Source organism: Bos mutus, chromosome 26 (assembly GCF_027580195.1).
Source record: "Bos mutus isolate GX-2022 chromosome 26, NWIPB_WYAK_1.1, whole genome shotgun sequence".
NCBI lineage: Eukaryota > Metazoa > Chordata > Mammalia > Artiodactyla > Bovidae > Bos > Bos mutus.
In genome coordinates, this window is record NC_091642.1 from 1 (window position 1) to 107,591 (window position 107,591).

A 107,591-nucleotide genomic window follows, 5' to 3' on the forward strand; every position below is an offset into this window, starting at 1 on the left:
ACTGGGGGAGGATGAACTCCTGTTGCTTTAAATCACCCAACAGGTGGTTGTTAGAGAAGCCACAGAGAACTCACACAGGCCCTGCTCTGTAGGATCCTAGAAGTGTGGGTGTCATTAAAGAAGGATGGAGGCTGGATTACAGAACCCTTAGAGTCAGAACTGGGCCCTCAGAAATGCTAAAGCAGCGGCTGGACCCCAAACTGTTGAGGGGTCAACTCTGAACCCTGTCCTAGGGGACTGGCTGCGCATGCCTCCCCAGGTTCTTACACCTGTATGTGGCGTAGTAAGTGTCTAGTCCTGACTGAGACATTTAATGTCACTGTTCACATTGCTCATTAAGAACCCACCAGTTATGCAGGTGAAAAGCCAACTAGGATGCTTGCTACACGAACGAGCAATTCCGAAGATGGCCGGGGTGGGGACTAATGTGCAGACAGCAGCCCTTCCCTCCTCCCACCCCTCCTCCACACCCCTGACCCCTCCTCTACCCTCCCAACCCCCCTAACCCTAACCCCTCATCCCTAACCCAACCCCCAACCCCTCATCCCTAATCCCTAACCCCTAATCCCTCCCCAATGAACTACATTTTCTGTTGTTTTTTAGATGCATAAAAACGCAATTGACTGTTTTCCAATAATGATATCTTGTCTACTATAACAGATACTGTTTAAAGTACAGTGAAAGTCCTAATCACTCAGTTTTGTCCGATTCTTTGCAATCCCATTGACTGTAGCCCACCAGGCTCCTCTGTCCTTGGAATTATCCAGGCAACAGTACTGGAGTGAGTTGCCATTCCCTTTTCCAGGGACTCCTCCCCACCCAAGGATTAAACCCAGGTCCCCTGCATTTCTGGTGGATTCTTTACCACCTAAGCCACCAGGCAAGCCTCCAAGCTTTTTATCAACCAATTAAATCCTCTTAAAAACTCGATGAGGGGGACCTGTCACCATAATCACACTTTACTTGGTATTCAAGCCACTGGGTCCATTTGGCCCCAGAATCTGAAGTAAGCCAGGGTGGGTGAGAGTGAAGAGAGGGAAGTAAATCAATCGCACCTCTTATGGAGAACAGAACCTGCCGCAGAACAAAATGATGTTGGCTTCCTGGTGCCTGGCGAAGAGGAGGAAAGGGCAGTCTGCACAAAATTTTGGCTTCATTCTGCAGCACCAAGAGTTCATGACCATGGCCGTGGCCCCAGCTGCCTCCGTGCTCTCCTCATTGACCTCTACGAAGCACTTGTGTGCAACCTTGGACACGGGCAGGTTCTTCTTAGCTGACATTCTGGTAAAGTCTGCCTTGGCTTCCTAGATAGCATCAGTCATTTGTAAACTTCGAAAAGTCTCCAAGTCATAATGCCTCCAGCTTTAATCTGGGAAGAAAAACTTGAACTTTGTCCCCAGTCAACTTTTCTGGACTGGTCCAGGCTCTGAACTTCTCATAAGTAAGTGCTTTTCCACCTGAAATAATTAGTTAAGTCTTAAAAGCTACATGACAATAGCCTGGTACCCACCCACCTACTGGCTCATTAACTCCTCCCCCTCATGACTTGTGACTAGATGCTGAGTTCTGTTCCAAGATAATCTACAGGGTATTTCCTCTAATAAACACACCAAGATTTTCCCTCTATTTCTCGCATTTTCCCTGTTTTATGGATTCAAAAGAACAATAGCTAGGAAATACCTGAGACAAGAGTAGGGTTTTATTTTTAACTATCTGTACCAAATTCATCTCAAGTTGGTTTTTTAGTTTAGGAAATTCCCACAACAAATTTATTGTATTTATGCAGATGATACCACTTTGATGGCAGAAAGTGAAGAGGAACTAAAGAGCCTATTGATGAAGGTGAAAGAGGAGAGTGAAAAAGCTGGCTTAAAACTCAACATTCAAAAACTAAGATCATGGTATCCAGTCTGATCACTTCATAGCAAATAGATGAGGAAAATGTGGAAACAGTATCAGATTTCATTTTCTTGGTATCCAAAATCAATGCAGATGGTGAGTGCAATCACAAAATTAGAAGTTTGATCCTTGGAAGAATAGCTATGCCAAACCTAGACAGTGTTTTAAAAAGCACAGACATCACTTTGCCAACAAAGGTCCATATAGTCAAAGCTATGGTTTTTCCAGTAGTCATGTATGGATGTGAGTTGCACCATAACACAGGCTGAGCACCAAAGAATTAATGCTTTCAAACTGTGGTGCTGGAGAAGACTCTTGAGAGTCTCTTGAACAGCAAGATCAAACCAGTCCATTCTAAAGGAAATCAGTCCTGGGTGTTCTTTGGAAAGAATGATGCTGAAGCTGAACCTCCAATACTTTGGCCACCTGAAGGGAAGAACTGACTTATTGGAAAAGACCCTGATGATGGAAAAAATTGAGGGCAAGAGGAGAAGGGGGTGACAGAGGATAAGATGGCTGGATGGCATCACCGATTCAAAGAACGTGAGTTTGAGCAATCTCAAAGAGATAGTGAAGGACAAGGAATCCTGGCATGCTGCAGTTCTTGGTGTTGCAAGAGTCATACATGACTTAGCGACTGAGCAACAACAGCAAATGCAATACCCAGTACCATGAGTTTGAGAACCTGTTCAACAAAAGAGCGAAAATCACAGTTCAGAACTCTGCTGGATGAAAGAGGGAGAACTCAGGGATTCTGGGGAAGGGAGGGCAGGAATGTGAAATTCCACAGGACTGCTGCTTCTGGCATCCTTGTTTGTCCTCTGCCTGTTCTGGGGGGAGCTTCAAACTCTTCCAGACCAAGCACCCATTCTGCTTATCCACAAGGAAAAAAATATAGGAGGAGCATCTTCCTTCTACCAGCAGAAGTCCAGGTGAGAGCTCCTCTCCAGTGACAGATGTTTGGATGTCAGTTCTGTTCCTAGACTCTCCTAATTTTCTTTTTCAGGAGGTGGGTGAGGGGCTTTTTTAAAAACTGAAATATATGTGATATAAAACATTGCATAAATTTGACATATGATATTTGCCATTATAGCAAAATTAATACCTCTATTATATAACTATCATTCATTTTTTATTAATTTGTTTATTTTTAAATGGAGAATAATCACCTTACAATGTAGTGCTGACTTCTGCCATTCATCAACATGAATCAGCCATAGGTGTATGTGTGTGTGTATATATATCTCCCCTCCCTACTGAACCTCCCTCCTGCCTCCAACCCTGCCCCAATCCTGTAGGTTATCGCAGAGCCAGGCTTGAGCTCCCTGCAGTGTAGAGCACGTTCCCGGTGGCCCCTACTCTACCTGTGTTCATTCTAGGCTCCTCTCTCGGTTCATCCCACCCTCTCCCAACCTCGCCGTGTCCACAGGTCTGTTCCCTATATCTGCACCTAATTTTCTTAAAGTTGCCATGACAGATCTCTTCCTTGACTTATGCCAGGAGCTTCCTGATTGCATAGAGAAGCCAGGGAAATCAGGCAGGCCTCCCCTCACAGAGGCGAGCCGGCATGTGCGGGTGTGCTGGGGCTTGCTTGTGTCTTCTGCAAAAGTCAATCGTTAAACCCTTAGGAGCCTAAAGTCACCCATGGCGCAGGTACTTACACCACAGGAATCAGCAAGTGTTAATATGAGGGCTTCCCCCACACCCCAGGTGCCAGCACACTGTCGCTCCTGCACCTCCCACCCTATAAATTTACTTTCCCCAAACCTGAACCCTCTTTTCCTGTCATGGGAAAATGTCCTTTTCTGCCTAGGAGAAATTCTTCACCTGTACCTCAGACTCTTGCTCCTCAAGACTGGTCAATGACCAAGAGCATCTGCATCACTTGGAATCTTGTCAGAAATGCAGAATCTCAGGCCATCATCCCCCTGAACCAGAAGCTGCATTTTAACAAGATCCCATTAGATTAACACACACATTAATGTTTGAGGAACACTGCTCAGGGCCATCGTTATCTTTTTCCTGTTCTTTTCTTCAATAATTACTGGGCTCTCAAGTAGCCTCGGAGAAGGCAATGGCAACCCACTCCAGTACTCTTGCCTGGAAAATCCCATGGACGGAGGAGCCTGGTGGGCTGCAGTCCATGGTGTCGTGAAGAGTCGGACACGACTAAGTGACTTCACTTTCACTTTTCAATTTCATGCATTGGAGAAGGAAATGGCAACCCACTCCAGTGTTCTTGCCTGGAGAATCCCAGGGACGGGGGAACCTGGTGGGCTGCGGTCTATGGGGTTGCACAGAGTCAGACACGACTGAAGCAATTTAGCAGCAGCAGCAACTAGCCTCTCTCTTTAGAATAAATAATAACGTTCTTATTTTTGGAACTCTCTTCTAGGCTCTATCAGAATTTGTTTATACCAGCAATTCTACTCCTAGATGTACACTCAGTGGAAATGCATACACATGTTCACCAAAGCCATGCAGTGGTGTTTATTTAGCACCCATCAGAACAACCCTCTGGAGAAAGAAAGGGCAACCCACTCCAGAATTCCATGGACCGAAAAGCTGGGCAGGTTACAGTCCATGGGGTCACAAAGAGTTGGACATGACTGAGCAACTCTCACTCACTCAGCACAACCCTAAATTGGAAATGCCTCAAATGCAATCCAATGGCTGGACTTTTAAAAATTAGCTCAGGCTACTTAGGGTTGCCAGGGGGAAGGACTGGGGGAAGGGATAGTTAGGGAGACCGGGATGGACATACACACAGTGCTATATTTAACATGGATAGCCAGCAAGGGCCTGTTGTGGAGCACAGGGAACTCTCACAATGGTATATGGCAGCCGGATGGAGGGGAGTCTGGGGAGGATGGATGCATGTGTGTGAGTGTACATAGCTGAGTCCCTTCACTGTTCACCTAAAATTACCACAGCATTGTTACCCAGCTACATCCCAATACAGAACAAAAAGTTTAAAAAGAACATGCTCAGGCTGGATCCATAGACGCTGACTCAACGTCGAGGCTCACCGCAGCAAGACCTGTGTCCTCATCAGGCAGAAGGATGCGCGTGCTCAGCTCGGCCCCGCGCAGGGCAGCTCCAGGACCTGGGCGCACACCTCCTCCACGTGTCCCATTCTAAATGTGGCTTGACCATCATCTGTGCTGTCTTCTTCTCCTGGTAAAAGCATGAAATTAAAATCAAATCACATGTCTAATTCACAGAACCCTTGTTGTTGCTGTTCAGTCCTAAGTTGTGTCCAACTCTTTGCAACCCCATGGACTGTAGCCTGCCAGGCTCCTCTGTCCATGGGATTCTCCTGGCAAGAATACTGGAGAGGGTTGCCATTTCCTTCTCCAAGAGATATTCCTGACCCAGAGGTCAACCCCCTATCTCCTGCATTGCAGGCAGATTTTTCTACCACTGAGCTACCAGGGAAGCCCACGGAACATAACATATAGGCACAAATAATTATTATTTCTGTGCACTTATGCTGATTGATGTTAAATTTTCACTAGTATATACTAGTGTTGAGTAATAATATTCCATTGTCCCAGCAGATCAAGTACTACCACGTGGGAGAGAAAAATTGATAAACAGAGACACAAAGCTCTCTATATCACTCTCAGAAGAAATTGTGTTTTTTTTAAAGATAAACAGAGAAGCACTCAAAGGGACCTTTCAATTAAAAAAACTGTTTCTCAAAGTTAAGAGGAAAAGTAGCTAATATTCAAGCCTGCACTGGAAGATCTGCTTAGAAAAGGCATATAGGCCAGAGGGAGCTACACTTTCACTCTGAGTGTTGCTCAATGATATAATCAGCTTCATGGCCTTGCTTTTCTTGGAGGGAAAACCTTGATGAGACATCCAGAGTCCACCAGTTTTAAAGACCGCATCAACTATATTCTGGGCATGTACATTTTTGTGTAATATGCTATTGTCAAGTGGACAGAGGTCAAATTCCAAACTGAGAGTTATTGACCCCAGCCATTATCATATTCAAATCGCAGCACTGTTTATAATAGCCAGGACATGGAAGCAACCTAGATGTCCATCAGCAGATGAATGGATAAGAAAGCTATGGTACATATACACAATGGAGTATTACTCAGCCATTAAAAAGAATTCATTTGAATCAGTTCTAATGAGATGGATGAAACTGGAGCCTACTATACAGAGTGAAGTAAGCCAGAAAGAAAAACACCAATACAGTATACTAACACATATATATGGAATTTAGAAAGATGGTAACAATAACCCTGTATACGAGACAGCAAAAGAGACACTGATGTATGGAACAGTCTTATGGACTCTGTGGGAGAGGGAGAGGGTGGGAAGATTTGGGAGAATGGCATTGAAACATGTATAATATCATGTATGAAACGAGTCGCCAGTCCAGGTTTGATGCACGATACTGGATGCTTGGGGCTGGTGCACTGGGATGACCCAGAGGGATGGTATGGGGAGGGAGGAGGGAGGAGGGTTCAGGATGGGGAACACATGTATACCTGTGGCGGATTCATTTTGATATTTGGCAAAACTAATACAATTATGTAAAGTTTAAAAATAAAATAAAATGTAAAAAAAAAAGATTAAAATAGAACAAATTTGGACAATACAAATATATATATATAATGTTAGATTACCAATGCCCCACTGTTTTTGTAAGTTCAGACATTTGGTCTTAATTTTCTGTGAATAAAAGTGTTTAGTTAAAAAAATAAAAAAATTTAAAAAATAAAGGTAGGCATAGAAGTCTAAAAATCAAACACATAGAATAATGACTATAGTTAATAATACTGTGGATTAATAATATAATAATATGAAATGCTGGATATTTGCTAAGAGGGGAGATTTCAGGTGCTGTCATCAAGAAAATATATGGTAACTATGTGAGAGGAAGATATTTTAATTAGCTTCACTGCAGTAATCATTTCACTATATATCTCAAATCCTCACCTTAAATATGTACAATTTTTATTTTTTTAAATATCCAAAAATAAATAAAAACAAAGCTGTCCTGAACATTTGCTAACACTTTTTTTCTTATATTTCGAATTGTACAGCCATGAATTCTAAAGCAATAAATAGTCATAGTTGTCATTGACAATTGCAAGGAAAAGTCTAAATATAGTCAGTGATAGAATAATACAAACACAACTCCAAGGCTTAGAAGAAATTTTGTTTCAATCCAAATAACATGACGGGAGACAGAAGACTGATTTGACCAAAGACAAAAAGATCAATGTAACAATTGTTTTGGTATTTCTCTTCCCATTCCAATAAGAGATATACAGGGGATATGAAATTCATTCAGAAACGAATTAAGAATCGAGACAGTGTGAGATAAATTACTTTTTCCATCCTTCACAGTCTTTCCCAGCGTCTTTCCCAGAGTGTTACTTTAGGAAGTAACAATGTCTGCAAAATGTGTTCCTGCCTGGTTAGTCTTAAAGGGCATTCCCCTCCTGTGCTTTCTGTCAAATTGCTCATGCCGCTTGCCTTTGAAATAGATGGCATTCACCAGGATGAGCTTAATCAGAGGACAGACTGTCTCAGCCCCAGTATCTCTGATACCTTACCTGTAAAGAGTATGAGAGAAAGTTACTGCTATTGGGGGAGAACAAACTTTTCCTTCACAAAACTTCTCTCAATATCAAGCAAAGGCTGGAATCCTGCCTTTCTGGCCACCTGAGCACTCAGGGGGATGATGTTTCACGCTAGGCACACACGCAGTGTGGTGCTTGTCCTCAAACAACAATCTTGAAGCAGAGACCAACACTGGGTTTAAGCATTTTTCAGAAATCACCATTTCATAAGTCCAAAAAAAATATCAGATTGGCACTGGGCTTCCCTGATGGCTCAGACAGTAAAGAGTCTGCCTGCAATGCAGGAGATCCAGGTTCGATCCCTGGGTTGGGAAGATGCCCTGGAGAAGGAAATGGCAACCCACCCCAGTGTTCTTGCCTAGAGAATCCCATGGACAGAGAACTGGCCTGAAAACCCAGCAAGCACATCCACACAGGCCACTGGAAGCGCCGTGGGATCACATGCGGGCAGTCTCGGCTGTCTCCCTCACAATGACACCGCCCCCGAAAAGACAAGCTCTCACCTTCCATCTTCTCCATCATCCAGTCGTCTACGTGTTTCCTGCATTCTTCGGTGTCTTCAGCAAAGGACCTCCAGGTCAGCCTAATGGAACCTCTGGCGGGATTCCTTAAAAGCAAACAAACGAATTCCAAGCGTAGCCATGTTCTACTTGGCATGGTTTCCTCAAAGTGTGAAAACATTCTTTTCTTAACATGTTTCTGGCATAAATGCTTGCACAGGGCAATCTATACTTTAAGACTCATTTGTGCAATTCATAAAAATGTGTAGACCACTGGCACTGTGCCACATGTGGACACCAGGGTGAAGATACGACATTGGACCTGAGGTGGCTCCCAGTCTGCTGAGAAACACACACACAGGGAGAAGCTGCAGGCTGTTCTGAGAACATGGGCAGCAGCAGCTATGCATAAGACAGCCCATAAACGTTCCTGTTAAACATGGAACTCCATGTTGACCTTCTGTTTGATTTTACCTCCTCCACTAGGTGGCCAAATCATGTTTTACTCATTTCTGTACCACCAACACCGACCAGAGGGTCTGAAACATCCTCATGGAATGACTGGGAGACTTGAACTAGGCTATCAAAGTCTTGTAGGTCTTCCAGGAGTAGAATCTGTGTGTGTGTGTGTGTGTGTGTGTGTCTGTGTGTGAGCGCGTGTACGTGCGTCCATGTGTGCGTGTGTGCATGCGTGCACACGCGCGGGGCGTGTGGGAGGCGTGTGTGCATGTCTGTGTCTGTGTGCATGTGTGTGTGTGTAGGGAATTAGGGGGAAAAGTAACAAGGGATGAGTCATGAAATGTAAGTTGGAGTCAAATCAGGAAGGGCATTATATGTAACACATTAAAATTCACACATAACTCACCTCATGAAAACTTGTTTTCTGATATCATGTGCCTGGCAATTGGCTCCCATCCTTTGCCCATCTCCTGTCCTCAAACATTTTAGCTTCTACAGAGGAAAGAAGATGTAGAGAGAAGAACCCAAGCGACCGTGAAAAGTGGAGAATGATCCCCTGTGTCCTCAATATTCCCCAATTACAATATTCAAAGATATGGCTCATATTGAAAAATGAGCATCCATTAACCAGAAGATTCCTGGAATCACAAGTGCTTATCCTAGAAAACCTAAGTAGCTGAAGGACTCAGAATCATCTCCAAGGACACTGAAGCCCAGAGCAGGCAATCTGCAGTGGGCAGCACCCAACAGCAGCCAGGACAAGGTTATAGTTGCATCTTACAGAATAATCCTTGGAGCTGCCAACTGGTAAGATGGCCAGACTTAGCCTGATCATTTCATTCATCTTAAAACAGCATCCCGCTGCTTATCGTTTGGCACAGTTGTTTGATTCTCACTTATTGAATAATGGCAGGCTTCTACTGGACTAGGGAACTTCGGAATCACACGCTGCAGTAAATAGGAAATACTCAGATACAAAATCTTACCTTTTAGGGACAGATTTTAGTTTTAGAAGGACTATCCTATCAGTAGTATAGAAGGACCAGGTTGGACTTGGAGAGATCAGTTAGAAAACAATTACGATAACAGTGCAGAAGGTGTGAGAACCCAGACACCAGCAATGACAATGGTGATTCAGAAGAGGGGACAAATTTAAGAGATCTCGAAAAGTCAGCTCCACAGAAAGTGCCCGGCAGAGATGAGACAGGGGTTAGGGGTTGTGGTCACTGAGATGGGGATGGGGGAAGGCAGATGTGGGTGTAGGAGGATGGAGAAGTTGAAACTGACATCTGGGAGCATGAGATATCAGAAACAATCATTTTTAAAGGACACAATTCAGAGGCAATCACAAAATTCTCAATTTACAGAAGTATAATTCTAAGCACATTTTTAAGGCAGTACAGCTATTCTTTATTTCTGCTCTTCCATAATTTCTGTTTTATTTTCAGTTTCTTTTTCATCAATGTGGGAGCACTACTTACTGGCAGGAAATCACACGTCTTTTCCCAAACAGTCTGTTGGCAGTTGTGAGCAGGCTTTGTGGGCCGGGCGTGCTCACTTCCCTGAGGAGTGACTGCAAACCTCGGTGGACATCTCCACCTTCATTCAGACTAAGTGCCTGGTGATAGAAGACAAGAACACCGACTTATAACACGCCATCTTCTCCCTCAAAGAGCTCTTCCCAAACAAATGTCTGTGCTGAAAATCACAAAGGATCCTATTTTAAAAGAAGTTTGGTTTGACCATCTAGCACAGTTACTCAACCTGGAAATACAGACGTTTGGGGCCACAAAGCTGGTGTTTCAGCGGAAAAGAATCCGCCTGCCAATGCAGGAGACATAGGAGACGCAGGTTTGATCCCCAGGTCAGGAAGATCGCCTGGAGGAGGAAATGGCAACCCACTCCTGTATTCTTGCCTGGGAAATCCCATGGACAGAAATCCCAAGGTAGGGTACAGTCCATGGGATCTCAAGAGTTGGACACGACTCAGGGACTGTGCTCTGAGGCGGTCCTGCACGCAACAGAATATTAAGCTGCATTTCTGGCCTCTGTCCACTAGATGTCAGCAGCACCTCTCGGGTATGACAACCAACTGTCCGGAGCTTGTCAACTGTCCAAGGGGGTGCAAAATTGCCCCCAGGTGGACCGACATCCCTGTTCCAGCAGTTGTATCTATTCCAGGAAGGCAGCACGCAATCACTCAGGAGGGAGACTAAACAGAACAAACAGATATATGGAATAACCTCTACATACAGGAATGAGCAGAAATAGACATGGAAATGTTTCATTTCTGACTCATTAGAAAAGACCCCAATGCTGGGAAAGATTGAAGGCGGAAGGAGAAGGGGACGACAGAGGATGAGATGGCTGGATGGCATCACCAACGCGATGGACATGAGTTTGAGTAGGCTCCAGGAGTTGGTGATGGACAGGGAAGCCTGGTGTGCTGTAGTCCACGGGGTCGCAAAGAGTTGGACACGACTGAGCAACTGAATTGAACTGATATATGTGGCTGACCTATAGTGTGTATATATATCTATATAGAGAGATGTAGAGATTATATCTAAAAAATTCCAAAAGGCATACGTCCCCATTTGTGTTGCACTTTTCCCACTTACGCATAACCTTATACTAGAAAGAACACATTAAACAAAAAGTTCATTTACATGGCTGCATTTTCATTTGAAATATAACATTAGCAAAAGTTTAAAATAGAACAAAATTGAAATATCAAGAACCTCAGATATGCAGATGACACCACCCTCATGGCAGAAATCGAAGAGGAACTAAACAGCCTCTTGATAAAAGTGAAAGACGAGAGTGAAAAAGTTGGCTTAAAGCTCAACATCCAGAAAACTAAGATCATGGCATCTGGTCCCATCACTTCACAGCAAATAGATGGGGAGACAGTGGAAATAGTGACAGACTTCATTTTGGGGGGCTCCAAAATCACTGCAGATGGTGACTGCAGCCATGAAATTGAAAGATGCTTACTCCTTGGAAGAAAAGTTATGACCAACCTAGACAGCATATTAAAAAGCAGAGACATTACTTTGCCAACAAAGGTCCATCTAGTCAAAGCTATGGTTTTTCCAGTAGTCACACGTGGATGTGAGAGTTGGACTATAAAGAAAGCTGAGTGCTGAAGAACTGATGCTTTTGAACTGTGGTGTTGGAGAAGACTCTTGAGAGTTCCTCGAACTGCAAGGAGATCCAATCAGTCCATCCTAAAGGAAATCAGTCCTGAATATTCATTGGAAGGACTGATGCTAAAGCTGAAACTCCAATCCTTTGGCCACCTGATGTGAAGAACTGCCTCATTTGAAAAGACCCTGATGCTGGGAAAGGTTGAGGGCAGGAGGAGAAGGGAATGACAGAGGATGAGATGGTTGGATGGCATCACCAATTCAATGGACATGAGTTTGAGTAAACTCCAACATTTGGTGATGGACAGGGAGGCCTGGAGTGCTGCAGTCCATGGGGTCACAAAGAGTCGGACGTGACTGAGTGACTGAACTGAACTGGCCAAGAAAATAAACATTTTGTCCAGGCCTGTTTGCCAGGTTCTTTTATGAATCAGAGATGGTGAGAAGGTGAGGAAACAAAGTAAAAAGACTATCCAATCCTTGCGAATGTCCCCTAGACGGGCAAGCCTCAGGCAGGGGAATGTGTTGGTTTCACTTCCTTATAGTCCTTTATGAGTGGGCAGCTCACGTTATCTCCCTGAAGTAGGCCATTTTGTATGTTCATTATAACAAAAAAAGGTTAAAGTCACAGAAGCAGATCCAGTGTAAGTTTAAAATTAACCCTTCCTGGTTACAATTCCCCCCTCTCAATGTCCATCCCATAATCTTGTGGGAGAAGAGGAGACGTTTTTCTTGTCAGACGGATCTTCCTGGGAGCGCCTGCCATCAGTGCCACTATTTTTAAATGCTGAGACTTGTCTTCCCTTATTCCCTTTGGAAAAGTACCTACTTCACACCTGAAGACTTAGAAATTCTTCAAATGTAAGAGGCAGCACCTCAATTTAAGAAATTTAGTGCTTTTCTATGCATGGGAAGATGCCAGAGTCAGGGTTCATTGAATCTATTTTATGTATCTTAGCTATCGGGGGCCTGTAATCCTGCATTCTCAGAGTTCCCTCAAGTTTCACCACAGGGAGTGGCTGGAGTGGCTGCAGTCTAACGACTGCCAGGTGGCAGGCATTCCCCTTTCTCAGGGCACACTGGCTCACACTGAGGAGCTGCAATTGCTGATTCCATTTCTCAGGTCTTCCCCTCTCGGTCATGAATGACATTGTTGGGAAACATTTCAAGATCAATGTTTGTCCCATGCCAATGGGAGGTTCATCCCAGTTCAGTCAAAAAATTCTTGATATATCACTCCAGGTGTTAAGTTTTGGACCAGGCCCCATCAATAATTAAAATTCTCTGGATTCTAACTGTAATCCAGGAGACATTTTCCCTTGTTGTTTCTTCTCATATCTAGAATCACATTATTACAATTATTTCTTCAAATATTTTTAGTCATATTAACTTTGTGGGAGCTCTGATTAACACACTGGTTACTCTAAGAGACAACAATCTAACAAATTAGACAGGATATAAGTACTGCAGCATGAAGTGGCTGACATAATGCATCACAGAGGCACAAAGCACACTCTGAAAACAAAGAACAAATTTAACCAATGATTAGTATAACTAGTTATAGTCCAGTATAATAATACAGTGACCAAAGGAGCCATAACTGATTTGATGAGCGACCTGCGGTTTCATGGTACTGGCCGTGCACACTTATGCATGGATTAATCTTTGAGAGAAGCACATGTTACTAGTAGAGACCAGGTAGAGAAAAAAAGATAAATGTTCCAAAAAGCATAGTCTACCAAACTATTTAATGCAAGTCATAATTAATTGAAGGCAAAGTTTTTTTCTTACACATAGAAAACACAGATTTAAACCAGTAATCCTTTGAGATAGAGACCATAAAAATTACAACCATATTTACCAGTTTAATCAGTTCTCTGTAACTAATCCCTTTTGTTAGCAGCTTTATGAAGACATCAGGTTTCTCACTAGAATCCTTCAATTTTTTTTTACTCAATTCAGTATTATTTTCTGAAAATCAGAAACTTGTATTTATCTGAAAATCCTGTAATAAATTTTCTTAAAGAGGATTCATTATTCCATGTTTTTAAGGCTGAGTAGGCCTCCAGTGTAGAGGTGTACGATTCTATCTTTATTTTTCTGCTGCTGCAGGTTTTGGTCAATCCAGTGTCTTGGCTGTTATACACTGTGCTGCCCTGCAAGCCGGGGTGCCTGTCGTCGGGCCCACAAGGGCCTCACAGCGGACAGTGTAAAGCGCCCACTGTGGTGACCTGACAAACAGGGCATGAGGTCACAGTGGCCACATCGCCCTGGTGAGCATCCTGTTCTTTCTTTAAGGCTGATATCCTGTTTTTCCCTGCTGGTACCACACATGACCACCCGCCCGTGAGACCCATGATCACAAGACCCCAGCTGAAGATAAACTAAGCAGGGCTGGCTGTAAAGGCTGAGCACTGGTTTCTCTCTAAAGCCAGTCACTTTCTTTCTTCCTATAATAAATCTTTCTCGGCCTGACTGCCTGGCTCGCTCTCTTCTTCTCCACGCTCACCTTACACACGTGTCATTTTGAATTCTGACATTCTCTGGATCTAAACCCAGCAGTGGGATTGCCAGATAATATGGTACCTCAGTTTTTAGTTTTTTAAGAAAACTCCATGCTATTTTCCAGAGTTCCTGCACCCATTCATACGCCTACCCAGAGAAAAGGAGGATTCCTCTTATCCTATGCCCTCTGTGAAGGAGTCTTTGGGCCTAAAAAAGAAAACAACAGTCTCAAAGGCCCTTGCTGAATCATCTAACTTCGGAGAAAACAAAACAGAACTTTAGGTCCCTCCCTGGTGCTCCAGGCCAGTTGTATCTATCTGGGACTTATCACTCCCTGTCCAGAAACCTTCCACCCCCTACACCTGCTCAGAAGACTTATCATCCCCTGCCCAACTACAAATGCCATCTCAACTAAAGAATACCCAAAACATGCTGCTTGATTAACATTTCCCTTACCGCTTCCACAAACCTCCCTATAAATATGAAGCCTCCCTGATCCCTCTCGGCACTCAGCCTGGTCATTAGGCCGACTGTCGCCCCTCCTTGCCTGAATAAAGGTAACCTACTTCCGTTGAGGCCGTCTGTCCTTGTCTGCCTTGGCCCGAACTATACCTTACACTCTGCAGGATTTATTCTTTGTAGATCTTTTTGGTGCTGGCCAATGTGACCAGTGTGAGCTGATTCTTCATGATGGTTTTGGTTTGCATTGATTTAATAGTGAATGAGGTAGAGTATTTTTCCAGATACTTTCGAAAATTACCCATCATGAATACTATTTACCTGTTGAAACTGGCCTCCTGGAAGTTGCCCTGTTTTGAATTATTTTCCAATGCTTTACCCTGGGACATTACTTGAGAGCAAGTGTCACTGACAGTCCTGGAGGGCTTCAGAGTAATAAGAGCCCATCGGCACTGATGTTTAAGTTTTTGTTATACGAAGTGGCCACAGGGCAGCAGCATTTCTTCACGCCCAATTCTGTTTCCTTGGGCAAGTAGAATTTAGGGAAAATCCTGTTCCTAGATTGCCAATTAGAGAGGAATAGTCCAGAAGAAACACTCAAGGCTTGTGTCACATTACTTCACCCCCCCTTACCTTGATCCCTGAGACACATCCCAATTCCTGCAACACTATCCTATGGAGGATGCTAGCATCTGTAGGTTCGGTTAAGTTCAGTCACTCAGTTGTGGAGGACAATGTGACCCCATGGACTGCAGCATGCCAGGCTTCCCCATCCATCACCAACTCCCAGAGCTTGCTCAAACTCATGTCCATCAAGTCAGAGATACCATCCAATCATCTCATCCTCTGCCATCCCCTTCTCCTCCTGCCTTCAATCTTCCCCAGCATCAGAGTCTTTTCCAATAAGTCAGTTCTTCACATCAGGTGGCCAAAGGATTGGAACTTCAGCTTCAGCATCAGTCCTTCCAATGAATATTCAGGTCTGATTTCCTTTAGGATGGACTGGTTGGATCTCCTTGCAATCCAAAGTATTCTCAAGAGTCTTCTCCAACACCACAGTTCAAAAGCATCAGTTCTTCAGTGCTTTGCTTTCTTTATGGTCCAACTCTCACATCCATACATGACTACTGTAAAAACCATAGCTTTAACTAGACAGACTTTTGTCACCAAAGTAATGTCTCTGCTTTTTAATATGCAGCCTAGGTTGGTCACAGCTTTTCTTCCAAGGAAGGAAGTCACCATCTGCATTGATTTTGGAGCCCAAGAGAATAAAGTATGTCACTGTTTGCATTGTGTCCCCATTTATTTGCCATGAAGTGATGGGACTAGATGCCATGATTTTACTCTTCTGAATGTTGAGTTTTAAGCTAGCTTTTCACTCTCCTCTTTCACTTTCATCAAGAGGCTCCTCAGTTCTTCGCTTTCTGCCATAAGGGTGGTGTCATCTGCATATCTGAGGTTATTGATATTTCTCCCAGAAATCTTGATTCCAGCTTGTGCTTCATCCAGCCCAGCATTTCCCATGATGTACTCTGCATATAAGTTAAATAAGCAGGGTGACAATATACAGCCTTCATGTACTCCTTTTCCTCTTCGGAACCAGTCTGTTGTTCCATGTCCAGTTCTAACTGTTGCTTCCTGACCTGCATACAGATTTCTCAGGAGGCAGATCAGGTGGTCTGGTATTTCCATCTCTGAAGAATTTTTCAGTTTGTTGTGTTCCACACAGTCAAAGGCTTTGGCATAATCAATAAAGCAGAAGTCGATGTTTTTCTGGAACTCTCTTGCTTTTGCTAAGATCCAGCAGATGTTGACAATTTGATCTCTGGTTTCTCTGCCTTTTCTAAATCCAGCTTGAACATTTGGAAGTTCTCAGTTCACATACTGTTGAAGCCTCACTTGGAGAATTTTGAGCATTACTTTGCTAGCATGTGAGATGAGTGCAATTGTGTGATCGTTTGAACATTCTTTGGCATTGTCTTTCTTTTGGATTGGAATGAAAACTGACCTTTTCCAGTCCTGTGGCCACCGTTGAGTTTTCCAAATTTGCTGGCATATTGAACGCAGCACTTTAACAGCATCATCTTTTAGGATTAGAAATAGCTGAGCTGGAATTCCATCTCTTCCACTCACTGTGTTCCTAGCGATGCTTCCTAAGGCCCACTTGACTTCAGACTCCAGGATTTCTGGCTCTAGGTGAGTGACCACACCATCATGATTATCTAGGTCATGAAAATCTTTTTTGTATAGTTCTTCTGTGTATTCTTGTCACCTTCTTAATATCTTCTGCTTCTGTTAGGTCCCTACCATTTCCGTCCTTTATTGAGCCCATCTTTGCATGAAATGTCAGATGGCTGGATGGCATCACTGACTTGATGGATGTGAGTCTCAGTGAACTCCGGGAGTTGGTGATGGACAGGGAGGCCTGGCATGCTGCGATTCATGGGGTCACAAAGAGTCGGACATGACTGAGCGACTGATCTGATCTGATCTGATCCCCTTGGTATATCTAATTTTCTTAAAGAGATCTCTAGTCTTTCCCATTCTATTGTTTTCCTCTATTTCTTTGCATTGATCCCTGAGGAAGGCTTTCTTATCTCTCCTTGCTATTCTTTGGAACTCTGCATTCAGATGGGTATATCTTCTCTATTCTTTGCCTTTTGCTTCTCTTCTCAGCTATTTGTAAAGCCTCTCAGATGACCACTTTTTCCTTTTGCATTTCTTTTTCTTGGAGATGGTCTTGATCACTGCCTCCTGTACAATGTCAGGAACCTCTGTCCACAGTTATTCCGGCACTCTATCAGATCTAATCCTTTGAATCTATTTGTCACTTCCACTGTATAATCCTAAGGGATCTGATTGAGCTGATAACTGAATGGTCTAGTGGTTTTCCCTACTTTCTTCAATTTAAGTCTGAATTTTGCAATAAGGAGGGGGTGAGTTTTAGAAAAGGCAGAGGAACCAGAGATCAAATTGCCAACATCCGCTGGATCATGGAAAAAGCTAGAGATCCAGAAAAACATCTATTTCTGCTTTATTGACTATGCCAAAGCCTTTGACTGTGTGGATCACAATAAACTGTGAAAAATTCTTCAAGAGATGGGAATACCAGACCACCTGACCTGCCTCTTGAGAAATCTGGATGCAGGTCAGGAAGCAACAATTAGAACTGGACATGGAACAACAGACTGGTTCCAAATAGGAAGAGGAGTACGTCAATCCTGTATATTGTCACCCTGCTTATTTAACTTCTATGCAGAGTACATCATGAGAAACGCTGGACTGGAAGAAACACAAGCTGGAATCAAGATTGCCGGGAGAAAATCAATAACCTCAAATATGCAGATGACACCACTCTTATGGCAGAAAATGAAGAGGAACTAAAAAGCCTCTTGATGAAAGTCAAAGTGGAGAGTGAAAAAGTTGGCTTAAAGCTCAACATTCAGAAAACGAAGATCATGGCATCCGGTCCCATCACTTTATGGGAAATAGATGGGGAAACAGTGGAAACAGTGTCAGACTTTATTTTTTGGGCTCCAAAATCACTGTAGATGGTGACTGCAGCCATGAAATTAAAAGACGCTTACTCCTTGGAAGGGAAGTTATGACCAACCTAGATAGCATATTCAAAAGCAGAGACATTACTTTGCCAACAAAGGTCCGTCTAGTCAAGGCTATGGTTTTTCCTGTGGTCATGTATGGATGTGAGAGTTGGACTGTGAAGAAGGCTGAGTGCCGAATAATTGATGCTTTTGAACTGTGGTGTTGGAGAAGACTCTTGAGAGTCCCTTGGACTGCAAGGAGATCCAACCAGTCCATTCTGAAGGAGATGAGCCCTGGGATCTTTTTGAAGGAATGATGCTAAAGCTCAAACTCCAGTACTTTGGCCACCTCATGCAAAGAGTTGACTCATTGGAAAAGACTCTGATGCTGGGAGGGATTGGGGGCAGGAGGAGAAGGGGATGACAGAAAATGAGATGGCTGGATGGCATCACTGACTCGATGGACGTGAGTCTGAGTGAACTCCGGGAGTTGGTGATGGACAGGGAGGCCTGGCGTGCTGCGATTCATGGGGTGGCAAAGAGTCGGACACGACTGAGAGACTGAACTGAACTGAACTGGGGGACAATTTACGGCCTCCCTCCAGAAAACCACGCAGAGTCCTTGGGTAAACCGCCAACCTCTCAACATGTGCAGAGACTCTGCTCCCCACCACCAGGTTCAGGTGCCCTCCTCGCAAGGTGGGTGACGCCACTTGGGACAGTCCCTCGTGAGACCTCTGTCATTAGCAGGTCGCCGGCTCCTCAACTAGCCAATCGCCAGCCTGGAAGACCCGTGCGCGCCCCACACCTGCTCTGCACGGAATCTGTTCCGGGTGGACTCAAGCGTGCGCACCGGAGCTTGCCCAACCGCCACCCTAGCTGCCGCCTGGAAGAAGGGTACGGCGCAGAGGTGCACTGCGCAGGCGTGCTGAGGACGCCCGCCCTGGCGCGGGTTCCGTCAATCCCAGAGGAGGCGCTCAGCCGGTGAACTGAGAGGACATGGCTGGGCGGCCGGGATCGTCGAATGCTGAAGCGGCGGGAGCCGTGGGCCCGACTGACGAGGCCAGAGGTAGAGCTGGGCCTGGCGGCGGCCCCCAACCGCGGCTGTTGAAGGCTGGGCGGGCAGGGAGCGCACGCAGACGCCGCTTCCTCAGAGTCGGGGCGGGCGTGAGGAAAAAATGACCTTCAGCCCCATGGGAAGGATCTTGGCGGCTCTGCCTGGTGCCGCGAGGAATCACCCACAGGCCCGTGTCCCACGTTCACTCACTTCCTTTGGCCTCGTTTGGCGCCATCTGCTTTGCTTAAGTACGTTAAAGTAGGCAGAGGGCATCCTTTCAGTCTGATCCTGAGCGTCTCCACGGGCATCTCCTGCGACAGAAAGGGACTTGTTCTCGGGGCTGTGTCACCTGAGGGAAGGAGCCCGTCCCATATCTCATCTCAGCACCGAACACCTGAATTTCCCTGTTGTTCCGTAATGGTCCTCAACGATAGGTTCCCCCTCCCCAAACCATGATCCGGACTGCCCCACACAGCATTACGTTTTTTTTCTTCCTGACACTGACCTATTGAGCAATGGCTCCCACCTCACCAGGAAAGGAGAGGCATGGCCGCTCATTACAGTTATAAAGTTTTCTGAAATTACAGCCTAGCATAGAAGAGAAAGATAAAAAATGTTCCCAGGCTTGTCCGCCCCTCGAAGGATATGCTCCTAGGTGTTAACACAAAAGGGGAGAGAATTGTACAAGGAACACGCATCCCTCAGCTTGTTGACGCTGCTCTTCTTGGCCTGCCTGTCTCCCCTTGTTAAGATTCTCTCATGAACCCGCCTTGGTCATATCCGTCACACCTGCAGGCAGTAGTTTTGTACGTGACAGGTGCTTTGTGGCCTTTTTTTTTTTTTTTAATAAATGAAGGTTTACATAATGAAATAAACTTAGCACAGAAAGCTTGCTTGGAGCAGGGAGTGGCATTCAGTAACAATCCTCAGCTAAGAACAAAAGGAAAAACAGAACAGATACATATAGATCTCGTTTCTTAAGCACCTACTGTGTTCACCACTGTGCTAAAGAAACCTCTTAGTATCTTTGTTTCAGGTTCATTAAGCTAGCTTATTTAGATGCAGTTGACTTCACTAGTGTCTTACAACTGGTGAAATACCATTTCTTGCGTGTGGTGAGGACCAATATCTTGAATCTTAGATGTCCATCTGTGTCTTCATAGCAGAATGGGCAAGGGAGCTCTCTGGGGTCTCTTATAAGGTGCTAATCTCATTCATGAAGGCTGCAGCCTCATGACCTAATCACCTCCCATAGGCCCCACCCTCTAATACCATCTCATCAGACTTTAGGATGTCAACAAATGAAATATGGAGGGACACAAACATTCATTCTATAGCAGTGAAAGAAAATAAGACATCAAGATTCCATTTTCAGTCTATTAGGTTGTTTAAAAAAGGGGGCAGTGGTATCTAGCGTTAACAATAGTGTAAACATACAGACCATATCATACTCTGATGAGAGGAAGAAAGGGTAAAGGCTTTGCAGTAGTCCTTCTGGCACAAATTTTAACATTTAAATTATCTTCTCCCCTTTTTGGTCACATTCCTAGAGAATCACACAAGACATATATAGATGCATGGATCGGATAGTTACTGGAGCCTAGATGGTGGTAGGAAAACTTGGGAAGGGAATAGCTAAATCCCATGCACACTGGGATATACCTGTGCAGTGGATTTCTAAAATGAAGAGGAAGTGGAATTAAAATCCACTTAACCAAGTCAACTTGTAAATTATTAGACATACAGATACAATATGATCTTCAAAACAGATATTTTTATGAGAGTAAAGCAAGATGGAAAATTGCAATACTGTAGGTTGTTACAGAAAGATGTCTGGAGGCTGCTTTCCTAATTGATGACTCTGATGGAGGGATCTAGTTTCTGCTGCTGCTAAGTCGCTTCAGTCATGTCCAGTTCTGTGTGACCCCATAGACGGCAGCCCACCAGGCTCCCCCGTCCCTGGAATTCTCCAGGCAAGAACACTGGAGTGGGTTGCCATTTCCTTCTCCAATGCATGAAAGTGAAAAGGGAAAGTGAAGTCGCTCAGTCATGTCCGACTCTTAGCGACCCCATGGACTGCAGCCCACCAGGCTCCTCCGTCCATGGGATTCTCCAGTACTGGAAGTCCTGGAGTGGGTGCCATTGCCTTCTCCAATCTAGTTTCTAAGGGCAATGCAAAGGTGAAGGAACGTTTTTAATCTTAATATTTGTTTTTTTCTACCAGGACTATGTAACTGATACTTGTGGAACTTTTAATTTATAAAAGTGAAAGTAGGAGACATTTTTTAAAGTACCACTTGATGATCACATGTTAATATCTCTCACTGCTGTTCTCTGTTTTAATTGTTGTACTGTTGTTACTACACAGGAGCATGTCCTTGTACTTCAGAACTTCACACTAGGATATTTGGGGGTAATGAAGAATTGTATCTGCAACTTATTCTCAAAGTTCATGATTATTAGCAAATGTAAAATTGGGGTGAACGGGCATATACAGCTATGTGTTCTACTTCTGCAACTTTTAAGTAAATTTGAAATTTTTAAAATAAGAAGTAAAAAGTAGGGGCTCATATAATAACATAGGCAGTTGTACCCCTTGAATTTTTTTTTATTAACAATATATTAGTTGACTTGTTCAACAGATATATTCTGCTTTCCCACTCTGTGCCTTACCTTATAATATGCGATAAAGAAAAAAAATAAAGGTGCAGCTCACTGCCTAGTCTATTAATAATACCTGGACAAATGGTTGCTCAAGAAAACTATAAATTCATTTTTGGGTCACCTAGGAAGTCTATTAACATTTAAAAGTAAAAGTAAAACCATATGCAGAAGTATACAGTGAAAAGTAAACATTCTCTTACCTATCCTTCCACTTCTACTTTCCAAAAGAACTACTGTTGAAAATATTTTTGTGTGATTTGAGCCAGAAATTTTCTAGAAATAAGACACATATATTTTTAGACTGACAAAATATTTTTTTCACCTCTTTTTTTGTAGCCAGATGGGATTCTATATTATACTGTTTTGTACTTTCTTTCCTTTCAGTCTATCTTGAATCTCTTTCATTGTTAATACATATAACTCTGCCTCCTTTTCAATGGCTGCACAGTATTCTCTTGTGGGCATGAATCATAAGTTCTCTACTGATGGGCATTCAAGTTTCCCATTTTTGACACAGATATGTAACCAAGCATATCTGATGGATAAATTCATAGAAGTGAAATTTTGTCTTGAAAATGTTGATGCAGCCAACCTGTCCTCCAAAAGTTTGCATCGGTTTTCACAGTCTTTCAGTGTGCATTAGTGCCTGTTTCTCTACATTGTAATCAACACAAGGCATTATCAGACTTACTAATCTTTACCAAGCTGCTAGATACAACATGTCATTTTCATCTTTTTAATTATGACTAAGGTTATACATCTTTTCAGATATAATTAACGTTTAGTGTAGTTTTTGCTTACTTGTTTTCTCTATTTTTCCATTCTTCTGTATAAATGATTACTTACCTTCTCTATTTTGATTGGATGTTTGGGTGATTTTTTAAAACCTTTTTATTATGGAAAAGTTTAAGCATATACAAAAGAATATAGGCACATGAAGAGATACTCAACATTGCTAATTATTACAGAAATGCAGATCAAAACTACACTAAGGTATCACCTCACACTGATCAGAATGACAATCATGAAAAAAAATCTACAAATAATAAGTGCTGAGAAGGTGTGGATACAAGAGAATCCTCTATACAATGTTAATCAACCCTGAATACTCACTGGAAAGTCTGATGCTAAAGCTGAGGCTCTAGTACTTTTGGCCACCTGATGCAAAGAACTGACTCATTGAAAAGACCTTGATCCTGGGAAAGATAGAAGGCAAAAGGAAAAGGGGGCAGCAGAGGATGAGATGGTTGGATGGCATCACTGACTCAATGGACAAGAGTTTGAGCAAACTCCGGGTCATAGTGGAGGACAGGAGCCTGGTGTGCTGCAGTCTAAGAGGTCATAAAGAGTCAGATATGATTTAGTGAGTGGACAACAAACAAGATAAAAGAATGAAATAATGCCATTTGCAGCAACATGGGTGAACCTAGAGGTTATCATACTAAATGAAGTAAATCAGAAAAAGACAAATATCACATGATATCATTTATGTGTGGAATCGAAATGCAAATATAGTCAACAGGACCCTACTTATAGTACAGGAACTATGTTCAATATATTCAGTATTTTATAATCTATAATAGGAAAGAATCTGAAAATGTTTATATATAGATTTATAACCAAATCTTGCTGTGCAAGGAGAAACTTACACAACATTGTAAACCAGCTGTAACTCAGTTAAAAAAAATTAAGAACTAAGGATAATTACCCTGTGAACTCATCTTTCAGTTTTGGCAGTTATCAGCTCTTGACCAATCCTGTTTCTTCATTATCCTCAGCTCCTCCCTACCACCTACTCCACTGTTTTATTTTGAAGTACCCCAGGCATCATAACATATCCATAAATATTTGCATGTATATCTCTAAAAACTAAGTACTATTTTCAGAAAAGTAACCACTGTGGCATTACCACTTTTGAGAAATCTGGATGCAGGTCAGAAGCAACAATTAGAACTGGACATGGAACAACAGACTGGTTCCAAATAGGAAGAGGAGTACGTCAATCCTGTATATTGTCACCCTGCTTATTTAACTTCTATGCAGAGTACATCATGAGAAACGCTGGACTGGAAGAAACACAAGCTGGAATCAAGATTGCCGGGAGAAAATCAATAACCTCAAATATGCAGATGACACCACTCTTATGGCAGAAAATGAAGAGGAACTAAAAAGCCTCTTGATGAAAGTCAAAGTGGAGAGTGAAAAGTTGGCTTAAAGCTCAACATTCAGAAAACGAAGATCATGGCATCCGGTCCCATCACTTTATGGGAAATAGATGGGGAAACAGTGGAAACAGTGTCAGACTTTATTTTTTTGGGCTCCAAAATCACTGTAGATGGTGACTGCAGCCATGAAATTAAAAGACGCTTACTCCTTGGAAGGGAAGTTATGACCAACCTAGATAGCATATTCAAAAGCAGAGACATTACTTTGCCAACAAAGGTCCGTCTAGTCAAGGCTATGGTTTTTCCTGTGGTCATGTATGGATGTGAGAGTTGGACTGTGAAGAAGGCTGAGTGCCGAATAATTGATGCTTTTGAACTGTGGTGTTGGAGAAGACTCTTGAGAGTCCCTTGGACTGCAAGGAGATCCAACCAGTCCATTCTGAAGGAGATGAGCCCTGGGATCTTTTTGAAGGAATGATGCTAAAGCTCAAACTCCAGTACTTTGGCCACCTCATGCAAAGAGTTGACTCATTGGAAAAGACTCTGATGCTGGGAGGGGATTGGGGGCAGGAGGAGAAGGGGATGACAGAAAATGAGATGGCTGGATGGCATCACTGACTCGATGGACGTGAGTCTGAGTGAACTCCGGGAGTTGGTGATGGACAGGGAGGCCTGGCGTGCTGCGATTCATGGGGTGGCAAAGAGTCGGACACGACTGAGAGACTGAACTGAACTGAACTGGGGGACAATTTACGGCCTCCCTCCAGAAAACCACGCAGAGTCCTTGGGTAAACCGCCAACCTCTCAACATGTGCAGAGACTCTGCTCCCCACCACCAGGTTCAGGTGCCCTCCTCGCAAGGTGGGTGACGCCACTTGGGACAGTCCCTCGTGAGACCTCTGTCATTAGCAGGTCGCCGGCTCCTCAACTAGCCAATCGCCAGCCTGGAAGACCCGTGCGCGCCCCACACCTGCTCTGCACGGAATCTGTTCCGGGTGGACTCAAGCGTGCGCACCGGAGCTTGCCCAACCGCCACCCTAGCTGCCGCCTGGAAGAAGGGTACGGCGCAGAGGTGCACTGCGCAGGCGTGCTGAGGACGCCCCGCCCCTGGCGCGGGTTCCGTCCAATCCCAGAGGAGGCGCTCAGCCGGTGAACTGAGAGGACATGGCTGGGCGGCCGGGATCGTCGAATGCTGAAGCGGCGGGAGCCGTGGGCCCGACTGACGAGGCCAGAGGTAGAGCTGGGCCTGGCGGCGGCCCCCAACCGCGGCTGTTGAAGGCTGGGCGGGCAGGGAGCGCACGCAGACGCCGCTTCCTCAGAGTCGGGGCGGGCGTGAGGAAAAAATGACCTTCAGCCCCATGGGAAGGATCTTGGCGGCTCTGCCTGGTGCCGCGAGGAATCACCCACAGGCCCGTGTCCCACGTTCACTCACTTCCTTTGGCCTCGTTTGGCGCCATCTGCTTTGCTTAAGTACGTTAAAGTAGGCAGAGGGCATCCTTTCAGTCTGATCCTGAGCGTCTCCACGGGCATCTCCTGCGACAGAAAGGGACTTGTTCTCGGGGCTGTGTCACCTGAGGGAAGGAGCCCGTCCCATATCTCATCTCAGCACCGAACACCTGAATTTCCCTGTTGTTCCGTAATGGTCCTCAACGATAGGTTCCCCCTCCCCAAACCATGATCCGGACTGCCCCACACAGCATTACGTTTTTTTTCTTCCTGACACTGACCTATTGAGCAATGGCTCCCACCTCACCAGGAAAGGAGAGGCATGGCCGCTCATTACAGTTATAAAGTTTTCTGAAATTACAGCCTAGCATAGAAGAGAAAGATAAAAATGTTCCCAGGCTTGTCCGCCTCAAGGATATGCTCCTAGGTGTTAACACAAAGGGGAGAGAATTGTACAAGGAACACGCATCCTCAGCTTGTTGACGCTGCTCTTCTTGGCCTGCCTGTCTCCCCTTGTTAAGATTCTCTCATGAACCCGCCTTTGGTCATATCCGTCACACCTGCAGGCAGTAGTTTTGTACGTGACAGGTGCTTTGTGGCCTTTTTTTTTTTTTTTTTTTTAATAAATGAAGGTTTACATAATGAAATAAACTTAGCACAGAAAGCTTGCTTGGAGCAGGAGTGGCATTCAGTAACAATCCTCAGCTAAGAACAAAAGGAAAAAAGAGAACAGATACATATAGATCTCGTTTCTTAAGCACCTACTGTGTTCACCACTGTGCTAAAAGAAACCTCTTAGTATCTTTGTTTCAGGTTCATTAAGCTAGCTTATTTAGATGCAGTTGACTTCACTAGTGTCTTACAACTGGTGAAATACCATTTCTTGCGTGTGGTGAGGACCAATATCTTGAATCTTAGATGTCCATCTGTGTCTTCATAGCAGAATGGGCAAGGGAGCTCTCTGGGGTCTCTTATAAGGTGCTAATCTCATTCATGAAGGCTGCAGCCTCATGACCTAATCACCTCCCATAGGCCCCACCCTCTAATACCATCTCATCAGACTTTAGGATGTCAACAAATGAAATATGGAGGGACACAAACATTCATTCTATAGCAGTGAAAGAAAATAAGACATCAAGATTCCATTTTCAGTCTATTAGGTTGTTTAAAAGGGGGCAGTGGTATCTAGCGTTAACAATAGTGTAAACATACAGACCATATCATACTCTGATGAGAGGAAGAAAGGGTAAAGGCTTTGCAGTAGTCCTTCTGGCACAAATTTTAACATTTAAATTATCTTCTCCCCTTTTTGGTCACATTCCTAGAGAATCACACAAGACATATATAGATGCATGGATCGGATAGTTACTGGAGCCTAGATGGTGGTAGGAAAACTTGGGAAGGGAATAGCTAAATCCCATGCACACTGGGATATACCTGTGCAGTGGATTTCTAAAATGAAGAGGAAGTGGAATTAAAATCCACTTAACCAAGTCAACTTGTAAATTATTAGACATACAGATACAATATGATCTTCAAAACAGATATTTTTATGAGAGTAAAGCAAGATGGAAAAATTGCAATACTGTGTAGGTTGCACAGAAAGATGTCTGGAGGCTGCTTTCCTAATTGATGACTCTGATGGAGGGATCTAGTTTCTGCTGCTGCTAAGTCGCTTCAGTCATGTCCAGTTCTGTGTGACCCCATAGACGGCAGCCCACCAGGCTCCCCCGTCCCTGGAATTCTCCAGGCAAGAACACTGGAGTGGGTTGCCATTTCCTTCTCCAATGCATGAAAGTGAAAAGGGAAAGTGAAGTCGCTCAGTCATGTCCGACTCTTAGCGACCCCATGGACTGCAGCCCACCAGGCTCCTCCGTCCATGGGATTCTCCAGTACTGGAAGTCCTGGAGTGGGTGCCATTGCCTTCTCCAATCTAGTTTCTAAGGGCAATGCAAAGGTGAAGGAACGTTTTTAATCTTAATATTTGTTTTTTTCTACCAGGACTATGTAACTGATACTTGTGGAACTTTTAATTTATAAAAGTGAAAGTAGGAGACATTTTTAAAGTACCACTTGATGATCACATGTTAATATCTCTCACTGCTGTTCTCTGTTTTAATTGTTGTACTGTTGTTACTACACAGGAGCATGTCCTTGTACTTCAGAACTTCACACTAGGATATTTGGGGGTAATGAAGAATTGTATCTGCAACTTATTCTCAAAGTTCATGATTATTAGCAAATGTAAAATTGGGGTGAACGGCATATACAGCTATGTGTTCTACTTCTGCAACTTTTAAGTAAATTTGAAATTTTTTAAAATAAGAAGTAAAAAGTAGGGGCTCATATAATAACATAGGCAGTTGTACCCTTGAATTTTTTTTATTAACAATATATTAGTTGACTTGTTCAACAGATATATTCTGCTTTCCCACTCTGTGCCTTACCTTATAATATGCGATAAAGAAAAAAAAATAAAGGTGCAGCTCACTGCCTAGTCTATTAATAATACCTGGACAAATGGTTGCTCAAGAAAACTATAAATTCATTTTTGGGTCACCTAGGGAAGTCTATTAACATTTAAAAGTAAAAGTAAAACCATATGCAGAAGTATACAGTGAAAAGTAAACATTCTCTTACCTATCCTTCCACTTCTACTTTCCAAAAGAACTACTGTTGAAAATATTTTTGTGTGATTTGAGCCAGAAATTTTCTAGAAATAAGACACATATATTTTTAGACTGACAAAATATTTTTTTCACCTCTTTTTGTAGCCAGATGGGATTCTATATTATACTGTTTTGTACTTTCTTTCCTTTCAGTCTATCTTGAATCTCTTTCATTGTTAATACATATAACTCTGCCTCCTTTTCAATGGCTGCACAGTATTCTCTTGTGGGCATGAATCATAAGTTCTCTACTGATGGGCATTCAAGTTTCCCATTTTTGACACAGATATGTAACCAAGCATATCTGATGGATAAATTCATAGAAGTGAAATTTTGTCTTGAAAATGTTGATGCAGCCAACCTGTCCTCCAAAAGTTTGCATCGGTTTTCACAGTCTTTCAGTGTGCATTAGTGCCTGTTTCTCTACATTGTAATCAACACAAGGCATTATCAGACTTACTAATCTTTACCAAGCTGCTAGATACAACATGTCATTTTCATCTTTTTAATTATGACTAAGGTTATACATCTTTTCAGATATAATTAACGTTTAGTGTAGTTTTTGCTTACTTGTTTTCTCTATTTTTCCATTCTTCTGTATAAATGATTACTTACCTTCTCTATTTTGATTGGATGTTTGGGTGATTTTTTAAAACCTTTTTATTATGGAAAAGTTTAAGCATATACAAAAGAATATAGGCACATGAAGAGATACTCAACATTGCTAATTATTACAGAAATGCAGATCAAAACTACACTAAGGTATCACCTCACACTGATCAGAATGACAATCATGAAAAAAAATCTACAAATAATAAGTGCTGGAGAAGGTGTGGATACAAGAGAATCCTCCTATACAATGTTAATCAACCCTGAATACTCACTGGAAAGTCTGATGCTAAAGCTGAGGCTCTAGTACTTTGGCCACCTGATGCAAAGAACTGACTCATTGAAAAAGACCTTGATCCTGGGAAAGATAGAAGGCAAAAGGAAAAGGGGGCAGCAGAGGATGAGATGGTTGGATGGCATCACTGACTCAATGGACAAGAGTTTGAGCAAACTCCGGGTCATAGTGGAGGACAGGAGCCTGGTGTGCTGCAGTCTAAGAGGTCATAAAGAGTCAGATATGATTTAGTGAGTGGACAACAAACAAGATAAAAAGAATGAAATAATGCCATTTGCAGCAACATGGGTGAACCTAGAGGTTATCATACTAAATGAAGTAAATCAGAAAAAGACAAATATCACATGATATCATTTATGTGTGGAATCGAAATGCAAATATAGTCAACAGGACCCTACTTATAGTACAGGAACTATGTTCAATATATTCAGTATTTTATAATCTATAATAGGAAAGAATCTGAAAATGTTTATATATAGATTTATAACCAAATCTTGCTGTGCAAGGAGAAACTTACACAACATTGTAAACCAGCTGTAACTCAGTTAAAAAAAAATTAAGAACTAAGGATAATTACCCTGTGAACTCATCTTTCAGTTTTGGCAGTTATCAGCTCTTGACCAATCCTGTTTCTTCATTATCCTCAGCTCCTCCCTACCACCTACTCCACTGTTTTATTTTGAAGTACCCCAGGCATCATAACATATCCATAAATATTTGCATGTATATCTCTAAAAACTAAGTACTATTTTCAGAAAAGTAACCACTGTGGCATTACCACTTCTGAATGTGTGTGTTAGTCGCTTAGTTGTGTCCAACTCCTTGTGACCCCATGAACTGTAGCCCACCGGGCTCCTCTGTCCGTCAAATTCTCCAAGCAAGAATACTGAAATGGGTAGCCATTCCCTTCTCCAGGGAGTCTTCCTGACCCAGGGATTGAACCTGGGTCTCCTGCATTGCAGGCATATTCTTTACCATCAGAGCCACCAGGGAAGCCCCACATCTGAAGAACAGCTACAATAATTCCTTTGTTTCAAGTATCTGTAATCAGTTTTCAAATTTCCCTGATTGTGTCATCAATATTTTAAAAAGTGTATTGGATTGAATCAAAATCCAAACATTGTCCATTTATTGAGATTGGTTGATACATTTCTTTAATCTCTTTTTGTCTGTAAGGGTCTTCCTGTCTCCTTTTTCCCCTAAAATCTTTTTAAATTAAAGAAACTGAGTTCTTTTTCCTGTGAAGTTTCCCAGTGTGGATGTTGCTAATTGCATGCACATATGCCGCTTAAATGGTCCTCTGTCCCTGTATATCCTCTAAATTGGTTATTTAGATTGATAGGCGTAACAAGTGTTAGCATTATTTTCTGACAAGAATCCTCCATTGTATTTTTACATCGAATAGCTCATGATGTCCAGTTATTTTTATTGTCATGTTAATAGCACTAATAATAATTGTCTGGATCTACTAATTTATTAAGGATTAAAACTAAATGCCTGTATTGATTATAAGCAAGTTAATATGAAACACATCTATTTCTGCTTTATTGACTATGCCAAAGCCTTTGACTGTGTGGATTGCCAAAAACTGTGGAAAATTCTGAAATATCAGACCATCTGACCTGCCTCTTGAGAAACCTATATGCAGGTCAGGAAGCAACAGTTAGAACTGGACATGGAACAACAGACTGGTTCCAAATAGGAAAAGGAGTACATCAAGGATGTATATTGTCACCCTGCTTATTTAACTTATATGCAGAGTACATCATGAGAAATGCTGGGCTGGAGGAAGCACAAGCTGGAATCAAGATTCCAGGAGAAATATCAAGAACCTCAGATATGCAGATGACACCACCCTTAAGGCAGAAAGTGAAGAAGAACTAAAGAGCCTCTTGATGAAAGTGAAAGAGGAGAGTGAAAAAGTTGGCTTAAAGCTCAACATTCTGAAAACTAAGATCATAGCATCCAGTCCTGTCACTTCATGACAAATAGATGGGGAAACGGTGGAAATAGTGGCTGACTATTTTTCTGGGCTCCAAAATCACTGCAGATGGTGATTGCAGCCATGAAATTAAAAGATGCTTACTCATTGGAAGGAAAGTTATGGCCAACCTAGACAGCCTATTAAAAAGCAGAGACATTACTTTGTCAACAAAGCTCCGTCTAGTCAAGGCTATGGTTTTTCCAGTAGTCATGTATGAGTGTGAGAGTTGGACTATAAAGAAAGCTGAGTGCCAAAGAATTGATGCTTTTGAACTATGGTGTTGGAAAAGAGTCTTCAGAGTCCCTTGCAATGCAAGGAGATCCGACCAGTCCATCCTAAAGGAGATGAGTCCTGGGTGTTCATTGGAAGGACTGATGTTGAAGCTGAAACTCCAATACTTTGGCCACCTGATGCAAAGAGCTGACGCATTTGAAAAGATCCTGATGCTGGGAAAGATTGAGGGCAGGAGGAGAAGGGGATGACAGAGGATGAGATGGTTGGATGGCATCACCGACTCAACAGACATGGGTTTGGGTGGACTCCAGGAGTTGGTGATGGACAGGGAGGCCTGGTGTGCTGTGGTTCATGGGGTCACAAAGAGTCAGACACGACTGAGTGACTGAACTGAACTGAATATGAAACATATATATAGGAAAGCTATTTGTGTTTATATGTTTAAAGATACATCATTAAAATTTCTCACTATTCCTTCTGAGATTTCTTTGGGTAATATTCTCTATAAATCTATAGTTTATTATGTCACCTACCAGTTACAGTGACTTCTAACTCCTTGTTTCCAATTTTTAATACTACTTCTTCTTTTCTGTTTTTACATCCTGAGCTTTGACCAAGCCTTGAACAGTATCAACAGTAAGAGTGTACCCTTTCTCTTGCTCTGAGTCTTATGAAGGGGAAATCTATGGTGTCAATCACCCTTTAGGAAAAGATGACTATGAAGGAGTCTCTCTGATTCATCTCTTTTGCAGTGTCTCCCTCAGGTCAAGGAGCAGAGGCACCACTCTGGCTGGAGACCTGCCCTCAGCCCACCTCAGTCCCAGCCCAATTTATCAGGCCCTTCCTTAGGCTTCTCATTATTACATACTAAAATGTTTGGTTTTGTCTCCACAGGGCAGGCCAAGTCTTCACAGAAAATTGAAGACTTGATGGAAATGGTGAAGAAGTTGCAGAAAGGTCACGTGTCTCCTCTATAACTGAGGCTCAGCCCGAGGTTTGGAGTCAGGCAGAAGTGGAATCAATTCTAAGCCACCTGATTCACCACCTTGGGAAATTAACTCATTTGTTCTCTTAGTTTCAAAAGTTAATTTTTTGAAGTAAAAATATGACTCCATGATTCAAAATTTAAGTATTAGGGGATAAAATGCAAAACATTTTCCCACAACACAGTTTCAATCCCCTTACTGGCCATCCATTTGGCTCCCCCTATACTCTACTGAATTTCCAGGATTTTGTCTTTACCTTCCTTCCATCCACCTCAACTCTGCTCTCTTCTTGCTACCAGGCACCGTCCGCCCATGTTCCTATCTCGAGTAGGCCTTTGCACTGACTGTCTCCCACCCCCACCCAGGGAACTGCAAGGCTTGCCCTCCTCACTTGATTTGGGGCCCTCAAGAGGTCTTGCCATATCTGAAGGAGCACTTCCCACTCCTTCACTTTTTAATCTGTGGTTCCTCTATTTCTCTTGAAGTTACCACAACCTGACTCGGTATCTCTATGTGCTGCTGCCTCCCCTCCCCAGAATGTGAGCCTTGGAGGGCATCCACCTTCCTCTGCCTGCCCTGTCATTTTCACTCAACCTCCTTTTCTCCCTGCAGTGGGAAGCCTAGAGCCCAGGGTTGAGGTCCTGATTAACCGGATTAATGAGGTTCAGCAAGGTGAGCTCAGGACCTTGGCTTGTCTGCCAGGAGTGGTTACATGATTTGCAGAGCCCCTTATTCAGAATTACTTAGTGTTTTGAAACAAGGGAGCATTAAACCAAACATGGATTGGTCCATCCAAAGACAGGAGCTGCAGTCACATGTTTAGTAACCTGGCCCTGCTGTCAGCTGAGCCCAAGAAGGGCTTTGGCTCCGGGAGACTTGTTTCCTGCTCTGTAAAATCCTCTAGGGGCCCCTCTAGGTTTACTTGAAGACAAGTGTGAAATGTTTGCAAGGACAGACACTTACATGATGTCCTATGGTTTGGCACAGCAAAAAAGAAAGCTAGTGAGGAGCTGGGAGACGCCCGGACTGTCTGGGAGACCCTGCAGAAAGAACTGGACTCATGTAAGCCTGGGGGGGATCACCCAGAGGTCCCCAAAATGTCACACATCCTTGAACCCAATATTACAGACAGTCAGCATCATTTCTGTGGCCAAGCACTCCTGCACCCTCCCCAACTTCAGGGCCTACCAATCTCCCCCATCCCACTCTATTTTGGGGAGCGTTCCTGAAACACCGCCAAGCATACTCCCACATCAGGACCTTTGCTAGGCAGATCCCCCATATAATACAGATTCCTATTGCCTGAAGACATCATTCAGCTCTCAGCTCAAATGCCCCTTTCTCAGAGAGGCTTTCCCCAATCTCCCCACTCAGAGTCAGCACACGGCCCCCACCTAGTCACATGCCCCTTACTGCTTGATGTGTTTCTTCACAGCCTTTACCCAACTTGTTGTGAAGTGTTTTTCTCTTCCCTCCATGTAGCTGCACTGGCATTCCACAGGGTCCTCTTAGCCACCCTTTATCAAGCACCCTTTGGTGCCCACAGGGAGCATGCACACAGGAGGGGAAGGGGACTTACCTCGAAGGGGGTCTACATTTGGGGTTGGGGCAGGGCTTGCCAAGCCCAGCCTCTCGGGTACAGTGGGTGGTTGGTGATGCCCAAACATGTTCCTCTGTTTTCCAGTGAGTGGAGAGAAAGTACGCCTGAAAGAGATCTTGAGCAAAAAACAAGGTAATTGCACCTACTTTATCTCCAGGTGTTTGCCTTTTCCACCCTTCAGAAACCCACTCTATAGCAGTGAAAGCCTTCTGAAGCCTGAATCACCTTGCCTCCCTCCTGTGGCTTCCAACAGAGTCCCATCAGCTCTTCAGGAGACCTCACATAATCTGGTGTTTTTACCCATGCCCAAACCTCAGCCATGATGGGCTCTCACAGGGTCCTAACTTCCTCTCCCTGCAGAGACCCTGAGGCTCCTCCGGCTCCACTGCCAGGATAAGGAGAATGAGGCACAGAGGTAAGAGCTTCCACCTAGCCCCTGTTGAGCGCTACCCCTTCATTCTGGGAAAAACAAACAAACAAAAAAAACTAAGGGAAATTGGCCTTAGACCCACAGCTCTCATCTTCTTCCTCTATAAAATAGGGAGACCGTGACTCCCAACAGTAGGTCGTAGTATTGATTACCATCTTATTCACTGAGATAATCATTCATTTGCTAGAATGTCAATTACATTCCTTCAGCTGGTTTTTATTCTGTGCTTTTTATAGTTTCATCTGTCCCTTCATTTAGGTATCATGCCAACCATCTGTCCACCAGCCTCTCTCCATTCACCCATTATCCTTCTATTCACCCATCTGTCTAGCTCCTGAATGCTTATATTGCTCATTTCATGACCAGAGACCTCCAAGCCCCTAGCATACCAACACTGAATATGTTTGAGGAATTCACATGAGATCAATATGTGTGTGCTTGTGTGTGTGACCACACCCACATTGATCTCCCTAATCTTCACAATGACATTCCAGAGGACATGTGTTCATACCACCCCAAAAGTTACAGAAAGAAACTCAATCTGGAAGGCTACAACAGATGTCAAGAGAAGGAAATGGGAGCTCCACCCCAGGCCCCTCCTAGGGAGAGATTATTCAGAAAGCATGGTGACTGCCTTGCTTCTTGCCAGGAAGCAAACCATGCTGCAGGAGTGCAAAGAGCGGATTTCTGCCCTGAACTCCCAGATTGAGCAAGAAAAGAACAAACAGAGGCAGCTGAGGTAAGGTCCGCCTCCCAAGGCACGGGGGGCTGGGTGGGTTGTAAGCGGGGAGGGGGTAATACTAGGAATGGGAATTAGAAGACCTGGCTGAGCTGAAGCTTGGAGGGTCAAGGAGGCAAAGGCGCTTGCAGCAGAGTGAAGAGCACAAGCAAGCTCCCTCACGTCTGTGCATAAAGACACCGGGGTGAACCAGGTTGGGACGGGTGTCCCAGGCCACAGCCCCTCATCCTGTGTGTTTGATTCCCAGGTTGGATTTCGAGGAGCAACTGGAGGACCTGATGGGCCAGTATAAGGACCTGTGGGAATTCCACGTGAGTCACTCAGAGCTACTCTCTCCACCCTGCACAGCTTCCCTGGCAGCACTAGGCCCAGAGCTGTGTCACCCCCAGGCCTCCCTCCTGTCGATGGCCACACCCAGCTCCTGAGCAAGCCCAGCAGCCATGTGTCAGAGCCGCACTGAGCCTAGCCCCTCAGCACCCTCACTGCCCCCAGGTGTTGCCGTCTGCACCGGCCCTGCCCACCCGCCTCTGGTGCCTCCCAGGGGCCTTAAGAGCTCAAGAGGAGCTCTGAAGAACTGAGGAGGGGCTATCCATTAAGGAGATTCATGGGTGTCTCTGGGGCCATCACAGTCACAGGGAAGACAGTGGGGAAATTAGCAGGCCACTATTTGCCACCTAGGGATCCCAAACAAGAAAATAGGCAGAGAGAGTGCAAGTCAGGATGGACAGACTCAGTGAGGTCACTGGAGGGAAGAGTAGGAGCTGCAGTGCTGAACTGATAACTGAGTCTCCAGAGAACAGGCTTGAGTTTTGGTGTTTGCAGGATGCCCTTGCAGAATTCCTGAACACTAGCTACTTTATGAGCTTCTCCTGCATAGCACCACAGGTATCTGGGGTAGAACAATTCCAGACAGAGGGAATGGCCAATGCAGAGGCCCTGAAGCTGAACTGTGCCTGGCATGCAGGAAGTGAGGCATATGAGTAAAGACCAGATCCAGATTGGCTTCTCTGAGGCACGTGGGAGAAAGCCAGGAGTTGCGGACAGGTCTCCTTTATTATCCATCAGAAACCAGAGCGGCTGGCCCTGGAGATCAGCACCCTGGACAGCGGCAAGGAGCAGTTGCTTAAGGAAGGTGAGGCCTGGAAGATGGGAATGCCCTGATCTGCCCTGCCCTGCCCTGCCCTGCCCTGCCCATCCGTTCCTTTCTGCTGCAGAGAAGCTGGTGGAGGCAAAGCTGGAGGATGTGAAGCATCGTCTGTGCTCGCAGTTTGGAGCCAAGGGCCACACAATCAATGAAGGGCTCTTCCTCCGCAGCCCGGAGGCAGCAGCTGTGGTGTAAGACATGGATCGGGAGGGGGGAGTGAGTGGAGGGGAAGAGCTGCCAGCACCCATGGCCCCACCCTCAGTCATCTGTTTGAGGAGGAGAACAGGAAAGCCCAGGAGCTGCTGGAGGCTGCTGCCCAGCGCCAGGAGCAGCTGCAACAGAAGTGTCAGCAGCTGCAGCAGAAGAGGCAGAGGTGGGCATGGAGCCCTTCCCCCGAGTCCCAAAGGAGAAGGTGGCTGAGGGAGTGTCTGCTCCCTTCTAGACTCTGTCTCTTGGTCCCTTTACAGTCCTACCCTTCTCCCTCCACATCCTCCTGCCCCACTCCCGACCTCTTTCTATCCAGGCTGAAGGAGGAGCTGGAAAAACTTGGGGTACAGGTCCTTGCCCAAGCCCAGAGCAAGCAAGAGGAGGAGGCTGGCCTAGGAGAAGCTGTGAGTCCTGGAATCCAGTGCAGGGAGCAGAGAGCTTGTGAGAGGAGCTGTGGGTGGGAATGGTCCTCAGGGAAGGGCATTTCCAATGGGACACATCCCAGGCAAAAGTGCAGAGGCTGGCAGTGGTAGGGTGAGGAGGGGTAGGACCCATGGAGGGTGTGGGCACAGGGATCTGATGAGACTCCTGCCTCAAACCCTGACCTCTCACAGGCCAATCCCAAGCCCCTTGGAGTCAGTGAGGAGAAAGACCAAGGGCCATCCACCAAGTAGCACATGATGCCCCGAGGCAAGGAGAACCCACCCTGCACTGGAGCTTATGACTTGGACTTCAGTAAATAAAGGCACTACTTCAATACAACTGCCTCATCTGACTCTGTGCTAGGCTCGGGGAGGAGGGGTATCCATCCCGGGACACCTGGCACCTGAGTCTGAATGAAAGCCTGGCCACACTCTGCTTCTTGTCTTCAGCCAGAAACCCACAGCAGACACTCAGTAAATGTTTCCCTAACCTCACAGTCCCCTGACTGCTCATCTCTAGCACTTGACATGTTGTTCTGGGTCCCCACGCAGAGGGATACAAGACTGAGACCATCTTACAATAGGCCCACAGGTTCTGCACACCCACCCTGTGATTGTCTTCCATTCCTTATTCAGGCCTGGACCACACAGAATCCCAGAAATATCAACAATGAGGGCCAAAGTGCTGGGGTCCTCAGCCAGTCAGTTCTGTGCCCACAGTACCCACTGATTAGCTGAGAAAACGAATTGTAATTGGACCTAAATGTAATTTGAGACATTACTTTGTCAACAAAGGTCCATCTAGTCAAGGCTATGGTTTTTCCAGTGGTCATGTATGGATGTGAGAGTTGGACTATAAAGAAAGCTGAGTGCCAAGGAATTGATGCTTTTGAACTGTGGTGTTGGAGAAAACTCTTCAGAGTCCCTTGGAATGCAAGGAGATCAAAGCAGTCCAGCCTAAAGGAGATGAGTCCTGGGTGTTCATTGGAAGGACTGATGCTGAAGCTGAAACTCCAGTACTTTGGCCACCTGATGCAAAGAGCTGACTCGTTTGAGAAGACCCTGATGCTGGGAAAGATTGAGGGAAGGAGGAGAAGGGGACAACAGAGGATGAGATGGTTGGATGGCCTCACCGACTCAACAGACATGGGTTTGGGTAGACTCCGGGAGTTGGTGATGGACAGGGAGGCCTGGCATGCTGCAGTTCATGGGGTCGCAAAGAGTCGGACACGAGTGAGCAACTGAACTGAACTGGGAACAAAATCTATACCTGAGACACTTGTTACAAGAACATAGTATGTTATCCTCAGTGTTCTTGGACTCAATCATTCTAGGAGTGTTGTGTGCTTATGGCATGTTTCAAATCCACAGGAATGCATCAACTCAAGGGCAATGATGGGAGTCAAAGTCTGTGCTCTTGAGTCAAAAGACAGTGAATTCATAGGTACAAGGAGATTCCATCTCTTGAAAGGCTTCCCCATCCAGGTAGGACATAAGGAGGTAGATAACCTCAACAATTCTCATTTCTGTATACATGACCAGTTACAGAAATGGATTTATATCTGTCTCTGTAACTTTCTACTGGAAGAAAGTGAAGAACTAAAGAGCCTCTTGATGAGAGTGAAAGAGGAGAGTGAAAAAGTTGGCTTAAAACATTAAAAAAAAAAAAAACACTAAGATCATGGTATTTGGTCCCATAACTTCGTGGCAAATAGAAGGGGGCAAAGTCAAAGCAGTGAGAGGTTTTATTTTCCAAGGCTCCAAAATCACTTCGGATGGTAACTGCAGCCATGATATTAAAAGATGTTTGCTCCTTGGAAGGAAGTTATGACAAACCTATACAGAGAATTAAAAAGCAGACATCACTGCTGACACAGGTCCGTATGGTCAAAGCTATGTTTTTCCTGTAGTTATGTATGGATGTGAGAGTTGGACCTAAAGAAGGCTGTTGTTCATTCACTTCCTATTCTGCGACACGATGGACTGCAGCACCACAGGCTTCTCTGTCCTTCACTATCTCCCACAGTTTGCTCAAACTCATGTCCACTGAGTTCATGATGACACCCAACTGTCTCGTCCTCTGTCACCCCCTTCTCCTCCTCCTTCTTCCAGCACCAGGTGGCCAAAGTATTGGAGCTTCAGGTTCAGCATCAGTCCTTCCAATGAATATTCAGGGTTGATTTCCTTTCAGATTGACTGGTTTGATCTCCTTTGCTGTCCAGGGGACTCTCAAGAGTCTTCTCCAGCACCACAATTTGAAAGCATCAATTCTTTGCAACTCAAAGGTCCATATAGTCAAAGCTATGGTTTTTCCAGTAGTCACATATGGATGTGAGGGTTGGACCATAAAGAAGGCTGAGTGCCAAAAACTTGATGCTCCTGATGCAAAGAGCTGACTCATTGGAAAAGACTCTGATGCTGGGCAGTGAAAGTGAAAGTCAGTCAGTCATGTCTCTCTGTGACCCCATGGACTATACAGTCTATGGAATTCTCTAGGTCAGAATACTAGAGTGGATAGCCTTTCCCTTCTCCAGGAGATCTTCCCAACACAGGGATCGAACCCAGGTCTCCCACACTGCAAGTGGATTCTTTACCAGCTGAGCCACAAAGGAAGCCCAAGAATACTGGAGTGGGTAGTGTATCCCTTCTCCAGTGGATCTTCCTGGCCCAGGAATTGAACCAGAGTCTCCTGCATTGGAGGCGGCTTTGTTACCAACTGAACTCTCAGGGAAAGATTAAGGCAAAAGGAGAAGGGGGCTACAGAGGATGACATGTTTAGATAGCATCACTGACTCAAGGGACATGAATTTGAGCAAACTCCAGAAGATAATGAAGGACAAGGGAGCCTGGCATGCTGCAGTTCATGGGGTCACAAAGAGTTGAATACAACATAGTGACTGAACAACAAAAACAAACTGGTCATGGAATCATAGCTGGTATTTATAACTTCCCTCACCTTCCACCACACATTCTGTATCCCTTTGCCTTCATTAAGCAACTCAGTTGTTTGTGCACTTTTACCTGGTGGAGTGACCCAAACCTTTATTCCTGAAAGATGTGGGGTGTTAGTACTCTTGCTGGGTTGAGTTGTTATAGTTTTTCACTGGCATTAATCACAGGACATGGTAGTACTGAAAGAAGCTCTAAGGTGTATCCTGCATGATAGCCTTGCTTTCTTTACTTCCAGTGTAGGGAAGTAGTCCAGTTTCCTCAAAGTAGTCAGGATCGATCACACCAGCCAGCACAGTAACTTCCTCCTTTGCCTGTTGATTCACAGGCATAAGAAGCCCAAAGTGGCTGAGCAGCAGTCTTTAACTTCCAGTTCAATGGAATCATCATTATATCTTCCAATAGAAGCATTCCTCCCTCTGGCACTAAGACCTCCGGGCCAGTGGAATATTTGGTTGTGGGAACAGGAAGCACAAGTCTCCAGCAGATCACTAGGGATAACAGTGAGTGTTACCGCTCCCATTTCACCCTGTGAGTTTTGGACCTTTGAATGCTGGCCACAGGAGACAACACCATAAATTAGACACTCATTCAGAACATACACAACCTTCTGGAGAACCCTGTCCCTGCCCTGCAGATCAGATCAGATCAGATCAGTCGCTCAGTCGTGTCCAACTCTTTGAGACCCCATGAATCGCAGCACGCCAGGCCTCCCTGTCCAACACCAACTCCCGGAGTTCACTCAGACTCATGTCCATTGAGTCAGTGATGCCATCCAGCCATCTCCGCCTCTGTCGCCCCCTTCTCCTCCTGCCCCCAATCCCTCCCAGCATCAGAGTCTTTTCCAATGAGTCAACTCTTCGCATGAGGTGGCCAAAGTACTGGAGTTTCAGCTTTAGCATCATTCCTTCCAAAAAAATCCCAGGGCTGATCTCCTTTAGAATGGACTGGTTGGATCTCCTTGCAGTCCAAGGGACTCTCAAGAGTCTTCTCCAACACCACAGTTCAAAAGCATCAATTCTTCACAGTCTAACTCTCACATCCATACATGACCACAGGAAAAACCATAGCCTTGACTAGATGAACCTTTGTTGGCAAAGTAATGTCTCTGCTTTTGAATATGCTATCTAGGTTGGTCATAACTTTCCTTCCAAGGAGTAAGCATCTTTTAATTTCATGGCTGCAGACACCATCTGCAGTGATTTTGGAGCCCAGAAAAATAAAGTCTGACACTGTTTCCACTGTTTCCCCATCTATTTCCCATAAAGTGATGGGACCGGATGCCATGATCTTCGTTTTCTGAATGTTGAGCTTTAAGCCAACTTTTTCACTCTCCACTTTGACTTTCATCAAGAGACTTTTTAGTTCCTCTTCACTTTCTGCCATAAGGGTGGTGTCATCTGCATATCTGAGGTTACTGATATTTCTCCCGGCAATCTTGATTCCAGCTTGTGTTTCTTCCAGTCCAATGTTTCTCATGATGTACTCTACATATCAGTTAAATAAACAGGGAGACAATATACAGCCTTGACGTACTCCTTTTCCTATTTGGGACCAGTCTGTGGTTCCATGTCCAGTTCTAACTGTTGCTTCCTGACCTGCATACACATTTCTCAAGAGGCAGGTCAGGTGGTCTAGTAGTCCCATCTCTTTCAGAATTTCCCACAGTTTATTGTGATCCACACAGTCAAAGGCTTTGGCATAGTCAATAAAGCAGAAATAGATGTTTTTCTGGAACTCTCTTGCTTTTTCCATGATCCAGTGGATGTTGGCAATTTGATCTCTGGTTCCTCTGCCTTTTCTAAAACCAGCTTGAACATTAGGAAGTTCACGGTTCACATATTGCTGAAGCCTGGCTTGGAGAATTTTGAGCATTACTTTACTAGCGTGTGAGATGACTGCAATTGTGCGGTCGTTTGAGCATTCTTTGGCATTGCCTTTCTTTGGGATTGGAATGAAAAGTGACCTTTTCCAGTCCTGTGGCCACTGCTGAGTTTTCCAAATTTGCTGGCATATTGAGTGCAGCACTTTCACAGCATCATCTTTCAGGATTTGGAATAGCTCAACTGGAATTCTATCACCTCCACTAGCTTTGCAAGGTACTACCAACTATCTGGCATTGTAACTGAGTCTCCAAAAGACCATTCCACCATTCGGTCAAGCCAGCTGCTTTGGGATGTTGGGGGCATGGTAAGACCAGTGAATTCCATCAGAGCTTGGCCTGCTGCAGAACTTTTTTGTTAAGGGAGCTTTTTGATCAGAATTAATGCTATGTGAAAGACCATGGTGCTGGATAGGAATTCTTAAGTTTGCAGAAGGCAGTTCTGGCCAAAGCACTGTGTGCAGGGAAGGTGAATCCATATCCAGATTTATCACTACTCTCATCCCATCTGGAGTTGCAGTCATTACTGACATTAACCAAGTCACGAAGTTCACTTCTCAGAATACACTGTGCTGGACTTTTTTAAAAGGCCTTCAATGGCACTTTTAGCTTCCTAATAGGTTTTTGATTGCTAGTTTAACTGAGAGACATAATGGCCTCCTCAGACAATTTTTCAAATTCCACTCCAGCAAATGGACCCCCTGTATGGGTCTCTATCTTGTCCCAGGTCTTAATCTCTTCATTTAAGTCCCCTTGTGAAACTGTACCCGTAACTTACAAGGTCCATATAGGAGAAACAAACTGACACACTCAGAACACCAGAGAGGGGCTTCCCTGGTGGTCCAGTGGCTAAAACTCCACATTCCCGAGGCAAGGGGCCAGCTTTGATCCCTGGTCGGGTAACTAGATGCCACGTACCACAACTAAGAGCACACATTCCACAACTAAAGAATCTACATGCTACAATGAAGACCCAGTGCAGCTAAATAAATATTGAGGGAAAAAAAAAAAAAAAACCCAGGGAAACTGCAGATAGGAAACAACTCGCTGAGGCACAGACGCATCGAGGGACTAGGGTGCATGACAGTGAACGTTAGATTGCACAGGCCAAAACCCCTCCAGTTATATACAAAATACAACAGATCTGTACATATGACACATGAAGAGGCAGAAGAGCAGGACAGCAGAGAACTCAATACGTCCACTGAAAGTTAAACTTACTTTCCACCAATCATTTCTGAGCTCCCTGCCCCTCTTTCTCCCTCCTTCCAAGATAAAAACACCAGTTTGCCTCCTATCTCCTTACTTGGGCACCCTATAATAAAGCTTTTTTCTTTCTGCAAAAGAATGTTGTCTCAGTATTTGGTCTTTTCTATTGTGTAGCAGGAAATGAGCCCACACGCTCAACTAAAAATTGACTCACATCTCCACGTACTCCAGGACCATTCTCATAGGCAGTGTGGACTACTAAATAGATAAATAGAAAACTCCACTTAGTAAGTGAAATTCACATTTGGAGATAATAAAATCAAAGCCATATCACATAAGGATAAAACCAGAAAACTTCTACTTGTTAGTGATACATGCTTAAGGATAATCAACGTCAAATAACAGAAGTCAGTCAAGTGAGTTGTACACCACTCTGTTGAATGTTGGTCTCCTTAATATTAGTCTGGGTTTTTTTTTTACTGGTTTGCAAACCAGAGTCCCAAACCTTCCAAGGAAGCCACTATTTAAACCAACATGGTGAATGCAGGCCCACCTTTTAAAAATAATTGCATTTATCTGGCTGCGCTGGGTCTTCATTGCTGCATGATTTTTTCTCTAGTAGCAGTGAGTGGGAACTACTTCCTGCTGTGCTGCATGAGCTTCTCATCGCAGTGGCGTCTCTTGCTGTGGAGCACGGGCTCTAGGGCACAAGGGCTTCAGCAGCTGCAGCTCCGAGGCTCCAGAGCACAGGCTCAGTACTTGTGGTGCACAGGCTTAGTTGCTCCATGACACGTGGGATCTTCCTGAATGACGGATCAAACCCGTGTTCCCTGCACTGGGGGGCAGATTCTTTACCTCTGAGCAACCAGAGAATTCACTACTGTCTGTACCATTCTAGGAATTAATGGAGACTATTGCCTTTCCCAGGAGACAACTGCCATCTGTCAGTCAGTCCCTCAACCTGCTGTGGAAAGGACAGCACACTCCTCAGTGCCTCTCCTACTCCCTGCTCCAGCTTTCCACCACAAACTCCCACCTGGAGTCTCCTACCATAAGCACCATGACCACCGCTTTCAACTAGTTACACACAAATATGACAAGTCTTTACACTGACTTCACTATCAATCTATACTGTCCAGCAACATAGTGGCCAGACCTGCCACACTGAACCAAGAAATTGAGCCTTTTGCTGTTTAGTGCAATGTATGTTCTATACTCCAAAAGGCTCATCATTTATTTAGGCCCCTCAAATACCCCAAATAATTGAGCTCAGTCTTGACTCAATTTTGTGGCCCTAGCTAGATGTTACTCTCTGAAAACAGTCAGTTAAGGCCATACTCCCAGGCACCTTCTGAGTTGTACCCTCACACTTCACTACCATACACCTGCCCTAATCATCCCAGGGCCAGGTAACAGAACAGTCAGGGACAGCCTCAGTGCCTCAAAGTGTACTGAAAATATTCACATTAGCCAATCCCAAGCCTGTTTGCCACGCCTGTCCCTTCCCTTCTTGTTGAATCCATAGCAGAGGCACTGGTACACGCTTCAGTCTCTGCTCTGTCTATCTCTGAGTGACCCTGCATGGTGTGCCATTTCTTCCCAGGAAATTGTAACTAAACTGTAAAACTCTTTCTGGATCTCTCTCTTGATCTATGTCCGGTGTCAACAACCTCATGCAAAATAACAGAATCAAAGCAGGGTCAGAGAGGTGATGGCCAGTTGTTAAGTCACAATGAGGTGTCAGCTTCCATGCCTGGAGAGTCCGTTGAGATGCACATGCCCAGTGTACCCAACAGGGTGGATCTCAGCTTGTTCACAGTGGTCAGCAGCTCAGTAGCTCACACTTTACGGGCTTTTCACCCGCTCCTGTGTCATCTTCCCCACTCCCTCATCCTTGCTTTTGTAATCACTTCCCAAATAAACTCTTTACACAGCTTGTGTCTCACCTGTGTTTCAGAATGCAAGATGAAAGACAACAGGAAAACCAAGCAAGACAACACAGCTCCTACTCAGATCTAGTCAAAGGTAAATAAAGGGACCACAGCCAGAAATAAATTGATACCTACTTAACCCCCACCCAAAATTAAGGAGTGGACAGCTCCCAAAGCTAGCAATCCCAACACAATCACCAGCAGAATCAATATCAGCACCAGGAGAGTCAGAAGTACTCCTGTCCTGTTTTTCAGAAGAGCTGTAACTTAATGTTGGATACATCTGCTTGAAGGAACCTGAATCAGATATAGGATTTTAACTGCAAGGGATTTTGGTCTCCTATTGCTGTTGTAAGAAATTACTGCAAACATAAGAGTTTTAGCAAAAGAAATGTATTCCCTTACATCTGGAAGACAAAAGTTTAAGATCAGTGTCACAGGGCTGAAACCAAAGTGCCAGCGGGGCCCATCTCAGAGACTTCAGGGGAGAATGTGCATCTTCCAGCCTCTGCTGGCTGCTGGCATTCTTGTGCCACATCAGTCTATAATCCACCCCTTGGTGGTCTAGGAATCTCTTCTCTAAGTGTCAAATCTTCCTCTCTTTTACAAGAACACTTGTGATTGCATTTAAAGCTCCTCCTGGACCATCCAAGATAATTTCATTGAAAAATCCTTAATTTAATCTGGGTAACTCTTTCCATATAAGGTAACATACACAGGTACCAGGAATTGAGATCTGATATCTCGGTGGTGCTGAATTCTCTCAGCTTTTGCTTGTCTGTAAAGCTTTTGATTTCTCCTCCATATTTGAATGAGATCCTTGCTGGGTACAGTAATCTGGGCTGTAGGTTATTTTCTTTCATCACTTTAAATATGTCCTGCCATTCCCTCCTGGCCTGAAGAGTTCCTATTGAAAGATCAGCTGTTATCCTTATGGGAATCCCCTTGTGTGTTATTTGTTGTTTTTCCCTTGCTGCTTTTAATATTTGTTCTTTGTGTTTGATCTTTGTTAATTTGATTAATATGTGTCTTGGGGTGTTTCACCTTGGGTTTATCCTGTTTGGGACTCTCTGTGTTTCTTGGACTTGGGTGACTATTTCCTTCCCCATTTTAGGGAAGTTTTCAACTATTATCTCCTCAAGTATTTTCTCATGGTCTTTCTTTTTGTCTTCTTCTTCAGGGACTCCTATGATTCGAATGTTGGGGTGTTTAACATGGTCCTGGAGGTCTCTGAGATTGTCCTCATTTCTTTTAATTCGTTTTTCTTTTTTCCTCTCTGATTCATTTATTTCTACCATTCTATCTTCTACTTCACTAATCCTATCTTCTGCTTCTGTTATTCTACTATTTGTTGCCTCCAGAGTGTTTTTTATCTCATTTATTGCATTATTCATTATATATTGACTCTCTTTTATTTCTTCTAGGTCCTTGTTAAACCTTTTTTGCATCTTCTCAGTCCTTGTCTCCAAGCTGTTTATCTGTGATTCCATTTTTATTTCAAGATTTTGGATCATTTTCACTATCATTATTTGGAATTTTTTATCAGGTAGATTCCCTATCTCTTCCTCTTTTGTTTGGCTTGGTGGGCATTTATCCTGTTCCTTTACCTGCTGGGTATTCCTTTGTCTCTTCATCTTGTTTATATTGCTGTGTTTGGGGTGGCCTTTCTGTATTCTGGAAGTTTGTGGAGTTCTCTTTATTGTGGAGTTTCCTCACTGTGGGTGGGGTTGTACGGGTGGCTTGTCAAGGTTTCCTGGTTAGGGAAGCTTGTGTCGGTGTTCTGGTGGGTGGAGCTGGATTTCTTCTCTCTGGAGTGCAATGAAGTGTCCAGTAATGAGGTATGAGATGTCTATGGTTTTGGGGTGACTTTGGGCAGCCTGTATATTGAAGCTCAGGGCTGTGTTCCTGTGTTGCTGGAGAATTTGCATGGTATATTTGCTCTGGAACTTGTTGGCCCTTGGGTGGTGCTTGGTTTCAGTGTAGGTATGGAGGCGTTTGATGAGCCCCTGTCAATTAATGTTCCCTGGAGTTAGGAGTTCTCTGTTGTTCTCATGATTTGGAATTAAGCCTCCTGCTTCTGGTTTTCAGTCTTATTTTTACAGTAGTCTCAAGACTTCTCCATCTATACAGTACCGTTGATAAAACATCTAGGTTAAAAATGAAAAGTTTCTCCACAGCAAGGGACACCCAGAGAGGTTCACAGAGTTATATGGAGAAGAGAAGAGGGAGGAGGGAGTTAGAGGTGACTTGAATGAGATGAGGTGGAATCAAAAGATGAGAGAGCAAGCTAGCCAGTAATCACTTCCTTATGTGCACTCCACAGTCTGGACCACTCAGAGATGTTCATGGAGTTATACAGAAAAGAGAAGAGGGAGGAAGGAGACAGAGGTGGCCAGGAGGGTAAAGGAGGGAATCAAAAGGAGTGAGACAGATCCAGCCAGTAATCAGTTCCCTAAGTGTTCTCCACCGTCTGGAACACACAAAGAGATTTGCAGAGTTGGGTAGAGAAGAGCAGGGAGAGGGGGGAGATAGAGGCGACCTGGTGGAGAAAAAAGGAGAGTCCAAAGGGGGAGAGAGCAGTCAAGCCAGTAATCTCACTCCCAATTAAAAATGGATACTGAAGATGGGGTTCTTAAAGGTACAAAATTGATAACAAATACCAAAAAGCAAAGATTAAAAATCTAGAGTAGAGGTTGGATTTTCAAAAATACAATATTAAAGAAAAGAAAAAAAGAGTCACAAAAATTATGTGTGTGTATATATATACATGACATTTGCTTTTAAAAATAGGGTCTCTCTTTTTCTTTTCTTTTCTTTTTTTTTTTTTTTTTTGCAAAGTAATAGTAGGTTATAAAAATGGAAATTAAAGGAGTAATAGAGGACTTAAAATTTCAAAAAAAAAAAAAAAAAAAAAGAGTGATCGTAAAAATAGTAAAAATATATCTAGGACTTTGTCTGGTGTTGTTGTGGGCAGTGTGGGGTCAGTTCATTTTCGGATAGTTCCTTGGTCCAGCTTATATTTCTCAAGATCTATAGGCCCCTTCCTATGTAGTGGATACTAACTACAGGGTTTTAATCTATTGCACCTGTCACTTCCAAGGCAGTTCCCTCTGTTTAAGCTTCTTCCGTTTGCTGGTCTCTTCAGTGTCTGATTTCCGCCCTGACACAAGGGGGTGGTGGTGGACACTTTTTTAGGCTCACTTGTTCAGTCGCGCTGTAGGGAGGGAGGAACACTGCAAAGAAATAATACTGGCGTGCGCTCCTAGTGTACCAGCCACACTGGGCCTGCCCCTGCTCACGGTGCGTGTGCCCTCCCTGCCCACACTGCTCAGGCTCTAGGTTGCTCCGCCGGGAACCGTCCAAGGCCGGCCCTGGGCTGCATGCACCTCCCAGGTCTAGGCTGCTCAGGTTCAGGCACTCAGGTAGTCCTCAGAGGTGCAGACTCCATCGGGCCTGCGTTTGTGCCCTTCCCAGGTCCGAGCAGCTCGGGTGATGAGGTGTTTGGCGAGTGCAGTCGCTGTGACTCTTCACGTCCCCCATCTCTGCTGCTCGGTTTTCTGGGTGTACAACCAGCACACCTTCTCAGGTGGATGTTGACCGTCCAGAACCCCAAGAAGTCTTAGTTAGCAAAGAAGCCTGCTTGCAGTTTGATAGATAATGCCTCTCTGGGGCCGCGATTGCCCCCTTCTGGCTCTGGCCGCCTGTCACGGGAGGGGGATGGTCTGCAGCCAACTAGCTCTGTTCAGTCCTTTGTTCTGTGAGCGGGCCTGACGGTGTCTTAGGTTAGGACTTTTTGCGTGGTAGCTATCCCACAGTCTGGTTTGCTAGCCCAAGTTAGTTCCCTCAGATTGCCCTCAGGGCATTCATGCCCGGTCCTTACTCTAAGCAATGCAGCCCGTGCCTCACTGCCCAGCCCCCGCTTGCTAGTGGCGTGTGCAGGCGTATGCGCTGCTTCTCCACTGGGGGAGTTACCATTGGGCACGTAATCTGTGGGGTTTAATTATTTATTTATTTTTCCTCCCAGTTATGTTGCCCTCTGTGGTTCCAAGGCTCGCCACAGACTCAGCAGTGAGAGTGTTTCCTGGTGTTTGGAAACCTCTCTCTTTTTAAGACTCCCATCCCAGGCGGAGCTCCATCCCTATCTCTTTTGTCTCTCTCTCTTTTTTTTTCTTTTATATTTTTTCCTACCTCCTTTTGAATACAATGGGCTGCTTTTCTGGGTGCCTGATGTCCTCTGCTGGCATTCAGAAGTTGTTTTGTGGAATTTACTCAGCGTTTAAATGTTCTTTGGATGAATTTGTGGGGGAGAAAGGGGTCTCCCCGTCCTATTCCTCTGCCATCTTAGGACCACCTCCTATTTCTTGCATTCTTGTCTCTTCATATGATTTGGTTTTCCATCAATTAACTGGGGATGAAAGATGACAACACAGGTTCTATCCTGTGTGAATCAGCTCCGCAAAGACTGGTAACTTCTCACAGAAGTCTGTCTCTAATTCATAAAATGAACTGGCTACAGTGACTGGTAGTGTTGTAAATAGATTACACGTGGGATATTTATAACAGTGGGTATTCCTCACTCAGGTAAAGTACAGATGAACTTTGCATGTGTGTGTGTGGAGTTAGGAAAATCTCTGCTCTCCACAATTAATCCTTCCTGTCTTAAGCCATTGTTGCCATCTCCACCCAATGGCCACCAAGGCAAACTGGGGGTAAGGGAAAGGGTAGGGGTGGAATCTGTACTTCAGAACTACAGGGCATAAAAAGTTAACAGGAATGCATGAAATCTGGGTGGCGGCACAGGGGAGCTGGCCTGGAATTACAGTTTATCATTTGTGTTCAAATTCTCCTTGCCAGAGTTAAGTTATATGGTCCTACTCACAGAAAAGGAAGGCAGGGAAATGCAGGTTAACTGTGCTCTCAAAAGAAAACAAAAGTGAGTTTTTGTGTACACACAGCCAGTCTCTGATATACACGATTTCTCCCCTGTGTGAGTTATCTGATGTTTGCTGAGGTCTGATTTCTGGCAAAAGGTTTTTCCACATTCATTACATTCATAGGGCTTCTCTCCTGTGTGAGTTCTCTGATACGCAGTAATGGCTAACTTCTAGAAGAAAGTTTTCCAACATTCTTTATATCCATAGGGCTTCATTCCTGTGTGTGTTCTCTGATGTCTACTGAGGGTTGACTTTCCACAAAAGGTTTTCTGACATTCATTACATTTATAAGGTTTCTCACCTGTGTGAGCTCTCTGGTATACAATGAGTTTTGACTTCTGGTAGAAAGCTTTACCACATTCTTTACATTCACATGGTTCCTCACTTGTGGGAAGTCTCAGAGGTACAGTGAGTTTTGGCTTCACATAGAAGGATTTCCCACATTTATTACATTTATAAGATCTGTCTCTTGTTTGGGTTTTCTGATGTACTGGGAGGGCAGGCCAGAGACCAAAGCATTTCCCATATTCTTTGCAGGCATAAGGTCTCTCTCCTGTGTGAGTTCTCTGATGTGCAGTGAATACTGATTTCTTATGCAAGGTTACCACAATCATTGCACTCATGAGGTGTCTCCCTATTGTGAATCCTTTGATGAACAGTGAAGGTTGACTTCTGGCAGAAGGATTCCTCACATTCACTACATTCGTAGGGCTTTTCCCCCGTATGGATTCTCTGATGAATAGTAAGGGCTGATTTATGGCAGAAGAACTGCCCACATAGATCACATGCATATGGTTTCTCTCCTGTATGAGTTCTCTGATGTTTAGAGAGATTAAACTTTTTATAGAAAGTTTTACCACATACATCACATTCAAAAGTTCTGTCTACTAGCTGAACTCTCTGAAGCTCAGTGAAATGTAATTTCTTTCAGAAATTATTCCCACTTCGATTACATTCATGCTGCTGCTCCTGGAAGTCAGTTCTGTGAAGATTCAACGGTGTTGGTTTCTCACAAAAGGAGGCATCACTTTGCTGACAAAGGTCCGTCCAGTCAAAGCTATGGTTTATCCAGCAGTCATGTATGGATGTGAGAGTTGGACCATTAAAAAGCTGAGTGTCAAAATATTGCTGCTTTTGAACTGTGGTGTTGGAGAAGACTCTTGAGAATATGGGAATACAGAGAAGAAATCAAGAGAAGAAATCATCAGAGAGGCTGTGACAGAAGCTAATGGGCAAGAATTTCCAGGAGATCAGGGACAGTAACTTCAGGATGGCCAAAGGTTCAAGTAAGGGAAAGATTATAGCATAGTCATCAAAACTTACTATAATTTAGGATATTGGTGACCTTGAGAAGAAATTAATTAAGAACCATTCAGAGTAGGTTAAGGTGCAAAAGAGCAGTGGGAACATTTGCCAGAAAATACAACGTTGAACAGTATGCTATACAACCTTCATATATCAACTAGCTGAGAGAAATGTATGGAGAATTAGTCAAAGAACCTGAGTCAGCTCAATCCTCCAGACATTCAACAGTTTGTCTGTGTACCAAGTAGGGCCTTCCAAAAGCTGTCTGGGGCCACACTATTTTAGCAAGTCCAGAAAAATCTTTTCAGCAAGTTCTCCTTCAACACTAGGTAACTAACTGTCACCACTGCAGAATGCATGCTAAGTGTTTATTTCCAGACTGACTGACAGTGAGACACTGTCCACTCCACTTCAGATTTCTGTGCCTGCAATTATCATGTCTCAGGAGAATGCAGCACTCTCTCTCCTAAGGGTCCCTTCTGACCAGGCAACAGCCGTATCTGTGCTTTTGCCATCGCACTCATCTTGGATGACTCGAAGCTCATATTACCTGCCTATATTCACAAGCCACCTCTATCTTATTTATGTATATTGCCCTGAAGCTAAATTTTACTTATCTTCACTTCCCTATTTCATTTAAGGACCGTCAAAAAGCTCATGTAGCAAAATATAAAACAAGTTAAGGAAAAAACCAACTCACCAGAGGTGTATTCATTTTCTGCTGTTCTTAAAAACACATAGAGAACTCTGGAAATAGAGTTGACAGAGAAGGTTAATGGAGGCATGTCAACTGAAATTTTAAAAGATGCTTATTTAAATAGTGGTTGTTGTTTTATTTAAACAATGGCTGCCTCTCTGTATTGATTTCCCTGTGAAGTTCCCTACAAATGACATGGGCTTTGCCATCTGACTTATGTTGGCTATAAGAACATATGATGCAAACACAGATGAAAAACACTTTTTCACTAGAGCCTGCTTTCTGTGAACACTGTCATCGCATGAAGAAACCTGGGGCTAGACTGCTAGGGACATGTGGTTTAGCCAACAGCCAGCACAAACTACCAAAGTAAATGAAGTCATTTTGAACCAAACAGCTTCCTCAGTCAGGGAACCAGATGACTACAGCTTCACTTGTGAACCAGACATAGCAACTGACCAGACTAGCATAGGAACTGACCAATTAATTGAGCCCAAGATGCTAAACCACACACCTAGGATTGTATATGGAATCAGAAAAAAAAAAAAATGGTACAAATGAAACTATTTATAAAACAGAACTAGAGTCACAGATGTAGAAAACAAACTTAAGTTACCAAGGGGAAAGAAGCAGAGGAGGGATAAATAGGGAGATTGGAGCAGACATTGCCTTTCTTTGGTATTGGAATGAAAACTGACCTTTTCCAGTCCTGTGGCCACTGCTGAGTTTTCCAAATTTGCTGGCATATTGAGTACAGCACTTTCACAGCATCATCTTTCAGGAATTGAAATAGCTCAACTGGGAATTCCATCACCTCCACTAGCTTTGTTCGTAGTGATGCTTCCTAAGGCCCACTTGACTTCACATTCCAGGATGTCTGGCTCTAGGTGAGTGATCACACCATCATGATTATCTTGGTCGTGAAGATTTTTTTTGTACAGTTCCTCTATGTGTTCTTGCCACCTCTTCTTAATATCTTCTGCTTCTGTTAGGTCCATACCATTTCTGTCCTTTATCGAGCCCATCTTTGCATGAAATGTTCCCTTGGTATCTCTAATTTTCTTGAAGAGATCTTTAGTCGTTCCCATTCTGTTGTTTTCCTCTCTTTCTTTGCATTGATCGCTGAGGAACGTTTTCTTATCTCTCCTTGCTATTCTTTGGAACTCTGCATTCAGATGCTTATATCTTTCCTTTTCTCCTTTGCTTTTCGCTTCTCTTCTGTTCACAGCTATTTGTAAGGCCTCCCCAGACAGCCATTTTGCTTTTTTGCATTTCTTTTCCATGGGGATGGTCTTGATCCCTGCCTCCTTATTTAACTTATATGCAGAGTACATCATGAGAAACGCTGGGCTGGAAGAAGCACAAGCTGGAATCAAGACTGCCGGGGGAAATATCAAGAACCTCAGATATGCAGATGACACCATCCTTATAGCAGAAAGTGAAGAGGAACTAAAAAGCCTCTTGATGAAAGTGAAAGAGGAGAGTGAAAAAGTTGGCTTAAAGCTCAACATTCAGAAAACTAAGATCATGGCATCTGGTCCCATCACTTCATGGAAAATAGATGGGGAAACAGTGGAAATAGTGGCAGACCCCATTTTTTGGGCTCCTAAATGATTGAAGCCATGAAATTAAAAGATGCTTACTCCTTGGAAGGAAAGCTATGACCAACCTAAATAGCATGTTAAAAAGCAGAGACATTACTTTGCCAACAAAGGTCCATCTAGTCAAGGCTATGTTTTTTCCAGTGGTCGTGTATGGTTATGAAAGTTGGACTGTGAAGAAAGCTGAGTGCAAAAGAATTGATGCTTTTGAACTGTGGTGTTGGAGAAGACTCTTGAGAGTCCCTTGGACTGCAAGGAGATCCAACCAGTCCATTCTAAAGGAGATCAGTCCTGGGTGTCCTTTGGAAGGACTGATGCTAAAGCTGAAACTCCAGTACTTTGTCCACCTCATGCGAAGAGTTGACTCATTGGAAAAGACTCTGATGCTGGGAGGGATTGGGGGTAGGAGGAGAAGGGGACGACAGAGGATGGGGTGGCTGGATGGCATCACCAACTCGATGGACATGAGTTTGAGTGAACTCCGGGAGTTGGTGTTGGACAGGGAGGCCTGGCGTGCTGCAATTCGTGGGGTCTCAAAGAGTAGGACATGACTGAGCGACTGAACTGAACTGAACCCCTACCCCTAACCCCATCCACTCCCCAATCTTTTTTATAAGGCATAAATACCCTGACAAACCATTCCTGAACAGAAAGAACTACCAGGAAGAGAGGGCATCATCGTATCCCTGGATATCAAATTTGAGGGTAAAACAGGTGTGAGAGTGTTCAGATCACAGAAATGATGAGTACAGAATGATGGAATGGGAATATTTAGGGAGCACTGTAGACAGATTCTTTCAGCTGTGACAGGTTATCCCTCCATTCCAGACCACACTCTAAAGATCTCTCCAATAAGTAACATTTCCGTAGCCTTTGCCAAGCCCAGTGGTAAAGAATCTGCTGCCAATGCAGGAGACACAAAAGATGCAGGTTTGTTCCCTGGGTTGGGAAGAGCCCTTGGAGAAAGAAATGGCAGTCACTTCAGTATTCTGGCCTGGAAATTCCATGGACAGAGGAGGCTGGTGGGTTACAGTCCATGGGGTCTCAAAGAGTTGGACACGACTTAGCAACTGAACAACAACAACCCCTCTCAGCCCAGTTCAGGCCTTCTGTGCTCAGCAGGCTACACAGCGCATTAGGGGACCTGACACTTCACCTGCTGAAAAGCCCCCACAAACAGCTGCCACATAGGAGGATTCTGCCTGCACTTCACCTTGACTTCTCTGGGAAGCCGGTGCAGCTCACTAGTCCTTAAAGGTGTTCCCACTACAGATGAGCAAACCGAATGTTACAGAATGTGAAGTGAAGTGTTAGTCACTCAGTTGTGTCTGACTCTGTGACCCTACGGACTGGGGCTTGCCAGGCTCTTCTGTTCATGACATTCTCCAGGCGAGAATACTAGAGTGGGTAGCCATTTCCTTCTCCAGGGGATCTTCCTGACCCAGGGATCGAACCCTGGCCTCCTGCATTGCAGGCAGACTCTTTACCATCTGAGTCACCAGAGAAGCTCTTTCAATGTCATAGAGGTTCACGACATTGCCAGGCTGAGTTGGACAGTGAACGTGGCCTGCAGGCTTCCCATGCTCGCTCGCTCGGTCCTCAGGCCAGCCCCAGCCTAGTCAACACCTTGAACTCCACTCCCAGGTCACAAAGCCTCCAGATGCGGGCACCCGGCAGTGCACAGCAAACCTTTTTCTGACCCTGCAACACTCCAAGCGAAGTGCAAGCTGGCCCTTCCCAGGTTGGGAACATCAACAATAGACACCTGTTTCTCACAGTTCTGGAGCTTGCGTAGTCCAAGAGTGAGATGCCAGCAGGTTCAGTGTCTGGAGAGAGCCTGCTTCCTCATTGAAGGCAGCTTCAGTGTGACCTCCCATGGCAGGGGAAAGGCAGCTATGTGGGGTCTCTTACATAAGGGCACTAATCCCAGTCAGGAGAACTCTGACCTAATCGGCTCCCAAAGGTCGAAGCTCCTGATACTGTCACACTGGGGGCTAGGGCTTCCACATATGAATTTGGGGGAGGTACACATGGTCCGTCTATATAGAACTTGTGATGGGGCTTTTAAAAGTAATTCTGATAACAGCTTAGAATGGAGGGGAGAGTTGTAGAGAAAACTTTCACTTCTTAGAGCATTTTTCACATTCATGTACAAAATATTGCCAGATGTATGGGTGATAAAGACCATATTGAAAAGGTCTTGGAAGGAAATAAGGAAAAGTTTATTGGACAATGGAGAAAAGGTGATACTTGTAATAAAGTGGTAAAGAACTTGGCCTAACTGTGTTCAAGGCACAGTGTTTTGTGGAAGGCAGAACTGTTTAAATGGTTTAAAAATGAAATTGGATATATAGCATAGAGTGAACAAGACCTGGTGACTGAAAAACAACCACATATTTGTTGATCACATTTTCATAGTGCCAGTGGAGCAAACCGGTTCCTTCTAATTGCTTATAACAAAGCGCAAGGAGAGAGGAGTGACTCAGAGATGGCATTACCGAACAAGAAGGAGCAAGAACTTAAATGTTTGGGAGGCTCTTAGCCTAGAGGGCAGAGAGAATGAAAACCACAGTCACAGAAAACTAACCAAATTGACCAAATGGACCACAGTCTTGTCTAACTCAATGAACTATGAGCCATGCCATGTAGGGCCACCCAAGACAGACGGGTCATGGTAGAGAGTTCTGACAAAACGTGACCCACCGGAAAAGGGAATGGCAAATCACTTCAGTATTCTTGCCTTGAGAACCCCATGAACAGTACGAAAAGGCAAAAAGATATGACACTGAACGATAAACTCCCAAGTCAGTAGTATGCTACTGGAGAAGAATAGAGAAATAACTTCAGAAAGAACAAAGCCACAGTGAAAACAATGCCCAGTTGTGGATGTGACTGGTGATGGAATTAAAGTCCAATGCTGTAAAGAACAATATTGCATAGGAACCTGGAATGTTAGGCCCACGAATCAAGGTAAGTTGGGAATGGTCAAACAGGAAATGGCAAGAGTGAACATCAACATTTTAGGAATCAGTGAACTAAAATGGACTGAAATGGGTGACTTTAACTCAGATGACCATTATATCTACTACTGTGGGCGAGAATCCCTTACAAGAAATGGAGTAGGCCTCAGAGTCAACAAAAGAGTTGGAAATGCAGCTCTTGGGTGCAATGTCAAAAATGATAGAATGATCTCTGTTCATTTCCAAGGCAAACCGTCCAATATCACAGTCATCCAAGTCTATGCCCCAACCAGTAATGTTGAAGAAGCTGAAGTTGAATGGCTACATGAGGACCTACAAGACCTTCTAGAAATAACATTTTTTTTTAAGTCCTTTTCCTCATAGGGGATTGGAATGCAAAAGTAGGAAGTCAAGACATACCTGGAGTAATAGGCAAGTTTGGCCTTGGAGTACAAAATGAAGCAGGGCAAAGGCCAACAGAGTTTTGCCAAGAGAATGCACTAGTATAGCAAACACCCTGCTCCAACAACACAAGAGAAGACTCTCCATATGGACATCACCAGATGGTCAACACCGCAATCAGATTGATTATATTCTTTGCAGCTGAAGATGAAGAAGCTCTACATAGTCAGCAAAAACAAGACCAGGAGCTGACTGTGGCTCAGATCATGAACTCTTTATTGCAAAATTCAGACTTAAATTGAAGAAAGTAAGGAAAACCACTAAACCATTCAGGTATGACCTAAATCAAATCTCTTATGATTACACAGTGGAAGTGACAAATAGATTCAAGGGATTAGATCTGATAGACAGAGCACCTGAAGAACTATGGACAGCAGTTCCTGACATTGTACAGGAGGAAGTCATCAAGACCAACCCCACCCAAGAAAAAGAAATTCAAAAAGGCAAAATGGCTGTCTGAGGAGGCCTTACAAATAGCTGTGAAAAGAAGGGAAGAGAAAAGCAAAGGAGAAAAGGAAAGATATACCCATCTGAATGCAGAGTTCCAAACAACAGCAAGGAAAGATAAGAACCTTCCTCAGTGATCAGTGCAAAGGTATAGAGGAAAACAATAGAATGGGAAAGAGTAGAGATCTCTTCAAGAAAATTAGAGATACCAAGGGGACAGTTCATGCAAAGATGGGCACAATAAAGGACAGAAATGGTATGGACCTAACAAAAGCAGAAGATATTAAGAAAAGGTGGCAAGAATACACAGAAAAACTATACAAAAATGCTCTTAATAACCCAGATAACCACAATGGTGTGATCACTCACCTAGAGCCAGACATCCTGTAATGCGAAGTCAAGTGGGTCTTAGGAAGCATCACTACTAACAAAGCTAGTGGAGGTGATGGAATTCAAGCTAAGCTATTTCAAATCCTAAAAGATGCTGCTGCTAAAGTGCTGCACTCAATATTCCAGCAAATTCAGAAAACTCAACAGTGGCCACAGGGCTGGAAAAGATCAGTTGTCATTCCAATCCCCAAGAAAAGGCATTCCCAAAGAATGTTCAACTACCACACAACTGCACTCATCTCACAAGCTTGCAATGGGCTTCCCTGGTGGCTCAGCTGGTAAAGAACCTGCCTGCAGTGCAGGAGACCTGAGTTCGATCCCTGGGTTGGAAAGATCCGTTGGAGAAAGGAAAGACTACCCACTCCAGTATTCTGGCCTGGAGAATTCCATGGACTGTACAGTCCATGGGGTCGCAAAGAGGTAGACACAAGTGAGCAACTTTCCCTTTCACACGTCAGCAAAGTAATGTTCAAAATTCTCCAAGCGAGGCGTCAACAGTATGTGAACCGAGAAAAGGCAGAGGAAACAGAGATCAAATTGCCAACATCTGTTGGATCATCGAAAAAGCAAGAGAGTTCCAGACAAATATCGACTTCTGCTTTATTGAATACACCAAAGCCTTTGACTGTGTGGGTCACAAAAAACTGTGGAAGATTCTTCAAGAGATGGGAATACCAGACCACCTTACCTGCCTCCTGAGAAATCTGTATGCAGGTCAAGAAGCAACAGTTAGAACTGGACATGGAACAGCAGACTGGTTCCAAATAGGAAAAGGAGTACATCAAGGCCATGTATTGTCACCTTGCTTATTTAACTTATATGCAGCGTAGATCATGTGAAATGCAGGACTGGATGAAGCACAAGCTGAAATCAAGATTGTCGGTAGAAATATCAATAACCTCAGATATGGAGATGACACCACCCTTATGGCAGAAAGTGAAGAGGAAATGAAGAGCCTCTTGATGAAAATGAAAGAAGAGAGTGAAAAATCTGACTTCAAACTCAGCATTCAAAAAACTAAGATCATGGCATCCCATCACTTCATGGCAAATAGATGGGGAAACAATGGCAACTGTGACAGCCTTTATTTTCTGGGCTCCAAAAATCACTGCAGATGGTGATGGCAGCCATGAAATTAAAAGATGCTTGCTCCTTGGAAGAAAAGCTATGACAAACCTAGACAGCATATTAAAAAGCAGAGACATTACTTTTCTGAGAAATGTCCATCTAGTCAAAGCTATGGTTTTTCCAGTAGTCATGTACAGATGTGAGAGTTGGACCATAAAGAAAGCTGAGCACCAGAGAACTGATGCTTTTGAACTCTGGTGTTGGAGAAGACTCTTGAGAGTCCCTTGGACTGCAAGGAGATCCAACCAGTCCATCCTAAAGGAAAGCAGTCCTGAATATTCATTGGAAGGACTGATGTTGAAGCTGAAACTCCAATACTTTGGCCACCTGATGCGAAGAACTGACTCATTTGTTAAGACCGTGATGCTGGGAAAGATTCAAGGCAGGAGGAGAAGGGGACAACAGAGGATGAGATGGTTGGATGGCATCACCGGCTTTTGGACATGAGTTTGAACAAGCTCCAAGAGTTGGCGATGGACAGGGAGATCTGATGTGCTGCAGTCCAGGTGTGCTGGGGTCATAGAGTCAAACATGACTGATTGACTGAACTGAACCGAACTGATTGAAAAAATATATATCCATGTTTGGAAGAGAAGATCAAGGGTGTGACTCAGTGTCCCTTGGATAAGGAAATTAGTATTGGGTGTGAACTGGGAATTAATCAGCTACCTCAGCAGGAAAACTGCCAATTTGGAGTGAAGATGGGAAGCAACCAATAAATGCTGTTGGGCTTCGTGGATTTTACAGGATGAGATGATAGAGCCATTCAGCTGTGAAGTGTGTTATACTTTTAGACAAGTGACACATGACCCCAAAGGTGACTCAGATCATCAGGGTCGATTCCTTGGTTTCAAAAATGAGAATCTTGGACTTGCTTCCAACAAGATAGACTGTTCCTGTCTGAAGTACTGGAGGCAGGGCTGTCTGACAAAGATCTAGGGGCATGATACCTGCCCAGCAGAGAATCAAGGGTAGGACCTCTGCCCCACTGGCTTCAGCAGGCAGAGCTTCAAGCCAAAAGGGATCCTCAGGCTTTCAGATCTTGTAATTTGCTCTGCTAGGTTTTGGGTTTCCTTGGGACATGACACCACTTTCTTCTTTCTAAGCTATAAGTAAGCTACCTCACATGGAAGGTGGAACTCTGAATATGAAATGGATTAGTGTAAGGACCCTGAGAACAGGAGATGGTCCTGGGTTACCTGGGTGGGCACAATGCTATCACATGATCCTCCTACGTGAGAAGCAGGAGGGTCAATGAGAGACGGGATGAGGCTGCACTGCTGGGGTGTCTCACTTTACTAAGGAGCCTGGGACACACGTGGGACTCGGGTACTGCACCGCGCTCTGAAGCTCTGCATCACACCCGCTCGGCCCTCACACCCCTGGAGGCTGCTCTCACACCCCTTTTACTGACAGGGAAGTCAAGGCAGGAGGTTCCTGGTGTGTGCCCCGTGGATGGGGATAGTGTTCTTGTCCAGAATTATTCTTCTGTCTCACAGATTCTTCTGAGATTCAGGTTATGGAGCTGGTTAATGATTTCCAAGTTTCTGGCTCATTCCACACCAGTCTCCACATGCTTAGAACTTCCCCTTGCAGGCACAAAGTCAGACTTTAATCTTAAGAGATAATAACAGATGTTTATGATGACTCTTCAGATATATTTCAGTCTTAAAATATAGCACAGGATGATACTACTAGAGAGCCTGAAGGAAGAACTTCATATCCTAAGGAAGATAGCCAAAGCTATATTATTTTATTTTTTCTGAACAACAAAATAGCATCTGTTTTCCTCTTTGTGACTCCTTTATAAGACATACTGACTCTGATGACTGGGTAGCTCTATTTTTCTCAGAAGTTTAGTTTAAACTATACTGATATGTTCTTACTTACCATGATTTCTAGGAACTCCAACACAAGCTAAGTCATAGTTTGTGCTAATTAGTTTAATTAGTTTGACACAATCCTTTTGCACTTTGCTTTCAAGTTCTGTCTGAGGAACGTGGCCTGGAAAGCAGTGTCTCTGGCACAGGTGGTTCCCTCTGGAGCCTGGGCTTGTAGAGTCCTCACAGAGGGGATGCAGGGGAGCTCGGGGTTTCAGGGCGTTTGCACCTCACACTTTTGAGCGGGGAATGAGACAGAGTTTGTAACGGGGCGGGATCTTGCCAAACCCAATTGCAATGGGGCTGAGGTCGATATCCTTGGGGTCAACAAGTGACTTCAAGTTAAAGTGCTGCAGGATGGCGGCCAAGAGCAGGAACAGTTCCATGCGAGCCAGGCCTTCTCCAACACACACCCGCTTTCCTGGAGGTGACAAGGACACTAAGACTCTGCTCCAGGCCAGGTAGCAGGGGGAGAGGGGGTGGGAGGAGGCCATGTGTCATGGCACCAAAGCAGAACTGGGCCCCATCTACCCACTGAACGGGGGCCCAGAGTGGATTTCAGTGTAGGAGGATCAGGGCCCCAACCACCAGCTCTCAACTGCATAAACCTGTGGTAGGTTGGGAGAATCGACTCTGCCAGTGCTCAGCCTGACGTCCTAGGGGAAGAAGGGGGGCCCACGGGGAAGCCAGTGCTCTCACACTGAGGGTTACAGTTACAAAGTTGGTCACAGACCTTCCCTCACAGCACACCAAGGGGAGGGCTTCCCGGGGAGGGAAGGCAGCCCTATGACGGGTCCAGGTGACCGAGTACTAGGTTTTTCTCAGTGATCCTTGTTTAAAATTATTGAGAAGCAGGCAATATAGCTGTGAAAGAGTTCACCAAGTTCTATTAAATGAAGTATCTAAGGAGAAAAATGACTCATCCTCAACTCAATCTCAGGACTTCAGTGACAAGATGTCATCTAACCTCTCTGCACAGGGAAGAACACGCTTGGGTCAGGCTGGGGTAAGGCGCACGATGCAGATCACATGTGGAGCAGAGAGTAGGAATCAGGGACAATCCCACGGGAGGTGCTGCCTCTGAATGCTTCTTACCTGCAGAAAACGCCTTAAAATGGTCACTGTACTTGAACTTTCCATTTTCATTCAGAAAGTGCTCTGGTTTAAACTTCTCTGGTTCAGGAAACTCTTGCCTATCGTATAAGACAGAGTCCAGCGTCGGAATTATGACTGTGCCCTGGAGGGAACACAGGCCACCTTGGTCAGTCAGGTTAACATATCACAGGCTTTCATCTGGGGCCCCCAGTTGAATTTTACATTAGACAAATGGTACATTTCCAATTGGAGAAGTTTTTTGCCTAAGGGCAGATAGCAGGTGGAGTCATGACTAAATGGTGATGAGAGTTCTCATCTTCTTGGGCCAGTAGCTTCTCTGAGTGACACATGCAGGGCTGGATGGTACTGTTGTCTGTTCCTGGTTCTGGGACACACCACAGCCCTAGGCACCACCTGAGGAACCCCCTTCCCAGAAGCCCTCATTTCTGGGGTCACCAGGTCCACGCCAGGCCTGCTGGGGGAGGGGCACTCTGCAGGTAGGGATGCTGGCCCAGCCCTTAGTGTTCAGCAACACCTGCCAAGGCAGGGTGTCCTTGGCCCCATCCTGTTCCCTGGAAGGCAGCTGATCTGCTGGGTGTGCACTGCAGGCTCACATCTGACCTTGGGGATGACATATCCTCTGAACACTGTGTCCTGGGTTGCTTTGTGGAGCAGATTGGAGGGAATGAGGTCGATGAATCGCTGAATCTCATGTACCACAGCATCCAGGTAGGGCATGTCCAGCCTGTCCTTGACGGCAGGGATTCGGCTTGGCCCAATCACCCTGTCAATTTCTTCATGAAGTTTCTCTGCCAAGATATGCATGGAATAAATGCATCACTCCAAGCTGGCTCAACACCCATCCATAGACCCAGTAGATGTTTATGGAGCTTCAGATTATTGGGTAATTCATCCGCACATGTCAGCAAGAGCTAAGGTCAGTGAAGTTACGTGCCGTCTACAGCATTTACATGTCTATTTATGGACTCCATTCTCTTAGCTGGTCATGGCTAGTCCAGTGCTTGCCTCCATGCCAGGAGGAGAGGATTAAAAAGGGTCTTGGGGATTTCTAGCAGGAGGAAACTTGTATCAATTGTTACCCCAGGCTGGCTTGTTGCATGCTTCTTCGGAGTATGGAGGCGAATGGAGAGTGGAAACAGACAAGCATGTCGCACTCCTGAAGGGCCTTGGAGGAAGGATTCTGGAAGCCCCTCTCCTGGCAAAAGGAACAGCAGCCTTTGGCAGTTGCTTGGCCTTGCTAGGTTTGAGGTTAACTGTGGGCCTTTGTAATATGTTGAGAGGACTACACAGCGCCCTGCAGTATTGTAACCAAGTGAAAAAATTTCAACACATATAACAATACAGATGGTATTACTTAGCAAATGGTAAATACTTAGTAATTGGTAAATGTAAGAAGCCCTACATGGGATGCTGCACAGCACTCCAGGAAGACTGCAGTCTGGGGCGGGCGGGGAAGCCAGGGAGGTGAGGAGCATCCTCGGCTGGCTCTGCAATCTTTCTTTTCAAGAGCTCCGAGTCAGTACTCCAAAACGTTAACATGTTAAATTTGGCAATGGATGTATAGATGACTGTCATATTTATTTTCTGTCTTTTCCTCTATACTGGAAATTTGTCATAATTAATAAAATAAAACAATTTTGGAGGCTGTGGATCTCCTAGTACAGAGTGGTCAGAGCTCCTTCAAAACTGCCCCAGATGCATATGGGCTTTGCTCTGTGGACTCTGGGCTCCTTTCCCTTACTTTTCTGTCCAATAGAAAGGTGAAGGCCTTGGAGTCAGATGGAGCAGGTCTGACCCTGGATGGGTCACATACCCATGTTCCCGAGGTAATAATTTCATGCCCTTTCACATCAGCCTTCAAGACCACAGTGTATTAAAGGGCTAATGCCCACACCTGGCACACAGCAGGAACCAAATTATTATCATCAGCAAGAGGCATGGCTGAGGTGGTGAGGAGCTCCTTGCAGTGGGGACCCCCACCGCAGCTCTGGGCAGCCCAGTGAAAGGTGGGGGGCTCCAGGCCCGAGCACTGGTGATGGCCCCTCTGCCTCCTCTCCCTTAGTACTGGTGCTGACCAGCCTGCCAACATACAGTGCTGCTCACCTATAGGCTGCGGTGGGGCTGTTTCTAATGCCTGACGCTCTGCGCATGCAGCCCCCAAAGTCACGCCTGATCTACCCCAAGTTCACCTGGTCCAGGTGCTGGGGAGGAGCCCTGGAAAGGAGGGCTGGACCCAGGGCAGCAGGCAGACTTGCAATGCTTTACCAGAGGTTCCTTCTGTGATCCCTCTTCCAATCTGGTGAGATAAGCCAGGAGGTCTTGCTCCTCCCTCCCAGCTCTTCCTGAAAGGCTGGGTCTTAGGGTGATGAGCACATGTTCACTCTCTCATAAACAGATCATGTCCTGGAGTGGATTCTGGAAGTATGGCGTTTCTTCACTGGACTTTCTTTCGCAATCTGGGTGTGTCCGTGGGTGTGGGAGGGCTGAGTGCCAGGTGCCTGTCATGTACAAGAACACTTCCCCCAGAGCGTTCCTCCAGTGACCCCAGTGTCACTCCCTGTTTTGCAGACAGGGAGCTGAAGCCTGAATGTTCCAGGCTGAGGGACACAGGGTCTCCGTCCACGTGTGACAGCCACAATGTCCAGAGTCCTGGCCTATTACTTGTCCTACCTTCAACCTCCGGGTATTTCATGAGAATCAGGAGCCCGTATCGCAGGGTGGTGCTGGTGGTCTCTGTCCCCGCAAAGAGCAGGTCGGCCACAGTCACAGCGATGTTTTCCAAGGTGTACATAGGGTCCACACTGTGTCTTTCCTGTGGATGGGAGACAGGAACTCAATGAGGAAACATCTTCAGGTGGATGAAAAAGAGACCCTGTGTCCCTGAGCAGAGGCGCACCTGCCCGCCCTGCCCGCTCCTCGGGCCCATCCTGCACAGAACCATCAGCTCCATCGCACAGTGAGGGAACCAAGGCTCCCAGCAAAGGACTGTGGGGGCGCTGAGAGACTGGCGATCCTTCTATGCCACCAAGGGCCCTCCTGGGGGCTGAGGCCCTTCCTGGCCCTGTGCCATGACCTCCAGCAGCCCAGGGCTGACTATGGGGCTCCTGCAGGGCTGCCCTCGGCTCCTACTGCCCCCACAGCTGGGCCTTTCAGTCCCAGGAAGCAGGTTATAATGGGAAGAGGGGTGGGAGGGGGCCCAGCAGATGGAGGAGGCTCTCAGACAACTGGAGCAAGTCATACAGGGAAGCCAGGTGTGGCGCTCCAGAGCGTCCTGTGGTGCCAAGGAGAGAGAAGTGTGGCCAGTCTGGGAGGGGACCCAAGAGGATGTCAGGGAGGTTGTGTTAGGAAGGGCTCCACCCCCTGAGGTCGTGCACAATTTGGGAGTTAAGTGCTGAGGAGGAATGCTGAGGGCCTCTCCCCAGATGAGACGCAGTCATTAATTGATCAGAAGTGGTTAAAAAGCATGGGCTGGAGGAAGCCAGTGTGAAAGTCCCACTCACCCAAATCCACACCCCCTAGACAGCTTCCCCAAGAGAAGCCATCTTGTTGGTGAGCTCAACAGACAGCAGAGTGCAGCGTGGCCCAGCAGGCTGGCCGAGTGTCGATGTGTGTGGAGGTCATGCTGAAGCCAGTGCATATGTGTAAAACTGAGAGCATCAGGATGTACCCAGTGTGGGCGGCATGGACACCACAGTGCAAGTCATCATATAAATCTGAAAAAAGCACCCCCTGCCCTGCAAACCCATCTCGTAACAGCCGAGGACTCAGCTCCACCTGGTCCGGAAGCCGTGAACTGTGAGTGTACCTTGGCCATTTCTATCAGCATGGTGTCCAAGAAGCCTCGGGGGCAGCTGGGTTCCAGGGACTTCTGGTAATCCTTCACTCTTTCTAAAGCATAACTTTTTACTTCAGACACATTTTTCAGTAGCTTTCTATGGCTTCCAGGCAGGTACTGTAGGTAGTCTGAGAAATTATTATAAAGCTAGAAAGAGAGGGATGAAGGGAGAGAATTTTCTTACTATACACATTTTTTCTGGATGCAATAGCATTTTGTGTGCCAGGATAATAACCTTCTCCAAACCCAAATTTATGGCTGTCAATATTGTATTATTTGGAACATTTTGGCTAAAAGTATCTTTTTGGGCACTACTCTATGAGTGCCGTGTGAGTTCTGTGGTGGGAACGCGAGCACGTAGGCAGAGGTACTGCCTGTCTAGTGAGGATCAATTTAAAGAGGAAAACAGTAAGTGTCCCAAGGCTAGCTAGGTGGAACCACGGACTCCATGGAAGTCTCCAGAAGGAGCGTTCATGGTATCTAGTCTTGTGTGCCCATCTGTCCACACACACACAAGTGACCCTTCTTATCCTTTTCCTGCTGTAAACCATCAAATTGAAGCAAGGTGCAAAACAGGCAGAAGCGAGGAGAGTGCTTCACCTGGATCCAGGGGCTGCTGAGCAGGTAGAAGTTCTCGTTGAACAGACTCATCAGCCTCAGGCTCGTCTGATCTTTATAGTCAAAGCGTTTGTGGAAGAGGATGTCAGAGATGACATTGTAAGGTGCAAAGCCGACGACAAACGTGGGGTCAAAGGGCTGGCCTGGAAAACAGGGGCGTTGAGAGGGCGCGTGCTGTGGGCCCGGCAGGAGGGGCATTTCCAGTCTTGTGAGGAGACACTCTAGAACCGTGAGAATTCTTGGGACGTGGTGGAAGTGTGAGCCGCTTGGGTTTTCCTTACTTGTCAGTGATTCAGGACACACCAGCTACACGCTCGGTGATCACCTTACCCCCAGGATCAGAGGGGAAACCGCCGTGTGAAGTGGTGTCTGTGGGCTGACGTTGGAGGAGGGTGGGTGTGAGCCCCAGGCTGTACGCACCCTGGGTCTTCCTGAGCACCTCCAGCAGGAAGTGGGCCTCCCTCTGGATCCGCTGCTCATTGCCCTGTTTTCCCATCCCTAAGTCACGGAGGGTGGTCAACGAGAACCGTCGGGTGTCCCGCCAGGTTGATCCATTGTTGAAAATGATCCCTAAGGAGAGGGAGCAGGAGAACCATTACCACAAACGTTTTTCTCAGGAGAAGGAGGGCAGGAGTAATGGGCTCGGCTCTGCAGGGAACACTGAGGGGCCCACTGACCACACAGGGACCAACGCTCTGCTTTGCAGGGAGGCCTTTGGTGTGGAGCCTGGTTTCCTCTGTTGCTCATGTAAGCTCCTCAATCACAGCCTCCTTGCTTCCCTCACTATGTCTTGCGTCCCACCACGATAGGGGGACCATGCCTGACTACCAAGAAGTGCCTCCCGCCTCTTTCCTGCCTCCTGACTAATTCCTTTGAGGCTATTTTGCTTTTGGTGATTTTTTCTTTTTTTTTAACCACCAAAACATTTCGTATTAGGGTGTGTGGCTCAGCTGGTAAAGAATCCACCTGCACTATGGAAAACCTGGGTTCGATTCTTGTATTGGGAAGGTCCCCTGGAGAAGAGAAAGGCTACCCACTCCAGTATTCTGGCCTGGAGAATTCCATGGACTGTATAGTTCCCGGGATCACAAAGAGTCGGCCAGAACTGAGCAACCTTCGCGTGAGAGTAGCAGCACAGCCAATTAACACCACTGTGATGGTTGCAGATGAACAGCGAAGGGACACAGCCACACATATGTTTCCATTCTCTGAAAATCCCCTTCCATCCAGGCTGGCACGTAACATTGCTTTCAGTCATTTTTGACCCTCATGTTACAGATGCCTCGACTTGCACTTTGTGGCTTCACAGCAAGTCCTTACTAACATCCAAGGCTACAGCCAGCAGACCTCGAGATGTGGGAAGCCCTCAAGCTGCTTCCCGCCTGCATGTCCAGGTCTGAGGAAGGCCGTGGCCCCAGTCTTTCCTGAAGGAAGTCTGGCCAGGCCCGAGAGGATACCTGGATGGCCTGCAGAGGAAGCACCAGAGGGGCTGGAAGAAGAGGTGTGTGATCCAAGGAGGCAGCCACGCAGACAAGCCCACGGATGGAGAGCATGACCACTGACGGGTGTGTGGGCATTGAGGAGGCCCATTTACAGATACTCTTCACCAAGTTAAAAGTACAGGTAGGACTGAGCTCAGGGTCATGCATTCAGGTGTCCTGGCACTGATTCCTGTGGGGCATTGTATAATGGACCAAGTGGAAGCTGGGTATGCAGCAGAGCAGCCCAAGAGGGCACCTAGGGAAGGGACATTCCAAACTCATGGGTGTCTACTCCCTCAGCCTGGCTGGGCCCCGGGCAGCTCTGCCCTCCACGTTGCTGGCCCAGGACACAGGGCAGACAAGCAAGGATGCCAGGGTGTGCTGAGGAGGCTGGAGAATGGGGCAGAGGCTGTGCCCCAAGGCCTAAGGGCCTGAGGCGCTAGAGGAAAGGCAGGAAGGAGAGGTGCTGGGGGCCGCTCTGAAGAGCACGTGGTGAGGAGAGGAGGTGGCTGAGGAGGGAGGGGCAGGGAAGAAGGGAGTTTAAAAATGTTTTGGGGAGAATTGTGTAGAAAGAAAAGAAGATACAGAAAAATGTAAGAAGAGACAAAGAGAAAGAGAGATACAGAGGCAGAGATGGTGAGCCACAGAGACATGCAGGTAAAGAGACAGATCCCAGAGGAGCGCCATTGTTTGGGACCAAACAGGCAGAAACGGAGGCAAGGAAGCTCCCCTTCCAGAGCCTTGCAGACTGAAATGATGGGCGGCCCTCTCAGCACATTGACACGCAGCTGCTGCTCCATACTATGGTAACCGAGACCATTCACGTCATTGTTCCTGGGGACCACAGACCTGCTCCAATGGCTGGCTGATGTGCAGGGTCAGCCCCAGGCTGTGTGGACATGCAGTGCGTGTCCCACAGTGTGGCACAGGCAGGATGCAGTCAGGCGCCTTGTGTCCCAGCCGCAGGACGGGGAAGCCGGCTCTGCCTGACCACTTCCAGGGGCACGTGACTTGCACCAGGCCTCCCTGACCCCCCCTGACCATGGTAAAGCTCTTTGACTCCAGAACTCCTGCCCTCCCAGGGCTCTCCTCCAGTAAACCTCCTCTGTGTAAATGACAAAGCTTAGGTGCTTAATTTGGTTTCAGGAGCTCCTAAGAAGAAAAACAAAAGCACAGTATCTAAGACAGACAATCAAATGCCTCAGAAATGCAGACTGGAAAAATAAGGCAAGAAGTCCATATACAACTGTAAGCACATCAGTTTGGAAATTCTCCATAAAATGAGTTTTCCAGAAGCTCATCACCAAAATTGACTCAGGAAGAAGTGAGGGTTCCAAGTTATGTGGTAGAAGGGATGCTGTTTCACACTAATCTGCTTTAGAATCTCACTTAAACACCAGAGAGCAAGCAGCCAAGGACAAGCGGCTGAGGTCGGAGGACAGCAGGGGCCAGGAGCCCTCAGAGCTGGGAGGGCAGGAGGGGCACCCCCACCAGCCAGTGTCCCCAGCCCTCCCAGGACCTCCCAGGAGATGCAGATGGTAGAGTCTGAAGTCAGGACTCTGGAAAATACTCCAATAAAGACCAGTTAGATCCCCAGGCCTTCTCCCCTGCATAGGGAACTCTTGAGTCTGGAGCCTGGGGACTGGGAGAGGCAGAGGAAAGAGGGGTCACAGGGACATCTCAGCGCCCTCTTCCTGATCTAAGAACAGCCCCGGGTGGGACATCAGAGGCCCCCTCAATAGACAGGTGGGTGCCATTCGTGGGTGAGGGACCTCAGTAGATGGAGCCCCAACACCCTGGAGCAGTTGAAGCTGTGAGTGGAAACAGCTCCCGGGAGAGACTGGGGACCCAGGGAGGCGGAAAGGTCTGTGGAGGCAGGCACTGCTGGGCCAGACAGCAGAAGCAGCTTCCTCTGGCCTGTTTCTCTATGAATATGTCTGTCTTGCTGGTCAGTGGGTGGATATTCCAGGTCTTGTCCACTCTGGTGTGCAAGGTTCATGCAGTAGCTTTCATCAAAACACGCAGAGCAATGACTGAATGAACCAATCATCCCCTGACTTGTCTGTGGGTCACATCACCTTTCTGTCTTCAGCAAGTTGTTACTATCACTTCAGGGCCTCCCCCAACACCCCCCCAGCACCCCAACCCCGAGTGGGACACACCATTGTTCTTGTGCTCCTGGAACCCAGGGTTTTCTCCTCTGCCAGAAAACTCGTTCTTGTAGTCAAGCAGGACCTCCTTCACGGGCTTGTAGCCATGCACGACCACGGCACGCTGAGAGCCCAGGTACAGGGTGAACACCGGCCCGTACCTCTCTGCCAGCTGCGGAGACCAACAGGCCGTGGGGTGAGCCGCGCTGCCTCCAAGGGGAGGCCCATGCTTTAACGTGATCCCCAAGGCCACTGTTGTTGACCAGGAGAACCCAGAGCAACCTGGGGAAGGCCCTCCCCACTGCGGCTTCTTCCACAGGCAGCGCATCCCGGTGCAGGCACGCTTGGCCACGCACCGGGCTGCACCTCGTTCCCCTCCCTCCCAGACACAGTTAAGTCGGAAGGCCTGGCTGATTCCTCGCGTCCTCCTGAGGTCTCTCCGCGTGACTGCCCCCACCACCTCCAGTCTGCTGTTCCTAGTCAAGGTCCTGGACCCTACAATGCTGTTGGACACCCTGGATCTGAACTGTCCAGAGTCCCCAAGCCCGTCTTTCCCCCTGGAGCGTGACGCTCATCAGTGCCTTGTAAAGCGGCTCTGTGCCCTAGGACACTCTTTTGTTAACTCTTTTAATAGATTCATCAACGCATTTAGCTTCTAGAGTTATGAGCTCATTCACTGGTCACAACAAATGCAGTAAGAGGTGTGTGTCGGGGTCAAACACCTCACTTTTCCTCCTGTTCTTTGGCACCTAAGGAGAGCTGCAGACTGATGCCCAGCCGGTGTGCGTCAGGTGTCAGCGCAGGTCCCTCCTTGCACAGCAGCGGCAGGCAGCAGCCACAGCCACACCGGGCTGCCAAGCCACCCAACGACAAGGCAGTTAGCACTGCTCAAGCAGGGCCTCTGGTTAACCATGACCAGTGCCCACTGAGCAGCATGCCCAAGCTGCATCGGTAGCATAACATTTGGATTATCACTCTTGGGTGGTATTGGTAATTCAGTTGATTCACAACAAGCTGGTATTGAATTATTATTTGTCTGAGAGTGAGTTGAATGCACACATATTACATCTAATTTCTGAATTCTCCCCCCTCAAATCAACAATATTTCTCTTACCCTGGTGAAGGATTTGGGAATGTTCTTAATATCCAGTTGTAAAAGATTCCCGATGATGGGCAGTGGGAAAGGGCCAGGGGGCAGTTTCCAGCTGCTGTAGATGTGCTTCCAGATGGAGATGAACAGCAGGGTGGCCATCCACACCAGCAGGGCGACCGTGATGCCCAGGGCGGCCATGGTGCCCTTGGGGGATCTGCCGACTTTTGAGGATGCTCCCATGGAGAGGCAAAGCTTTTATAATGCATTCTTGAGAAGGAGGGTGAGCAGCTGACCAATGCCACCTTCCTTATCCTCCAGCCCAAGACATTAGTTTATTATTAGCTGCTGTTGGCCATCATTTCAAAGGCTGATCCCTTCAGTGGCAACTCATTAGAACTTTATCCAGGAACCCACATGGCCATGCCTGGGCTCTGCCAACACTGGCTGCTGACACCTGCACCAATGTCAGTAAACACAGCATCCAGGGGAGCTCCACCAGCCCATAGGTCAGAGTGTGGGGTGGGGGCCTGTCCTCCCTTTGGCATTGGGTGGACAAGGAGGAGTAAGGTCCTATTTACATGGGTTTGTTTCTGATAGGATTTATGTAAGGCAACATCAATTCTGTGCCGATCATTTCCATGGCAAAATGCCTGACCTCCTGGTGCAATTCTCAACCCCTGAGCAAGAGTTTTGTCTGAGCAGCCCCAATGGTACTGAATCACCAGCAGCCAAACTCCTGGCCAGAGAAGAAAAATTCAGCACCCGAATGTTAGTCCACTTTGTCAAATCAACTGGCAGATTCAGTAGAGGGGAAAAAAGAAGAGTTGACCAATTGTGAAAAAGTTAATCTCTGACTATTAAAAAAGGTACATGTTCATTATAGAAAATTGGGGGATAATTACTGTTTAGAAGCATTTTGTCAAATTCTAAAATCAAAAATATTAGAATTTTTATTGTGTATGTTAAAATCAATGAGCTGAGTAGACTTTGTGTTTTAAAATGTCCTATATTTATTTGTGTAGGATACCACAGAGCTCCAAATTGCTTCTTTTTTTTTTTTTTTAGATAAATTTTTATTGTATATATTACATAGGAAATTACATATTTATAAGTATTGGGGAAGTAGTAGATACCTTTTTTAAAACCTATCTATATGCCTCACAGTGTTTTAGGCACTTAACATGTTCTCACTAATCTAAATGGCATAACTAATTAAATAGACACTTATTTTTTTCCCATCTTCTAGGTAAGAAAACAAATTAAGAGAGGCTATTACTCTTCTGAGGTCATACAGCTAAAAATATTGTGATACTGACTCTAAAACATATACATTGGGTTGACCAAAAACAAAAATTTCATTTAGGTTTTTTCATAAGTTCTTAATCCAAATGAACTTTTGGCCAACCCCATACTTGCCTTGATTGGGCATTCTGCCTTTTTCTAAGTACAGAGGATATTATATTATAATAATGTCACTTTAAAAACATTTATATGACATATAAATTACCTTATTCATGTGCACATTCTAATATATTTAATGAATAAATGAACTTGTAAGTTTAGAAATGGTGCATGGTATAATAGTAAATACCATGTTATTGCACAAACTATTTAGAAATTGTTGTGATCACAGTTGTTGATCAAGAATTGATTGCACTGAATAGATGTGTTACTGAGTCCAAGCTCATATTGCTCACTGCATGATAGGCAAATAATTTGATAGACAAGGTATGGAGGCAAGGAATAGTGATTTTATTTGAAAAGCCAGCACACTAAGAAAATAGCAGACTAGTGTCCTAAAGAATCATCTTCCTCGGATCAGAATTCAAGCTTACTTTATACTAAAAGGGGAGCAGCTGTGACTGATTGCTGCAAACTTTTCAGTGTTGGCCAGATTCTGGAGAGGATGAATCCTTTGCTCTTGCAGATGCCCATGTAGATATGGTCATAATGCTTCTGTAAACCTCCAGCAAGAGAAATGCTATTTTCATTTTATAGCCTTTTATCTCTATATAAAAGAAAAGTGTTATATCCTTAAAGGTAAAGCCTGAGAGGCAGAACCTTGAGAATGAGCTATCATGTACTTTTCAGGCTATCGGTGACATTTTTTACAAAGCTGAAAAGCAGAGCCAGCATGACTAAGTACAGACAACAGAGAAAAAGGTTTTAAAAAAATAGGGTCAAAATGGAGTCAGTTTTATTCTTCCCTGTTACAGATGTACTGCTGCTGCTGTTGCTGCTGCCAAGTCGCTTCAGTCGTGTTAACTCTGTGCGACCCCATAGACGGCAGCCCATCAGGCTTCCCCGTCCCTGAGATTCTCCAGGCAAGAACACTGGAGTGGGTTGCCATTTCCTTCTCCCAAATTGCTTCTTTTATAATGTTCTGGGTATTTTACAGAGGTTTTCTGTGTGATTTAATTCTGTCCTCTATCTGGTGACATAGGAAGATCTTAATTAACAGCTTCTAATTTTATGCTTTTGAATAAGTGACCCATCTCTACGTACAATACGAAATATGAAGGAAAGCAAAAGGAACAAAAATCACCTCTGTAGGGGTGTAGCTCAGTGGTAGAACGTGTGCTTTGCATATACTTAAAACTGAGGCTGCATCCCACACACTGACTTCTAAACCACTCTCCCTCCCAGTCTATTAGCAGTGTCCCTCGATCTGTACTCAGAACTACAGCCATGTTACTGGTGTCTGACTTGTATCTCCCTGTGCTGTGCAGGGGCGTTGACGTTGGCGGGAGTCTAGGGCCTGTTTTGTGCCCGTGGGCTGGTGGGCTGAGGGCCCTGTCGAGGTGCGTGTGCTCGGTCATCCCCCCCCGGGGCTGATGTGGGATGGCAGGGCCCCGTCCCCAGCATGGAGACAGAGCCACCTTGACCCCTCTGTCCTCTTCTTCCACCCTGCCAGGCAGATGTGTCCACACAGCATTTTTTTTTTTTTGGTTTGTCCTTCCTGTTGGTGCTGGAGGGTCAGGAAGGGTCAGCCTTCCTTGGGGCTCCAGTTCAAGCCCTGACAGGCGGGCATGAGGACAGGACGTGTGTGAGGCAAACCAGGCCCCATGGCTCCCACAGGCCAAAATAACTGCACGTGGCAGCTCATCTGAGTGTGTGCATCCTGGAAGGGGCCTAAGGGCGGTGCAGGGGAGCCTAGGCCTCCTGGGGTGCAGCACGTGCTCTGGGGCCAGGCCCCGCTATTCCAGGTCCTCTGTGGAAATGCTCTGGGACGGCCAAGCAACAAATTCTAAAAGCAGGCACAGATGTCTGTATAAAGTAATGAAATTTTCGAGTATATCTTTTCAGAAGAAAGTCTTTTTTATTTGTCTTATATCTCATTCAGGTGCCTGCATCATCTCAAACAATGTTGACTAATCGGGATGACAGAGGTGGCCTCGCCCTTGCCTGGCAGGAATGGGTACTTCTCCATCAAGTGTGTGGTTGATTGGTTGTGGCAAAAAGGCAACCATATTGGGACAATGTTCTTCTTTCTCTAGTTAACAAGGAGTATTTAGCAGGGATGGGTATTGAGATAGTAAAATACCTTTTTAACCGAGACAGTCCTAGGACTTTTCTTTTTAAATCTGCTGGTACGATGCTGGATGAACACACTGTTTCATGTACGCGCAGTCTTACAGCTCTGCTTCCCAACCAGGAGTGTCGTGGAGCCACACTTCTTTACGTGCTGATGCTTCAACTTGCTGAACAGTAGCTTTAGTAGTTTTGCATCTACATCCATAGGTAAAATTGGGCTTCAGATTCTCACGTCTTATCATGTTCTTCTATTAGAGTTGTGCTAACTTTGGAAACAATTGAAATTATCTTCATCTTTTTCTATTGTCCGGGATACTTTAGAAATTATTTTAAAAGTTTTTGTTTGTTTATTTATTTTTGGTTTCGCTGGGTCTTCGTTGTTACACGCAGGTTTCTCTGGTTGCGGTACACAGGCTTCGCACCGTGGCAGCTTGTCTTCTTACGAAGCACAAGCTTTAGGCTCGCGGGCTTCGGCAGCTGCAGCACAGGGGCTCATTAGCTGCGCCTGTGGGCCCTGGAGCATGGACTCGGAAGTTGTGACCCATGGGCTTAGTTGCACCACAGCAGGCGAAATCTTCACAGACAGGGATTGAACCCATGCCCTCTGCACTAGAGGTAGATTCTTATCCACTGCACCACCAGGGGAGTCCCCGGGATACTTTAAATTGTTAGGGAATTAACTGGACTTTGAAACTTTGAGAGAAATCACAAGTAAAACAATATGTAAAGGACTTACTGAAATTGTTATTCAGTCACTAAGTCCTGTCCAACTCTTTGTGACCCCATGAACTGCAGCACACCAGGCTTCCCTGTCCTCAAGCATCTTCCAGAGTTTGCTCAAACTTATCTCCATGAGTCAGTGATGCCACCCAACCACCTCATCCTCTGTTGTCCCCTTCTCCTTGTGCCTTCAGTCTGTCCCAGCATCAGGGTCTTTTCCAATGAGTCAGCTCCTCCTATCGAGTGGCCAAAGTATTGCAGCTTCAGCTTCAGCATCTCAGTCCTTCTAGTGAATATTTAGGGCTGATTTCCTTTAGGATTGACTAGTTTGATCTCCTTGCTGTCCAAGGGACCCTCAACAGTCTTCTACAGCACCACAATTAGAAAGCATCCATTTTTCAGCACTCAGCCTTCTTTATGGTCCAACTCTCACATCTGTACATGACTACTGGAAAAAACATAGGTTTGACTATGGACCCTTGCCAGCAAAGTAATGTCTCTACTTTTTAATAAGATTTTGGAGCCCAAGAAAAGAAAATCTCTCACTGTTTCCATTTTTTCCTCATCTATTTGCCATGAAGTGATGGGACCAGATGCCGTGTTCTTCGTTTTTTAATACTGTTTCAAGCCAGCTTTTCCACTCTTCTTTTTCACCCTCATCAATAGTCTTTACTCCTCTTCACTTCCTGCTATATGAGTGATATCATCTGCATATCTGAGGTTGTTGATCATTCTCCCAGCAATCTTGATTCCAGATTGTGGTTCATCCAGTCCAGCATTTTGCATGAGGTTATTGAAGTTAAACAATTATTTATAAAGATTACAATTATCATCTCAATTAAGAAAGTAAGACAAAACTTTTCCTTTACGGTTTTTGGAATTTAGATCATGCTTGAAAAGAACTCCATTTTGAGATTACCAAATGTTTACGTTATACTGTTGTCTCTGTTAATTGCTTTTTAATCATGTCTTAGAGTACATCAAGGCTGTATATTGTCACCCTGCTTATTTGACTTATATGCAGAGTACATCATGAGAAACACTGGGCTGGAAGAAGCACAAGCTGGAATCAAGATTGCTGGGAGAAATATCAATAACCTCAGATATGCAGATGACACCACCCTTATGGCAGAAAGTGAAGAAGAACTAAAGAGCCTCTTGATGAAAGTGAAAGAGGAGAGTGAAAAAGTTGGCTTAAAGCTCAACATTCAGAAAACTAAGATCATGGCATCTGGTCCCATCACTTCATGGCAAATAGATAGGGAAACAGTGGAAACAGTGACAGACTTTATTTTGGGGGGATCAGAAATCACTGCAGATGGTGACTGCAGCCATGAAATTAAAAGACGCTTACTGCTTGGAAGGAAAGTTATGACCAACGTAGATAGCATATTAAAAAGCAGACATTACTTTGTCAACAAAGGTCCGTCTAGTCAAGGCTGTGGTTTTTCCAGTAGTCATGTATGGATGTGAGAGTCGGACTATAAAGAAAGCTGAGTGCCAAAGAATTGATGCTTTTGAACTGTGGTGTTGGAGAAGACTCTTCAGAGTCCCTTGGAATGCAAGGAGATCCAACCAGTCCATCCGAAAGGAGATCAGTCCTGGGTGTTCATTGGAAGGACTGATGTTGAAGCTGAAACTCCAATACTTTGGCCACCTGATGCAAAGAGCTGACTCATTGGAAAAGACCCTGATGCTGGGAAAGATTGAGGGTAGGAGGAGAAGGGGATGACAGAGGATGAGATGGTTGGATGGCATCACCGACTCAATGGACATGAGTTTGGGTAAATTCTGGGAATTGGTGACGGACAGGGAGGCCTGGCATGCTGCAGTTCATGGGGTCGCAAAGAGTCGGACATGACTGAGCGACTGAACTGATGATGAACTGAATCATGTCTTGTCATTTCTAAGTTAGGGTTAGTGTGCTGATTTTTCACATTATAATCATATTTTATTAAAAGATGCTTTATTTGAAAAGTTACTTTGATACATTCAATCCACATTAAAACTGGTGATTTGTCTTTTACTGAATTGTACTTTTTAGCAGCATAAACATATTTTTGTCCCTTTTGATAATTATCACCAAGTATTTTCTTTTGTTTGTCCCAGCATTTTAAGTATCTCTATGTCATGTTGTCCTTGAGAAATGCATCTACCATCCTATAGCTTTGACATAACTAAAAATTTTTCTTTTTAACAGGAGAATCACGTTTCTTGTGACTGCTGGTGAATATGGCTTAATGGTATATATCCTTCCCTATCACTTGCTGAGTTTGTCATATTTTGTTTGTTCCTTTTCTTCCTTGATGCTTTGATGTATTTCTGTCCTGTTGATATTCTACTAATGATTACCCTTAAGTCTAAAACTACATAGACTTATTAACCTGAGGAGTTAATCAATATCGTTTAATCTGAGCAAAAAGAGACCTTTAGCATACTTTTCTTATCTATTTTCCAAGCAATGGATCTTCCCTGGTGGCTCAGAAGGTAAAGCATCTGCCTGTAATGCAGGAGACGCAAGTTCGATCTCCGAGTTGGGAAGATCCCCTGGAGAAGGAAATGGTAACCCACTCTAGTACTCTTGCCTGGAAAATTCCATGGACTGAGGAGCCTGGTAGGCTATAGTCCATGGGGTTGCAAAGAGTCGAACATGACTGAGCGACTTCTCTTTCTTTCTTTATTCCTTTCTTTCTTTTCCAAGCAATACACCACTCCTTCCCAAATGTTAGGAAGTTTAGTTTCATAACACTAGCTTTAGATTTGTCCAAATGTATTTTCTTCTGTTTTTGTAAGTCAACTTTTACAATTGCATGAATATTTATAGCCATCTTATCAAGTCAGTATTTGCATTTAAATATCCACTTTACTGGTCTCTTTGCCTGCTAATTCTACATCATATCCTGTATTTCTTGGATTCCTGCTCCTTGAAGTGTAAATTTACACTCAGCCAGGGCTTCTGGGGAGAAGATGGAGGACACGTTTGGAATATCCAGTGAGCCTTTTCCCCACAAGACAGCTGCTGGGCTGTGGCCTCTCCCCACAGGCTCCTTGACCTTCCTCCATGGGCCAAGTTCCTCTGAGCAGTAGATTCAGTGGCAACAGTACTTTCTATCAGGTTGATGTAATGCACTGGTTCTCCCTTCCCTCCTACTCACAGGAAGGACATATAGCTATCCCCAAATTTCCTTAAGAGGCAACCCAGCAGTCATGAATCCTTAGACCAAAGAGGTGAAAAGTACAATATTACTTCTCTGGGTGCCCAAAAGGCAATGGATAAGCAAGATGGGAGTGAAATAGAGACTGAGTTGAAAATATGCTCAAAGAGTTGCTTTAGGGAAGCTCTCCTGAAAATTCCCTCTTACTTTGTATGTAAAAGGATCAAGAACAGACAAATAAAAATGTGGGCAGCCAAGTATGTAATATTTAATGCACTCTGGGCTAAAAAGAATGACCTTGACAAAAGCCAAAATCTCTTCCAAGTTAAACAAAAGCAGAGAACACACAATTTCCCAGGTACAAAGGGCCAGCTGGCTTGGACCAGGAACAAAACTCTTCACATCAAAGGGCTGGGGAGCTTAAGCAATGTGCTCTCTTATCTGCCCCTGGTTCTACCTTCATCTCACAGCTGCTGTTTAAGATCGTGGATCAAGCAAAACTGCTTGTGTGCAGAAGTTTTAACCCACCAGGTGGAGGAAGGGGCCCTCCCGGATTCCAGGGGTGTGGCTGCAGCTTTCTAAGACTCCAAAGGAGATGCCAGCACAGAGCAGTGGGGAATGGCCAGGGCGCCGGCGGGGGAGCGGGCAGTGGGAGGTTGGTATGACAAGAGAAGAATCTGCTGAGGACAGTGGTGGCTGCGGAAGGAGGATGGACTCAGAGCGGGGACCAGCCGTTGTAAGACCCACCAGAGGGCACCAGAGAGAGGAAAAAGGGGAAACACCGCCTGAAGCGACTGTCCTTGGTTACACACAGACGTCACCAGATAGATGGTCGATACCAAAATCCAACTGATATATGCTTTGCAGTTGAAGATGGAGAAGCTCTATACAGTCAGCAAAAACAAGACCAGGAACTGACTGTGGCTCAGATCATGAACACCTTATTGCAAAATTCAGGTTTAAATTGAAGAAAGTAGGGAAAACCACTAGACCATTAGGGTATGACCTAAATCAAATCCCTTAAAACTACACACTGAAAGTGACAATTAGATTCAAGGGATTAGATCTGATAGACAGAGTGCCTGAAGAACTATGGACAGAGGTTCGTGACATTGTACAGGAGGCGGTGATCAAGACCATCCCCAAGAAAAAGAAATGCAAAAAGGCAAAATGGTTGTCTGAGGAGGCCTTACAAATAGCTGAGAAAAAAAGGGATGCTAAAGGCAAAGGAGAAAAGGAAAGATATACCCATCTGAATGCAGAGTTCCAAAGAATAGCAAGGAGAGATAAGAAAGCCTTCCTCTGTGATCAATACAAAGAAATAGAGGTAAACAATAGAATGGGAAAGATTAGAGATCTCTTCAAGAAAATTAGAGATACCAAGTGGACAGTTCATGCAAAGATGGGCACAATAAAGGACAGAAACAGTATGGAACTAACAGAAGCAGAAGATATTAAGGAGGTGACAAGAACACTCAGAAGAACTGTACAAAAAAGATTTTCATGACCCAGATAATCACCATGGTGTGATCGCTCACCTAGAGCCTGACATCCTGGAATGCGAAGTCAAGTGGGCCTTAGGAAACATTGCTATGAACAAAGCTTTTCTAAATCCAACTTATATATCTTCAAGTTCTCAGTTCATGTACTGCTGAATCCTAGCTTGAAGGATATGGAGCATTACCTCACTAGCATGTGAAATGAGTGCTATTGTACAGTAGTTTGAACTTTGTTTGGCATTGCCTTTCTTTGGGATTGGAATGAAAGCTGAGTTTTTCCAGTCCTGTGGCTACTGCTGAGTTTTCCAAATTTGCTGGCATATTGAGTGCAGCACTTTCACAGCATCACCTTTTTGGGTTTGAAATAGCTCAGCTGGAATTCCATCACCTCCACTAGCTTTGTTCATAGTGAGGCTTCCTAAGGCCTACCTGACTTCACATCCCAGGATGTCTGGCTCTAGGTGAGTGATCACACCATCGTGGTTATCCAGATCATTAAGCAGGAGATGGTTAGAGTGAACATCAGCATTTCAGGAATCAGTGAACTAAAATGACCAGGAATCGGAAAACCTAATTCAGTGACCATTATATCTACTGCTGTGGGCAAGAATCCCTTAGAAGGAATGGAGCAGCCCTCATAGTCCACAAAAGAGTCCCAAATGTAGTACTTGGGTGCAGTCTCAAAAATGACAGGATGATCTTGGTTCATTTCCAAGACAAACTATTCAACATCACAGTAATTCAAGTCTATGCCCCAACCACTAATGCCAAAGAGGCTGAAGTCAAATGGTTCTATGAAGACCTACAAGACCTTCTAGAACAAACACCAAAAGAAGATGTCCTTTTCATCACAGGGGATTGGAATGCAAAAGTAGGAAGTCAAGAGATACCTGGGGTAACAGGCAAGTTTGGCCTTGGAGTACAGAGTGAAGCAGGACAAAGGCTAACAGAGTTTTGCTAAGAGAATGCACTGGCCAGAGCAAGCACTCTCTTTCAACAACAGAAGAGATGACTCTACACATGGATACCACCAGATGGTCAATGCTGAAATCAGATTCATTATTACATTCTTTGCAACAGAAGAAGGAGAAGTCAGCCAAAACAAAGCCTGGAGCTGACTGTGGCTCAGATCATGAGCTCCTTATTGTATAATTCAGACTTAAATTGAAGAAAGTAGAGAAAACCACTAGGCCATTCATGTATGAATGATAATCATATCCCTTATGATTATACAGTGGAAGTAACAAATAGATTCAAGGGATTAGATCTGATAGAGTGCCTGAAGAACTATGGATAAAGTAACACTGTACAGGCAGTGATGACCAAAACCATCCCAAAGAAAAATGCAACAAGGCAAAATGGTTGTCTGAGGAGACCTTAAAAATAGCTGAGAAAAGAAGAGAAGACAAAAGGAGAGATACAGCCAACTGAATGCAGGGTTCCAGAGAATAGCAAGGAGAGAAAAGAAAGCCTTCTTAAGTGAACAATGAAAAGAAATAGAGGAAAACAGTAGCATGGGAAAGACTAGAGATCTCTTCAAGAAAATTAGAGATACCAAGGGAACATTTCATGCAAAGATGGGCTCAATAAAGGATAGTAACGGTAAGGACCTAACAGAAGCAGAAGAGATTAAGAAGAGGTGGCAAGAATACACAGAAGAACTGAACAAAAAATGCCTTAATAACCCAGATAAGCATGATGGTGTGGTCACTAACCTAGATATTTTAACTGCTAAGTTGAAAAGAATGTACAAGGAATGCCTAATGTAAATTAAGGTATAAAAACATAATCCACACCAAGCAATCCACTGCTAACCAGAACTGCCACATCCCCTCCACCTGCATCTGCCTGCCTATCCCCATGCCTCCCTTCTGAGGTGACCACTGCCCCCAAACTTCCCTTCTAATTTTCTCGATAGTTTTATTTCTTGTACTGCTTCATTTCTTACTTTTGTGTTTCTAGACATGATTCCATCATAACCTCTATGCAGCTTGTGAGCTGCAGGTGCCAGTTAGTGACCAGGGAGGTCCACTATCCCTCAGATCATTCCCATGTTTCTGCTGCTGCAAAGAGTGTTGTTCAGACCATTTTCACGCATGCTTCCTGGAACACTTTGCAAGAGCATCCCTAGGTCAGGTGTATCAAGGGCTACATGATCCATGACACCATGTGACTTCTAAGCATCTGAACTTATGTCATCTGGTCCCATAACTTCATGGCAAATAGAAGGGGAAAAGGTGGAAGCAGTGACAGATTTTCTTTTCTTGGGCTCGAAAACCACTGTGGATGGTGTCTGTGGCCATGACATTTGAAGATGATGGCTTCTGGGCAGGAAAGCTGTGTCAAACCTGAGTGCTAAGTTGCTTCAGTTGTGTCTGATTCTGTGTGACCCCATGAACTATAGCCTGCCAGGCTCCCCTGTCCATGGAATTCTCCAGGCAGGAATACTGGAGTGGGTTTTCATGCCCTTCTCCAGGGGATCTTCCCAACCCAGGGATCTAACCTGTGTCTCTTCTGTCTCCTGTATTGGCAGATGGGTTCTTTACCACGAGCACAACCTGTTAAAAAGCAAAGACATCACTTTGCCGACAAAGGTCCATACAGTCAAGGCTATGTTTTTTTTTTCCAGTAGTCATGTATGGATGTGAGAGCTGGACAATAAAGAAGGCAGAGCACTGAAGAACTGATGCTTTCAAACTGTGGTGCTGGAGAAGACTCTTGAGATTCCCTTGAAAAGTAAGGCAATCAAACCAGCCAACCTTAAAGGAAATCAACCCTGAATGTTCAATGGAAGGACTAATGCTGAAACTGAAGCTCCAATATTTAGGGTGCCTAATGCGAACAGTTGACTCATTGGAAAAGACACTGATGCTGGGAAAGATTGAAGGCAGAAGGAGAAGAGGGTGACAGAGGATGAGATACTTGGATGGCATCACCGATCAATGGACATGAACCTGGGCAAACTCTGGGAGATGGTGAGGGACAGAGAAGCCTGGTGCTGCAGTCCATGGAGTCGGGAAGAGTTGGACATGACTTAGCAACTGAACAGCAACAAAAACTCTTATCAGCTGTCCAAGTGGTCCTGTCCATTTGCAACACTAAGTACTAATGGACTTTTTAATGTTTACCATCTAACAGGCACAAAATGGTCGTCAATCCTGGTCCCAATGTGCATTTCTCTGATTATGAATGAAGTAGAGAATCTCTTTATGTTTATTCATCAAACTGGTATCTTCTTTTGTAAAATGCCTACTCGTGTACTTACTCTTCTTTCGTAGTTTCTTTCTCTCTTTGTGGGAATGTATATGTGTCCTAGTTAATGATCCATCTAAAGTTTTATGTATCGCAATGATTTTTCCTTCTCTTTGGGCTATGTTTTCACACTATTTGTCGAATTTTTCTTATAAACAGATACTTTAAAATTATCAGTCTTTTATTTTGGAATTAGCACTTTTTTGACTTTAAAATCTGTCTTTGCCCTAGAAAGATCAGAAGGCTAGTTGCCATTTTTAAAGTTCTACCTTTCATATTTACATATTAGGTCATGTGGAACTGATTTTTGCATGTGGTAGGGGCTAAGGATAAAATTTGTTTTTCCCATATAGATATTAATCATCCCGGGACAGTTAACTAGGCTTTATGGTTCCTACATGTAATTTGAACTGTGGTGCACAGATTGATGCTGTCTGTGAATGGTTTGCTCTGTCTGAGCGGAAACCAGGACAGAAACTGAGAGGAAGTAGAGTTTCCTCAACTCAGGAACAGGACTTCTCAGGCCCACACCCTCTCTGTTATTTTTCATCCCTTCCTTAGAAAATGTTAAGTTTCTCCACTACTAAGTCTAAGCCATGGACAGCCAGAAAACAGTCACTTCTACTGTTGAACAGAAAGAGTTCCAGGTAAGGCTGACCACACAGGCTCCCCTACTCTGGGGGTAAACCATGGGCCTCTCCAACCTCATATCCCCAGGCTGTGATGCAGCTGGCATCCAGCCTGCTAAGGGACCCTCCACCTGCATGCCTGCTCTGCTTCTCCAGGGCCAAGAATTCCAATCTTTCCTGGGGTGGGGAAACCACTCTTGTCTGGGCACCAGCCTCAGATTCCCCTGGGGATTTGCCTTTGGCCTCAAAAAGCTTGACTTTTTGGTTGTTGATATGAGCATTGGCATTTTATTTTAACTCCAAGCTGCACACTCACACTTTTCATTATTTCTTTGTTTTCTTCTTTCATGATATATGACCACTTTAAGACTTACTGATGTTGCCTCGATGAGAAAAGGTTTAGAATAGAAGAAAGACCGGGAATGAAACATCAATCTCCCTACATTCTCTGAAGGAAGTTTTATTTGATTGAACATGTTTATCTGAAGGGACCTATTATTGATCTATGAAACGCCAAGAACAAGAACTAAAATGTAGGGAATTCCCTGGTGGTCCAGTGGTTAGGACTTAGTGCTTTCATTGCTCTTGGCCTAGGTTCATTCTCTGGTTGAGGAACTAATTCCACAAGGCCGTGGTACAGGCAAAAAAAGAAGAAGAAGCACTAAGACGTGGCCAAAGAGACAGTCGTTACATGGATTCAAAGTAGAACCGGGGAAGGTTGAGTAAGGCCGGGTAGATTAGGGGTCAGACTGCGTGTGGCCAAGCAGAACAGGTGACAGGACGCTGAGCCCAGGTAAAACGGGGGGTAGTTCCCTGAGGCCCAGGTAGGACACGACACAGGCTGTGTGAGGCCAAGTAGAATGTGGATGAGTTATGTGGGCTCCAGGCAGATGTGGGGACAGGCTCTAAAGGCCCGGGTAAAGCAGGACCCGCCATGTGATGCCAGGTAACCAGCTGCAGGGGCAGAAGGAGGGGCTGTTGGGGAAGATGAAGGAAGCTGAGGGAGGTGGCAAGGTAACTTGAAGATCAGGAGCCAACTGTGCACTGAGGGAGGGTCTGTGCAGAGACCACAGACTGTGAGAAAATACAGCCGGTGGTCCTTTCAGCTGGAACTAGCACTGTGTGGCAGGTTGGGACAACCAAGGAAAAGCTGAGTTGAGAAGAACCTTGAGGAAGGTTTAGGGTCAGGTTCCTGGAAGCCACCCAGGGGTGGAGAGACATTTCCCTGGATACAAGAAGGCCACCTCCCAGGACCTGGGTCTACAGCTCTGCAGCTGAGGACTTGTTGGGTGCAAAGGGCCCCAACTCAAGGGTAAGGGTACTGAGAGGATGACAGCCAGCTCTTTCTCCTCCAAGCTGGTCTCAGGGAGGCAGCCCACGGACCTCAGGGCAGAGAAGGGCTTGCACAAGTCTCCCCAGGGCATGTTTAACCTCCGTGTTCCTCAGAGAGTAGACGATGGGGTTCAGAGTGGGGCTCAGCATCGTGTAGAGCACTGCGGACACCTTGCTTCTCTCAGGGCTGTAGCTGGAGGCCGGGCTGATATAGGCACAGAACACTGCGGAGTAGTACACGGAGACCACCAGAAGGTGGGAGGAGCAGGTTGAGAAGGCCCGCCGCCTCCCTGCAGCCGAGCGCATGCGCAGGATGCTGGCGACAATGCAGCCATAGGACACCAGGGTGAGCAGGAAGTTGAGGACTCCATAGAAGGCATCAGCTAACACAGTCATGATGCTATTCACGAGTGTGGGGCTGCAGGAGAGCAGCAGGAGTGGGGGGATCTCGCAGAAGAAGTGTGCGATAATATTGGGGCCACAGAAGGACAGCCGCGTCATCAGCCCAGCGTGCAGCGACCCGTTGAGGGCACAGACGGCCCACACGCCCACGGCCAGCGACTGGCACAGCCGCGGGCTCATCCGCCAGCTGTAGTGCAGCGGGCGGCAGATGGCCACGTAGCGGTCATAGGCCATGGCTGTCAGCAGCAGCAGCTCGGAAGATGCGGACCAGGTGAGGAAGAACAGTTGGGCCATGCACCCCGGGAAGGAGATGGTGTTTTCCTCGAAGGCCAGGCCCACCAGTGCCTTGGGCAGCACAGATGAGGTGCAGACAATATCCATGGCAGCTAGATTGCAGAGGAAAAAGTACATGGGGCTCTGGAGGCTGGCGCTGTGGCTGACCACGGCGATGATCACAGCGTTGCCCGTGAGCGCCAGGGTGTAGAGGGAGAAGAAGCAGCGGAAAAGGGGCAGCCGCAGGCGGGGCAGCTCCGAGAAGCCCTGAAGCACGAACTCTATCATCAGGGTCTCGTTGGACCTTGTGGCCCAGCCGGGAGCAGCCCCAAGGCCTTGCTCCATGTGTGCACAGACCTGTGACAGAGATTACACGACGCTGGTGCCAGACTCTACCCAGGTGACCGTCTCAGAAGGCAGCCTGGTCTTGGAAAGGAGGGCTGATCCGACTCCTTCACAGGAGTCCGTTTATTCCTTAACTTCCAAGCCCAACACTCTCCCGAAAGCCATATACCCTTCATTAACTTCTCCTTTCATTTTGCACTCCGAGAAACACTGTCCTCTAGCGTTTCTAGCCCATCGCCATCCTCACTTCCTTGACTGAGAGCCACTTACAGCCTGAGCCCATCCCCACGCGAGGCTGAGCCCCTCCCCGGCCGCTCTCCCTCTCGCAGCCCCGTCTCTGTGAAGGGCATCCTGCTGCTCTTCAGCTGTTCCCCTGGGTTCCTGTTTCCACCTTTTCTGAACTTGTGCCCCGTGCACTCCAGGATTACTTCTGTGGCTGATCCTGCCGTCAGTCTGACGTCACTCATATCTACCCCCCAACCCCAGAACCATGAACCGCAATTCTGCCTCAAACTACAGGCTTCCAAACTCAACATTCAAACCTGAACTGTTGGCCTTTGCCCCAGATGTGCTCATCGTGTAGTTTTCCAGCAGCACAAGGTAACTCGCCCACACTCCCAGTTACCCAGCCACCCAAAATCCTGGGTTTAGGTTTTGTGGCAACAGGACCTCACTTAGACCACATCAAGCTTTAGTTCATGGTCATGGGAGGTTCTCAGAATGCATTTGTTCCATGAGCCTTTGATGGTCTTCTTACCTCTCAACCTCTGGTTCCCAAGGCCTACAGACAAAGCTTCCTGCATGATGTTCACAGATGCTCCATCTCTCACTCACAGACATGTACCTAACTTCAAGCTTTTTGTCACCACCTGGATGTCCAGTTTCTCCTTCCAACAGCCTCCTATATGTTCCCAACTGGGTTCATGGTGATGCCCTGTGGCAAAAACCTGATCCTGGCATTTCATTCCCCTCTGTGAAGCTCACTAAGACTTAGCAGAATGCTCAGGTGAGAAATAACAGAAAAATAACCAAACTGATCACATGGACCACAGCCTTGTCTAACTCAATGAAATTATGAGCCATGCCTTGTAGGGCCATGCAAGATGGATAGGTCATGGTGGAAAGTTATGACAAAACATGGTCGACTGGAAAAGGGAATGAAAAACCACTTCAGTATTCTTGCCTTAGGAACCCCATAAACAGTATGAAAAGGCAAAAAGATAGGATACTCAAAGCTGAACTCCCCAGATCAGTAGGTGCCCAACATACTACTGGAGAAGAGTGGAGACATAACTCCAGAAAGGGTGAAAAGATAGAGCCAAAACAAAAACAACGCCCAGTTGTGGATGTGACTGGTGACAGAAGTAAAGTCTGATATTGTACAGAACAATATTGCGTAGGAACCTGGAATGTTAGGTCCATGCTGCTGCTAAGTCGCTTCAGTCGTGTCCAACTCTGTGCTACCCCATAGACGGCAGCCTACCAGGCTCTGCTGTCCCTGGGATTCTCCAGGCAAGAACACCGGAGTGGGCTGCCATTTCCTTCTCCAATGCATGAAAGTGAAAAGTGAAAGTGAAGTCGCTCAGTCGTGTCTGACCCTCAGCGACCCCATGGACTGCAGCCTACCAGGCTCCTCCATCCATGGGATTTTCCAGGCAAGAGTACTGGAGTGAGGTGCCATCACCTTCAAGGTAAATTGGAAGTAGTCAAACAGATGTTAAGAGTGAACATCAACATTTTAGGAATCAGTGAACTAAAATGGACTGAAATGGGTGACTTTAACTCAGATGACCATTATATCTACTACTGTGGGCAAGAATCCCGTACAAGAAATGGAGTAGGCCTCAGAGTCAACAAAAGAGTTGGAAATGCAGCACTTGGGTGCAATGTCAAAAACGACAGAATGATCTCTGTTCGTTTCCAAGGCAAATATTTCAATATCACAGTAATCCAAGTCTATCCAAGTAATCCACCAACCACTAATGCCAAAGAAGTGAAGATGAAAGGTTCTATGAGGACTTACAAGACCTTCTAGAACTAACACCAAGAAAAGGTGTCCTGTTCCTCATAGAGGACTGCAATGCAAAAGTAGGAAGTCAAGCATAACTGGAGTAACAGGCAAGTTTGGCCTTGGAGGACAAAATTAAGTGGGACAAAGGCTAACGGAGTTTTGCCAAGAGAATGCACTGGTTATAGCAAACACCCTCTTCCAACAACACAAGAGACACACAGACATCACCAGATGGTCAACACTGAAATCAGATTGATTCTATTCTTTGCAGCCAAAATGGAGAAGCTCTATACAGTCAGCAAAAGCAAGACGGAGCTGACTGTGGCTCAGATCATGAACACCTTATTGCAAAATTCAGACTTAAATTGAAGAAAGTAGGGAAAACCACTAGACCACTAGGGTATGACCTAAATCAAATCCCTTAAAATTATACACTGAAAGTGACAAATAGATACAAGTGATTTGATCTGATAGACAGAGCGCCTGAAGAACTATGGACAGCAGTTGGTGACACTGTACAGAGGCAGTGATCAAGACCATCCCCAAGAAAAAGAAATGCAAAAAGGCAAAATGGTTGTCTGAGGAGGCCTTACAAATAGCTGAGAAACTAAAGGCAAAGGAGAAAAGGAAAGATATACCCATCTGAATGCAGAGTTCCAAAGAATAGCAAGGAGAGATAAGAAAGCCTTCCTCAGTGATCAATACCAAAAAAATAAAGGAAACAACAGAATTGGAAAGACTAGAGATCTCTTCAAGAAAATTAGAGATACTAAGGGAACATATCATGCAATAATGGGCACAATAAAGGATAGAAATGGTATGGACCTAACAGAAGCAGAAGATAGTAAGAAGAGGTGGCAAGTATACACAGAAGAACTACACAAAAAAATCTTAATGACCCAGATAACCACGATGGTGTGATCACTTATCTAGAGCCAGACATCTTGGAATGCAAAGTCAAGTCGGCCTTAGAAAGTATCTCTATGAGTAAAGCTAGTGGAGGTGATGGAATTCGAGCTGAGCTAATTCAAATCCTAAAAGATGATGCTATGAAAGTGCTGCACTCGTTATTCCAGCAAATTTGGAAAACTCAGCAGTGGCCACAGGACTGGAAAAGATCAGTTTTCATTTCAATCTGAAAGAAAAGCAATGCCAAAGAATGCTCATACTACTACACAATTGCACTCATCTCGCACGCTAGCAAAATAATGCTCAATATTCTCCAAGCAAGACTTCAACAGTATGTGAACCGAGAACTTCCAAATGTTCAAGCTGGATTTAGAAAAGACAGAGGAACCAGAGATCAAATTGCCAACATCCACTGGATCTTAGAAAAAGCAAGAGAGTTCCAGAAAAACATCACCTTCTGCTTTATTGACCATGCCAAAGCCTTTGACTGTGTGGCTCACAACAAAGTATGGAAAACTCTTCAAGAGATGGGAATACCAGACCACCTGACCTGCCTCCTGAGAAATCTGTATGCAGATCAAGAAGCAACATTTAGAACCAGTCTGTTGTTCCATGTTCAGGGTCTTTTCCAAGAGTCAGTTCTTCACATCAGGTAGTTAAAATATTGGAGCTTCAGTGTCAGCATCCGTCTTTCCAATGACTATTCAGGACTGATTTCCTTTAGGATTGAGTGGTTTGATCTCCTTGCAGTCCAAGGGACTCTCAAGAGTCTTCTCCAGCACCACAGTTCAAAAGCATCAATTCTTTGGCACTCAGCTTTCTTTATGGTTCAACGCTCACATCCATACATGACTACTGGAAAAACCATAGCTTTGACCAGACAGACCTTTGTTGGCAAACTAATATCTCTGCTTTTTAATATGCTGAACAAAACCCTGAACATGGAACAACAGACTGGTTCCAAATTGGGAAAGGAGTACGTCAAGGCTGTATATTGTCACCTTGCTTATTTAACTTATATGCAGAGTACATCACACAAAATGCCAATCTGGATGAAGCACAAGCTGGAATCAAGATTGCTGGGAGAAATATCAATAACTTCAGATATGCAGATGACACCACCCTTATGGCAGAGAGCAAAGAGGAACTGAAGAACCTTTTGATGAAAGTGAAAGAAAAGAGTGAAAAAGCTGCTTAAAATTCAGCATTCAGTAAACGAAGATCATGGCATCCAGTGCCATCACTTCACGGCAAATAGATGGGGAAACAGCAGAAACAGTGACAGGCTTTATTTTGGGGGCTCCTAAATCACTGCGATGGCACCCCACTCCAGTACTCTTGCGTGGAAAATCCCATGGATGGAGGAGCCTGGTGGGCTGCAGTCCATGGGGTCGCTAAGAGTCAGACACGACTGAGCGACTTCACTTTCACTTTTCACTTTCATGCATTGGAGAAGGAAATGGCAACCCACTCCAGAATTCTTGCCTGGAGAATCCCAGGGATGGGGGAGCCTGGTGGGCTGATGTCTATGGGGTCGCACAGAGTCGGACACAACTGAAGCGACTTAGCAGCAGCAGCAGCAAATCACTGCAGATGGTAATTGCAGCCATGAAATTAAAAGACTCTTGCTCTTTGGAAGAAAAGCTATGTCCAACCTAGACAGCATATTAAAAAGCAGTCATGTATGGATGTGAGAGTTGAACCATAAAGAAAGCTGAGTGCCAAAGAATTGATGCTTTTGAACTATGGTGCTGGAGAAGACTCTTGAGAGTCCCTTGGACTGCAAGGAGATCAAACCACTCAATCCTAAAGGAAATGAGTCCTGAATATTCATTGGAAGGGCTGATGCTGACGCTGAAGCTCCAATATTTTGGCCACCTGATGTGAAGAACTGACTCTTGGAAAAGATCCTGAAGCTGGGAACAATTGAAGGCAAGAAGAGAAGGGGGCGACAGAGGATGAGATGGTTGGATGGCATCACTGACTAGATGGACATGAGTTTGAGCAAGCTCCAGGAGTTGGTGATGCTACAGGGAAGCCTGGCATGCTGCAGTCCGTAGGGTCACAAAGAGTCTGACTCAACTGTGTGACTCAACTGAACAGGTGAGCCAATGCTCCTTACCTCCTGAGACGGCCCCATGACCCCTCTTGTGGGTTTTCTCACTGAGTCATCAGCACCCACAGTACCCACCCCAACCCTCAACTGGTGATCCCTGGAGGTGCCAGTTCTTCACACAGCTTCTTCCCTGGACATACCCTCTGGTTTCCGCCTCCTCCTGCACTGCCCACAGCAGAAAGACCTTCATCCTCCGGGGCGCGTCACAGCAGGACCTACTCAGGAAGCCCTTCCCTTCCTCATGATCACCTCAAGAAAACCCATCTCCTCCCCACTTTCCTCCCACGAGCTTGTGCTGTTCAGTTCCCATGACAGCCCTCAAAAGCTTCCACTGTCTTCCATGTACTGACTCTTTTCTCTAAAGGCTTTTCCACAATAGGATCGGCAATCCATTTTTCTTCCTATCTCAATGCTGATCTCTGAGATCAACAGAGAGTGTTTCTCAATCAAGGTTCAAACAATAAATGAATGAATGACTTTCATGACCAGACTGGGCTCTTCACTGACCCCAAACTCTTCCTTTACCAGCCAGGAATTTAAATAGAAACTGTTTCCACCAAGGCCATCAGGGGCTCTGATATCACTGAAACTGGGGGAGGAGTGGTGCTCGGCAGATCCCTGGCAGCATCGGGCAGCCACGCCGTGGTGGCTTCCGTCCAGAATCAGGACTCTGTTGCTGCTGCATCACTGCCACTCCCACGGGCTCTCACCCAAGCTGAAGGTGTGCCAAGGCCAACTCCAGTGCATACAGATAGTACGTCTATCTGACTGTGCTTCCTTGCTGTCATAGAAATGGAAAACTGCTTCCACTTCATCACCAATTGAAAATCTTACACTAACGCCTCTCATTAGTGAAATCAAAGTCACAACAAGAACCAGCCTAAGGAGCTCTAGGAAACCCAGGTTTTGCATCACAGTCAATTCGGTCAGGCAGTAACACACAAGTGGGTGGTGGGTTCTGCTCCCAACAACAGAGCAGTGATCACACTGGCCATTCTTCAGCTAATAAACATCACCTGTAGTCAAATGTTAAACCCACCACTTGAAGACTTCAAAGAGTGTTCAGAAGGAGGCAGGTGTCAGGTCAAAAGACCAAAAGGATCTTTCTGAAGATTTCTGCTTCGTGGCTTTTCACCTAAGGCTACTCACAAGCCTGTACAGATGTGGGTCTGGTAAAAGACAAGCTGAAATCTGAAATTTTATAGGATTTGTTTTGATGGAGAATATTCACCTCACATTTATCCACAATAGCACAAATCTGGAACATCAATGAAAAAATGCGTTAACAAATTGAGGTATATTCATAAAACTGGAACATTGCCACAGAAGAGACTGAACTAAATACACAATAACATTGATCACAGAATAAAAGGAAGTGAAAATAGGCTGGTCACCAAGACAGTACATTACATGACTCCATTTATGTGATTTTGGAACAAGCAAAACTGATCTCTGACAGGAAAAAGTTAGATCAGTGCTTGCTTTTGAGGGCCTGAGTGCAGCTGACCAAGAAGGAGCATGGCAGGAATTCTGAGTCAAAAAAGTGTCCTGCATTTGACAGAGGTGGGCTACTTAGCATTGTACTTGTCAAAACATCTGTCACATGGCTCGTCTATGATATGCATACGTTTCATTCGGTAACTCAGTGGTAGAGAATCCACCTGCCAATGCAGGAGACACTGTTCTATCCCTAGGTGGGGAAGATCCCTTGGAGAAGGAAATGGCAACCCACTCCAGTATTCTTGCCTGGTAAATCCCATGGACCGAGGAGCCTGGTGGGCTACAGTCCATGGGGTTGCAAAGAGTCAGATACAACTTAGCAACTAAACAGCAAATTTCCCTTAAAAACTGCACACAAGTCTTCTGCTTGCTTTTAATTATGGCATAGGTCATCCACCCCGAGGCCTGTGTGTCTCAGGCCTCAGCAAGGGGTGATGAGAGCCACTGCTGAGAAGGGGAAGACAAATGGCTGTGTGGTGCGATGTCAAGCCTGGAGACCTCAGACACTATGCCTCTGGGGCAGCTCTATCACAGGGTAATTTGGGAATCTTTCACTGATGTGCGTGTCAGGGAAGCCATCGCCACTCTTCTGTGATCCATGTCTTAATGGATAGATGGACACAGGAATGAGTGTGTGTGTGTGTGTACACAGAACACCCTTTCTGCCTCTGTCCTCTGAGACCAACTGAAGCAAGAAGAGAAGAGTAGCTGCTGCTGCTGCTAAGTCGCTTCAGTCGTGTCCGACTCTGTGTGACCCCATAGACGGCAGCCCACCAGCCTCCCCCGTCCCTGGGATTCTCCGGGCAAGAACACTGGACTGGGTTGCCATTTCCTTCTCCAATGCTTGAAAGTGAAAAGTATGAGCATCCAAACTTTTGTCCCTAAAGATCAGTCTCCAGTAAAAAGAGCCAGGGCTGATTCCCTGAGTGGGGCAAGGAAAGCACAAGATGAGCTCAGAATACCTTCTTTTGTGCCAAAATGTGAGAAATTGTTCAAAGAATGACGACAAAACATCAAAAGGAGATGGAGTCAGCCTGACAGGGTTCCAGCTGGTGAAGTCTGAACCCACTGAGAACGAAAATACATAATGTTAAGAAAGGACTAAACTCCACTGAGAAAGATTTGTGAGTCTACATTTACATTAAATTTGAGAGAAGGGACAATATGGTCTTAAAGTATATACAGCTAGTGAATTTCATAGGAAAAGGGACTCCCAAACCACCAGTCACTATAAAAATCGCTGGGTGAGTGAAAGTTGGGCCAGAGGCAGGGCTTCTACCTAGTCCCTACTTAGATTATTTTCCCCACATTTTATTTGCTAGTCAGAGAGGCAAAGAACAGTGAGCTCACTTTACCACCTTCACCAAGGGTAATAGGCAGTCCTGCTGGTGGGGGGCAAGCTTCTGCCCTGAAGTATATGCAGCAGCGTGCCTGGTTCTTCCAGTGTCTTGTGGAAATTACACCAGCGATGCCAGGGATGAACTGGGAACCTCATCCCAGTAGACACTGGCCACCCCTGCCTGGACCTGGCCTGTGAGGTTGTCTTGCCTGGGCTAATCCACCTGCCAAAATCCATGTATTCTCTGTATAATATTTTATATACACAGCTTAGATTAAATGATAAGATTAGAAAGACTCATTTAAAAAAATCAAGAATTGGTCTGATTCCTGTCCATTGTCCTGAACAGAGACTATTTTAATGCCTGTCTTCCTGCTGGCAGGAGAGGTAAGTGTTTTCATCCCTGTATTTCAGGTATGGGAACTAACATCCAGAGGGGATGAATCATGGGCTCCCCAGCCCCAACACACAGAGGACCAGGCAATTCTCTGGATGCACGCTGAGGGCCCTTCCCACCCATCCAAGCTGGTGGGAGTAGAGCTTGGGCTCTGAATGTCCATCCAGAGAAAGCCAAGAGTTAAGCTGCTGGGGCTGCCCCATGCAAGAGAGGACGCCACTGTCTGGAAATGAAGTGGTACTTTCACGGGAGCTTGGGGCAGCCTTGCATCAGCCCACAGGCATTGAGCAGGAGAATGATCCTACAGGGCTGACCACCCACCTGAGAGCTGAGATCCAGCAGAACATGGCTGCTCTGGGCCCAAGTTCTGTTCATTTGAGCTGCCCCAGGGCCCATCAGCCCCAAGCTTTGTGCACCACCCGAGAGTCCAGCCCTCTTATCACTGTCTTGGCCCCTCTGAACTTTCTCTCCTGGTTTTTGCTCTAACTTGAAGGTCAAATGATGTGAATGCTTATTCAGGTGACCTCTTATCATCCAGGGGCTTGGCAAGCTCTGGTGTGACTGGGTCAGTATTTTTCTTTCCATGAGAGGCAGGGTCAGGGACTGTTGACAAAGGGTCAAAGGCTGTTGCTGCAACTGTTTCTCAGGGTTCTCTGGAGGCCATGGCTGAATGAGAGGACCCCTAAGTCTTGCCTAGTCATGGATTTAGATATTAGATTCTGCAAAGTTTGTCTCATTTCAAAAGTAGATATATTGCATTACAGACGAGTAAGAAAACCAGGTTTTGAACATGGGTAAAAATAACTTGTATGAATGAAAATAGTCATTAAAAAGGATTGATATTGTTCTTTTATATAATGGAGCATAAGACCAAACTTTTCTACCATATTCTTATCTTTGATCAGTAATTTCCCCAAAAAACTTGAAGAAGTGCTAGTTCACTTAGAATACAGTGCCAGAACTCCACACTGAGTTCTAAGAACTGTGACAAAACTCCATTTGTAGTGAGAAGTAAATATCTCTTCTCTTAATAACTCATGATAGAACTGCCATACTTACCTCCCCTTTGTTGGCTCCCAGCAGCCTCCGTGGATGTTCTGGACAGCGGCTCCAAAGTTAGCACATTGTAAGTAAGTAAGACCAGGGATGCTCTGTCCTGCGAGAAGCCAGTCTGCAGTGTCCTCCTGACTGCACCTCTGGGCTGAGGCTTGACTGGCCTTCAAGCAAACCTCTGTGTTTCCACGATCAAGGCAGGTGTTTATCCTGGGGACCCTGGGGAGGCAAAGTGGAAGAGAAAGCTCTCAGGGACAATTAAATGTGGCTCGAGGGTTCCTGACTAAAGCTCCCTACCAAATAGGTGTTGAGGAGAGACGTAGGTAGCCAGAGCCTCCCTCCACAAGGGCAAGCACAGCCCTTCCATGAAGACCATCCCTTCTGACCTTCCACTCCCCACATTCACCTGCAACATGTTGGCATCACAACCTCACTCTGGCCTGTGTGGAAGCTCCTGTTCAGACCAGTTCAACTGAGGCTCTTTTGTCTTAATTGTGCCTCCTACTAATAATACCTCAGTTAAACTCATTCATGATAATATGGATCTATCCCTAGAGTATTTTTGAATGTTTTATGTGTATAACTACCCTTCCTACATAAGCAAGTTAATAAATTGCCAAAATTTCTGAAAAAAATGTTCCTTTAGCACTTCAATTTACCCCATAATGGTCTTCAGTATGATTGTGTTTTGATTAAATTTACATATTATTCATCATTCTTTCCACTTAGTGAGGATTTTATTCCTTTTTCATTTATTTTTAACTTAAACCATTTATTGAGATGAAATTCCCACAACTTAAAATAACCGCCTTAAAGTGAGCCATTGAGTGGCGCTTAAGTGAAGATTTTAGACCCACCTTATTGAGATATATAGTTGGTCCAGGAACCATGTGGGAGTTACTCTGAATATAATTTACAGTCAGCCTCCATATCAGCATCTGTGGATTCAACCAACCATGGATCATTAGCAAGGATTGTAATGTTTGCTACTAAAAAAATGTCTGGGTGTAACTGGCCCACACAGGTCAAATTCATGTTGCTCAAAGGTGAACTGCAATTAGCACTAAAAGTCGCAGGTTGCCATGTTGATGACTGTCCACTGCGCTTGGGAGAGAACAGCCGCGACATTCCTGGGTGTCGTCTTGTGTCCTTGGCTTCTGTTTCACCCCCAGCCCCTTGCTTCCTGCCCCAGCGCCACTGCATTTACATCTAAATTCTATTAGTAAATAGAATTTACTATTTACTTCCTCTAGGATTCCCCATAAATAGAATCATGTAATACCTCCAGCTTTAAAAAAGTAAATAAATAAAACATCTGTGAGATTTATCCATGTTTTTTGAAATGTTAGGAGTGTGTTCATATTTCTTGACAGTAGAGTTTCATTGTATGGACAAACTATGATTTTCAGAAAAGATCGATTTGCCTATTGATAAACAGTGTATTGCCCCTAGTTTTAAACCTTATATAAACAGTTACTATGAATGTTTTTAGGCAGTCTTTTTATTGGTGCAAATATATGCTTTTATTTACCTTGAGTGCACACTTAGAAAGAAGTTGCTGGGTCATAAGGCAGTGAGCTCCTAAACTGTCTTCCAAACTGACTGTTCCATTCTAGAATCCTTTGCCTTTCCCTGACAAATAATGATGCCAAGCACTTTTCTTGTTCTTATTGAATATATATATATATATAATCTAGGAAGTGTCTGTACAAATGTAATTTTTCTGTAGGCGGAGCGGGGCTTGCCTTATTATTGAAATGTGGAAGGCTTTTATGGTCTCAGGAAAGAAGTCCTTTGTCAAATATGGACTATGAAAAAGTGTCACTGTATTGTACATGGACATACAATCTGTTTCTTCAACTCTATGCCTTGACTTTTCATTTTCTTAAAGACTTCTTCCAAAGAGCAAAAGTCTTTGTGTTTGATGAACTCTAATTTAGCCTTGATCTGTTTTCTTTTAATAGTTCTGTCCTTTTCATGACATTACTTGCTGACAAAGGTCCGTCTAGTCAAAGCTATGGTTTTTCCAGTAGTCATGTATGGATGTGGACCATAAAGAAGGCTGAGTGCTGAAGAATTGATGCTTCTGAACTGTGGTGCTGGAGAAGACTCTTGAGTGTCCCTTGGACTGAAAGGAGATCAAACCAGTCAATCCTAAAGCAAATCAGTCCTGAATATTCATTGGAAGGACTGGTGCTGAAGCTAAAGCTCCAATCTTTTGGCCACCTGGTGCAAAGAATGACTCACTGGAAAAATACCCTGATGCTGGGCAAGATTGAAGGCAGGAGGAGAAGGGGACAACAGAGGATGAGATGGTTGGATGACATCACTGACTCCATGGACATGAGTTTGAGCAAGCTCCAAGAGTTGGTGATGGACAGGGAAGCTTGGAGTTCTGCAGTCCATAAGGTCGCAAAGAGTCATGACTGAACGACTGAACTGAACTGTTTTCTTTTATAATTAGTGCTTTTGAGGCTTTAAGAAATAAGTCTTAGGTATGAAAATTTTCTTCTATCCTTACTTCCAGAAATGTTATGAATTTACAATTTCAGTCTTAGTTTAAGGTCCAAAATCTCTTTTTGAAAGTCTATTGAAGCATAATTTACACAGAATAAATTGCACAAATTTAATGCGCAGTTTGTAAGTTTTGACATAAATCTATTCCTGTGAAACCATAGTCAGTTGATGAACCCCTCTATCCCCCCAAATTCATGCTCTTTGTTGTATCTTTCTTCCACCCCAACCCCCACCTTCCCTTCCAGGGTAACCACTTATGTGCTTTTCATCACCACAGATACATTTGCTCGTCAGAGTTTTATAAAAATGGAACAAAACAATATGTGCTCTTTTTTGGTCTTCTGGTTTCTCTTACCAGAATTATTCTGAGGCCCATCCCATATCATAGTGCGTATCAATAATCCAGTCCTTTAAATGACAAGTAGGGACACATTGTATGGCTGCACCATGACTGATTAGGGTTAGCGTTCAAGTCAGGCTCCTCACACCAGCTCAAATGCAGAAAAGGCGCTTGGCAAGATCCAACACTTTCTCATGAAAAAAATAAACAAGGAATGGAAAGGAACTTTCCCAACCTGATAAAAAGCACCTAGGAAATCCACAGATCCCACCACACTTAGTGAAAATCTAGATGCTTTCCCCTTAAAATCAGAACATGTCAAGGATGCCCACTCATGCCACTTCTGACCAACATCATACTAGACGCTGTAGACAGGGCAATTGAGCAAATTAAAAATGCACACAGATTGGATCATCTCTTTTCCAAGATGGGTTTCCCTGGTGACTCAGATGGCAAAGAATCTGCCTGCAATGCAGGAGACCTCGGTTTGATCCCTGAGTTGGGAAAATCCCCTGGAGAAGGGAATGGCAACCCACTTCTGTATTCTTACCTGGAGAATTCCCTGGATAGAGGAGCATAGCAGGCTACAGTCCATGGGGTCGCAAAGAGTCAGACATGACTGAGCAACTACACTATATACAGTTGATACAGCTTCCCAAGATACCTTAAAAGCAGAGAGGATCTGGAAGAGTTAAATGCACTTCTTGTTTAACCCGCAGGCTTGGGACAAAACAACCACTTCTGCTTAGTAAATGAGCAGAGGGTCAGAGGAAACCCTCAAACCAGAAACAGAAACACATAACGAGGTGCAGACTGGAGTGGGGTCTGCCTCTGGTTACTGCAAGGAAGTCATTTATTTGTCGGGCTGCAGGGAAAGCTGATGCTGTCTTAGCCCACGTCCCCTACTATTAATTGTCTCCAGATGTTAGCTAAATTGAATTGTTGGGCATCTTCAAAAAGTTAAATAAGCGTGAAACATCTAGTGAATAAGTTTGAGGCAAGTTTAAGAGAAAAGGTCAAGTGTGAGGACGAATTCCAGGGCCCTCAGCTCTGAGCTGTAAGTGCTTCTCTCTGCCTTCAAAGGCTTCACTTTGTGACAGGGTACGTGCAAAGTATCTCTATCATGTTATTACAACTTTAAACTTGGAAAATTACTTTTTTCCCCTACCAATGCATATGCCGCTACAGTTAATGTTTGAAATTTGAGTTTAGAATCTGATTGCTACACTAGTGTCTTCTCCATGTTATAATACTTTTGAAGATACAGTGACTTTTATAAATACGTGATTGACTTAGTGGCACTTACTATGGTATTTAGTTATTTATCATTGCAATACAAGCGTGTTCTAAACCCCATCTCTCCCTCTCCTCTGGCAGCCTGGAACCTTGCAAACACTGTGTGTACGTACTTTGCCACTTCGTTCCTCAGCACTTCTTCCAGACTGCTGCAGTCTGACTTTTAATCTATCATGTTTACTCAGATTTTAATTGTCTTAGAAATTAACCCTATGGTTAAACTCCATTAAATCCATGGTTTTATTGAATGCTGTCTCACTGGGTCTTTCGGTAGTACTCGGGGCTCTATATTCCTTTCTTTTGCATCAAAGGCCTAGCACCGTTTAGATGATACTGTTGTATCTTAGGTAATTCCTTTAAATTTTTTTAGTTGGCAAAAACTTCAAACAAGAAGTGGGGAAAATAGTATAATTAATCCTTGTTTACCTATCAGCCAGTTTCCATAATGGTTAATGTTTTGCTATTCTGAATGTAAAAAACTGCTGCTGTGAAAGTGCTGCACTCAATATGCCAGCAAATTTGGAAAACTCAGCAGTGGCCACAGGACTGGAAAAGTCAGTTTTCATTCCAATCCCAAAGAAAGGCAATGCCAAAGAATGTTCAAACTACCACACAATCGCACTCATCTCACACACTAGCAAAGTAATGCTCAAAATTCTCCAAGCGAGGCTTCAACAGTATGTGAACCAAGAAATTCCAGATGTACAAGCTGGATTTAGAAAAGGCAGAGGAACCAGAGATCAAATTGCCAACATCCATTGGATAATAGAAAAATAAAGAGAGTTCCAGATAAACATCTACTTCTGCTTTATTGTAGAGAAGGAAATGGCAACCCATTCCAGTATTCTTGCCTGGAGAATCCCACGTACTGTAGCCTGGTGGGCTACAGTCCACAGGGTTGCAAAGAGTCAGACACAACTGAGCTACTTTTACTTCACCTTCTGCTTTATTGACTACACCAAAGCCTTTGATTATGCCAAATCAAAAGACTCTTGCTCCCTGGAAGAAAAGCTATGACAAACTTAGGCAGTATATTAAAAAGCAGAGACATTACTTTGCTGACTAAGGTCCATCTAGTCAAAGCTATGGTTTTTCCAGTAGTCATCCAGGGATGTGAGAGTTGGACCATAAAGAAAGCTGAGTGCTGAAGAACTGATGCTTTTAAACTGCAAGGAGATTAAACAAGTCAACCTTAAAGGAAATCAACCCTGAATGTTCATTGGAACAACTAATGCTGAAACTGAAGCTCCAATCCTTTGGCTACCTGATGTGAAGAACTGACTCACTGGAAAAGACCCTGATGCTGGGCAAGATTGAAGACAGGAGGAGAAGGGGACAACAGAGGATGAGATGGTTGGGTGGCATCACTGACTTGATGGACATGAGTTTGAGCAAGCTTGGGGAATGGGTGATGGACAGGGAAGCTTGATGTGCTACAGTCCATGGGGTCGCAAAGAGTCAAACATGACTGACTGACTGACTGAACAGATGAAAGCCTTTGACTGTGTGGATCACAACAAACTGTGGAAAATTCTTCAAGAGATGGGATAACAGACCACTTGATTTGCCTCCTGAGAAATCTGTATGCAAGTCAAAAAGCAACAGTTAGAACTGGACACGGAACAATGGACTCATTCCAAATTGGGAAAGGAGTACATCAAGTACATGTCACCTTGCTTATTTAACTTCTGTGCAGAATATATCATGTGAAATGCCAGTGTGGATGAAACACAAGCTGGAATCAAGATTGCCAGAAAAAATATCAATAACCCCAGATATGCAGATGACACCACCATCATGGCAGAAAGTGAAGAGGAACTGAAGAACCTCTTGATGAAAATGAAAGGGAAGAGTGAAAAAACAGGCTTAAAACTCAACATTCATAAAACTAAGACCATGGCATCTGGTCCCATCACTTCATGGCAAATAGATGGAGAAACAGCAGAAACAGGGACAGACTTTATTTTGGGGGGCTCCAAAATCACTGCAGATGGTGGCTGCAGCCATGCAATTAAAACACTCTTGCTCCTTGGAAGAAAAGCTATGACAAACATAGACAGCATATTAAAAAGTAGAGATATTACTTTGCTGATAAAGGTCTGTCTAGTCAAAGCTATGGTTTTTCCAGTAGTCATGCATGGATGCGAGAGTTGGACCATAAAGAAATCTGAGTGCCAAAGAACTGATGCTTTTGAACTGTGGTGTTGGAGAAGACTCTTGAGAATCCCTTCCTTGCACTGCAAGGAAATCAAACCAGTAAATCCTAAAGGAAATCAGTCCTGAATATTCATTGGAAGGACTGTTGCTGAAGCTGAAACTCCAATACTTTGGCCATCTGATGCAAAGAACTGACTCATTGGAAAAGACCCTGATGCTAGGCAAGACTGAAGGCAGGAGAAGGGGACGACAGAGGATGAGATGGTTGGATGGCATCACTGACTCAATGGACATGAGTTTGAGCAAGCTCCGGGAGTTGGTGATGGACAGGGAGGCCTGCAGTGCTGCAGTCCATGAGGTCGCAAAAAGTCAGACACAACTGAGCAACTGAACTGAACTGAACTGGATTTTAAAGTCTACATAGAGTTTGCACTGAAACATCTGGTGAATGAACACAAGTGGGCACTATTGGAGTCACCAAAGGAGGAAGGAGTTCAGCTCAGAGAAAGCCAATGAGTCGCGATGCTGACCTTGACTGGCAGCACCCCTGCCTCTCATGGGCAGCATGTTGCAGGGCAGGAGAGGACACAGGCCACGCTAGCTATCAGCAGAAAGAATTCCCATGGAAGACACCCAAGAGAGGGTGAGCACATTCTGCAGAGCACCTTAAACTTCCTCAAGGTCCTTTGTCACACTAATCACCTTCTGCAAGGAGCATTCAGCCATCGAGTGCCTTCAAGATCTACATTCTGCAGCCAGGCCCCTGTTCACCTGCACCCCTCAGGCACCTCTGACCCCACTCTGTAATGCCCCAGCCCTTTCTCTGAGCTCTTCTGGCCAACTACATGCCTCCACCTCCACCCTGCCCTGAGCTCCCAGACACACTGCTGTGTCTCCATCAGCTCACACGCCAGTTTGGCATCTGCAGAAAGTGTCACTGAACCATGCTGTATCCTGGGCTTGATGGTGCTGGGAGGTGAGACTAGAGGTAGTCCCTACACAGCATCATGTTTGTGACACATTTTGTCCTTTAAGTGTATTTTCACAAGGCACACAACTTATTGCCAGGAGTCAATGCAAACATCTATGTATTTAAACTCTACATTTGTGTAATGTCAAAGGGGTTTCCAGGGGCTCTATTTCTGTTGGTTTGAATTCAAGAATGTCCAGAGCACATGTTTCTAAATGGAAGGTACTGGGTGTCAATGAATTTAGTCTTTGTTCCCAATAGAAGATGCCACCTAACGAGCACATTTCAGGTTATGATAACTTGACATTTTCGGTTTCCTTGAGCCAGCACTTGATACTTTTAGACAGTGAGCTTATAGTTTTTCTGCTAAAAATGTAAGGACTTCTGTGAGGGTTGCCTTGACATCCTTGTCCCTCAGAGTACAGATGAGAGGGTTCAAGCTGGGGCTCATGGTGAGATAAAGCACTGCCATCACCCTGCCAGTCCCTGGGAGCAGCTGGAGAAAGGGCTCAGGTAGGTGTATATGATGGAGTAGTGCATGGTCACCACGATGAGGTGGGACGAGCAGGTGGAGAAGGCTCGCCACTTCCCCTCAGCTGTACAAATCTCAGGATGGTGGAGATGATGAAGCCATAGGACACCATTGTGAGCAGGACATTCAGCACAGCAAAGAAGATGTCACAACTGCCATGATGTCATTCACATAGGTGGAGGAGAAGAGCGGGAGCAGAGGGGCAATCTCACAAAAGTGGTCGACCACATTGGGCCCGCGGCAGGTCAGCCGTAGCATCAGGCAGCTGTTGGCTCCAGCTCTGAGTGTGCTGACTCCCCACACAGCCCCCGCCAGTGCAGCACACACCCTGGGGCTCATCATGGAGCCGTAGTGCAGCAGCCAGCAGATAGCCATGTCATGGTCATAGGCCATGGCCACGAAGAACAGCACCTCCCCCACCACTGACAATAACAGGAAGAACCTCTGGGCCATGCAGCCCCCATAGGAGATGCTCTTCTTCCCTGCCACCAGAATCTCGAGCAGCTTGGGCACCATGGTGCATGAGCAGACAACATCCAGCACAGACAGGTTGACCAGGAAGAAGTACGTGGGGGTACGGAGCCCAGAGCTACAAGTGATGGCTGCCACAATGAGGGAATTGCCGCAGAGCACCATGCGGTAGAGAGACAGGAAAAGGCTGAAGAAGAGGACCTGGAGCTGTGGTGTCTGAGGAGCCCTGAAAGATGAATTCTGTCACCAGTGACTGGTTCCTCATGGCCTTGGACTACTCTGCTCAGACTCTGTCTTTCTCTACAGCTGCACTGGAAAAAAGCGTGAAATTTGTGGTCTAGATAGATAGGTAGGTCAAGATCCTTCACAGTTCAAACCCACCCAGAATTAGAGCAATTGTAAGTCACGTTATACTCAGGCACCAACTAAGATGCTCCTCTCAGAGAAATGGGCAGCAGCTCTGTCCCTCTGCTGCCACTGCACTGGACAGAGCTCACATCTTCCCATGTGCTCTCACCGCCCTCACAGCAGAAAGACCTCCAAAGTGTGAACCTGGCTGTACGGGGGCCTGCTAGAGCCTTTCAGGAAGACAGCGTCCCTGTGCTCCCCTCCAGCCACAGAGCGTCCAGCCTCACCCCCCTCACAACACCCCATCCTGTTTGCCTGACCCCAAGCATGGGCTCCCACCTCAATGAGCACCCACCCTGATATGCAGTCTGGGCTTAGGGAAGGTGATCTGCTTAGGTGGACAGGGCTGATTCCAGGGGAGGACAGGGGGCCAGGGCTCAGAGTCAAGAGGGAGAGTCTAGTCACCGAAGGGGGCAGAACCGAGGTGCAGGCTGAGAGGTCCAGGCAGGAGCACTCACAGAGACAGATCAAAGGTGATTCAGACAACCCTTGAGCAGGCAGGAGCTCATAGTCAAAGCCCAAGGTGAACACAAGAGGGGCACAGAGGAAAGTGTTTTCCCCAAGCGCAGTGCTGCTCTTTCTGCCCCACTGGATACCCAGACCCCAGAATGATGCCTCCAGGCTGGGGAAGGGTGGGCTCACGGACACTGGTATGGACTTGGGTCCACTCTGCAGAGGTGACCTTGCTCACAGCCCTCATCCCGGCTGATGCTGTGCTGACATTTTAGAAATAAGCACAATTGCAGATGAATTTCACATTCCTTAGTCTTGTTTGTTGTTCATGAAAGTAGACACAGAGAAACATTTCAAGAAGAGGCCTGTAAATGACAGGTACAGAAGCCTTGGTTTGCTGAGAAGGCTGTGTGCCTCTGAGCACTTCAGAAAGACACAATTATTGAGGCTTGTAGAGTCTCTTAGCTGGGCCTGGACAGGCTTCCTGCCTCAGGCATCTTGTGTGTCTCTACAGACACACTGGCCCTTTCCAGACAACCAGCAAACTATTCCCAAGAAAGCAATGCTGCTGTTCCAGAATAGATCACAGTCTTATTTATTATTGAGTGAGAGAATCTGTTTCTTCCACCCCAAGCCCAGATCAGCTTACAGGAAAGGTCACTGAGAACCACAGACGCCCCCAGGCAGTGGGTAGTCAATTAAGTCTATAAGTGAAGCACTTTCTAAGAGTTTCCTATCACAGATGAGTGATAAGTCTTATTGTCACTATTCTGGTTATGACTTTAGAGTCTCAAAGCAGAGTGCATGCCTTCCCCAAGCACACTCAAGGGCAGTTCAAGCAGCTCAAGGAAACTGTCTCTGCCTATGTGTCAGATGTGAGTAGCCCTGGCATCTTTGCTTCGCATAAGGCCTCAGAGACATTCACTGTGGGGAAGATGGCCAGCAAGCCTGGGGAAGGGGTTCCAGCTTCTGAATAGTTTCTGCTAATGACTTAGTTCTATGCAATCACTAAACACATCATTCTGGCCATGATACCTGATGTCTGGCCCTCTGAGGAGTGAGGAGACCGCAGAGCGAGCTGCTTCCAGAGCTGTGAGCACCTGGGGCCAGAGAAGTGCTGAACCCGGGCCCCAGGGGGTTGCAGCGCAGACAGAGGTGAGGACCCGGGCGCCAGGGGGACGCAGCGCAGACAGAGGTGAGGACCCGGGTGCCAGGGGGACACAGCGTGGACAGAGGTGAGGACCCGGGCGCCAGGGGGATGCAGCGCAGACAGAGGTGAGGACCCGGGCACCAGGGGGACACAGCGTGGACAGAGGTGAGGGCCCAGGTGCCAGGGGGACGCAGCGCCGACAGAGGCGAGGGCAGAGGAAACCCTGGCAGCCCTGAAGGTACAGGAGCCCCCACTCTGGTCTCCATGGGGCCAGGGCTGAGCCTGCATGGATCCTGTGCCTTCAGCTCCTTTAACAACTCAGCAAAATGATGGTCTGTCAGACAGACATACTCTCTCAAAGGGCAGAAATCAGTGAACACACTGGAAAGACTGTTCCCTCACATCCAGGCCAAACTCTCTTACAACCTGGATCACAGCCCAGGTTCATGGGCTCCACCAAGCCAAAAAGGCAGCATTCAGGCCACTGGACCCTGAGACACATCAGGTCACTGCAAATATGACAGCAGATCCTAACCCCATGACCACACTCCCCCTGAGACCTCACAGAAGGTGCACTGTCCAGAAGGAAGTGGGAACAATGTCTCATGTTGGGTCAGAAAATGTGAAAAGCATAAGCAGTGCCCACTGTGGAGGAGAGCTGTGCTGCCCCTGGGATTCCCAGCCATTGTGCAGCAGTGTCCACTGGGATGGTGGCAAGAACATGAGCATCAGTGTCTCCAGAGCCCAGCACTTCCCCCAACGGTTCCCCGACCCTGGCGTCTGGGTTGCAGAGCTGGGAGGTGGCCTCGGCCACCACATCCTCATCCCCTTTCCTTCCCTGCTCACTTCTTGCCACTCAGAAAAAAAAAAAAAAAAATAGAACTGCTCAGTGTATATAAAAGGCTTCTTGAGCTTAGTCATTTTCCCCTACACAAATTTTGTAAAGCCAATCTCTTTCACAGCAGCAAGAGAAAAGGTTCATGGTCAGGAGTAAATACAGAGCACTATTTTAAAAATGCTATACAAACTGAAGCTTCTTTTCAAGCCTGCAGATGAACCTTAAACTGCCCAGGGAGTCACCTCAGGCTTGACACTGAGGAAACGACCTCCGTCTTGAGCAGGTGTTTACTGAGTCTTGACCCAATGCAGAGCTGGGGATTCACAAAGGCCACCACAGCAAGAGCAGCCTGCTTTAAATACACGCAGCTCTGCTGTGCGGCGTAACCAGTGAAGGTACTAACCCACTGGGACCCAGCCTCAAAGACGGTCACTTAGAAGACTTCAGAATTCCCAGGGGCCTCTGAACGGCTGATGGCCTACAAGAGGACCCCAGGGCTCAGGCAGGGCCCTGTGGTCAAGGGAGGCAGCCTCAGCTCTCTCTCCAGGCTTCAGCTCAGCATGGAGCAAATTGAATCCAAGGAAAGAGGCACACTTGGGCAGGGGCTGTCATTTTCCTCAAAGTAAGGCAGAGAAGAAACTGACGTCCTCCCAAAGAGGCCATTGCAGGAGATGTTTCCAGAGGACAGATCCCAGATTCACACCCTTGACCACTGGTTCATCTTGGAAACACAGAGCTGAATAGCTTCCCATCAGTGATGGAGCCAAACCTTCCTCTGTGATGAAGACACAGGTGCAGAAAAGAGGGTGTTACCCAATCACAGACCTGTCTGTGCCAGAACAGAACAGTCCTGTCTGGGACCAGCAGTTCTCTAACCTGCAGTTAGAGAGGCTGTGCTGCAGGCAGAGTCAGGAACTGCTGGTGGCCCCTGGGGCTAACAGGGGCTCCAAGGAGGGAGTGGGAAGGAAGGCACGAGTCTGAGCGGCAGGTGGGGTTTTGTAGACAGGCCAACAACAGCAACAAAATAGCAGCTAAGTGGTGGCCAAGCCAGTCTGAGTACCTACTGTGTGCCAAGTTCTAGTCTCCTTCCAAAACCTGATTGTATTTATTTATCTGCCGCACTGCTGGCTCTTCGCTGCCACACAGGCTTTTCCC

At 45.4% G+C, this 107,591-nt stretch overlaps 3 protein-coding genes and 1 pseudogene across 3 annotated transcripts; 1 reads left to right on the forward strand and 3 right to left on the reverse strand.

Annotated features, from left to right (window-relative positions):
- Positions 1–1,058: 1,058 nt before the first annotated feature.
- On the reverse strand, positions 1,059–7,360 carry LOC102281192 (serpin B8-like; annotated as a pseudogene).
- A 17,809-nt stretch (positions 7,361–25,169) lies between these two features.
- On the forward strand, positions 25,170–37,022 carry SYCE1 (synaptonemal complex central element protein 1). Its single transcript, XM_005906893.2, has 13 exons — positions 25,170–25,239; positions 32,137–32,199; positions 32,841–32,900; positions 33,216–33,290; positions 33,913–33,960; positions 34,189–34,243; positions 34,908–34,997; positions 35,245–35,308; positions 36,063–36,129; positions 36,212–36,332; positions 36,404–36,514; positions 36,665–36,752; positions 36,963–37,022. The coding sequence occupies exons 1-13, from the start codon at positions 25,170–25,172 to the stop codon at positions 37,020–37,022; spliced, it is 972 nt and encodes a 323-aa protein (XP_005906955.1).
- Positions 37,023–60,775: 23,753 nt separating this feature from the next.
- Positions 60,776–71,036, reverse strand: CYP2E1 (cytochrome P450 family 2 subfamily E member 1). The gene is made up of 9 exons (XM_005906894.3): positions 70,860–71,036; positions 69,758–69,917; positions 66,535–66,684; positions 66,097–66,257; positions 65,467–65,643; positions 64,332–64,473; positions 62,262–62,449; positions 61,641–61,782; positions 60,776–60,966 (listed from the first exon to the last, which is right to left on the reverse strand). The coding sequence occupies exons 1-9, from the start codon at positions 71,034–71,036 to the stop codon at positions 60,776–60,778; spliced, it is 1,488 nt and encodes a 495-aa protein (XP_005906956.2).
- A 10,230-nt stretch (positions 71,037–81,266) lies between these two features.
- Positions 81,267–103,228, reverse strand: LOC102281753 (olfactory receptor 13A1-like; the record flags this gene model as incomplete). The annotated part of the gene is made up of 3 exons (XM_014481866.2): positions 103,187–103,228; positions 85,035–85,991; positions 81,267–81,278 (listed from the first exon to the last, which is right to left on the reverse strand). Coding segments are annotated over exons 1-3 (1,011 nt in total), but the record flags the coding sequence as incomplete, so codon positions are not given.
- Between the last annotated feature and the right edge of the window lie 4,363 nt (positions 103,229–107,591).

What these genes read in the sequence shown, in the direction of transcription:
- SYCE1 (XM_005906893.2), top strand. Translation starts at nt 25,170, where the DNA reads ATGGCTGGGCGGCCGGGATCGTCGAATGCTGAAGCGGCGGGAGCCGTG. An exon ending in CTGCAGCAGAAGAGGCAGAG is followed by an intron (nt 36,515 to 36,664) that starts GTGGGCATGGAG and finishes CTTTCTATCCAG; the next exon opens with GCTGAAGGAGGAGCTGGAAA. An exon ending in AGGCTGGCCTAGGAGAAGCT is followed by an intron (nt 36,753 to 36,962) that starts GTGAGTCCTGGA and finishes GACCTCTCACAG; the next exon opens with GCCAATCCCAAGCCCCTTGG.
- CYP2E1 (XM_005906894.3), bottom strand. Translation starts at nt 71,036, where the DNA reads ATGGCCGCCCTGGGCATCACGGTCGCCCTGCTGGTGTGGATGGCCACC. An exon ending in TTCCCAAATCCTTCACCAGG is followed by an intron (nt 69,918 to 70,859) that starts GTAAGAGAAATA and finishes TGGTCTCCGCAG; the next exon opens with CTGGCAGAGAGGTACGGGCC. An exon ending in GAGGATATGTCATCCCCAAG is followed by an intron (nt 61,783 to 62,261) that starts GTCAGATGTGAG and finishes TGTTCCCTCCAG; the next exon opens with GGCACAGTCATAATTCCGAC.